Source organism: Tamandua tetradactyla, chromosome 5 (assembly GCF_023851605.1).
Source record: "Tamandua tetradactyla isolate mTamTet1 chromosome 5, mTamTet1.pri, whole genome shotgun sequence".
Classification (NCBI taxonomy): domain Eukaryota; kingdom Metazoa; phylum Chordata; class Mammalia; order Pilosa; family Myrmecophagidae; genus Tamandua; species Tamandua tetradactyla.
Window position 1 is genome coordinate 94,382,677 of NC_135331.1, and position 143,748 is coordinate 94,526,424.

General features: G+C 44.2%; 2 protein-coding genes and 2 long non-coding RNA genes across 6 annotated transcripts; 2 read left to right on the top strand and 2 right to left on the bottom strand.

Annotated features, from left to right (window-relative positions):
- Positions 1-12,998: 12,998 nt before the first annotated feature.
- CMTR1 (cap methyltransferase 1) lies at positions 12,999-81,947 on the top strand. Its single transcript, XM_077161659.1, has 24 exons — positions 12,999-13,160; positions 15,267-15,404; positions 30,596-30,747; positions 33,462-33,620; positions 36,312-36,404; positions 37,782-37,853; positions 40,261-40,355; positions 40,473-40,545; positions 47,986-48,184; positions 49,022-49,140; positions 51,168-51,264; positions 51,596-51,728; positions 52,419-52,598; positions 70,014-70,070; positions 71,407-71,464; positions 71,968-72,036; positions 73,032-73,163; positions 74,138-74,260; positions 74,830-74,921; positions 75,528-75,596; positions 77,072-77,119; positions 78,174-78,286; positions 78,893-79,001; positions 79,779-81,947. Exons 2-24 carry the CDS (start codon positions 15,272-15,274, stop codon positions 79,909-79,911), a joined length of 2,508 nt encoding a protein of 835 aa, XP_077017774.1. The 5' UTR covers positions 12,999-13,160; positions 15,267-15,271; the 3' UTR covers positions 79,912-81,947.
- CCDC167 (coiled-coil domain containing 167) lies at positions 75,540-98,194 on the bottom strand. 3 transcript variants are annotated; one of them, XM_077161668.1, is made up of 4 exons: positions 98,083-98,194; positions 84,834-84,928; positions 84,438-84,490; positions 75,540-78,938 (listed from the first exon to the last, which is right to left on the bottom strand). In XM_077161668.1, the coding sequence occupies exons 1-4, from the start codon at positions 98,122-98,124 to the stop codon at positions 78,889-78,891; spliced, it is 240 nt and encodes a 79-aa protein (XP_077017783.1). In that variant the 5' UTR covers positions 98,125-98,194; the 3' UTR covers positions 75,540-78,888. The 3 variants fall into 3 exon arrangements, with proteins under 3 accessions (XP_077017783.1, XP_077017781.1, XP_077017782.1); XM_077161666.1 differs by lacking the exon at positions 75,540-78,938 and adding an exon at positions 82,671-83,029; XM_077161667.1 differs by lacking the exon at positions 75,540-78,938 and adding an exon at positions 82,671-83,029 and having other exon boundaries at positions 84,834-84,945; positions 98,083-98,173.
- An 18-nt stretch (positions 98,195-98,212) lies between these two features.
- Positions 98,213-110,551, top strand: LOC143684585 (uncharacterized). The gene is made up of 3 exons (XR_013176084.1): positions 98,213-98,333; positions 108,405-108,450; positions 109,966-110,551. It is a non-coding gene; the product is annotated as an uncharacterized LOC143684585 (long non-coding RNA).
- A 4,043-nt stretch (positions 110,552-114,594) lies between these two features.
- On the bottom strand, positions 114,595-114,937 carry LOC143684586 (uncharacterized). The gene is made up of 2 exons (XR_013176085.1): positions 114,876-114,937; positions 114,595-114,749 (listed from the first exon to the last, which is right to left on the bottom strand). It is a non-coding gene; the product is annotated as an uncharacterized LOC143684586 (long non-coding RNA).
- Between the last annotated feature and the right edge of the window lie 28,811 nt (positions 114,938-143,748).

Consider the following 143,748-nt stretch of genomic DNA (forward strand, 5'->3'; position numbering starts at 1 on the left):
ACAGTCTATAGGGAGGCACCCAGGATGCTGCTGAGGGAGCCTCAGGCGGTACCACTTCAGGCAAGGTAAGCACAGCCGATGTTTCTGATGTGAACATTGACCCAAACTGAAGGTGGTTAGGGGATGTGCAGGTTGTCAGGACCCTGTATCCTTGTGAGTTTTACCCTGTACCCTCATGAGTATATGCCTAGCTGTGGGGCAGTCTTCTGACTTCATGGCCCTTTCTCCCATACTCTTGTCAATTCCTCACCTTACCTGGGCCTCTCCCAGGTGTGCACTGGCTCTCAAGAGCCAGTTATGGGTGTCTCTTCCCAACTTCACATACAGTGAGGTGACATAGGTAGTAAAAATCAACCTAAAAGCTTACCTTTCCAGTGTCATCCTCCAATCACTTTCATGAACCCTAAGTTTCAGGCACACTAAATTGTTCCTGAATTCTCTCATACGATACTTTTATTTCTACTCTTGGTCACCTTCTGATATATTATGGTTGTAACTTGAAATTTCCTCCGATCTTGCCAGCCTGGGGATTAAAATGGAAGCACATTAACATCAGTACCTGAATTTCACTGGAATTCCAAACTTTTACCCAACACCCTTCCAAATGTTTCTGAGAATTCCAGTAGGGTATTCCCTGTGTATTCAAATGATCACCTGGCATACAGCTCCTTTGCTTTGCTGGGTACCAGAGAGGCCCACGTTGGTTGTGGTTGATGCCAATGGGCTCCCCCATGTCCTCCTGGTACCCACTCCTCATGGTGCCAAGCAAGGTTGGCTGACGCAGAGTGAGGACACATGATTCTCTTCCCTTTATGTCACACTGTTGGTAGGATATCAAATCAGTGTTACCTGGACTCTAATGTGTTATAGAATAAAGACAAATAGGTCTTCCATCCTTTATTATAAAAAAAAAAAAAGAATCAACCTACACCGCTGAAATTGTCAAATGCTTCAAATTAGAGCTTTTTTCACCTAGATAGCTAAACATTTACCAGCACATCACTGGTACCTCCCCACTTGCTTGGTTGATTCCTAAGGCCTTCTCATTTCAAGTCTTCCCAGTCCTTGTGAGAAAGCCCCTGGTCAGGCCAAGGGTGCTATATCCTGATCCTCCGAAATTGTTCCGGATATTAGTGTCACTACAGAGGTAGAACAGCTCTTCCCACAATTCTGGCCACACTTTGGCGCTTCTGGAGTCCCCAACACTTTTAAGGTACCCATAGTATCTTAACCAGATAGCTGCTGCCCATCAGTTCCATCATCATTGGAACTCACACCTGATCCCAGCAGCCAGGGAAAAAACTATTCCTGGCTATGTAGTTGCTAAGCCTCATTCTTTAACTGCCTCATTAATTCTTTCAATAAATTCCCCTTATAATTAATGTAATCAGAATCCATTTCTGTTGCTTGCACCTGAGTCAGAAGACTGACAAAGACTGGCCAAGCCTTGCCTCAAGTTTACAAGCTAGCCTGTATCCTTCCAGAACATTTTATTTTGGCTTTAATTAGCAGCATCCAGTTCTGTTGCTTCTGCAGGTGGCAGGTGTGATGGTGAAAAGATTATGATCAAGTCTACCTTTTACTTTGTAATTTACCCAACAGAATGCTGAAATTTATCAGTTTCTTTATCAAGTACTCCTCTGTATGCTCAAAGTATTTGCCAACACTCCAGGATTCCAAAATATTTGCTTCAGAAAGTTCTTACTGGCTCATTGAAATAGTTGTTTCAATGGAGAGACCAATTCCTGAAGCTTCCTTTTCTACCATCTTTTTTTTTTCTTCTTCTTCTTCTTCTCCTTTCTTTATTTTTTTTTAACCTTGAAAGATATTGATAATTTCCTGGTTCTTTCTATACTGAGTTATTTTGGATTTTATCTTGGACATTTTAACTATTATGTTTTGTAAACTCAGAGTTTTGTTTAAACCCTGTTGAGAATGTTGACTTCTTTTTTTTTTCATATGTGAAAATAAATTTATTATTTCTAGGGTTATTCTTTATTATTGTGAAAAATAACATATATACAAAAAAAGCAATACATTTCAAAGCACATGGCAACAAGTAGTTGTAGAACAGATTTCAGAGTTTGGTGTGGGTTACAGCTCCACAATTTTAGTTTTTACTTCTAGCTGGTCAAAGAAATGGAGACTATAAGAAATAGCAATATAAGGATTCAGTAATCATACTTATTTGTTAAACCCTAAATCTTCTCTGTATAACTCCACCTTCTCCTTTGATCTTTCTCCCAATCTTTAGGGTTATTTGGGCTATGCCCATTCTAATGTTTTCAGATTGGAAGGGGCTGTCAATAATATGGGATGGAGAATGGAACTAGGTAATGTTCTGGAGAGGCTGGTTCCTCTGCATTTCAGGACTTATTTGGTCTAGAAACACATCTGGATGTTGTAGGTCTCTGAAGAATAATCATAGTGCATGGATCCTTTGTAGAATATTAGATAAATCCTTTAGGGTTGGCAGGAATGGTGTTGGTTGGGGTTTGACATAGATAGTAGTGTCCAGCTGAAGCTTGTAGAAGAGTGGCCTCCAGAGTAGCTTCTCGACTCTATTTGAACTCTCTCAGCCACTGATAACTTAATTGTTACATTTTTTCCCTCTTTTTGGTCAGGACAGATTGTTGATCCCATGGTGCCAGGGCCAAGGTCATCCCTGGGAGTCATCTCCCATGCTGCTAGAGTGATTTTCATCCCTGGATGTCATGTCCCACATAAGGGGGAGGGTAATGATTTCACTTGCAGACTTGGGCTTAGAAAGAGAGAGATCGCATCAAAGCAACAAAAGAGGTCCTTTGGAAGAAACTCTTAGGCATAACTATTGGTAGGCTAAGCTTCTCTGCTATGTCAAAAAAAAGCTTCACAAGACCAAGCCTCAAGATCAAGGGCATGACCTATTGATTTGGGAGACCCTAATGTTTGAGACAGTATCAGGGGGTTCCCTGGTGGTATAGTTTAATATTATGTATTTTTTCTTCCCATCCCCCAAGGGACTTTGACAATACTTTTTGATTATCTGTTTAACATACTCTGGGATGTATCTGGACATTACATTAAGTTGTATACCAGGCCCTCATTCCCATTCTGGGCTCCCTGTGTTTGGGTTGTTTAAATAATCTATCCAGACAGGTTGAGTTAGATTATGTGGTCCGGAAAATTTAGGTTCTGGACAAAATAAGGTTCTTTCTTATTTTGGTCTCATAGAGTAGATGAAATTCTAAAATACAAACAATGTCTTCCTTACCCCTGTATTCTTCTTTTTTCTAATTAAAAAAATTGTTTTATTGACAAATCTTCACACACATACAGTCCATACATGTGTACAGTCAGTGGCTCACAGTATCTTCACATATTGTGTATTCATCACCATGATCATCACCATGACTCCAGAAAAAGAAATAAAAAGGAGAAAGAAAAAAACCATATATCCCATACACCTTACCCCTCCCTCTCATTGACCACTGATATTTCAAGCTACCCAATTTATTTTGCCTCTTTTCCTCCTATTATTTATTATTTACCCAAGGTTTATTTACTCATCTGTCCATACCCTGGATAAAAGGAGGATCAGACAAAAGTTTTTCGCAATCACACAGTCACATTGTAAAAGTTAAATCTTTATACAATTGTCTTCAAGAATCAAGGCTACTGGGCCTCTCTCTGCAGCCAACACAACAAGCAAACTCACTGCCTGCCCGCTGTCTACCTGGGACATGACTCCCAGGGGTGTGAACCTTTCTGGCAACGTGGGACAGAAATCCTAGAATGGGCTGAGACTCAGCATCAAGGGCTTGAAAAAACCTTCTCGACCAAAAGGGGGAAGAGCAAAATGAGACAAAATAAAATGTCAATGGCTGAGAGATTCCAAACAGAGTGGAGAGGTTATCCTGGAGGTTATTCCTACGCATTAAATAGCTATCACCTTATTAGTCAAGATGTAATGGAGAGGCTGGAGGGAGCTGCCTGAAAATGTAGAGCTGTGTTCCAGTAGCCATGTTTCTTGAAGATGATTGTATAATAATATAGCTTTCACAATGTGACTTTGTGATTGTGAAAACCTTGTGTCTGATGCTCCTTTTATTTACCTTATCAACAGACAAGTAAAACATATGGAATAAAAATAAATAATAGGGGGAACAAATGTTAAAATAAACTTAGATTGAAATGCTAGTGATCGATGAAAGGAAGGGGTAAGGGGTATGGTATGTATGAATTTTTTTCTGTTGTCTTTTTGTTTCTTTTTCTGAATTGATGCAAATGTTCTAAAAAATTATCGTGATGATGAATATGCAACTATGTGATGATATTGTGAATTACTGATTATATATGTAGAACAGAATATCATATGTTAAGAATGTTTGTGTTTCTTTCTTGTCATATTTTTTAAAAAATTAAAAAATTAAAGAAAAAAAAACAACAATCAAGGCTACTGGAACACAACTCAACAGTTTCAGGTACTTTTCTGTAGCCACTCCAAAACACCATAAACTAAAAAAGGACATCTATATAATGCATAAGAATAACCTCCAGGATAACCTCTCAACTCTGAAATCTCTCAGCCATTGAAACTTTGTCTCATTTCTCTCTTCCCTTTTTTGGTTAAGAAGGCTCTCTCAATCCCATGATGCCAGGTCCCAGCTCATCCTGGAAGTTCTGTCCCATTTTATCAGGGAGATTTACACCCCTTGGAGTCATGTCCCATGTAGGACAGAGGGCAGTGAGTTCACCTGCTGAGCTGGCTCAGAGAGAGAGGACACATATGAGCAACGAAGGAGGTTCTCTGGGGGTGACTCTTAGGCATAATTATAAATAGGCTTATCTTATCTTTTTTTTTTTTTTTAACTTTTTTATTGTATGGTATAACATGTATACAAAGTAAAGAAATAAAAAAGCAATCGTTTTCAAAGCACTATTCAACAAGTAGTTACAGGACAGATCCGAGAGTTTCTCATGGGCTACCATACAATCCTCTCAGATTTTTCTCCTTCTAGCTGCTCTAGAATACAAGAAGCTAGAAGGCTTAAATATTTTTTTATCATCACAATCGGCTTTTTTCCTTCTTTTTTGTGAAAAAAATAACATAAATTTCAAAAGCACAGCACCACAATTAGTTGTAGAACATAAATTTCAAAGCACAGCGCCACAATTAGTTGTAGAACATATTTCAGAGTTTGACATGGGTTACAATTTCATAATTTTAGGTTTTTACTTCTAGCTTCTTTAGGACACTGGAAACTAAAAGAGACATCAATTTAATGATTCAGCATTCATATTCATTTGTTAAATCCTATCTTTACTGTATAACTCTACCATCACCTTTGATCTTTCCATCCCTCTCTTTAGGGGTGTCCATTCTAACTTTTCCATATTGGAATGGTCTGTCACTAATATGGGGTAGGGAGATGGAAATATCTGATGTTCTGGAGAGGCTGGGCCCTCTAGGTTTCAGGACTTATCTGGACCAGGGACACATCTGGAGGTTGTAGGTTTCTGGAAAGTTACTCTAGTGCATGGAACCCTTGTAGAATCTTATGTATTGCCTTAGGTGTTCTTTAGGATTGGCTGGAATGGTCCTGGTTGGGGGTTGGCAGGTTATGATAGGTAGTAAGGTCTAACTGAAGCTTGCGTAAGAGCAACCTCCAGAGTAGCCTCTTGACTCTATTTGAACCCTCTCTGCCACTGATACTGTATTAGTTACACTTCCTACCCCCCTTTTGGTCAGGAAGGAATTGTTGACCCCATGGATTCATCCCCGGGAGTCATGTCCCATTGCCAAGGAGACTTTCACCCCTGGATGTCATGTCCCACATAGCAGGGAAGGCAATGATTTCACTTGCAGAGTTGGATTTAGAGAGACTGAGGCCACATCTGAGCAATGACAGAGGTCCTCCAGAAGTAACTCTTAGGCATGCCTATAGGTAGTCTAGTATCAGGGGATTCCCTGATGAAAAGTTTTAATAATTCCATATTCTTTCTCCCATTCCTTAAGGGACTTTGCCAATACTTTTTGATTATCTGCTTAATATACTCTAGAATGTATCCAGGCATTACAATAATCTCTACAGGATTAAAGGACCTCTTTCTTATTCTGGGCTCCCTGTGTTTCAATTATTCAAATGAGCTATACAGATAGGTTGAGTTAGATTATTCACTACCAAAAATTTCAGTACCAGACCGAATAAATCTTTCTTCCATTGGTCTCAAAGAATATGTGTGGTTCTAAAATATAGACACTGTCTTCCTTACCCTTGTGTTCTAAATTACTTTAACTCTTAGCTTATCTTTGTAGGAATAAGTTTCATAGGGGCAACCCCCAGGATTGAGGGTGAGCCTATTGATTTGACTATCTCCACTGCTTGCGAAAGTATCAGGAATTCTCCAAATGAGGAAGTTAAATATTTCTTCCTTTCTCCCAGTTCCTCAAGGGGACTTTGCAAATACTTTTTTATTCACTGCCCAAATTACTCTGGGATATATCAGAACATCACACTAACCTGGACAAACCAACAAGATCTCATGCCCTATTCAAGATTCCATGTACTTATGGTGTTCAACTAAACTGATCATACAGTTAGGTGATATGCTACTCAAAATACAAATTTTGCACCAAATAAACACCTCTCTCTTTGGTCTCACACAGAAGTTGAAGTTTTTTGTTTGTTTGTTTGCTTTAATTTTTATTAATAAAATCAATCAACATACAACACGAACATTCTTAACATGTGAACATCCCATATATGGTGTGCAATCAGTGGCTCACAATATCATCACATAGTTGTATATTCATCACCATGATTATTTCTCAGAATATCTACATCACTCCAGAAAAAGAAATAAAAAGAAAAAAGAACCAACTCATACATACCATACTCCTTACCCCTCCCTCTCATTGACCACTAGTATTTCCCTTTACCCAATTTATTTTAATATTTGTTCCCCCTATTATTTATTTATTTTTAATCCATATTTTTTACTCATATGTCCATATTGTAGATAAAAGGAGCATCAGAACAAGGTTTTCACAATCACACAGACACTTTGCAAAAGCTGTATTATTATACAATCATCTTCAAGAAACATGGCTACTGGAACACAGCTCTGTGTTTCAGGCACTTCCCTCTAGCCTCTCTAATACACCTTAAACTAAAAAGAGGTTATCTATATAATGCATAAGAAAAACCTCCAGGATAACCTCCTGACTCTATTTGAAATCTCTCACCCACTGACTGTTTATTTTCTCTCATTTCTCTCTTCCCCCCTTTCAGTAGAAGTTGACATTTTAAAATATGGACAATATCATTCTTTACCCAGTATTCTGGTTTATGTTAGTCCTATCCAGATTAGCTTCATTCATATCTCTAGTTGAAGTCTGATCTTTTTTTCAACTTTTAAACAGTTTCTGTATGGGGGAGTGCAGACTTGGGTTTTTTTTTTCTGTATACTGTATGGTGGGGGCCACATTTCATTCATTTTCCATCCCCTTATTGCAGCACCATTTGTTGTATTTGTTTGTTTGTTTTTGGAAGTGCATGGCCTGGGAATTGAACCTGGGTCTCCTGCATGGCAAGTGAGAATTCTACCACTGAACTACCCTTGCACCCCACCCCCCTTTTTGTTTTAACAGGCATCTGACCTGTTTAGGTTCAAGGCACAAATTCCAACCCACCTTCTATGGGCTTTGATTCCAATGTCAGCATCTCTAGTGCTGTCTCATTCTGTCTGAATCTGCCGGTGATTACCGAAGGACGTGGCAATGGTATATCCCGTGGTTCAATTCTCCAAGCCTCTCTGATATACAGTTTACCGTCAGATCCACACATGCTAGAGTCTGAGTCTGAGCCCAGACATTAAGGGATTGCTTTCTTGAACTTCCTCCTCCCCCCAGTCTTCATGACTGCCTTGCTATCTAGACCAGGAGATATCAGAGGGGAAAAAATTGGGTAACTACCTACTGATTTGGTGGTTACTTGATTTCTACTTTATTTTCTCAATACTCCTTATTCCATTTGCTTTTGAAAATCTCCAGATAGCCACTCCCTGCATTCTGTTCAAGGTTTTTAATTGTATTCAGTGGGAAAAACAGGGTTGAATATGTTTTCTCCATTTTCACAGGAAATGAAACCCTCTGCTTTTTTCAATATTGAGCTTTTAATATTTTGGGATATAAATAACTTATCAGATATATATATTGTGACTATTTCCTCCCAGACTATAGCTTGCCTGTTCAATGTCTTAAGGATGTCTTTGGATGAGCAGAAATCTTTCATTTCAGTTAAGTCCATTTTATGCTTTTTTTTCTTATTTTTTGCTCTTTTTTTTTCTTATCAATCCTGTGTAAAAAAAAACAATCTTTGCCTATTATACAGCTGCAAAGATATTCTTGTTTCCTCTTATAAGCTTTATCATTTTAGCTTTGATGTTTAGGTCTATAATCCATCTCTGTTTAATTTTGCATGAAGTGTGAGATCAGAATCAAGTTTCATTTTCTCCCTCTATGTTTATCTTGTTGTCTCAGCATAAGTCATTGAATGTACTTATATATGATAAAAAAATTTTTTAATTTTAACTTGCGTATATTTAAAATACTTTTCATTGTGATAAAATATATAACATAAAATAGGCCATTTAAACCATTTTAAGGGTACAGTTCCATGACATTAATTACATTCACAAGGTTGTACAACCATCACCTCTATCTATTTCCATTTGTTATCATCCCTCCAAACAAAAACTCTGTGCCCATTAAGCAATAACTCCTCATTTCCTTGCCCCTAGCCCCTGGAAACCTCTACTCTACTTTCTGTCTAATGAACTTGCCTATTCTAGATACTTTATATAAGCAGAATCGTACAATATTTGTCCTTTGCATCTGGCTTCTTTCACTTAGCATAATGTTTTCAAGGTTCATGCAAGTTGTATTTATCAGAACTTCCTGCCTTTTTATGGCTGAATATTAAATATTATATTAATATACCACATTTTATTTATCCATTCACCTATTGATGGACACTTAGGTATTGTACATAATGCTTCTATGAACATTGGCATCCAAGTGCTGTTTGAGTCCTTGTTTTAAATTCTTCTGGGTATGTACTAGGAATGGAATTATCCAGGTCATGTGGTATTTCTTTGTTTAACTTTTTGAGGAACCACCAAACTGTTTTCCATAGTGGCTGTACCATTTTTATTTCCACCAGCAATGGATAAGGGTTCCAAATTCTCCATATCCTTGCCAACACTTGTTATTTTCTTCTGCTGCTTGCTTTTTTTTTTTTTTAATATAGCTATCCTAGTACATGTGAAGTGGTATCTCATTGCAGTTTTCATTTGCATCGCCCTGAGGAGTAATGATGCTGAGGATCTTTTTAAGTACTTATTAGTCATTTGTGTATCTCCTTTGGATAAATGCCTATTCAAGTTCTTGCCCTTTTTTAAAACTGGGTCTTCTTTTTTTAGTTGTATGACTTCTTTATATGTTATGGGTATTCAACCCTTATTGGATGTATGGTTTCCAAATATTTTCTCCCATTGAGTAGGCTGCAGAAAAGACATTTGACAACATCTGGCACCCATTTCTGATGAAAACACTCAGCAAGCTAGGAATAGAAAGGAACTTTCTCAACATGATAAAGGCCATTATGGAAGGCTTTCAGCTAATATTATAGTCAATGGTGAAATAATGAAAGCTTTCCCCTAAGATCAGGAACAAGACAAGGATGCCCACTTTCACCAATGCTATCAATATTGTACTAGAAGTTCTAGGTAGAGCAATTAGGCAAAAAAAAAGAAAAGTTATTCAAGTTGAAAGGAAGAAGTAAAACTACTTCTGTTTGCAGACAACATAATCATATATATAACGCAAAAGAATCCATAAGAAAACTATTAGAACTAATCAACACATTCAGTACAGTGGCAGAGTACAAGATCAACACAGGAAAAAAATCAATTGTATTTCTATATACTAGCAATGAACAAGCTGAAGAGGAAATTAAAATTCCATTTACAATGCCATGTAAAAGAATAAAATATCTAAGAATAAATTTTACTAAGGATTTGAAAGATTTGTACAATGAAAACTACAAAACACTGCTGGAAGAAATTAAAGAAGACCTAAATAAATGGCAAGACATTTCATGGTCATGGATTGGAAGACTTAATACTGTTAAGATGCTAATACTATGCAAAGCACCTTACAGATTCAGTGCAATCTCTTTCAAAATTCCAGCAACACTTTTTACAGAAATGGAAAAGCTGGTGTTAAAGTTCATGTGGAACTGCAATGGGCCTTAAATGGCTAAAACAACTTTGAAATAGAAGACAACGTTGAAAGTTTCATACTTCCTAATTCCAAAATGTAATACAAAGCTACAGTAATCAAAATAGTTGGGCACTGGCATAAGGATAGACAAATAGACCAATGAAACAGAATTGTTAGTCCAGAAATAGACTACACATCTATGGCCAATTGAATTTTAACAGAAATGCCAAGTATACACAATGAGAGAAAGAATAGTTCTTCAACAAATGATGCTGGGAAAACTGGATATCCACATGCAAAAGAATCAAAGTGGACTGTTACCCCACACCATATATAAATATTAACTCTAAATGGATCAACGACCTAAATAAAAGAGCTAAAACCATAAAACTCTTAGAAGACAACATAAGGACAAATCTTGATGACTTAGGATTCGACAGTGTGTTCTTAGATATAACACCAAAAGCACAAGCAACAAAAGAAACAATGGATAAATTTGTCTTCATTAAAATAAAAATTTTGTATATCAAAAGACATTGTCAAGAAAGTGATGACAACCTACAAAATGGGAGAAAATAGATGCAAATCAGAGGATTAATATCCAGACTACATAAAAACTTTTGCAATGCCAGAATAAAAAGACAAACAACCCATTTAAAGAATGGGCAAAGGACTTGAATAGACATTTTTTCCAAAGAGTATATACAAATGGCCAATAAGCCTATGAAAAATGTTCAACATCACTAGCCATTAGGAAAATATAAATCAAAGCTAAATAAGATACCAACTTTACACCCCAGGATGGATATCATTAAAACAATGGAAAATGACAAGTGTAGAAATGGATGCAGAGAAATTGGAATTCTAGTGCATGGTTGGTGAGGATGTAAAATGGTGCAGCCACCATGGAAAGCAATGTGACAGTTCCTCAAATACTTTAATATAAAATTACCGTAAGTCCCTGCGATTCTACTCCTAGATATGTATCCAGAGAAAGTGATAACAGGGTCTCAAACAGATAGTTGGACACCTATGTTCATAGCAGTATTATTCACAATAGCCAAAAGTATAAACAAACTAATTTTCCACCAAAAAATGAATGGACAAACAAAATGTGGTACATATACAAACAATGGAATATTATTAGGCCAAAAGAAGGAATGATATTCTGAGACATGCAGCAACAGGGATGAACCTTGAAAATGTTATGCTCAGTGAAATAAACAAAGACAAATATTGTAAGATGCTACTTATATGCAACATTGGGAAATAGCAAATTCACAGATGGGGAGGTGGGGGTAGGGGAATTTTGCTTGGCAGATATACAGTATTTGAAAATTAAAAAATGTTTTAAAAAGAGTGCCTGGTGAGATGGGAAGATATTTAGCTTTAGAATTACAGAGATTTGGTTTTAAATACCAGTTTGCTGCTTCCTAGTTCTGTGACCTTGGGAGCATCATTTAATTTTCATCTATCATACATTCGCAAATTCAATAAATGTCAATTGAATATTTTTACCAGCCACTGCATTAAATCTTGTGGACACTTTTTGGAACTCAACATTGTGGTATGTGCTTTGATAATGGAAGTATTACACACTTTGAGAGGATGAAGGTGGGGCTCCCCATCCAGATTTGTGGGGCCAGGAAACTAAACTGAGTTTAATTTCCTAAAGAGAAACAAAGAGATGACGAAGAATGATCCAGGAAGAGGGTATGATCGTGAGTGAAGGCCTGAAGGGCTATGATGTGTTTGAAAAAATAAGAGAAGTCCAGTATAGGGAAAACTAAGGAACAAGGCAAGAGTGCAGAAAAGCCAGGGACCAGGCTGGAGGGTCTTGCAGGGACAATTTAAGGACATTAGCTTCATCTTAAGAGAAGTGGGACCCATTTCAGGGTTTTATTCATGGTTGTTACAGGATCAGATCTAATTATTTGCAAGTATCACTTTGGTTGTGGGAAGAATGGGTCAGAAGTATCAGGACTGGAGACAGAAATGATCTGGAGATTACTGGAGAAATCCTGGTGAGAAAGGGCCAGCGTGTGGGGAGTCGCATTGGGGATGGAGAGGAATGGACAGACATTTGGGAGGTAAACTCAATGCAATGTATAATGGAGGGTCTAGGAAAAGAGGGAGAGGGAGACTCCTCAGATTCCTGGCTTGCCCAACCAGACAGACGGTGGTGTTATTCACTGGAAAAAGAGCAGTTGTATGGGAAAACATAAAATTTAAACGCGGGATTGGAGGTGACTGAGTGAGGATGTTCAGCAGACTTTTGGACACACTGGTGTAAAAATCAGAAGAGGGACTTCAGTTGGGGAGTCACCCTGTCCATACAGTAACAGATGCCAGAAGGCATTCCATCCTACCTCGCTTCCTTCGTCCAACATTTGCTAAGAATGGGAATACAACAGTGAACAAGACGCCCGGGTTTCTGCCCTCAACCAGTTTTCAGTCTACCTCTCGAATTTGTCCTTAATCTGTAAATTCTAATAATGAGATTAAGTAATATGGAGTAATTTGAGGGCAGCTGACACATATTTGTTCATCATTTCCCCAAAACTAGGAGAGAAGGCACTTTCCTAAGTTTGCTTTTGCACCCTTCGTGGTTGGCTTCTCCGCGCAGGCGCTCTGAAGAAACCGAACAATCTTTCTTGGGGCCTGGGCTAGGCGGGGCGGAGGGGGCGGGCTGCTCAGTGACGCCATCAAGTCGCGCGACCCGTAGGGCGGGACCATAGCGCGACGGCGCGGCCGAGGACCTGGGCTGGCTTATAGGGAAACGAAACAGAGAGGAGTCAGTGGCTCCGTTAGCTGCAGGGCCAGGTCCGGCGGCGGCGGCAGCCGGATCCCCTCCCCTTCTCCGCTCCCTGGCAGCTCGCCCTCTCCGCTCAGCGTGAGTGCCGACGCGCGGCCTGGGGGGAGCGAGCGGGCGGGAGCGCGGGCTCGGCATCCTCTTCTCTGGTGCAACGCCGCCTCGGCCTCCCACCCACGGTCGTGACCCTCGCTGCCTTCTCACTCTTTCATGCTCCCCTCGTTCCTTGCCGCCCGTTCCCCCAGCACCCAGGAATTGGAGCTGCCGCTGACATAAGTCTCTGTTCACACATTTACACACGCTCATGTTATCTTCAAATGAAAAGACTGGCTCAGAGAGATGAGAGCTCATCTCTTCCGTCTGTGGATGGCGGTGGCGGTACGAAACCGAGGGCCAAAGAGAGAATTCAGAAAACTGGAGAGGTGCTTTTAACACCTTTTTTGGAGAAGAAGCACGTAGAGCCAGACTCCCTGCCTTTCACTTAGAAGTTCTTTGCCAGGACACATTATTCTGGCATGTGAAGTCACTTTAGCTGGGCCCTGGCCTGGTATGTGACCATCCCCTTTCGGGCCTTAGTCTTTTCCAGTGGAAATGAGAGGGTTAGATTAGATGATTTGGAAGGTTCAAATCTAAGGTAATGTGGCTTGTGGAGGAGCATCAGTATCTCCTGGCTTTCACACAAATTTTTCTTCACCTTTGCTTTCACCCATTCCAACACAGCCCGTATTGCATTTCCTGTGCTTCCAAACTCCTCCAGAGTCGCTTACGAATCAGAGGGGTCCCTTTTTTTTTTTTTTTTTTTTTTGCCATTTAGTATTGCTGTGACAGAAGGAGGCTCTGTGATGGGCTTTCGTATAGTTCACCCCGTGGGCCTAATTTAGTATGATTTAAGAGTGTGGTTTAAAGTGAAATCTGGTTCATTCTTCTTGGACTTGACTTCTGTTTGCTTCATGTTTCCCACTTTTCTTCCTTTCTCAGAACAGCCTCTGCCTGTCCCTAGTAAGTTGACTGCCTCTTTTGGAAGGATGATACTGTGCATTGGGTTGACTGGCCCATCCTTGAATTAGAGAGAAGTGAAACTGTGATCCAGGTTTGGGGGGGGGGGGGGAGTAGTGGCACCTTTGAACTTGATTGCTCTCTTGGCTCCCTTGATTGTTGTCACAGCCAAGAGAGCAAACCCATGTTATAAGCTTGCTTTTTGTGGCCTGCACTTCCTCTTCCCTGGGGATTACATCCCACATTGTCACCTACGCTGTTTGGCCCCTGTGTTTTGAATCCTTTCTCTTTTTACTGTTAGAGCCAAGTGTTGTCTATAAATCACACTGATTTCACTATTCTCTGCTTGCTTTTTAAGTTGATCATTCCTGAGAGTTCAGGGTCACATAATCACTCCCTTCCGTTCCATTTCTTCTCATGCTTGCCTCTCTTGTACCTACCCATGGGCATAGATGATGATGACATGGTGCCTGACTGTTCCCGTTCTTCTTTTGTGTTGGTGGATTCCTGTTGTTAAAATTGTTGTGTTTTGTACCTCAATCCTATGATACGATTACCTACAGTCCCAATCACTTTTCCATTCTTTTAGTTCCTCAGTGCCAAGCCAACCACTGCTTTTACTCTTTACACTGGTTAGAAACTTTCCCAGTACTTTCACATTTTCAAACATCCTGAAGTAAACAGAAAATGAGTATTTGTGTCATATTATGTAGTCTTTTAATTGTCCTGGTAAAATAATAATGGTGATTAAATAAATCATACTGATATGGTCCCTTTACCTTAGAAGTATTGGTTGATATTTATTAGGTTTCATAATTCATTTCCAGTGTCTGTTATTGTCATGGCCAGTGTTGCATCAAAAGTGTAGAATACCAAGTACCCAAGGCCTTTTTTCCTTGTGGCTTGTGGAGTTGATCTATGACTTTTTGGTAGTGACATCAATGACCTAGGTGCCTCTGGATGTGTGAGCACCACATTTCCCAGTAAAACCAACAACTGTTATTGAAAATCAGAGCTTGGCCAGCATCCTTTGGATCTCATTTTGAGGAAGAGGTTATAAAAGTTGTGGCACTGGCAAGTGTTTGATGTTGCCAAATCCCATCCCATTGATGATTTATACTTTGGAATCCTTGCTCTGGTCCCAGTGGCTCTGTCCCAAGGACAGCTAACTCTCTGGATTTATGGTTGCAGTAACAATGAAGAGGAGAGCAGACCCAGAATGCACCGCTCCCATCAAGAAGCAGAAGAAGAGGGTTGCAGAACTTGGCCTGAATCTCAGTTCTACATCGGATGATGAACCTCCTTCCTCTCTCAACCTTATAGCAAAAGGTATGCTTGTCCGTGTGATCTAAGGCCATTGGCCATCTGGTTATTTGAAGCCCTGCTACCTGGATTGGGCAATATAAAATATACTGCCTTTTGAGAAGCCTTAAGCAAATTCTACACAGAGATGTTGGTTGTAGACTCTTACGTTTTGACATTCTCTACGAACAGTAGAGAACTTGCTTTAAATAAAAACTGAAATTTTTTTGGAAGCACCTTGGTTTTGTCCTTCAGTAGATGGTACTCTTTTGCTGTTTTAGCCTAGTTGGAAGGAGTGGCAAACATTAAGCACTCGGTGCTCTTAATAACTATTAATGATCCTAACTCTTTCACAGGGTTGGAGCTCTTTGCTGCAGCAATCTGGTCTAACTCCCCTCAGGTTTTTGCATTTTGTTTTCTCAGTTCGCACAGCATTTGCAGTTAAAACGCCCAGCCATAGAGGAGCATCCCTGTGTTTACTGTTTGCATTAAGCTCAAAGAATTTCACTGATCTGGTTGAAAGTAGTGTTTGCTTTGCCTGCTTTGGGGCGGGTGAGGGGGCAGTTATGGACATTCAGTTTCCACAATGCTTTTTGTGAGAATTTGTACAATGTCTAGGAGCGTGCCTCAAATACTGAACAATTACAAGCAACCCCATTTACATTTATCTTGACTTGCCAGCAGTCTTATTTTGGATCCTCTGTGATCACTGATAAACTGGAATGAAATCTCATAACAGATTGGTGACTGGGTGAGTCTGAAGCATCCTTTGAGGGTGGTGAAAATACAGTTAATCACAAGGGTAGGTTAATTGAAGGGCAGTTACTCATCAGCTGTTACTGAGAAGCTGATCCAGAGAGGAAAAGCTTGACAGGCAATATAGCTAATGAAGCATTTGGTGTGGCTGTGGTCCAGGCTGGATAATAGACTCTCTTATAACCCTGTGAATGGAGATATGTGTGCCTTTAAAATTGTGAGGGCGAATTCTAGGGTGGATGAGAAAGGCTATATCTAATTGGCATTCCTGTGTAGGAAAACCCAAAAATATTTGGCCCATTGGTTCTAGGGACTGTTGAGGAAGAATTTTGCTTCTTACCTCAGATTTGAGCAGCTTGGTGAAGGTAGAGAGTCTTCTTGGGTAGGGCTCTGTGATATTGGTAGAGATGGCCTACAAGGGAGAAAGGGGGGTCCCATCTTGAGGAATACATTATACTGAGATGTTGGTGGTATCTGATTCTAAGTGGATCTTGGGGGATATTTGCTCTCAAGCAACATCTCTTTAAAGTGAGTAGACAATTCCCATGTGAAGGAAGGGAAGTGTATGAGGTTAAGTATCCTTTAGGGAACTGTTCTGATTTAAATGTTAGGCTTTAAAAAATGTGACTGAGAATTGAGATGCTAACCCTGCCCCTACTTAATTTTACCAAATAGCTTTAACCTTTTCTGGGAGTAGCACCCAGTGACTCAGCCAGGATTGGCTTTTGCTGTTGTGTGCACAGAATGGAAATCCAGGGGTGGTCAGTCCTTTGATTGTATTCAGTAGAAGACCAATTGGTTCCTTTCATTTGCAGAAATCAAATCAGAAATCTGCAGGAGGCAGAGTCAAAGCCACATTGCCAGATTTCCCTGGTCAGCTTATTTTAGGAATGAATAGTTTCATACTGACATGAAAATTCTGACGACTATAGCCTGGTGTCTACATCAGCAAGACCTTTCTTTATGCCTTCCCACCCATCTCATACCTGACTTGGCGTAAACACTCAGTAAATATTTACTGAAGCAAATTGATAGAAGGCAATAGTAGTATCTTTTCTAAGAAACTTAAAATGCTTCACATCTTTCATTTTGCTTATCCTTCCTTCAGGCTACAAAAGATCATTTCATTAAGTACTTAATATTTACATCATCTGTGTTCTGTGTCTGTGCTCTGAACAGTGTGCTCTGGTAATTTGTGCTCTCTTTAGAAGCTACATATCTCCTGAGGTGTATATGTAGCTTTCCTATTCAAGTCATTATATAAAGTGGTGTGTTTCCTTGTCTTCCAACCACTTCAGCCTGGACATACTGTTCAAAATGATGATTGGAAAAAGCTCTTTAGGGAGGACCATTAGAAAAAACAAACAGTAGTTACTGTTTCTGTCTGGGACTTTGTTTTTGCTTCCTTTGCAAGAGAAATGTAATGGCTCATAAATAGATCTTAGTTTAATCAGTTTATTACATTGCCCACAAGGTAGCTGCATTTTCAGATCAAAGACTGACATCTGGCCAGTGTAATGAAGAAAAGGGATATGTGTTCCTTTGAGTATTTTAGGAGTTTGAAGGCATTGTCAAGCATAAACAAACTCTTGGAAATTTGCTGTTTATAACAACATTGTGAAGTAAGGAGAGGACAGATGAGGTCATTTTTGTTGTTTCTCACAGGAATACTGTGTTCTGCACCACTAAAATCTTTCCTTCTCTCCCTAGCCATGGATCTAGTAGGACTCCTGGCCCTGCTGCAGATAGTTGCTTTAGAAGTTGCCAGACTCCTTCACCAGCACCACAGTAAAAATACCTTTCCCTCTACCAGGTTTAATTCTTCCCTAAGTAGGCTATTTGTGCTGAAACACCATCTCTTTCCTGTCAGCCAAGATTCATGACCTTAATCAAAAACTTCCTTTATCAGTATCTGTTTAAATTGCTCTAACGAGTTGCCATTTGTCTGCCATGAAGGAGAAATTGAGTCTTTGAACAGGACTGAGTGTGCTGTACAGCAATAATTAGGCCAGATGTGATGTTTACTAAAATCCGTCATTTATTTCTTCTCTGTCTACGGGTTGCTCACCTTGGCTGTTGGTTGGAGCCACCCCTCCTTGTGCATTGTCACTATCATTTTTAATCTTGGCATGTTTGCCCTACTGCTGTATTGCTGTATGAAAAAAATTTGCTAGCAGCTGGGAAACCTCTATAAAGTGAACCTTTATTCTTTCAGATGACTTAGGAATAATGATTTCTATCAGGTAGAGAAGAAATCAAATGAAAACCCTAAATAATGTTTTGTGCTCTCTGCTAGGTTTTAGAAGGGGAGCTCCTTGGGAGGTAAATGTGAATGCCACCCAGCATTGGCAAGTTCTTAATGAAACCAATGATTTTAATAGACTTACCTTATTACTCCTGTTAATTTATATCCTCATTACAAAATTGTCTGCTCAGTGTTTGCTAAATTCTTATCAGTCGTGGAAAGCTAAATTTCCTCTTTAGTTACTGCTGTAGCCATGACAGTTGTCTCCTTTTCATTTGAAAAGAGCAGCCCCAAAGGCCAAGGGAGGTCTAAGAATGAGTAGTGTCTGTGGACATCAGGACTAATCTAGGGGACTTTGTCTTAAATCATGTCAGGCTAAGAATGGCTTCAGATACCACATGAAATAAAAGGGAGAGGTAAGACTTATCTGCTTATCCAGCATGTCTTAATCTGACATGGAAATGCCTAGTAGGGTGATGTTTTAGTTCCCATCAATCTCAGTCTCAGAACTTGGAAAGGATAGCTGTACAGTGGGTAGCATGTTGAGAAGAGAGATGGAATGGCAAGACCATTGTGCCAGGTATCAGGAACCATAGAATTTTGTATCAAAATCACCACTGATTTGCCTAGTGAGCCTCCCACCTAATTTTAGTTCTCTCCATATTTTTCCCCAAAGATCTTATGAAGACCAAAGTAAACAAAAGATCTCTCTGAGATCTGAGGATGGCAGGGAATGTGCCTCCCAGGAATGATACTCACATTGAGGGTTCTCCAGCAAACTTAACAAGCCTGACAACCCCCTAGAGCTGACACAGGGCCACTGTCTCCTTTGAGAAGGAAACCATGTTTTTCTAACCTTTTCATTGGTAGGCCCTGTAAGCTCCCGGATAGCTGTTAAAAAGGATTAACTGATTAGCAACTGGTTAGTCAGGACCTCTTCTCCCTGGGCTGCCTAAAAGGATACTTTAGGGCTGTGCTCAGAAGCTGTCCACACTCCTAATACCGCTTCCCACCATCCCAAGCAGTACAGGTGAAGACATGGAAGCAAAGCAGTTGAAGACAGTCTGTACCTTTGGAAGCATAGTTCTTTAGCATGGGCTCACTCCATTGCAGAGTTCCTCTCTTCTGCGTGGTTGAAAATAGCTGAGAGAACAGGGATAGTCTTGAGGAGAGACCCTTTTTCCCTTAGATCTGCTGTCCTCTGAAGATTTCTCTGAAAGAAACTAGACTTTTCCCAAGATTCACTAATTTTAAAAATTTCCTTATAGCAATATTTCCCCCCTAATTTTGAAATTAATATCTTATTTCCCACAAATGCAGAAAAGTACAAAGAAGAAAATAAGTGTCACTCTGTGTCTCAGTTTCCGTGATTATTCATTATTAACGTTTTGGGTGTCGTTCCTTCTGAGTGGTATTCTGTGATTCGTGCACTATGTTGGTTCATGTAAGCAAGTTGGCTCCTTATTTATTTATTTATTTTTATTTATTAATTAAAAAAATAAACAAAATAAAACAACATACATAATCAGTAATTCACAATATCATCACTTGGTTGCATATTCATCATTTCTTAGAACATTTGTATTAATTCAGAAAAAGAAATAAAAAGACAATAGAAAAAGAAATAAAACGAGCACAGGAAAGAAAAAAAAAGATTATACCTACCATACCCCTTACCCCTTGCTTTCATTGATCACTAGCAATTAAACTGAATTTATTTTAGCATTTGTTCCCCCTATTATTTATTTTTATTCCATATGTTCTACTCCTTTGTTGACAAGGTAGATAAAAGGAGCATCAAACACAAGATTTTCACAATCACACAGTCACATTGTGACAGCTGAATCATTATTCAATCATCCTTAAGAAACATGGCTACTGGAACACAGCTCTACATTTTCATGCAGTTCCCTCCAGCCTCTCCATTACATCTTGAATAACAAGATGATATCTACTTGATGCATAAGAATAACCTCGGATAACCTCTCGACTCTGTTTGGAATCTCTCAGCCATTGACACTTTGTCTCATTTTCCTCTTTCCCCTTTTGGTCGAGAAGATTTTCTCAATCCCTTGATGCTAAGTCTCAGCTCATTCTAGGGTTTTTCTCAATCCCTTGATGCTGAGTCTTCATTCATTCCAAGATCTCTGTCCCACATTGCCAGGAAGGTCCACACCCCTGGGAGTCATGTCCCACGTAGGGAGGGGTAGAGTGGTGAGACTGCTCGTTGTGTTGGCTGGAGAGAGAGGCCACATCTTGGAGCAACAAAAGAGGCTCTCTTGGGGGTGACTCTTAGGCCTGAATTTTAAGTAGACTTGACCTATCCTTTGTGGGGTTAAGTTTCATATGAACAAACCCCAAGACTGGGGGCTCTGCCTATAGCTTTGGTTGTCCAGTTGGCTCCTTATTAAGAAAATTGGACAGCTACCTTAAGGGAAAGGGCAGACTTGGTACCTCTCATACCAGGGACGGTCTCAACCAAAGTCGTCCTTGTCAACTGGTTAGGAGCCAGAATTTTGGTATTAAGTTTAGTTTAATTGTTTTTACACATGTTCACTTGCCATTTCTTTATTTTACAAAATGTTATGTCCCGTTATCTGAGATTCTAGAAAGGTTCCATGCACTATGATTACTTTCCAGAAATTACAACCTCCAGATGGGTTCCTAGGCCATGTAAATCCTGAAACCTAGAGAAGCCATCTGTGAACATCGACTAATTCCATCCCCCATCCCGTATTATCGACAGCCCCTTCCAACATGAAAAAGATAGAATGGGCATAGCCCAAATGCCCCAAAGACTGGAAGAAAGATCAAAGGAGAAGGAGGAGTTATAACAGAGAAGATAGGATTTAACAAATGAGTGCAATTGTTGAATCATTATATTGATATTTCTTTTAGTCTCCACTGTCTTGGAGCAGCTAGAAGCAAAAGACTAAAACTGTGAAATCTGTCCTACAACTAATTGTTGTGGTGTGCTTTTTTTTAAACATGGGCAGGCACTGTGGCAATCAAACCTGGGTCTCTGGCATGGCAGGCGAGAACCCGACCAGTGAGCCACTGTGACCTGCCTTGTGCTTTGAAATTTATTGCTTTATTTTATATGTTATTTTTCACAATAAAAAGAAAAGTTGTGTCCTTTAAAAAAATGGGTAATTATCAACTTTTAAGCTCTCTGAGAGTAGGATTTTTACTTTTGGATAATAATTCATTATATATAGCGTGGATATTTTATAGAACAGGCTGTAAACCATAATCTTTCAGACAATGTCAGTGTTCTAGATCCCGACATAGCCCAAGGAGGGCCTGTTCACTGTTAGGATATAGTCTATCTTCAACCTTGAACTTTTGAAGCTTGAACGTCTTCCCATTACTTGTGTGAGTGTGTTGTAAGAGGAAATATCTTAAGCAGTCCTGTACTCGGTAGGTACTTAGGAAAGAATTGTCTGACAATTCTTTAAATTCACTACACTGAACACTTTATTTAATTTCTATTAATTAGAAAGCCTCAATTCAGGTGTTGGGGATACAGAGGTGACTGTGACACACTTCCTGCCCTCTAGAGTGGCCCTGTCCAGCAGGAGTGGCATGTGATGATAACTGGCTCATGGCTATGCGGTGAGTGCTGTGCTGGTGCTGTGACTACCTGTCCTACCAGAGCACAGCAGAAGAAATAGTCAGTTAGGCCTGAGGTACTTGGGTAGGCTTCAGTCTTCTCAGGTACCTTACTGAGTGTGTTCTAGGAGGGAAATAGATGTATTGGTGCAGATAGACTTTAGAATCATGTAATTCTTAAGTTTTGGCTACCTGAGTAGTGACCACCTTAGGTGTATAAAGAATTGTTTTATTCTCCTGCCTTCTGTGCCTTTCTTCATCACCTCCCACAAGCAGCCCAGCTTTGACTCATCATTTCTTCTCAGTTACTTCCTTTCTTCCTCAAAGGCAAAATAACTGCCACATGGGTAAGTCAGGTATTTTTTTAAACATACTTATTTTTAAGTTTAATAGATAATATATTCACATGGTTCAGAAATATAAAATAAAAATAGACAACCGATATAAACTCTTGTGATATAAAAGTGTAAATCAAGCTTCATCTCTTTTACTTATTCCAGGTAAGTGCTTGGTATTCTGTTTTCATGGCCCAGTCCACACAGTTGTAGATAATCATTTTTATTGGTCTTATTTGTCTTTTTCTCCAAAGGTTTTTTGTGCAGTTGCAAGAAACAAAAATATATAACTTGTTTTCCTTGTACTTGGTTTAGCTCATATTATTCATCTTGGTGATCTATTTCAGTATTTGGAATGGAGGTTCCCAAGTTTTCTTGGTTCTTGGCACCCTTAGTGTTCATACAACTTTTTTAAACAGTGTCCCTAGGTGAAAAAATAAACCTAATAGTTTAATTTATAAAGTAATAAAGTTCAAACAATATTGATATCCTAATACTAATTGACATTTGAAAGAATAATATACATAAATTTGAAGAAAATATTTTAATTTTATTTTTTAAATAACCACAATTACTTATTAATAAGATATGTGCACCTTTTGGGCAGTATAGGACTTCTCAAACTCGAGATCAGATCAGGTACCGACTTCCTTATTTCCTGTTCTCCATTTTTCCAGATTTATATTTATACCACTTTCAATGGGAATCTGCAGAAATTGTTAACTAACAATCAAATTTTTGAGTTTATAGTCTAATTCCAGATTTGGTTGGGTTTTCCTAAGAAGTTACTAGAATAATATTATATTGGTTTGAAGTAGCTTTGAAGTTAATAGATTCACATACCTATATGAGAGAAAGAGCCATTCATGGTAAATATTCAGACTGTGGATTGTCCCACTTCTGGCTTGGGGATAGCTAGCCCACCACTTCAGGCAGGTTCGGAGCACTTTTGGAAATAAGATGGTTGACAGTGAGGTTGATGGCTTAACTTGCTCAGACTACTAGCTCCATCATGGAGCTTTTAGGTGTAGCCCCTCTACCCTCTGCCTCAGTTGGTGCTGCTGCTTTAGCTTCTTCCTTCTTCCCTAATCTTCCTCTTCCTTTTCTATTACTCTCCTCCCCTTTTCCTCCCACTTCTCTCCCTGTGAGCAAGCTTTTTTCTGGGGCTGTACTATTGAACCACCCTCTTACCTATAAATTTGAAGAACTGTGAAGACAAACGAAACTAGGAGATCAAACAATCAGAAACTGTTAGTTTGATGATGGAATTAATTGAAGATAGGACCAGGCATCCATGTTTGGATATCGAGGTTTAAATAATAAACTGCAGCAGCAGAAATAACAATCATATCTTCTGTAAATATACTTTATATTTGATAGTGTACTTTCAAATGCATTATTTCATTTAACCCTCAAACAACTGTGTGAGGTAAGTATTTCCATTCCAGTTTTATACGAAGGTAATTGATAGGAGGGGGAAGAAAACTGACATTTTTTGAGTTCCCGTTGTGTATCAGGTACCATTAAGAACTTTCAGTCACTTACCCAAGATTACATTTGCTGATAAGAAGTAGGGAATGGAGAGACTTCCGGAGAAGATGGTGGGTTAGTAAGGCGCGCGGGTCTTAGTTCCTCCTCCAGAACAACTACTAAAGAACTAGAAACAGTACAGAACAGCTCCCGGAGCCACGACAGAGACCAGACACACAGTGCACCCCATTCAGGACCGGCTGGACCGGCTAAGAGACTCCGCTGCCGTGAGGTCCCTGAGAGGCATGCGCTTCCCCGGGCCGAGGCGGCTGGCGGCCAGAGCTCCTCCCTCCCTCCTTCCCAGGCCGGCTGGGAGCTTTGGAGCGGTGGTTCCCCAAGCTGTGGCGGCCGGCGACCCTCCCCCACGCGCGGCTTCCCAGGCCGGCTGGTAGTCTTGGAACAGCGGTCCCCCAAGCCGCAGTTTCCGGCGACCGCAGCCCTTTCCACACACGCGGCTTCCCGGGCTGGCTGGGAGCATCAGAACAGTGGTCCCTCAAGCCATGGTTTCCGGCGACCGCAGCCCCTTCCACACACACGGCTTCCCGGGCCGGCTGGGAGCATCGGAACGGCGGTTCCCCAAGCCGCGGCAGCCGGCGACCGCAGCCCGTTCCACACACGCGGCTCTCCGGGCCGGCTGGGAGCATCAGAACAGCGGTTCCCCAAGCCGTGGCGGCTGGCGACCCTCCCCCACAGGCGACTTTCCGGAGGGAAAGGAAACAGTCTCCAGCAGTAGTAGAGACTGAGCCCAACCTAACACCAATAGTGGCATTAAGGAACAACTTCTGACTACTAAAAATAGGCCCTCAGCTCAGGCGAAACTGATCAAGGCGAAAGTTACCGATTGGGCTAACTGAAAAAGAGGAAAGGGGGTGAAACAGAGCCTTCTGCGGCTGTTTCTACGGAGGCTTCGTTGCCTCTGGGCTCAGCGCTGGGATTACATAGGTTACAACTGCCCCAAACGCAGAAACAGGCTGCTTTTAGGGCTCTCTACCACCTGAATCTTCCCCGCGGGAGGGGTGAAATGCAACTCAGGTGGAACCCCTCTCTCAAGGAATTCAGATCCCAGGACTTCACAATTTGAAGCCATTAAAACCAACCTACAACCTTTCCTCTGTCTCCACCACACACCAGCAGCAAGAGTCTTCCAAAGTTAAAGGAGCCACAACATCTTTTGCTGGTGGGACCCGCAGACAGACAAGCACCATGTACTGGGCAGGATAAGAAAAACAGAGCCCAGAGACTTCACAGGAAAGTCTTTCAACCTGCTGGGTCCCACACTCAGGGAAATCTGATTAAATGCCCAGACGCCAGCAAAAAATAATAAATCACACCAGGAAAATTGAAGATATGGCCCAGTCAAAGGAACAAACCAATAGTTCAAATGAGATACAGGAGCTGAGACAACTAATGCTGAATATACGAACAGAAATGGAAAACCTCTTCAAAAACCAAATCGATAAATTGAGGGAGGACATGAAGAAGGCATGGGATCAACAAAAAGAAGAAATGGAAAGTCTGAAAAAACAAATCACAGAACTTATGGGATTGAAAAACACGGTAGAAGAGATGAAAAAAACAATGGAAACCTACAATGGTAGACTTAAAGAGACAGAGGATAGAATTAGTGAACTGGAGGATAGAACATCTGAAAGCCAAAAAGAAACAGAAACTATAGGGAAAAGAATGGAAAAATTTGAGCAGGGGCTCAGGGAATTGAATGATAATATGAAGCGCACAAATATACGTGTTGTGGGTGTCCCAGAAGGAGAAGAGAAGGGAAAAGGAGGAGAAAAACTAATGGAAGAAATTATCACTGAAAATTTCCCAACTCTTATGAAAGACCTAAAATTACAGATCCAAGAAGTGCAGCGCACCCCAAAGAGAATAGACCCAAATAGGCGTTCTCCAAGACGCTTACTAGTTAGAATATCAGAGGTCAAAGAGAAAGAGAGGATCTTGAAAGCAGCAAGAGAAAAACAATGCATCACATACAAGGGAAACCCAATAAGACTATGTGTAGATTTCTCAACAGAAACCATGGAAGCTAGAAGACAGTGGGATGATATATTTAAATTACTAAAAGAGAAAAACTGCCAACCAAGACTTCTATATCCAGCAAAATTGTCCTTCAAAAATGAGGGAGAAATTAAAACATTCTCAGACAAAAAGTCACTGAGAGAATCTGTGACCAAGAGACCAGCTCTGCAAGAAATACTAAAGGGAGCACTAGAGTCAGATACGAAAAGACAGACGAGAGAGGTATGGAGAAGAGTGTAGAAAGAAGGAAAATCAGATATGATATATATAATACAAAGGCAAAATGGTAAAGTATTACCCAAACAGTAATAACACTAAATGTTAATGGACTGAATTCCCCAATCAAAAGACATAGACTGGCAGAATGGATGAAAAAACAGGATCCTTCTATATGCTGTCTACAGGAAACACATCTTAGACCCAAAGATAAACATAGGTTGAAAGTGAAAGGTTGGGAAAAGATATTTCATGCAAATAACAACCAGAAAAGAGCAGGAGTAGCTATACTAATATCCAACAAATTAGGCTTCAAATGTAAAACAGTTAAAAGAGACAAAGAAGGATACTATCTACTAATAAAAGGAACAATTGAACAAGAAGACATAACAATGATAAATATTTATGTACCGAATCAAAATGCCCCAAAATACGTGAGGAATACACTGCAATCACTGAAAAGGGAAATAGACACATCTACCATAATAGTTGGAGACTTCAGTTTGCCACTCTCATCAATGGACAGAACATCTAGACAGAGGATCAATAAAGTAACAGAGAACTTGAATAATACAATAAATGAGCTAGACTTAACAGACATTTATAGGACATTACACCCCACAACAGCAGGATACACCTTTTTCTCAAGTGCTAATGGATCATTCTCAAAGATAGACCATATGCTGGGCCACAAAGCAAGTCTCAACAAATTTAAAAAGATTGAAATCATACACAACACTTTCTCGGATCATAAAGGAATGAAGTTGGAAATCAATAATAGGCAGAGTGCCAGAGAATCCACAAATACGTGGAGGCTCAACAACACACTCTTAAACACCGAGTGGGTCAAGGAAGAAATTACAAAAGAAATCAGTAAATATCTTGAGGCGAATGAAAATGAAAACACAACATATCAAAACCTATGGGACGTAGCAAAGGCAGTGCTAAGAGGGAAATTTATTGCCCTAGATGCCTATATCAGAAAAGAAGAAAAGGCAAAAATTCAGGAATTAACTGTCCACTTGGAAGAACTGGAGAAAGAACAACAAACTGTGCCCAAAGCAAGCAAAAGGAAAGAAATAACAAAGATTAGAGCAGAAATAAATGAAATTGAAAACATGAAAACAATAGAGAAAATCAGTAAGACCAGAAGTTGGTTCTATGAGAAAATCAACAAGATTGATGGGCCCTTAGCAACATTGACAAAAAGAAGAAGACAGAGGACGCAAATAAATAAGATCAGAAATGGAAGAGGAGACATACCCACTGACCTCACAGAAATAAAGGAGGTAATAACAGGATACTATGAACAACTTTACGTTAATAAAATACAACAATTTAGATGAAATGGACGGGTTCCTGGAAAGGCATGAACAACCAACTTTGACTCGAGAAGAAATAGATGACCTCAACAAACCAATCACAAGTAAAGAAATTGAATCAGTCATTCAAAAGCTCCCCAAAAAGAAAAATCCAGGACCAGACGGCTTCACATGTGAATTCTACCAAACATTCCAGAAAGAATTAGTACCAACTCTCCTCAAACTCTTCAAAAAAATTGAAGTGGAGGGAAAGCTACCTAATTCATTCTATGAAGCCAACATCACCCTCATACCAAAACCAGGCAAAGATATTACAAAAAAAGAAAACTACAGACCAATCTCTCTAATGAATATAGATGCAAAAGTCCTCAACAAAATTCTAGCAAATCGAATCCAGCAACACATTAAAAAAATTATACATCATGACCAAGTAGGATTCATCCCAGGTATGCAAGGATGGTTCAACATAAGAAAATCAATTAATGTAATACACCATATCAACAAATCAAAGCAGAAAAATCACATGATCATCTCAGTTGATGCAGAGAAGGCATTTGACAAGATTCAACATCCTTTCCTGTTGAAAACACTTCAAAAGATAGGAATACAAGGGAACTTCCTTAAAATGGTAGAGGGAATATATGAAAACCCACAGCTAATATCATCCTCAATGGGGAAAAATTGAAAACTTTCCCCCTAAGATCAGGAACAAGACAAGGATGTCCATTATCATCACTATTATTCAAGATCGTGTTGGAGGTTCTAGCCAGAGCAATTAGACAAGAAAAAGAAATACAAGGCATCAAAATTGGAAAGGAAGAAGTAAAACTATCACTGTTTGCAGATGATATGATACTATACTTCGAAAACCCGGAAAAATCCACAACAAAACTACTAGAGCTAATAAATGAGTACAGCAAAGTAGCAGGTTACAAGATCAACCTTCAAAAATCTGTAGTGTTTCTATACACTAGCAATGAACAAGCTGAGGGGGAAATCAAGAAACGAATCCCATTTACAATTGCAACTAAAAGAATAAAGTACTTAGGAATAAATGTAACTAAAGAGACAAAAGACCTATACAAAGAAAACTACAAAAACTGTTAAATCACAGAAGACCTAAATAGATGGAAGGGCATACCGTGTTCATGGATTGGAAGACTAAATATAGTTAAGATGTCAATCCTACCTAAATTGATTTTCAGATTCAATGCAATACCAATCAAAATCCCAACAGCTTATTTTTCGGAAATAGAAAAACCAATAAGCAAATTTATCTGGAAGGGCAGGGTGCCCCGAATTGCTAAAAGTATCTTGAGGAAAAAAAACGAAGCTGGAGGTCTCAAGCTGCCGGACTTTAAGGCATATTATGAAGCCACAGTGGTCAAAACAGCATGATATTGGCATAAAGATAGATATATCGACCAATGGAATCGAATAGAGTGCTCAGATATAGACCCTCTCATCTATGGACATTTGATCTTTGATAAGGCAGTCAAGCCAACTCACCTGGGACAGAACAGTCTCTTCAATAAATGGTGCCTAGAGAACTGGATATCCATATGCAAAAGAATGAAAGAGGACCCGTATCTCACACCCTATACAAAAGTTAACTCAAAATGGATCAAAGATCTAAACATTAGGTCTAAGACCATAAAACAGTTAGAGAAAAATGTAGGGAGATATCTTTTGAAACTTACAATTGGAGGCGGTTTTATGGACCTTAAACCTAAAGCAAGAGCACTGAAGAAAGAAAGAAATAAATGGGAGCTCCTCAAAATTAAACACTTTTGTGCATCAAAGAACTTCATCAAGAAAGTAGAAAGACGCCTACACAATGGGAGACAATATTTGGAAATGACATATCAGATAAAGGTCTAGTATCCAGAATTTATAAAGAGATTGTTCAACTGAACAACAAAAAGACAGCCAACCCAATTACAAAATGGGAAAAAGACTTGAACAGACACCTATCAGAAGACGAAATACAAATGGCCAAAAGGCACATGAAGAGATGCTCAATGTCCCTGGCCATTAGAGAAATGCAAATCAAAACCACAATGAGATATCATCTCACACCCAACAAAATGGCCATTATCAACAAAACAGAAAATGACAAGTGCTGGAGAGGATGCGGTGAAAGAGGCACACTTATCCACTGTTGGTGGGAATGTCAAATGGTGCAACCACTGTGGAAGGCAGTTTGGTGGTTCCTCAAAAAGCTGAATATAGAATTGCCATATGACCCAGCAATACCATTGCTAGGTATCTACTCAAAGGACTTAAGGGCAAAGACACAAACGGACATTTGCACACCAATGTTTATAGCAGCGTTATTTACAATTGCAAAGAGATGGAAACAGCCAAAATGTCCATCAACAGACGAGTGGCTAAACAAACTGTGGTATATACATACGATGGAATATTATGCAGCTTTAAGACAGAATAAACTTATGAAGCGTGTAATAACATGGATGGACCTAGAGAACATTATGCTGAGCGAGCTAGCCAAAAACTAAAGGACAAATACTGTATGGTCCCACTGATGTGAACTGACATTAGAGAATAAACTTGGAATATGTCATTGGTAACAGAGACCATCAGGAGTTAGAAAGAGGGTAAGATAATGGGTAATTGGAGCTGAAGGGATACAGACTGCAACAGACTAGATACAAAAACTCAAAAATGGACAGCACAATACTACCTGATTGTAATATAATTATGTTAAAACACTGAATGAAGCTGCATCTGAGCTATAGTTTTTTTTGTTTGTTTGTTTTTTATATATATTTTTTGTATTCTTTATTTTTATTTTTTCTCTATATTATCATTTTATTTCTTTTTCTGTTGTCTTGCTATTTCTTTTTCTAAATCGGTGCAAATGTACTAAGAAATGATGATCATACATCTGTGTGATGATATTAAGAATTACTGATTGACTGATTGCATATGTAGAATGGAATGATTTCTAAACTTTGTGATAGTTAATTTTTTTTAATTAATAAAAAAAAAAAGAAGTAGGGAATGAATTTGACCCTGAACCATTTAATGAACTTTATATTTGTAGCACATATACAAAACACTTGTTGAATAAGTGAAACTTGGACTTTTAGAGGCTACTTTCTGCCCTAAACTCACCTGAACATTTTCCTTTTACTTTATCAGCATCTACTGCAAGCCTCAGCGAGTCTGACAGTGAGACCGAGGGGAAGCAACACGGCTCTGACTCTTTCGATGATGCATTCAAAGCAGACTCCCTCGTGGAGGGAACTTCCTCCCGCTATTCCATGTATAACAGCGTCTCCCAGAAGCTTATGGTATGTCAGTGCTTGGATTGGTTTTCTAAAGCTCCACCAGCAGAGTGAGAGATGGGAAATTGGTACTGGTATGAAAAGAAGAAAAGGGTATGAGTTTTTCCTCTGCTTTCTAGCTATTGAAATTCAATAGAGAGAATGTGGACCCTTTCTCAATAGAAATACCTTTCACATACGAATCATCTGTTGGAAACATCTGCTTCTACTAGCTTGTCCAGAGCTGGATCATCTTTTGTTCTTCTTAGTAATAAATTTTTTTATAAGCTTGTGTGAACATACTTCTCTACATATAGATGTGTGTCAGTGGATAAAGAGGCTTCATGTCATGAGGTATTGTTCTACTGAGTGATCTCAAAAGAAATGGCTAAGTCCTATTCACTCCGAAGTACCTAAAATAAATGGAAGTGCCATGCTTTTCTCTTTCCAAAAGAAAGGCCCACTTCTGTTTCTCAACTTTTATACCCCCATAGCATGTCACAGGAAGGAAGGGAAATAAGGAGACCTACTCACATACTTCATCAAACTTCAGCATTTGTGCAAAGGTTAGGGACATCCAAGTTAAACTTCCATCTAGCTTCAGGAATTTTATAGCTGGCTCCTCCATTTTCTGTTGGATTCATTTAAGAATGAAGACTGCCACTTCTGAAGTCATAGAATTCTAGTTTGGGGGCACAAGCTTTGAGATGGTAAAAGATGGGAAGGCTTGTAATTCAGTCAGTCACCCTCTTTAACCTGGGGAAAGGATTTGAGTCCACCCAATTCTTGAGTTGGTAATGCCCGTTCCAAAGGGAATACATATCTGGGAATTAGATCTTATTAGGATTGAAGTTCTTTTATCATGCAGAAGTCTTTCAGGTTTGAGATTTGGGTCTCTGATATTTGAGGCATGCAGCTGGACCCAGTAACTTAGAGTTTAATGTGAGTTTATAAACAGTTTTGTCATTTAAAAAATGTTTCTGTCCTTGGATCGTATAGTATCTTCCATATATCCGTTTTATATAATGCGAATCTTTACTTGACTAAGTGGGCTTCTGCAAGTCTTCATTGTCCTTGCCTAGTAAGGTTTTTGGCTAAGGATGAGGTAGTTGCCTCTTGAAGTGGTTCCATTTAAATTATATTCTCTTTTTATCAACTCTGCATTCTTGATCTACTTCTTACATGTTCAGATAAATTGTCTGGAAGATTAGTTGTGTAAATGTCCAGTGAGATTCATGAAGCATTCTTGATGCTTTTAATTACAGCTTTTCCTGCTTTATCCAACTTTAGTTGCCCCAAATTTTCACCTCCACAATAGACAGCCACTGTTATTCTGCCTGTAGTTATATTGCAGTTGTTTATTTATACCTCTTTTCTTCATTAGGCTAGAAGGCAAATTTTAGGCCTTACTCTTTATTTCTCACAAGTTAGGGTTTTTCACAATGTATGGCACTTGATGAGGGCTAAACAAATGTCTGTTTTTTTTTTTCCTATTCTTTTTTCTATTTTATTTTTTAAATACCAGACAACACCAAACAAACGCAGACATTCCTATGTTGATCATTCCGTTCTACATATATAATCAGTAATTCACAATATCATCACATAGTTGCATATTCATCATCATGATCATTTCTTGGAACATTTGCATCTATTCAGAAAAGGAAATAAAACGAAAACAGAAAAAAAATTTATACATACCATACCCTTTCATTGATCACTTGCATTTCAAACTAAATTTATTTTAACATTTATTCCCCCTGTTATTTATTTATTTATTTAGTGTAGTACATTTGTTATTCTTTTTTTATTTTTTATTTTTTTAAATACAAAAAAGCACCAAATAAACACAAACATTCCTATTTTGATCATTCGATTCTACATATCATGTAGAACATTTGTTCCCTCTATTATTTATTTTTATTCCATTTGTTCTACTTGTCTGTTGACAAGGGTAGATAAAAGGAGCATCAGACACAAGGTTTTCACAATCACACAGTCACATTGTGAAGCTATATCATTATACAATCATCATCAAGAAACATGGCTACTGGAACTACATTTTCAGGCAGTTCCCTCCAGCCTCTCCATTGCATCTTGGATAACAAGGTGACATCTACTCAATGCATAAGAATAATCTCCAGAATAACCTCTCGGCTCTGTTTGGAATCTCTCAACCATTGACACTTTGTCTCATTTCATTCTTCCCCCTTTTGGTCGAGAAGGTTTTCTCAATCCCTTGATACTGAGTCTCAGCTCATTCTGAGATTTCTGTCCCACGTTGCCAGGAAGGTCCACACTCCTGGGAGTCATGTCCCACGTAGACAGTGGGAGGATGATGAGTTTGTTTGTTGTGTTGGCTGGAGAGAGAGGCCACATCTGAGCAACAAAAGACGTTCTCTTGGGATTGACTCTTAGGCCTAATTTTAAGTAGGTTTGACCTATCTTTTGTGGGGTTAAGTTTCATATGAACAAACCCCAAAACTGGGGGCTCAGCCTATATCTTTGGTTGTCCACACTGCTTGTGAGAATATTGAGAATTCAGCTTGGGGAAGTTGAATTTTCCCCCGTTCTCACCAGACTTTTCAAATACTTTTTAATTCACTGTTCAAATCACTCTGGGATTTATTGAGACATCACTCTGGACAAACCAACAAAGTCTTATGTCCTGCTCAAGGTTCTGTGTACTTATGGTAAACAAATGTCTTTTGCACTGAGCTAATTACTTTTCTTTTTTTCAGGCCAAGATGGGCTTCAGGGAAGGTGAAGGATTGGGTAAATACAGCCAGGGTCGGAAGGACATTGTTGAAGCCTCTAATCAGAAAGGTCGAAGGGGCTTGGGTCTGACGCTACGGGGCTTTGACCAAGAGCTGAATGTGAACTGGCGAGATGAATCAGAGGTAACTGGTGTGGGAAGGAGACAAGAAAGCCACTTGTGTTTTTTGGCTGAATGGGTTTAATCAACAGCTTTAACAAACTAGGACTCCCTGGAGGGAGTATAGTCAGGGTGATAAGGGGTAATTGGCACTAGTTTCTTACAGGGTTGGAACTGGGAATGTCCAGAATGGAGAAGAGAAGACTAGAGGAAGATATGTTGGGGTGTGGATTTGTTTCCTCTTGTTATATAGGATCATCTAAGTCCAGTAGTAGAAGATGTGGAGGGGCAGAGTTTGTCTCCACAAATAACTTTAATAAATAGATTCAGCTGTCCACTAGTGGACTAAGATGCCTCCCGAGGTAGTGAGCTCCCTCTTTTGAAAGAATTCAAATGAACTAAATAAAGATCTGTTCTCCCATTGTGTGAGTAACTGAATTAGATGCCCAATAAGGATCTTGCACCTCCACAGGCTTATGACATCCAGGTACTATTTAAGTGTGTGGTTATGCCATGTAGCTTTTCTATTATAAGTTTAGTCTGCTTATCTATTTATTTGGGTACCAATTTGTTTTAACCATGGAGACCAAAAGAGACTTCTGTTATCCCTTTTCATTGCACAGATGATGTTGAGATTTTAATTTTATTCATTTTATTTATATATAACTTTATTCACAAAGGATTTCAAGTAGGCATAATAAAAATACCTAAAAATAATGGTGAAATACTGCCATCCTGGAGCTGAAACTAGAGAAAATAAAGCACAAATATCTAGCTTTCTACATAGTTACTATAGTTGAGCTTCAGATATGGCTCTGAATTCTGGAAATTGAGATTTTATTTATCTTCCTGATGTTCTGGTTAGGAGACAACTCCTGTGAACCTATGCATGATAAAAGTCTAATAAGCCTTCAGAGAAAGATGAGACTAGCAGACAAGACACTGCAGAGCAGGGTAAATATTCATAATTGATTGTTGGAAATATATAGTGTTCTCCATGGCCTTATTTGTGTGAAAACAAGTAAAGAATCCCAATCCTTTCAGTAGAGAGAAATTAGAACTAACTTTAACTTTGCTAAAGTTGAAATCTGAAATTTGCCCATAAAATCTATGTTTAACACAGGCTTTGCAGTGATTATATGGATACTTTTTAAAAATATGCCTATGGTTAAGCCAACTAAGATATCCATCGTTGGTGGTTCTAAGTATATTGTTTGTTTTCTTAAATAAAAAAATTAACCAAAAAAAAGTCATTTTTAATGGAGACAGGCAGTTGAAATTCCTTTTTCAAATGAGGCTGCCCTAGCTGTGATTTACCGTAACTCTACTTTTCTCTTTCAAAAGATGCCTTTTCTTTTGGTCAAGAGTTTTGTTTGTTTATCAGTTGGTAGCTCCTTCTTTAAGGCAGATGAGTCAGGGTGGCCTTAGGTGAATATCCAGTTCCTGGAGCTTCCTCAGGGAAAATGCTCAGTGGCTGTTGGAGCTCTGGGATGTCGAGTTCAGGGTGTGACCCTTCAGACAAAGTTCACCTTGCAGGTAGCTTTAATGTCTATCCTTTCATGGGGAGATTGAGTCTGTTTTTCTCTCTAAAGGTACATCCAAGGTGGATATGAGCCTCTTTTTTTCTAGAGTTTGTAATTTTATAATCATTTATGCTTCAAGATGATGGATTTGATCAGTGAGAGAAGCCATGATTTGTTGCCAGATTCACTGATGAAAGGCTTTAGTAATATTTCTTTTCAACTTTTTCTCTGTTGGTAGTGGTTGGTATGCCCTCAAGACCTTGCATTGTGATACCATTTCATGCTTTTCAGAGCATGCAGTATTACCTTTAATCACATTGCTTCAATTTGCAATGGTGGATCTCTTCTCCACACTTGTTTTGGGAGGCTGTCTGTGAAGCTGCCATGTAGGCTAGCCACCTGTTTAGGTTTTATAATCCATGTTTGTCTTAGCCCAGTGGTACTTAGCCCTGGCTGCACATTAGAATTATCTGGGGACTTTTAGAAAAGTACTTATATCCAGCTCCACCTCAACATAATCATATTTTGTAGGGGTGGGGCTGAGGTATCAGTACTTTTTTAAAAGAAATGCTGTGGATCTTGATGCACAGCTAGGTTGACAGTCATTCTTTTAGCCTGATAAGGAGAATAGTTGAAAAATTACAAGGAAGCAGCTTGCAGATATGCTAATTTCTGTTCTGTCTTGGAGTGAATGAGAGAGGAATCCTATTTACCAGTTTCTAGGTTACTTTGTGAATAGCATTTTGAAAGGCACCTGGAAGTAAGATTCATTGCCTTAGAGTCTTTCTGATACAATTGCCTCATCATAGACTTATACTATATGTGATAACTGCCTGTTTACTTCTCTGTGTCCCCACTGACCTAATTGTAAACCTCTTGAAGTCAAGGATCATGTCTTACTTACTCTATATTCTGAGTACTTAACACATAGTAAGTATTCATTAAGTAGTTTTGGAACAAATGAAAGAAAACTTGAAGGTTTGGGAAATTTCTAAGGACTCAAATCAGAATTAGAGCTGGCCTTCAAAAGTTCAACTCAGTTCTCATCTTGGACCACTGCATTCAGCCTCAGCCCTTCTCAGTCTGTCCAGCTGTCCAAATTCCTTTTGAATGTTTTGGGGAAGGACTCATGAGTGGGGCCTAGCCCTGAGAGTCTTTCTCACCTGTCTTACTTGCCTCTCTTTTGTTTGTAGCCCAGTGCCTCTGAACAGGTATCATGGTTCCCAGAATGTACCACTGAAATTCCTGACACTCAAGAAATGAGCGATTGGATGGTTGTGGGAAAGGTAGGCTTTCAGGAAAATGTACCATGAATCTTGGCACTTATCTCCTGATTTTTCTCCTCCTTGAGTCTGTTACGTATGTGTTCTCGCAGATTAAGAAAAATGTCAGTCTGAACATTCTGGCAGGAATAAGGCTGTATCTAGAGAGGGTGACTATGGGCTTTACACATATGTCCCTGGGAGATGTGGCAAACAGGTTTTTTTTTCTCCTGCTTTCTTAACTTGCAGGCAACACAAAATGCATAACTTCTCTCTTTTGGATGCTTTCGCAAGTGATTTACTGTACGCCTTTGTATATTATGGTCACCACTGGGAACTGTTCCAGATACATGAAAAGATATTATTTCTGTCCTCAGAAAGTAGTGAGGGGGTTGTTAATAGAGGGAATTTGTTTAATTTCCTTCTGTAAAATTATGAATAAAGTAGATAGTAATCAAATCAATATGGTCTAGAGAGCAGTTCTCAAAGTGTGGAGCCCCTAAGCAGCCTCAAGACCCTTTCAGGAAGTCCTCAAGGTCAAGGCTGTTTTCATAATGATACTAAAAAGTTATTTTTCTTTTTTATCCTCAGTCTCTCAAAAGTATACAATGAGATTTTCCAGAGGCTGTGATGTGTGATATCATAATCAATTGATGCAGAAGGAAATAGGAGAATGTAGCTGTCTTCTTTAAAGCCAGATGTTAGAGACTTGTAAAAATGGAAAAGTGTTATTTTCACTAATTTTTTTTTGAAAATATGGGTATTTTTATTAACAGGTTTTTTTATGTTAGCATAACATAGTGTTCTTTTAAACTGAATTAACAACTGTTTAAAAAATTTGTTTTAATTTTTAATAATAAATATCAATCCATATATAAGTTCTTCAATGATTTTTTAAGAATGTGAAACCTGAGACCACAAAGTTTGAGCACTGTTAGTTTTAGACGTGGGGGTTGGAATTGACATCCCCATGAGACCCCTTTCAGCCCTTGTTTTGTGTGATGCTACTAGGTCAGTGCCTGGTATCATTCATTCATACTTACCACGGAGTGAGAGGCTTCCCAGTTGATGTCATTTAGGGCTATCTGCATACTTCTACCTTATGCTCCAGGCAGAAGCTTGAATACCTCCTTCCTATTTGCCCTTCTAACCATCATTCCTGAGTGTTGTATCCATATGGTATATGGTCAAATCTCCCAGGGGGCTGATTCATCTCACAGCCATCTGGAATATAGTCAGAGGGATTTAGGATTTTCTTTTTCCCACCCCTCAGGGATTGATGTTCCTTAGCAGGGAGTTAAGCCCTTTCTTGCTCTACTCACTTGGAACCCTAGTTTTTCCATTCCTCCCCTCAACTGCAGTTATTCATAATGATTATTTATTGTTTTCTTCTCTTTTTAGAGAAAGATGATTATTGAAGATGAAACAGAGTTTTGTGGGGAAGAGCTGCTTCACAGTATGTTGCAGTGCAAGGTAAGGCCTTGTGGCTAGAGCCAACTTGAAAACCTTGTGCACGGGGCTTTGCTAGCCTTTTCCTGTTCTCCTTTCAAATGTGTTATGGTGAGGGCTGAAGTTCAGTTAAGATTTTTCCTGGGTCCTATTCTTAGTTAGGATATACGGCTTGGTACCACTGAACCTTTTTCCTTTTTCCAAGGTGTCCTTTTTTTCTGGCAACTATCTTGCCTTACAGTGCTGTGCTATCAATCCCTGTTGTCAGTAGCCAGTATATAATTCACTTAACCTCATTGGGTCAGGTCAGTTCAGTGTAATCCTGAGAGGGCCTAGTATAGTGAAAGGAGCACAGATTTGAAAGCATGCTTTAGCAGCAGACAGACCTGGATTCAAATCCCAGTTCAACAACTTTTTTACTAGATGACCTTAGGGCTAGTTGCTTTAGCTTCCCTTGAGTTTGAATTTTCTCATCTATACAACGGAGAAAAAAATGCCCATTTCCCAGAATTCTTGGTAAGAGTTAAATGCAATAGTCGGTGAACAGTACCTTACACACTGGGTGAATATTAGCCTCCCCTTTCCACTTTTTGGACTGATCACAGGTCAGGAAGCTCATTGTCTTGGACAGAAAGAGCACAGGAAATGGGCTGGAGTAAAAGAAGAATGTCGGTCCAGCTGCACAGAGCTTATTTTTTGACAGGCAGAGGGTTCAGTATCCTTAAAGTGACTGAATTCGGGTGAAGCAAGGTTTTCTTTTTTCACAGAGGAATGAGTGAAAGGATCCCTGCTCTGTGTCAGAGACTGTAGTATGTGCTATCAGGAAACCCTGGTCTCAATTTATTTTCCTTCTCTCTGAATTTCCCCTCTCTCTGAGATTGTGAGCCTTAATATCAGAACCCTACTTCCTTGAAAAGTTGCAACAGGATTGGAGTGGAAAAACAGATTTCCTGTGAGGATTAGCAATGTCAAGAGATAATCGTATGCATAACAACAGGTGCCAATTCTTAACAACTTACCATGCATCAGACACATGCTTACCGTTTTATTTTTAACCATTTTACAGGTGAGGCAATTGAGGGTCAGACTAATTGAGTAAAACTAACTTGTCTAGGGCCACACAGCTAGTCATTTCAGAGCTAGGACCCGACAGGAGCCCAGGACAGTGGAGTGCTGCATGTCTGGCTCCTCAGGTTCCTTAGACCCTCATCCCGAAGGGAGGGAAATTCGATTTCCCCAAGTGGAGAATTCTTGATATTCTCACAAGCAGTGGGGACAACCAAAGCAATAGACTGAGCTCCCAATCTTGGGGTTTGTTCATATGAAACTTAACCCCACAAAGGATAGGTCAAACCTACTTAAAATTAGGCCTAACAGTCACCCCCAAGAGAGCCTCTTTTGTTTCTCAGATGTGGCCTCTCTCTCTCCAGCCAACACAACAAGCAAACTCACTGCCCTCCCCCTGTCTGTGTGGAACATGACTCCCAGGGATGTGGACCTTCCTGGCAACATGGGACAGAAATCCTTGAATGAGCTTAGATTTAGCATTAAGGGATTGAGAAAACCTGGACCAAAAGGGGGAAGAGTGAAATGAAACAAAGTGTCAGTGGCTGAGAGATTCCAAACAGAGCCAAGAGGTTATCCTGGAGGTTATTCTTGCACATTAAATAGATATCACCTTGTTAGTCAAGATGTAATGGACAGGCTGGAGGGAACTGCCTGAAAATGTAGAGCTGTGTTCCAGTAGCCATGTTTCTTGAAGATGATTGTATAATGATATAGCTTTCACAGTGTGACTGTGATTGTGAAAACCTTGTGTCTGATGCTCCTTTTTTTTCTAGATTATTTTTTATTTTTATTTATCTATTTATTTATTTTAAATACAAAAAAACACCAAATAAATGCAAACATTCCTATTTTAATCATTCTGGTCTACATATATAATGAGTAATTCACAATATCATCACATAGTTGCATATTCGTCATCATGATCATTTCTTAGAACATTTGTGATGCTCCTTTTATCTGCCTTATCAACAGACAAGTAAAACATATGGAATAAAAATAAATAATGGGGGAACAAATGTTAAAATAAATTTAGTAGATTGAAATGCTAGTGATCAGTGAAAGGGAGGGGTAAGGGGTATGGTATGTATGAATTTTTTTCTCTCGTCTTTTTATTTCTTTTTCTGAATTGATGCAAATGTTCAAGAAATGATCATGATAATGAATATGCAACTATGTGTGATGATGCTGTGAATTACTGATTATATATGTAGAACAGAATGATCATGTGTTAAAAATATTTTTGTTGTTATATTTAAAAAATAATAATAATAATAAAAATTAAAGAAAAAAAAAGACCCTCATCCCATCCTCGAGGAGGGGTTGGGGTGATGCTTACCTCTGGGTTCTAATTTTCTCTGGGCAGAGTGTGTTTGATGTCCTGGATGGGGAGGAGATGCGGCGAGCTCGGACCCGGGCCAACCCCTACGAGATGATCCGAGGAGTCTTCTTCCTAAACAGGTTTTCCAGTATTTCCCTCCCCTCCTCAGACATGTATTGTTCCTCCTTTTCATTTGAGCCACAGCCTTCCTTACATCTGGTACTGAGAATTGTGCTTTCTGTCTTGTTTTGTTTCAGGGCAGCGATGAAGATGGCTAACATGGATTTTGTGTTTGATCACATGTTTACAAATCCCCGGGACTCCTATGGGGTGAGAACAAGATTCTGTTTCTGAGTTCATCATGCTAAGTGGTCTTAAGCTTCATTGGCTTAGAAGTTACCATATATTCATTGTTGGGAATATATATCAGCTCTGTGATAGACATTTATTTTGTTATAGAGATATTCTTTGTTTTGAACTCCTCCTACAGGGTCCCACTGTGCCTCCTGTGGTCTTAGGAATGCCCTGTAAGCAGTTTTCTCCAGGGCTCCAGGCCCAGAGATCCAGCCTCAACTCTGCAGATCATGTTGCTTACTCCAAGTGGAAGCAGGCAGAGCATGCAGCAGTGGAGAAGGGATATTCCTGGGCAGAATCAGCAATTCTTGTATTTCTATAGATGGAGATGGTCTTAGGGAGTGAGAAGATGAGGTCATGAATCAAAGCCTAGGTCCTCCTCCTGCATTCATTAAACATGCATTCAGCCAATCCTTTCTTTGAGTCAGACTCAGTGCCAGGCTCAGGTATATAATTTTGAATGAAATAGATGTGACCCCTGCCTCCATGGCATTTGTGTTCTGGACATTCTGGTGGACTGGAAAGCTGGTAACGGTGCAAGTATGGGATGTTTGTAAAGCCTCTCTTTGCTCTTTGGGGTTTGGAGGTATTTGCAACCAGAGATCTTTAGCCTGCCTGCCTTTTTACCATGGGTGAAGTAAGAGTATGAAAGGGTAAGTGTGAGTGTACAGTCCTAACAGTGAGCTCAGTTTCCAAAAAATTTGTGACACCATCTAATTAGGGTGCTGTTTCTGATAAGAAAGGAGACTACTCCAGGGAATGTGGTTTGAGTGTTGGACAAAATGTAGACATTTCTGGGTCCTTTCAAAGGTCTATTTAAATTCAGTATCATGCTTGAAAATCTAGGTTGTATTGTTGTTCAGTGGAGTAAAATGCCGCTTATAACCCAGGTGGCATCACTGGGTACATGCCTTCTTTGGTCCTAAGCTGCCTCATCCCTGAAATAAACCCTACGGGCCTGCCAGAGGGCCTAAGTAGAGCTAAAAAACTCTTGATCTGTTCCAGCTCTGTGATTTCAGATAGGGCCATTTTCCCTTTCTGACTCTGAACAAACTACGTGAAGGGTCATAATTACCAGGCTTTGGTTCCTTCTTATGAAGTGGTAGAGCAAAATGATTTTCTACTCTGCTGTATCTCATTTCTCTGAACACAGACCTTCCATAACGATTGTGAAAGAAAAAAGGAAATTTCATTCTAGAATTCCTTTTGGGTATCAAAGCATTTTTTTCCAGTCCTAGAAAGTTAGTTCTCTTTGACAATGAAGGGGCCAGGAGCCAGCTGTTCCCAAAGCTGTTACTGCTTCATTCATCCTCATTCCACTAGGCTCCATCATTATCCACTAGCTAAAGAAACTTATTTTCTAGTCTCTCTGATGTTTCAGCTCCCATACACCTAACTGCTTCCTCCATGCTGGCAAAACTGGCATGTAGAACCCTCCAGCATTTAGTCATTTCCCTCTCCCAAGTTTCCCTCACATTTTCTGTATGAGCATACAGCACAAAAGGGCTCTTGGAATTAGCATCTTGAGAAAATTAGGTTGATATAATGTTGATTTAATTTTCAGAGCTCCCAGTGATTTCCTTTAGACCCCTGCCTGGCAGAGGAGTTCTGTCAAGCTGGTGGGAAATCAGCATCATTTTGGGCTTTTGAATGGAAATGCCTCCAGCAGCTAGTATCTGGTTATTGTCTTTTGCTGTCACGAAAATGAAGTAGGTGCCAGGGTAGTAACCATTCAGGTCCTGGGTGGAGATGTTAGTTACATAGGAAAAGGCACTGTGTTTATAATACTTCAGGCAGCTTCTTGACCTGAATTGTTAGTGGCAATGGAGAATTGCCCTTTCTGAGATGTTTCTCTACCCTTCACTGTAAAAAGTGATTTCTCTTGAGCCTTCAGTGTTTTATTCTGTCTTTTCATCTCTGTTTTCCCCTGATGACCAAAGTGACAGGCAAGCCCAGCAGGCTTGATGTGTTTTCAGTGGCACAGAGATATAGTCTAGAGTAGTCCCCTACTGAGGGGGCATGACTGAAGGCCCGGGCACACCCCCAGGTTTGCTTTGTCTTAGTGGCTTTTGAGTCAGGCAAAGTAGAGGATAAGAGCATGAAGAACTTGAAATTTAGGGAAGTATAGAGAAGCTGAGAATGGAGAGGGAGACTCTCAGTTTTTTTTTAATCTTATTTTTTAGCCAGAACTGATTTATTCCTTTTTCCTTTGGTATTATTATTATTATTTTATAAAGCAAAGCTTTATTTTCTTACTGTTTGGAATGCTCTGTCATTATCTTTTTTTACATGGTCAGGCACCGGATATCGAACCAGGGTCTTTGGCATGGCAGGTGAGAATTCTGCCACTGAGCCACCGTTGCACTGCCCATTGCCATTTTTTTTAATGCAATTTTATTGAGATAATTCACACACCATACCAGCCGTCCAAAGTGTTCAGTCACTGTCTCACAGTTGTGTATACAACCCAATGATCAATTTTAAAACATTTTCATTACTCCAGAAAAGAAATAAAATAAAATAAAAAACCCAAATCCTCCCATGCCCCTTATTACCCCATCATTTGTTGCTGTTGATGAAAGAGTATTAAAATATTACTGTTGACTATAGTCCATAGTTTGCAATAGGTACATTTTTTCCCATATACCTACCCTTCTATTATTAACTCCTTTTAATAGTGTTGTACATTTGTTCTATTGATGAAATAACTTTCTTAGGTCTGTACAGTTAATTGTGGATGTTGTCTACCACTGTGTAATGCATTACCATGTTTTAACCTCCACCTTTCCTTCTGGTGACATACATGACCCTAAACTTCCCCTTTCCACCACATTCACACACCATTCAGCACAGTTAGTTCTTCTCACAATAATGTGCTACTGTCACCTCTGTCCATTTCCAAACATTTAAGTTCAACCTTAGGTAAACATTCTGCACTTATTAAGCAACCACTCCCCATTCTTTAGCCTCATTCTATATCCTCATAACCTTTATTTTATAGTTTATGTTTATGAGTTTACATATTATAATTAGTCCATATCAGTGAAGTCATACAATATTTGTCCTTTTGTGTCTGGCTTAATTCACTTAACATAATGTCCTCAAGGTTTATTCATGTTGTTGCAGACTTAGGACTGAATTCCTTTTTACTGCTGAATAATAATCATATGTATGTACCACATTTTATTTATCTGTTCATTTGTTGATGGGCTCTTGGGTTGTTTCAGTCTTTTGGCAATTGTGAATAATGCCACGATGAACAACAGTGTGCAAATGTCTGTTCGTGTCACTGCTTTCATATCTTCTGTGTATACCCCTAGTAGTGGAAGTGCCAGGTCATATGGCAACTCTATACTGAGCTTCCTTGAGGAACCGCCAAACCATCCTCCACAGCAGCTGGACCTTTTTACATTCCCACCAGCAGTGAATAAGTGTGTTCCAGTTTCTCTACATCCTCGCCAGCACTTGTAGTTTCCTGTTTGTTTAATAGTGGCCATTCTAGTAGGTGTGAGATGCTGTCTCATTGTAGTTTTGATTTACGTTTCCCTAGTAGCTAGTAAAGCTGAACATCTTTTCACGTGCTTTATAGCCATTTGTATTTCCTCTTTGGAAAAATGCTATTCATGTCTTTTACCCATGTTTTGATTGGGTTGTTTGTCTTTGTATTATTGAGTTGTATGATTTCTTTAAACCCTTTTCAGATATGTGGTTTCCAAATATTTTTTTCCATTGAGGCAGTTGACACAGTCCTTTGAAGCACTAAAGTATTTGATTTTAAGGAGTTCACATTTCTCTATTTTGTTCTTTTGTTGCTTGTACTTTTAGTATAAAGTCTAAGAAACTATCACTAGATCTTGGAGATGTTTCCCTACATTTTATTTTAGGAGTTTTATGGTACTGATTCTTGTATTTTGGTCTTTAATCCATTTTGAGTTAACTGTTGTATAGGATATGGGTTAGGGAGTCCTCTTTCATTCTTTTGGTTATGGATATCCAGTTCTCTCAACAACATTTATTGAAGAGACTGTTCTGGGCCCATCGAGTGGGCAGGGGAGCCTTGTGAAAAATCAGTTGACCATAGATCTTAGGATATATTTCTGAACTCTGAATTTGATTCCATTGATCACTGTGTCTGTCATTATGCCAGTACCATGCTGTTTTGGTCTTAGTAACTTTATAATATGCCGTTAAGTCAAGAAGCCTGATACCTCCCACTTCATTGTTCTTTTTCAAGATGTTTTTAGCTATTTGAGGCCCCTTACACTTCCAAATAAAGTTAACAATTAGCTTTTCCATTTCTACAAAGTCATCTTGTTGGAATTTTGATTGGGATTGCATTGAATCTGTAGATCATTTGAGTAGCATTGACATCTTAATGACAGTTAGCCTTCCAGTCCATGAACACAGAATGTCTTTCCATTTATTTATTCAGGTCTTTCTGAGGTTTTAAAATAGGTTTCTGGGGCTGCAGATAGTGGTAAAGGGAAAAAGGGGATAAGGGTATGAGAAGAAATTGTAGACAAATTGGAAGAGACAGAAAGGAAGGGGGGAAATTTGGGTTCTTCAGGCATATGGGACTGTGTTATAAACCATAATACCATGTGAAGGATTTTTGTGCTTGGGGATATTGTTGAGGTAAGAAGACATTGCCTGAAAAGTATAACAAGAGACAAAAGCTGAATGTAGATCTTTAAATTTCTGTTATATTTCAGAAGAAATTAGATAGCATTTATGAAGCTCCTGCTGAGTTTGAAATACTGCATTGGGCATTGGAAAGAAAAAAATGAAAATGGACAAGAGTTTTGACTTAAAGAAATTTTATCTAGTTGAATATAATATTTTCTTACATTTGTTTAGTACATTACAGTTTATAAAGGCCTTTGAAGTATGATACTTAATTTAATCCTTACAACAGCCTTATCCCAATTGACAATTGAGGAATAACCTCAAATTTAAATTGTGTTCTTGCCCTTGATTGCATTGCCAGTGAGTGGTACAGCTGAGAACCCCAGCTGAACTTTCTATGAAAAAACCTCTTGTCCTGGGCCTATAAAGGCCACACATTTCAAAGACACTGAAGGTCATATTTGTACCTTCTTTTTGGAGGTGAGATACTTTCTTTTTGGAGTGAGATGCTGCCATTGATTCATTACCCTCCCTTTGGACTTGCAGAAGAGAGGCTTGAGCCTGGAGCTAGGGCAGCAGCCAGTGGTGAGGAACTTGATTTTCCCTCTTTCAAGTGTGTGCGGGGCTTAGACGTGTGACCCCTGCCTCATTACCAGTGTACTGACTGGAAGGTGCTACATAATGTTCTTAGTAATGCCATTAAGTCTTTTTTTTTTTTTTATGCATAAGTGAATATAATCTAAAAGTATGAATAACTGACAGCTTAGGAACAGAGAATACTGCTGTGGAGTAGTAGGAAAGTGGTGGTGGGGTGGGGAGAACTGATCTATTCCAGCATGCCTTGGGCCCAAGGTGGGTTTGTTAGAAGATGATGTTTATTTTTACCTCAAGACACTTTCCCAGAGACATTTTCACTGTTTTCATAAAAGCTAAATAGCCATAATCAGAGGCCCCTTATTACCTAGAGAGTGACTGGATCATGAACATTAATATTTCTTTTTCTTTCTAGTAACTATTTCCCCTAAAGCTTTTGGATCTTTATTTAACAGTTACAGATCTCTGGACAAGCCCTCAGTCATGCTAGAACTGTAAAGAGGGAAGGCTGGGGTCCCTGAGCCCTTCCTGCTGTTTATCAAGGTCAAAGGTTACCATGTCTTCTGCAGTCACCCACTCCTTAAGCTCACCCTCTTTTGTCACCGGTGCAAATGGTACATTCTCTCTGCTGTGGCAGTTCGGGACAAGTAGAATTCACCATCTAGGGCCCAGGTGTGGTTCACATCATCCCCGGCATTTGTGTAAAGAGAATCGTAAACACACAGTATGAGTTCAAGCATAAATTTTACGTGAAGAGATAAAACTACTTGAGGGGCCAAAAAAGCAATCAAATAAAAATTCAAATGATTATTGTAATTTAGTCCTTCCTGGGGTAGGTGGGTAACTTACTTGCAGGTTGCCTGGAAGCTGCTGTTGTTGCAGAACAGTCACCTTTTCTCCCTGCATTGTCGTTACCCAACTGTACACTGTCCCAGGCCCCCCTGGCTAGCACAGGGGCAAAGGCAGAAGAAGGAGGGTGTTTTGTTTCCTAGCTGCTACAATAAGTACGATTCAGTGGGTTGGCTCACGATTTCTGAGGCTAAAAAGCTTGCTTCCTCCTGGGTTTGGTATCTTGGCTGGCTGGTGATCTTTGGGGTTCCTTGGCTTTCTGGTCATGTGACAATACACTGGATGATGCCTTCTCTTTTCTCCAGATTCTGTTGACTTCTGGCTGTTTCTGGTGGCTTCCTCTTCTGTGTCCAATTTCCTTTTCTTATAAGGAGTTCTGTCATATTGGATTGAGGTCTACCCTCATTCAATTTGGGAATGCCTTAAGTAATAACATCCTATTTACAAATGGATTCATACTCACAGGACCTGCAGTTGGAACCTGAACTTGCCTTTTGTAAGGGACATGAATGAATCCCCAGAAGAAAGGAATGCACAAAAGAAGGGAGACTAAATGCAGTGTGATATCTTCAGCTGGACTTTGAACTAGAGAAAGGACGTTACTGGAAAAATTAGTGAAATCCAAATAGTCAAGTGTTGAGTTAGTAGTAATATACCAGTGTTATTTCTTCGTTTTGATGAATGCATCATGGTAAAGTAAAAATGTTAACAGAATTGGAAATTGGGTGCAGGGTGTACATGAACTTTCTGTAAATCTAAAATTATTCCAAAATGAAAAGCTTTTGGGGGGGGGGATGGTGGATTAGGGAGAGCCAAGGGGGAAGGAAAGGTAGAGACTGTGGTCTGGAAGGGTAGGACCTTGTGGTCAAAAGGGGGTAATGTTGGAGCCCCCAAGGCTTTGATTGAGTGGAAAACTTGAGTCTAGAGGTCAGGCTGAATGGATTCTTATTTTAGCTCTCTTGCAGACTCCTGTGAACAAAATCAGTGTATGCTTCTCTTTCCCTGTCTGTAATGTGGTGGGGAGGGAGGAGAGAGAGAGCATCTTTTTTTTTGCCCTGGTAAGGCAAGTTACGTAGAGGAAAAGACTAAAAACGTACACTTAGCTATCCATTAAGATATTTTTATTAGGAGTCTGAGGTAGGCCTGGTGGTGAAAGACATTAGGGGTATTTTGAGGCTGGGTTGGGCTTTACAACTTCACAGGGAGATAATCACAGAGGATGCATTTCCCGAGTATTGTGGCCCTGGGGGAGCTCTACATTGTGCTTGCTGAAAGGCTTCATTCTCCTTCCTCTTCAGCACTGAGCTTTTTTTCCTCTCCTCCCCTGTCCTCCATTTGCCTTTGCAGAAGCCACTGGTGAAGGATCGGGAAGCTGAGCTTTTGTACTTTGCTGACGTCTGTGCAGGTCCAGGTGGTTTCTCAGAGTATGTGCTATGGAGGAAGAAGTGGCATGCGAAGGGCTTTGGAATGACTTTGAAGGGCCCTAACGACTTCAAGCTGGAGGACTTCTACTCAGCCTCCAGTGAGCTCTTCGAACCATACTATGGTAGGGATACTGAGGAAGGCCTCGGGGGTAGGAGGGATGGCCACTCTATGGGAACATTAAGTCTGAAGCAATTGTTATCCATGTGCCATACTTTCTTTTCTTGGTCTCTTAACCTGGGGTTCACAGTCAATGTCATGAGGCTTTTGATTCCCTCTAGACTGAGCGCTTTTAAACCTGGCCTGCAGAATACAGGTTAAACATTCCACTTGGTAAACTCTCATCAAAGCCGTATTAATTCCTCCTTTCAGGAGCACTTTTCTCTTGTGGTGACAGGAGATGATGAAACCGCTTGATCTCTGGCTGAGAACTGGCAAGGTTATTAACAAATGCAAACTCTACACCCATCTCCAGCCCTGTGTGCTGGTATGGAAGGCATTGGATAGCAAACAATTCAGCAAACAGTTCAGTTCATTTGCTCCATCTTAGTTGTTGTGATTTAGCAATAGGAAAGATCCTGTGTCCATTCTTAACAGTCTTCTTTAGGAAGAAATAAACAGGATGTATCAAAAAATTGGTATGTGTTCCTAAATGTGGTGCTTTAAATAAATGCAGCTTCAGTCCCACAGAGGAGGCTTAATTGTCTCAGTTGATGACTCTTGGCTGGCCAACTCCTTTTGGACACTGGTTTATAAGAGATGGACCCTGTTCTTCCCTCCTGGTCCATCACCACAGGCAGCCTCGTGGGATGGGCTCTGCAGTGACAAGCTCCCCAGTGGGGCTTTTATTCTAAGTTTCAAGGCCCATCTGGTACCTGTGTACACAGTCCCAGAGAGTCCCTGCTCCGACTTCTGGGAGCACAGCACAGATGAACTAACTGTGAATCTTTTATCCTATTAGGTGAGGGTGGGATTGATGGAGATGGAGATATTATGCGCCCAGAGAACATCACTGCTTTTCGGAATTTTGTTTTGGATAACACAGATCGCAAGGGTGTCCACTTTTTAATGGCTGATGGGGTAGGTGATCTTCTTTCCACAGAGTGATACTTTTGGGATGTATTATTTTAGAGGTTTGAGAGGTTTTGTTTTATTTGGTCCTTTAGCTGCCCTGAAGGTGGGTTGGTCACTGTTCAAATAGTAGGGATGCATGTTTTTATTCTTGTTATACAGATGTTTTATGATAATTTTGTAGAGGCTGTTGTGTTGTGACCACCTTTGCTTGGAGCAAGGTAGAACCTTCATGCTCATTTCTTCAAATGGCTAGCTGTGAGACATGGTATGGGGAGACATGACTAAATTGAACTAACAAAACTGAATGGGAAAAACACTTCCATTATTTGTCACCTTGGTGCTGTTGACAGCCTGCTCATTGCAGAGGCTGTCAGTGTGTGGCTACTCCTAAGCCTCTCAAATAGGCTGACAAATGACCACACAACCAAAGGCTGCAAGCAGATCAGGGGAATCAGTTCTCAGGAAGCTCTAAGTGGTTGGGCTAACTTGAACATTCAAGGAGCCTTGTTCTGTGGGCAGCTGCTTGAGTCACAGAGAGGATCCTACTGTAGCTCTTATCAGCAAAAGTTTTTGAGTGTTTTTTTTTTTAATTTTTATTAATAAAACCAAACAACATACAAACATGAACATTCTTAATGTATGAACATTCCATACATTGTGTGTAATCAGTGGCTCACAGTATCATCACATAGTTGTATATTCATCACCATGATCATTCTCAGAACATTTACATCATTCCAGAAAAAGAAATGAAAAGGAAAAACTCATACATACCATACCCCTTACCCCTCCTGAGGGACAGACAGTGTCAGTTGCTCCCAATGTCTTGTGGTTAGCATTGAGAAAAGCCTCTGGAGAGATGTTCTTTGAGTGGCCTTTCAAACAGTAGCCATGTGGAAAACTGGAGGAAGGAAGGCAGGGTGACAACACAGGATCTGAAGACTCTCTAGCTCACCAAAGCATTGTGCACAAGAGGAGAGCAACAGACAGGCTTGGGGTGTCACATCACATCTCTGTTTGATGTGAGGGAATGGCTGTTTCAGCTGAGCTGTTGTAGGGGTCTGATTGTGTTTGTGAGGCTGCCATTGCCGGGAGGCAACTTGTGTTACAAACTTATGGATCATCTCTCTGCTTAGGCAACATAGACTTGTGACCTGGGTCTTTTTTTTTTTTTTTTTTTTTTAATTACCCCTTATAAGCAAGGCATGCCTTTTGAGTAGCATCTGGAAGTCTGAAAGACCTTGCTAAATATTTTTTATTGCATCATTTAGCTATTGCCTTGATAGAGCTGATCAAAGAGACCTGGCCTGGCTGGAGCTAGCTTAACAGAGGCCAGCCTTCTTTATGTTTATATAGTAGGAATCTCTGCTCCCTGTTGGAATCTCACACAGAAGGAGGCCACTCCAGAACATCTGTGCACATTCTTTGAACAGATTCTCTGGCCAGAGAGCCTGCCTGCTGGAGGGAAGAGTGTCCATAATGTTGGGATGCCAACATGCTATTAGGAGTAAATCTTTGTCGACAGAGAGAGGTTACTGTGTCTATCAGAGTAATGTTAACTTTTCTCTGGTCACCGGACTGAGCCCTATTCAGTGGTCAGCACAGTGATTGAGTGAGCCCATGCAGAGTATCACACTCTGCTTACTCCCTGGGTCTTGTTGGTACTCACGAGGGCATTCTCTTTCTTGTGAGAGCCTGTGACTAAGCCAGCATTTTACTTCTGTTCTCCCATATTCTTCCCTTGGATTCCTGCATGATTTGGAAATTTTCTAGGCCATCTCCTTTGAAAGTCAGACTTAGTTTCATCAGAGTGCTGCACAGGAAAATGGCCCTGATCCCAGCAGTTAGACCTGGGTCCTAGTACTGTCTCCATCCATAACCAGCCATATGACCTTGCTAAATTTAAATCCTAAGCTGTTCTTTATTGGTGAGATGGTGGAGATCAAGATATCTCAATGAAGATGAGCTAGGAACATTACTTTCAGTTCTCCTCATTTCTGTTTCCCACCCCAGTCTTTGTGCTTTCGTTTCAGGGTTTCTCAGTGGAGGGGCAGAAGAACCTACAGGAGATCCTCAGCAAGCAGTTGCTGCTATGTCAGTTCCTCATGGCGCTGTCCGTTGTCCGGACAGGTGACACTTCCTCAGCTGTCTCCTTATCCCTGGACCCACTAGAGGCCCTTTTGGACAAGAGCATATACAGGGTTGGCTTGGAAATTAAAAAAAAAAAACAAAATAGTCTGTTTATATCAGGTTACGAGTAGCTAAATGAGAAATTTAGGTCAGAATGGGCTGTAGTATCCCCAAAGTCCCTCTGTCAGATTCTCCCTCTTAAATTGCCTAAGACTTTTAATGGACCCAGATTCTGGTTCCCTGATTTTGTCACATTTGCTTCCTGAGGCCCTTACCCACCTCCTGGAATAGAACCAACTGACTGCTGTTAGTGTTTTTCTGTCTGATCCAGGAGGCCACTTCATCTGTAAAACCTTTGACCTGTTCACGCCATTCAGTGTGGGACTCATCTACCTGCTGTACTGCTGCTTTGAACGAGTATGTCTCTTTAAGCCAATTACCAGCCGTCCTGCCAACTCAGAGAGGTAAGGCCTTCGTCTCTTTTAGCCAAACTAATTGGCTAAACACCAGAACAGCAAATCTTGGTCCATCTCCCTGGCATGATCTCTCAAACTACATTTAAAATCTTGAGTTTAGGACATGATTAGAACTACTGGAAGACAGGATTCTTGGATTTTGTTGGTCCCATGATAATGTCACTTCAACCTCTGCCTCCTCCCACATGTCTTATTCACCACACTTATATGGGGATTCGTGGCTTGGCCCAAGAGGGATAAGGTGACCAATGATAGGGATGTACTGTGAAGAGATTAAAAAGGCTGCCAATCATAGGCACCACTGGCATCCCAGGTGGTAGCATGGAAGGTACATATGGCATGAGAAAAGACACGGCCAGTCCAAATTTCCTGGTGACTTGTTAAATTCAAGATTTCTGGGGCCCATCCCTGGAGAGTGTGATTCTTTAGGTTTGCCAATTTAGCAGACTCCCCAGGTGATGGTGATGTAGCCAACATGGTACAGGTCAGTTGGGAAGCATTGCTCAAAGAGTAGAAATACAACCTAACATAAAAAGGAATGATTTGAGGAGAATTTTGCAGCAGTCTGTGCTGTTCTTTGCACACAAACCTAGGGCTGAACAGGCAATGACTAGGGGTAAAAGGAATGTGTTTGAAGGAAGTTCTTGCTCCATGGAGTGATGGGATATCTCTTGCTAGGTATGTGGTGTGCAAGGGCCTGAAGGTGGGCATAGACGATGTGCGGGAGTACCTCTTCTCAGTGAATATTAAACTCAACCAGCTGCGGAACACCGATTTAGACGTCAACTCTGTGGTCCCCTTGGAGGTGATTAAGGGAGACCATGAGTTTACTGATTACATGATCCGGTCCAATGAGAGGTAAGCAAACTGGGTGCTTTTTTTTTATTATTATTTTTTGCTGGTAACACTGGAGTATCAAGAAAGACAAGGCGATTAAAGACCAAATAAATGACTGGCATCCCCCATCGCCCCACATGGGCAGGCACTGGGAGTTGAAACTGGGTCACTGGCATGGCAGGCGAGAACTCTGCCACTACGCCACCATTGCCCACCCAATGACTGGCTTTTGATATCATGTTGTCAGCTTTGACAAATTGGGAACTGGGATTGGTCTGCTGGTATCAGGGCTTCCTGGTGTTTGGTTACCTTGGGGACTCTTATCCTGCTTCCATGCCCCATCTCAAGGGTGACAGGTGAGAGCCTGGCTGGCAGCATGGCCCTGTCCACAGGAGCCTGAGAGAAGGTGAAACCTGAGAGAATAGCCCCATCCTGTGTACCTGGGGACAGAAGTAACTTCCCTTTAATTGCTTCTGTTTGTAAAAGGCCATCATGGCTGTTGCCTTTTGAAGTCCTCTATCTGAAGGCTGTCTGAAGGTGGGAGATGCTGGAAAGCAAATATGTAATATATTTTGGGAGTTTTTGATGCTAAAACTTTTGCCAGTTCATGAGTTCCCCTGACAGTATCTGAATACTAGATTTTTTGGTTTTGTTTTAACCTTTAATTGTCCCTCCCTCCCTTCCTTTTGGTGGCAATAATTTAAAGTTGTGGGATAGTTGGCTCAATTGTTCTCTGAACGGGCATGGATTAGAGAAAGGTTTTTTTAAGTAGTTTGAAGGGTCGTGTGGTAGCAGTGGATCAGTTGAAAGTGTTCTTTTAGGGAGCCAAACAGGTGCTGGGAAGGCCATATTTAAAGTTCCAATTCCAAGTGTTTGAAGGTTTGGGTGACCCTGAAGAATGAAAAAGGTGAAGTCTTTATTTTCAGAGTCATCCATATTCTGCTGTTTCCTGCTCTTTCAGCATCACACAGTATTTTAACTTTCCACGGTATGCTGCTTCATGCACTCTACCCTCTTGGTAGAGATGCTGGGCATCAGGGTGGTATAATGTATAATGCTTTTGAGATTCACTCGTGTTGCATTAGTTTGTTCCTTTTTATGGCTGAGTAACATTCCATTTATGGATATACCACAATTTATTCTTCTTTCTGTTAATAGACATGTACTATTTCTTTTTGCAGCTGTTATGAATAAATCTGCCAGAAACATTCTTATATGAGGTTTTTGGTGGACAGTTATTTTCATTTCTCTTTAAAGTGTAAATGCTTGGGTCGTAGGGTAAATAGATGTGTGTTTAACTTTTTAATAAGGCCATATAGTTTTATAAAGCAGCTGTACCATTTTATACTCCCTCCAGCAAAATATGAGCGTTCTGATAGCTCTACATCCTTGCCAACATTTGGTGTCCTCAGTCTTTTCACTTTGGCCATTCTAGTGGGTGGGGTATTACCTCATTGTCATTTCATTTGCAATTCTGTGATGACTAATGATGCTGAACCTTTTTATTTGTATGCTTGTTATCTATTTGTATATCTTCTTTTATGAAGTATCTGTTCAAGCCTTTTGACTATTTTTAAAAATTAACTTGTCTTTATATTAAGTTGTAGAAATTATTTATATATTCTAGATATAAATCCCGTGTCAAATATAGATATTGTGAATATTTTTCCCTAGTCTGAGACTTGCCTGTTCATTTTCCTGATGGTATCTTTTGAAAAACTAAGGTTTTAAGATTTCTGTAGGTTTTTTGTTTTTGTTTTTATTTTTAAAAAAATTTCTTCTGTTTGTTGTTTTAAATTTTGATGACAAAGACTAATCAGTTTTTTTATTTGGTTGGTGATTTTTGTGTTCTTTGGTGATTTTTGTGTTCTTTCTAGAAAATCTTTGCCAACACCAGGCTCATGAAAATATTCCCTTATGTTTTCATCAAGAAGTTTTATAGTTTTAGTTTTTATGTTTTGGTCTGTGGTCCACCTGAAATTAATTTCTGTGTATAGTGACATAGGCTTCGAGGTTATTTTTCCACAGTTATCCAGTTGTTCCTTCACCATTCGCTGAAAAGATTTTCCTTTTCCCATTTAATTGCTTTGGCACTTTGAAAATTATTTGACTGATAAATTTGAATCTGTTCCTGGGCTCTCTTCTGTTCCATTTGTTTGTTTATCCTTTTGGTAGTACTATACTTTCTTGATTACCAGACCTTGAAAAAAGTCTTAAGGATAGGTAGTATACGTTCTCTACTTTTATTCTTTTACAGATTGTTTTGGCTAGTCTAGATTTTTTGCATTTCCATATACATTTTAGAATCAGCTTGTCTGTTTTTAGAAAAGCCTGCTGGAGTTTTGACAGGGATTACATTGAATTTATAGATCATATTGGAAAGAATGGGCATCTTAACAATATTGAATCTTCCAATGCATGAATAAGAAATATCTGTCCATTTATTTAGGTTGTCTTTAATTCTCTCAGCAATGTTTTATAGTTTTAAGTATAATGGTCTTAAACCTCTTTCGTTAACTTTGTCCCTAAGAATTTTTTTGGGTTTGGATGCTATTGAAAATGGTATTTTTTTTAACTACAGATTTTATTAAGAGAGAGTCACATACCAAATAATCCATCCATAGTATACAGTCATTGTCTCAGTATCATTACCTAGTTATGTAGTCATTATCACATTCTTAGACCATTTTCATTGCTGCAAAAAGAAAATAACAGATAGACATTAGAAAACCCAATATACCCCTTGCCCCTTATTCTCCCCTATTATAGACCCCCATTGACCCCTAGTATTGGTGTACTATACCTGTTTCTGTTGATGAAAGAATACTGAGGTATTACTGTTAACTATAGTATGTAACTTGCAGTAGGTAATTTTTCACCACATACCACCCTATTATTAACTCTTTGTAAAAACATTGTACTTTTGTACTAGTTCACAAAATAACATATATATTTGCAGCGTTAATCTGAGATACATGACTCTAAACAACCCGTTTCAACCAAATTCACTTGCAGTTCAGCTCTATTACTTAGAATTCTAATAACCTTCACCTCTATCCATTTCCAAACATTTAAGGTCAACCTTGTTAAAAATTCTGTACATATTAGGCCACCGCTCCCCATTCTCTAGCTACCAACAGTCTCTAGGTAACCTTTAGTCTGTTTTATGAGTGAGTTTACATATTCTAGGTAGTTCATATTAGTAAGATCAGACAATGTTTCTCTTTTTGTTTCTCTTTTTGTATCTGATATTTCACTCAGCATTATGTCCTCAAGATTCATCCATGTTGTCATGTGCTTCAGGACCTCATTCCTTCTGAATGATATTCCATCATATGTTTATCCCACATTTTGCTTATCTGTTGGTCAGTTAGTGGACATTTTTATTTTTTCCATCTGTTGGCAGCTTGGAATAATACCTCAGTGAATATCGGTGTACAGATGTCTGGTCGAATCCTTGCTTTCAGATCTGGGTATATACCAAATAGTGGAATTGCCGAGTCATATGGCAACTCAATATTTAGTTTTCTGAGGAACTGCCAAGCTGTTTTCCATAGCGGCTATCACATTTTACATTCCCACTAACAGTCCGTAAGTGTTCCTCTTTCTCCACATTCTCTCCAGCACTTATAGTTTCCTGGTTCAATAGTGGCCATTCTAATAGGTGTGAGATGATACTTCATTGTGGTTTTGATTTGCATTTCCCTAATAGCTAATGAAGATGAACATCTTTTCGTGTGTTTTTTTAGCCATGTAAATGGTATTTTAAAAATTTTATTTTCCAATTTATCATGGAAATACAATTGATAATTTTTGTATTGACTGTATATCTTCTGACAGTGCTAAATTTGCTTATTAGTTCTAGTAGATTTTGGTAGTTTCCTTAAGATTTTTACATTCATAATCATGTCACCTGCAAATAAAGACAGTTTTACTTTTTTTTCCCTCACTTTGTATGCCTTTTGTTTCTTTTTCTTGCCTTACTTCACTGACTAGTACCTTCAGTCCGATGTTGAAGTGAAAAGAACAGATATCTTTGCCTTATTCCTGATCTTAAGGGTAAATGTTTCACCAGTAAGTATGATGTTAGCTATAGGTTTTTGTAGTGGTCCTTTATCAGATTGGAAATTTTCCTTCTATTCTTAGTTTGCTGAGGATTTTTTCATAAATGGATACTTAGTTTTGTCGAATACTTTTTCTGTATCTGTAGAAATTATCATAACATTTTTCTTCTTTATTCTGTAAATGCAGTAGATTATATTGACTGGTTTGCAAATGATAAGCCAAACTTGCATTTAGTCAGGACACATCACTTTTTTATATTGTTGTATTTTATTTGCTAATATTTTGTTCATGAGGGATATTGGTCTTTAAATTTGTGTTTCAAAGTCCTTGTCTGATTTTAATATCAGGGTTATGCTGGTCTCACAAAATGACTTGGGAAGTGTTTCCTCTTTTTCTGTTTTCTGAAATAATTTATGTAAAATTGGTAGTTTTGTCCCCTTATTAAATAGTTGATGGAATTTACGAGTGAAGCATCCTGCAGTTTGCATTTTGGAAAGTTTTAAAATTCATTATCTTCACAGATACAGGGCTCTTCAGACTTTTTTTTCTTGTTGTGTTTTCAATGAATTTATGTTCTTTAATTAATTTGTCCATTTTATTTAAGGTGTTAAATTTATTGGCGTAAAGTTGTTCATAATATCCCCTTATTATCCTTCGATGTCTGTAGGATCTCTAATATTCCTTCTCTCATTCTTTATATTGGTTAATTTGTGTTTTCTCTCTTAAATCTTTTTTTTAATGGCCATTGGCCAGGATTCTACAATCTTTTATTAGACCTTAATTGTAAAATTTTAAAAAATTATAATAGCTTTATTGAGACGTAATTCACACGCCATAAAAATCACTCCTTTAAAGTGCACAGTTCTGTGGTTTTTAGTATATTCACAGAGTTGTGCAGTAATCATCACTACCCAATATTTTCATCACCCCCCCAAAAAAAAAACCCATGCCCAAGTAGCTAGAGGGAAATACCTAATACTGTTGAACTGTAATCCAATACCCTTGATTCTTGAAGATGATTGTATAACTATGTAGCTTTTAAGGTGTGACTGTGTGAATATGAGAACCTTGTGACTGACACTTCCTTTATCCAGTGTATGAGCAGTAAGAAAATAAAGACAAAAAATAAACAAACAGTGGGGGAGATGAGGCATATGGGATGTTTTGGGTGTTTTTTTTTACTTTTATTCTTTTTTCCTTTTTTGAGTAATGAAAATGTTCAAAAATTGATTGTGATGATAAATGCAAAGCTATATGATGATATGGCGAACCACTGATTGTACACTTTCTATGATTATATATGATATGTAGATATATATGTTAATAAAATTGTATAAAAGAAAAAACCCATGCCCATTAGCAGGCTGCCCCTGGTAAAGAAAGGGGAAAAAAAATAAAGCTAATTACAGCGCAAATACTTATTTATTTCCTTGGGGGAGAAGAGAATTCCCAGATGTTGTCAATGAAATTCCATTTTCCATCCCTCAATCAGATTTAAAATCTTAAATCTTATTAATTTTTTTAATCTTCTATAAATTTTATTAATCTTCCTAAGAACCAGCTTCTGAGCTGGTTGATTTTCTTTATTGTCTGTCTCTTTTTATGGCGTTCCACTCTTACTATTATTATTTTGTATGCTGTATGGTGGGGGGTCACATTTCATTCCTTTTACTTGTGGCTATACTGTATTGCAGCACCATTTGTTGATTTTTTTTGAAAGTGCATGGGCCAGGAATTGAACCTGGGTCTCCCACATGGCAGGCAGGAATTGTACGGCTTAACTACTCTTGCACCCACTTACTCTTATTTTTATTGTTTCCTTTACTTTACTTACTTTGGACTTAATTTGATCTTTTTCTAGCTTTGTTGATTTTAGAACTTTCTTCTTTTCTAATGGTATAGATTTCAATGCTATAAGTTCTCCTTTTTTTAATAATTAAAAAATTAACAACAAACAAAACATTAAGATATCATTACATTCTACATATACAATCAGTAATTCTTAATATCATCACATAGTTGCATATTCATCATTTCTTAGAACATTTGCATCGATTTAGAAAAAGAAATAAAGACAACAGAAAAAGAAATAAAACGATAACAGAGAAAAAAAAGATTATACATACCATACCCCTTACCCCTCGCTTTCATTTATCACTAGCATTTCAAAGTAAATTTATTTTAACATAAGTTCCCCCTGTTATTTATTTTTATTCCATATGTTCTACTCCTTTGTTGACAAGGTAGATAAAAGGAGCATCAGACATAAGGTTTTCACATTCACAGAGTCCCATTGTGAAAGCTATATCATTGTTCAATCATCATCAAGAAACATGATGGTTTCTTGATCCATACTGGATCACAGCTCTACATTTTCAGACAGTTCCCTCCAGCCTCTCCACTACATCTTGAACAACAAGGTGATATCTACTTAATTCGTAAGAATAACCTCCAGGATAACCTCTCGACTCTGTTTGGAATCTCTCAGCCATTGACAGTTTGTCTCATTTCACTCTTCCTTCTTTGGTCGAAAAGGTTCTCTCAATCCCTTGATGTTAATTCTCAGCTCCTTCTAGGGTTTTTCTCAGTCCCTTGATGCTGAGTCTCAGCTCATTCCAGGATCTCTGTCCCACGTTGCCAGGAAGGTCCACACCCCTAGGAGTCATTTCCCACACAGAGAGGGGAAGGGTGGTGAGACTGCTCGTTGTGTTGGTTGGAGAGAGAGGCCACATCTGAGCAACAAAAGAGGCTCTTTTGGGGGTGACTCTTAGGCCTAAATTTTAAGTAGACTTGACCTATCCTTTGTGGGATTAAGTTTCATATGAACAAACCCCAAGACTGGGGGCTCAGCCTATAGCTTTGGTTGTCCACACTGCTTGTGAGAATATCAAGAATTCAACTTGGGGAAGTTGAATTTCTCCCTGCTCTCACCATTCTCTGAAGGGGGCTTTGCAAATACTTTTCCACTCACTGATCAAATCACTCTGGGATTCATCGGGGCATCACTCTGAACAAACCAACAAAATCTCATGTCCTACCTGAGATTTCAAGTACTTAAGATGTTCAATCAAACTATCTACATAATATAAATTCTCCTTTAAAGTCTTAGTTGAACCTCCCTAGTTTTCAATATTATATGATACAAAATATTTTAAAATTTCTCTTTCGTTTGATTTGTTCTTTGAGTCACTGATTATTTGTATACATATGGTATTTAATGTCCAAATATTTGGGGGACTTTCAGTCTTATAATTTAATCCCATGTAGTCAGAGAACATACTCTATGATTTTGATCTTTGAAATGTATCAAGGCTTGTTTATGACCCATCGCGTGATCTATCTTGGTGAATATTCCAACTGCTTTGGGTATATAGTGTTCCATAAATATTAATTTGGTCAAGTTGGTTCATACTGTTTTACAAATGTCCTTCCTCTTACTGATATATATTTTTTTATTTTTAAAAAATATTTACTCTACAATTATTAGATTAGAATATATTTATTTTTGTAGAGTTATATTTACTTTTAAAAATATTTTTATTGAGAAATCTTCACACACATACAGTCCATACATGGAGTTCATTCAGCTTTGAATAGGGTCAGAGACACCTAGTGATAGTACAGGTTGGCTCCACCCTGGGCTGGAGAGGGGTTTGGAGAGGAGTCAACAAGGGTACCATAGCTGCCAATGTCATTTTTAAGCTGTGCTTTCTTGGTTTAGTGCTTGTGCTGCAACCCTCTGTTTTTTCTGGAGCTCTGAGGAAGATGGCTCTGCCAGTATTTTCTTTCTTTTTTTAATTTTTAAATTAAAAAAATATATATGACAACAAAGAAACAAACAATCCTAACATATAATCATTCCGTTCTACATATATAATCAGTAATTTACAATATCATCACATAGTTGCATATTCATCATCATGATCATTTCTTAGAACATTTGCATCAATTCAGAAAAAGAAATAAAATGAAAACAGAAGAAAAAAATTATACATACCATACCCCTTACCCCTCCCTCCCTTTCATTGATCACTAGCATTTCAAACTGTATTTATTTTAGCATTTGTTCCCCCTATTATTTATTTTTATTCTATATGTTCTACTCATCTGTTGACAAGGTAGATAAAAGGAGCATCAGACACAAGGTTTTCACAATCACACAGTCACACTGTGAAGCTATATCATATTATCATCATCAAGAATCATGGCTACTGGAACACAGCTCTACATTTTCAGGCAGTTCCCTCCAGCCTCTCTGTTGCATCTTGGATAACAAGGTGATATCTACTTAATGTGTAAGAATAACCTCCAGGATAACCTCTCGTCTCTGTTTGGAATCTCTCAGCCATTGACACTTTGTCTCATTTCCCTCTTCCCCCTTTTGGTCGAGGTTTTCTCAATCCCTTGATGCTGAGTCTCAGCTCATTCTAGGATTTCTGTCCCACGTTGCCAGGAAGGTCCACACCCCTGGGAGTCATGTCCCACACAGACGGGGAGGATGGTGAGTTTGCTTGTTGTATTGGCTGGAGAGAGAGGCCACATCTGAGCAACAAAAGAGGCTCTCTTGGGGGGTGACTCTTAGGCCTAATTTTAAGTAGGCTTGACCTATCCATTGTGGGATTAAATTTCATATGAACAACCCCCAAGACTGGGGGCTCAGCCTATAGCTTTGGTTGTCCACTCTGCTTGTGAGAATATCAAGAATTCTCCACTTGGGGAAATTGAAATTCCCCCCTTTCTCACCATTCCTCGAAGGGGACTTTGCAAATACTTATTTATTCACTGTTAAAATCACTCTGGGATTTATTGGGGTATCACTCTGGACAAACCCACAAAATCTTATGCCCTACTCAAGGTTCCATGTACTTATGTTGTTCAACCAAGCTATCTACATAAGTTATATTAGGAAATGCACTAGTCAAAATATAAATTTTGTACCAAATAAACATTTTTTGCTTTAGTCTCACACATAAGTTGAAATTTAAAAATATTATCATTATACACTCTAGGCATTCCTAGCTTATATCATCTCAATCTTTATCATCTGTCTTTCTTTGTGATTTCATTTATGCCCCCAGCCCTCCTCCCTCTATCATTCTCACATGCAGCTTCATTCAGTGTTCTAACATAATTGTATTACAGTTAGGTAGTACTGTGCTGTCCATTTCTGAGTTTTTATATTCAGTGCTGTTGCACAGTCTGTATCCCTTCAGCTCCAATTACCCAATCTTACCCTATTTCTATCTCCTGATGGTCTCTGTTACCAACGAAATATTCCAAGTTTATACACTAATGTCAGTTCATATCAGTGAGACCATACAGTATTTGTCCTTTTGTTTTTGGCTAATCTCACTCAACATAATGTCCTTAAGGTTCATCCAGGTTGTTGCAAGCTTCATAACTTTATTCTGTCTTAAAGCTGCATAATAGTCCATCATAGGTTTTATACCAGTTTGTTTAGCCACTCGTCTGTTGATGGACATTTTGGCTGTTTCCATCTCTTTGCAATTGCAAATAATGGTACTATAAACATTGGTGTGCAAATGTCCATCTGTGTCCTTGCCCTCATGTTCTCTGAGTAGATACCTAGCAATGGTATTGCCAGGTCATATGGCAATTCTATATTTAGCTTTTTGAGGAACCGCCAAACTGCCTTCCACAGCAGTTGTACCGTTTGGCACTGCCACCAACAATGGATCAGTGTGCCTCTTTCTCCGCATACTCTCCAGCAGTTGTCATTTTCTGTTTTGTTGATAATGGCCATTCTGTTGGGTGTGAGATGATATCTTATTGTGGTTTTGATTTGCATTTCTCTAATGGCCAGGGAAGTTGAGCATCTCTTCATGTGCCTTTTGGCCATTTGTATTTCCTCTTCTGAGAAGTGTCTGTTCAAGTCTTTTTCCCATTTTGTAATTGGATTGGCTGTCTTTTTGTTGTTGAGTTGAACTATCTCTTTATAAATTCTGGATAGTAGACCTTTATCTGATATGTCGTTTCCAAATATTGTCTCCCATTGTGTGGGCTGTCTTTTTACTTTCTTGATTAAGTTCTTTGATGCGCAAAAGTGTTTAATTTTGAGGAGTTCCCATTTATTTATTTATTTCTTCAGTGCTCTTGCTTTGGGTGTAAGGTCTATAAAACCGCCTCCAAGTGTAAGATTTATAAGATATTTCCCTATATTTTATTCTAGCAGTTTTATGGTCTTAGATCTAATGTTTAGGTGTTTGATCCATTTTGAGTTAACTTTTATATAGGGTATGAGATATGGGTCCTCTTTCATTCTTTTACATATGGATATCCAGTTCCCTAGGCCCCATTTATTGAAGAGACTGTTCTGTTCCAGGTGAGTTGGCTTGACTGCCTTATCAAAGATCAGTTGTCCATAGATGAGAGGGTCTATATCTGCACACTCTTTTCTATTCCATTGGTCAGTATATCTATCTTTATGCCAGTACCATGCTGTTTTGACCACTATAGCTTCATAATACGCCTTAAAGTCAGGTAGCATGAGACCTCCAACTTCATTTTTCTTCCTCAGGATACTTTTAACTATTTGGGGCACCCTGGCCTTCCAGATAAATTTGGTTATTGGTTTTTCTATTTCTGAAAAGTAAATTGTTGGGGTTTTAATTGGTATTGCATAGAATCTGTAAATCAATTTAGGTAGAATTGACATCTTAACTATATTTTGTCTTCCAATCCATGAACACAGTATGTCTTTCCATCTATTTAGGTCTTCTGTGATTTCTTTTAACAATTTCTTGTAGTTTTCTTTGTATAGGTCTTTTGTCTCTTTAGTTAAATTTATTCCTAAATATTTTATTCTTTTGGTTACAATTATGAATGGAATTTGTTTCTTGATTTCCCCCTCAGATTGTTCATCGCTAGTATATAGAAACACTATAGATTTTTGAGTGTTGATCTTGTAACCTGCCACTTTGCTGTACTCGTTTTTTAGTTCTTGTAGTTTTGCTGTGGATTTTTCGGGGTTTTCAACATATAGAACCATATCATCTGCAAACAGTGATAGTTTTACTTCTTCCTTTCCAGTTTTGATGCCTTGTATTTTTTTTCTTGTCTAATTGCTCTGGCTAGAACTTCCAACACAATGTTGAATAAAAGTGGTGATACTGGACATCCTTGTCTTGCTCCTGATCTTAGGGGGAAAGTTTTCAGCTTTTACCCGTTGAGGACGATATTAGCTGTGGGTTTTTCATATATTCCCTTTATCATTTTAAGGAAATTCCCTTGTATTCCTATCCTTTGAAGTGTTTTCAACAGGAAAGGATGTTGAATTTTGTCAAATGCCTTTTCTGCATCAATTGAGACAATCGTGGTTTTTCTGCTTTGATTTGTTGATATGGTGTATTACTTTAATTGATTTTATGTTGAACCATCCTTGCATGCCTGGGATAACTACTACTTGGTCATGATGTATAATTTTTTTAATGTGTTGCTGGATTTGATTTGCTAGAATTTTGTTGAGGATTTTTGCATCTATATTCATTAGAGAGATTGGTCTGTTGTTTTTTTGTAATCTTTGTCTGGCTTTGGTATGAGGGTGATGTTGGCTTCGTAGAATGAGTTAGGTAGCCTTCCCTCCTATTTAATTTTTTTGAAGAGTTTGAGCAGGATTGGTACTAATTTTTTCTTGACTGCTTGGTAGAATTCACATGTGAAGCCATCTGATCCTGGACTTCTCTTTTTGGGGAGCTTTTTAATGACTGATTCATTTCTTTACTTGTGATTGGTTTGTTGAGGTTGTCTATTTCTTCTCGAGTCAGAGTTGGTTGTTCATGCCTTTCTAGGAATTTGTCTATTTCATCTACATTGTTATATTTATTAGCATAAAGTTGTTCATAGTGTCCCGTCATTACTTCCTTTATTTCTGTGGGGTCAGTGGTTATGTCTCCTCTTCCAGTTCTGATCTTATTTATTTGCATCCTCTCTCTTCTTCTTTTTGTCAATCTTGCTAAGGGTCCATCCATCTTAATTGATTTTCTCATAAAACCAGCTTCTGATTTTATTGATTTTCTCAATTGTTTTCATGTTCTCAATTTCATTTATTTCTGCTCTAATCTTCATTATTTCTTTCCTTTTGCTTGCCTGTCTTAGTAAAGGTAAGAACAGTTAGTTTGCTGTTCTTTCTCTACTTCTTCCAAGTGGACAATTAATTCCTTGATTTTTGCCCTTTCTTCTTTTTTGATATAGGCATTTATGGCAATACATTTCCCTCTTAGCACTGCCTTTGTTGCGTCCCATAAGTTTTGATATGTTGTGTTTTTCATTTTCATTTGCCTTGAGATATTTACTGATTTCTCTTGTAATTTCTTTCTTGACCCACTGATTGTTTAAGAGTGTGTTGTTGAGCCTCCACATATTTGTGAATTTTCTGGCACTCTGCCTATTATTGATTTCCAGGCTCATTCCTTTGTGATCTGAGAAAGTGTTTAGTGTGATTTCAGTCTTTTTAAATTTATTGAGACTTGCTCTGTGACCCAGCATATGGACTATCTTTGAGAATGATCCATGAGCATTTGAGAAAAAGGTGTATCCTGCTGTTGTAGGGTGTAATGTCCTATAAATGTCTGTTAAGTCTAGCTCATTTATTGTATTATTCAAATTCTGTTTCTTTATTGATCCTTTGTCTAGATGTTCTGTCTATTGATAAAAGTTGGGAATTGAAGTCTCCAACTATTATGGTAGATGTGTCTGTTTCTCTTTTCAGTGTTTTCAGTGTTTGCTGCATGTATTTTGGAGCATTCTGGTTCGGTGCATAAATATTTGTGATTGTTATGTCTTCATACTGAATTGTTCCTTTTATTAATACCTAGTGTCCTTCTTTGTCTCTTTTAACTGTTTTACATTTGAAGTCTACTTTGTTGGATATTAGTATAGATACTCCTGCTCTTTTCTGATTGTTATGTGCATGAAATAGCTTTTCCAACCGTTCACTTTCAACCTATGTTTATCCTTGGGTCTAAGATGTGTTTCCTGTAGACAGCATGTAGATGGGTCATGTTTTTTAATCCATTCTGCCAGTCTGTGTCTTTTGATTGGGGAGTTTAATCCATTAACCTTTAGTGTTATTACTGTATGGGTAGTGCTTTCTTCTACCATTTTGCCTTTTGGATTTTATATGTCATGTCTAATTTTCCTTCCTTTTACCTTTACTCATAGTCTTCCTTTCTACACTCTTCTCCATACCTCTCTGTTTTGTCTTTTCATATCTGTCTCTAGTGCTCCCTTTAGTATTTCTTGCAGAGCTGGTCTCTTGGTCACAAATTCTCTCAGTGACTTTTTGTCTGAAAATGTTTTAATTTCTCCCTCATTTTTCAAGGACAGTTTTGCTGGATATAGAATTCTTTGTTGGCAGTTTTTCTCTTTTAGTAATTTAAATATATTATCCCACTGTGGTTTCGCCTCCATGGTTTCTGCTGAGACATGTACGCAAAGTCTTATTGGGCTTCCCTTGTAGGTGATGGATTGCTTTTCTCTTGCTGCTTTCAAGATTCTCTCTTTCTCTTTGACCTCTGACATTCTGATTAGTAAGTGTCTTGGAGCATGTCTATTTGGATCTATTCTCTTTGGAGTATGCTGCACTTCTTGGATCTGTAATTTTAAATCTTTCATAAGGGTTGGGAAATTTTCAGTGATAATTTCCTCCCTCTAGTTTTTCTCCTCCTTTTCCCTTCTCTTCTTCTTCTGGGACACCCACAACATGTATATTCGTGCGCTTCATGTTATCATTCAATTCCCTGAGTCCCTGCTCATATTTTTCCATTTTTTTCCCTATAGTTTCTTTTTCTTGTCGGATTTCAGATGTTCCGTCCTCCAGTTCACTGATCCTATCTTTTGTGTCTCGAAATCTACCATTGTAGTTTTCTGTTGTTTTTTTCGTCTCTTCTACTGTGCCTTTCATTCTCATAAGTTCTGTGATTTTTTTCAGACTTTCGATTTCTTCTTTTTGTTCATTCCTTGCCTTCTTTATATCCTCCCTCAATTCATTGATTTGGTTTTGATGAGGTTTTCCATGTCTGTTCGTATATTCTGAATTAATTGTTTCAGCTCCTATATCTCATTTGAATTGTTGGTTTATTCTTTTGACTGGGCCATATCTTCAGTTTTTCTAGTGTGATTTGTTATTTTTTGCTGGTGTCTAGGCATTTACTTACCTTAATTCATTTATTCTGGAGATTGCTTTCACTTCTTTTACCTAGGGTTTTCTTGCTGGATGAATTTGTTGTCTATCTGTTCTTTGACATTCAGTTCAGCTTTTTCTGGACCTTTAGCTTAGGTTTTGTTTAACAGAGGAGACTTTTTCAGTTCTTGTTTTCTTGTTTCTTGCCCTGCTTGTATGGTGCCTTTTCCCCCCTACCCTTAGGAAGGTCTACTTAGGTATTATAGACCCCAGCCTGATTTTCCCAGAACAAACTGGCCTCCTGTCAGGAGGAAAGAGTCACCTGTGTCAGTTTTCCCTGAGGGTGAGACCCAGCAGGTTGAAAGACTTTCCTGTGAAGTCTCTGGACTCTGTTTTTCTTATCCTGCCCAGTATGTGGCACTTGTCTGCCTGCAGGTCCCACCAGCATAAGATGATGTGGCACCTTTAACTTTGGCAGACTCTCCCTGCTGGGTGTGTGGTGGAGACAGAGGAGAGATTGTTGGCTGGTTTTAATGGCTTCAAATTACCAAGCCCTGGTGTCTTGAGTTCCTTAAGGCAGGGATTCCACCTGATTTGGGCTTCACCCCTCCCCTGGGGAAGGCACAGGCTCCAGAGAAGCCCTCAAATCAGCTCGTTACTGCCTATGCCTGGGGCAGGTGCAGCTGAGAAGTCCTGCTGCTGTATCCAAAGGCAGTCAAGCCTTTGTAGAAACACAGCTGCAAAAACCTCTGTTTCTTTTTTTTTATCTTTTTCCATCTGCTCTGCCCCCTTGGTGCCGGGGCAAAAATGAGCAACCTCTGCTTTGAGCAGGTTCGCCTGAGCTGGGGACCTATTTTTAGTAGAATTTGTGAATTAATTCCACAATTGGCGTTTGATTGGGCTCAGCCCCTGCTGCTGGTGAAGTCCCTTTCCTTTCCCCTCTGGGAAGCAGCCTGTCGGGGAGGGGCACTGGCTTCCATGGCTTGGGGAACTTACCATTCTGGGGGGGCTCGCAGCTGATCCAGCTTGTCCAGACTGGGGTATGCTGTGTGTCCGGTCACTGACATGGCTCCAGGAGCTGTTCTGTTCTGTTTCTGGTTATTTAGTAGCTCCTCTGGAGGACGAACTAAATCGTGCACATTGCTAAGCCACCATCTTGGCCCGGACCAACTCTTAACTGATATTTTTACTATTTATTTTTTCAATTGCTAAGAGAAGGGTGTTAAAGTCTTCAGCTATTATTGGTGATTTGTTTATTTCACCCTTTAGTTTTGTCAATTTTTACTTCTTATATCTGGGATCTTTGTTTTTAGCACATGCACATTTAAGACTGTTTTGTCTTCTTGATAAGTTGTTTTCTGCCTCTTGTTCTCATGAGAAGGCAACCATTATTCTTATTATTATTTCCTGGTATGTCCTGTATCTTTTTTCCTGTGTCTGCTTTCAAGGTTTTCTCGGTATTTTTTGTTTTCAGTAGGTTGATTATGATATAGTTTTCTATATCATAGATGTAGTTTTCTTTGTATTTATTCTACTGGGGTTCATTGAGCTTCTAGAATCTGTGGATTGGTTTCACTCATCAGTTTGGGAAAATTTTTGGCCATTGTCTTGTCAGTATTTTTTGTCCTAGTCTTTCTTCTGCTTCTGGAACTCCAATTATACTTACACTAAGCCATCTGATATTGTCCTACAAACCTCAGGTACTCTAATATGTTGCAGGTTTTTTTGTTTGTTTGTTTTTCACTTTTTTCCCTTGTTCTAATTAGTTAATTGCTGGAATGCAATGTACCAGAAACAGAATGGCTTTTAATAAGGGGAATATAATAAGTTGCTAGTTTACAGTTCTAAGGCCAAGAAAATGTCCCAATTAAAGCAAGTTTATAGAAATGTCCAAAGGTATCCAGGGAAAAAGATACCTTGGTTCAAGAAGGTCGATGAAGTTCAGGGTTTCTCTTTTAAGTGAGGAAGTGCATGGTGAGCACAGGGTTTCTCTCTCAACTGGAAGGGTACATGGCAAACACGGCGTCATCTGCTACTTTTTCTCCTGGCCTCCTGTTTCATGAAGCTCCAGGGGAGGCATTTTCCTTCTTCATCTCCAAAGATCTGGCTGGTGACTCTCTGCTTCTTGTAGCTATGTAATTTTTCTCTGCTCTCTCTGAATCTCTCTCATTCTCCAAAATGTTTCCTCTTTTCTAGGATTCCAGCAAACTAATCAAAACCCACCCAAATGGGTGGAGGCACATCTGCACCTAATCCAGTTTAGCAACCACTCTTGATTCAGTCACATCTCCAGGGAAATGATCTATTACAGTTTCAAACATACAGTTCTGAATAGGGATTAGAAGAAATGGCTGCCTTTACAAAATGGGATTAGGATTAAAACATAGCTTTTCCAGGGTAAATACATCTTTTCAAACCAGCCCATCCTTCTTTATGTTTCAGTTCAGATTTCTATAGCCCTCTCTTCATGTTCAGTGATGTTTGCTTCTACTGCATTCAGTCCAATGATAAGCCTATAAAAATAATTCATCTCTAATAATACTTTTCATGTTTAGCATTTTCATTTACCTTTTTAAAAGACTTCTATAGCTCTGTTGAAATTTTTCATTTTTTTTACGTGTGTGGACCACCTTTTCCACTAGATCCTTGAACATTTTTATCATCACAGATATTTTGAAGGCCCTGTCTGATAATTCCAACATTTGGTCCATCTGAGTCTTTTTCTATTGAACTATTTCCTTTCTTATCAATGGTTCACATTTCCTTGCTTCATCACATGTCTCTTAATTTTTTATTAAATGCCAGACATATATAAAAGAACAGTAGAGACTGTTGTGGGTTATACTTATGACCAGAGAAGGGTAATTATTAGTGTAGATGGGTCGAGTCAGTTAGTTTGTAGTTGAACTGGGTCTGAGCTTTGTTGTTGCTTTATTTAGAATCAGTTCAACACTATTTTCAGATTATTTAAGGGTAGAATCAAAACCTTCCTTTTAGCAGGACTTGGGATTTGAGTGCCTGAAGGTTTTGACTGAGTTCTTCCACCCAGCGCTCAGCCTTCAGCAGGCCTGTGTGTCTGCACCTCAGGGTGTGCTGGAGGGGGGGGATTCTCTGTCACCTCTCTACACCCTACCCACACCCCCAAATACAGATAGCCACTGCCTTGCTGTCTTTTGGATGTCTTTTTGGTAATCCTTCTGAGAGCAGATAATTTTTTTTTTATTTTCTAGCCACTGCAGCCTGCAGATCAAAGCTCTGGCCAAAATTCGTGCCTTTGTTCAAGATACGTGAGTGTTGCCCACTTTTCAGAATTCACCCATGTTTTAGTTTGCTAAAGCTGCCAGAATGCAATGTACCAAAAATGGGTTGGCTTTTGTAAAAAATGGGATTTATTAAGTTACAAGTTTACAGTTCTAAGCCATAAAAATATCCAAACTAAGGCATCCAGATAAAGATACCTTGACTCAAGAAAGGCCAATGTCTGTCACATGGCACATGGCCGGAGTCTGCATCCTTTCCTTACTTCTGGTTTCAAGTGACTATCTCAGCCCCTGTGGATCCTTCTGGCTTCTGACTTGTTTAGCATCTCATGGGAAGGCACATGGCAACGTCTTTTGGGCCCTGCATATCCAAAAGTCTGTGTCCAGGTGTCTACTCTCTATATTCTGCCCTCTAAGCATCTCCAAATGTCTGAAGCAACTCCAAGATGTTTCCCCTTTTAAAGGACTCCAGTAAACTAAGGAAGACCCCCCTTAATGGGTGGAGGCACATCTCCATCTAATTAAAAAGTGTTAACCACAATTGGGCATCTCCATGGAAGTAATCTAATCAAAAAACACAGGCACATTCTCCATGGTAACAATCTTATCAAAAATTTCTACCCTAAACAATAGGTTTGCCCCACAAGATTGGATTAGGAAAAGAACATGGCTCCTCTGAGGTACAAAACAGTTTCAAACTAGCACAACCTATTTCAAGCAAAGATCTTGCTTCACAATTCCCCTTAAGTTCTTGTTTATTCCATTTAAACATTTAAATACTACCCTTTTATCTCATACTCAGCTGTGGTCTGTGAAGGAAGCCATGAACTTTGTCCTCTAAGAGTTTACATTGTATTTGGGCAGATTAGAGTAACCCTGGAAAAGGATACAGGAAAAGTTATTAACAGTGCATCATAGGGTGTAGAGTAGCATCACACAAGTAATACATAAGGTTCGGGGGCCCAGACTGAGAGTTGAGAGTGAGATTAAGCTAATTCAACTTTGAGGAGCCTGGTGACATCTGCCAGGATGGGCTTAATGTAGCCTTTGTCAGCAGACGGTGCTGATCAGTTACTGGGGGAAAGGTATGGGAGACCTTGCATCCATAATAGTCAAGAAGGCAGCTTCCTCTCTCCCCATTGTAGAGGGAATGGGATTAGACTCTGTGTCTGAGCTCCTGTCTTGCAAGAGGCTTAGCCATATAAGTGTTGTAAGCACCCTGGGCTAATGGCAGTTATGGCCTGTCTTTGTGCACTGACATGTTTGATTATGCAGGTTTCCCCTCTGGGGTTCTGAGAGGTGCACAGGCTGGGGTTCTTGTGCCTCTTGGAAGTTTTACTTACTTGCTGCTTTGTTTTTCCAGGACCCTGAGTGAGCCTCGGCAGGCAGAAATCCGGAAAGAGTGCCTCCAGCTCTGGGGGGTGAGCATCTCACCCAGTCCATTGTTGCCCTAGGGCAAGAAAAGCTGTATAGAAGAATGAGAGAGACTCCCAACTCTGTTTCCTTAGGGGTTCCCTACACCTGAAAATGTTTGCCAACCCTCACAGAATTCCAGGGCTAGACGACTCAGCATTATTGGCAGTTACTTGCTTGATCCTTTTCCTGCCAGTTTGGGCCAGAAAATAACAAGGAGTGTGGGTGGACAGGCCTCATTTTGCTACTGGTGGCCTCTGTTTACCAACACTGACACACATTGCCCTGAAGGAGGCAGGTATGGAGGTGGCCTTTGGGATATGCTGTCACAGGGTCTGAAAGGGAGTGGTAACTAGATTATCCACCTCCATACCTGCCTTCTGCCCTCCTTTTTTTTATGTTCCACCTTCTCTTCCCCAGTTAGAATCTGTTCCCTCACCTTTATATACTCACACATCTTAGTCAAAAGGGCATTTGAAAATCAAAGCTCTTTGTTGTTTTTTTTTTTCAGATCCCAGACCAAGCTCGAGTTGCTCCTTCTTCTTCAGACCCGAAATCTAAGTTTTTTGAGCTAATCCAGGTAAGTTTGGTATTTGTGGTGGAAATAAAAAGTTAGAGGCCTAACTATAGATGTTGAAAGAATCATTGAAATTCCCAGATACTTGGTCTCCAGAGGGCTTGCTCAGGCACCGCTGCTGGGCTACTGGGGCTGGGCTGATGCTGGTGCAGTTGGGAAGCTTTGATAGGATTCCAGAGTTCCCCAAGAACTCATCTGATTGTCTTGCGATTCCCTTTTTGAGATATGCTTATGCTTGAAGTTCTTGCTTCTGAAAGGGTACTGCTGGCCATCACACCCTGGCAAGTTCAGGGTCCAGTGGGATTTGCCTGTAGGGGAGACAGAGTATGAGATAGTCTCAGGCAGGGGAACAGGGCAGATGGCCAAGAAGGGGATGTCAGGGCAGTTCTGCAGTGGGGTGTGGCCTAATCACAGGTTCCCCATCCTCTTTCTGGTGAGCTGGTCCTCGGAGTTCTTTTGTCTCCTGTCTTTTCTACTCTCTGGCCTCCAGCTTTTTCCTAGACTTTGTGTAAACCTGGCCCCAAGCTTGGGCCAGTGTGTTGATTTGTGGGAGTCAGGGACTGGAGAATGAGATTCAAGATGGCCTCAAGATAATAGCATGTACACAGTTTTCTGAGTTGGGTGGAGAGATCACTTAACTGCTCTCTGACCAATTGCTGGAAAAGCCTTGCCTTCAGTTTTAGTGAAGGGGCAGCTTTTATATTCTGGTGACATTTCCTTATAGCTCTGGTAAATCGATCTGTACTTGGGGACTCTGTGTTCTTTCCTTTCCCAGCTTCTCCTAATAGGTCCTAAAGGAACACTCTAAACCGATGGAAATACATCCCGTTTAGTGCATGGTTTAGATAGAAAAGGGGGCTCAAGGGAGCATGACCTAGAGAGCGAGTGTTTCCTGTCCCTTGGCCATCCCAGCCTCCCCGCCAAGCTACATTCAGGCTGCCATGCAGAGTGCCTGATCCTTCCCCAACAGTACTTTTTCCTGTGACCTGGGGCTACAGGGCACTGAGATTGACATATTTAGCTACAAGCCCACGCTGCTCACCTCCGAAACGCTATTGAAGATCCGTCCGGTGTTCGACTACCGCTGCATGGTGTCTGGCAGTCAGCAGAAGTTCCTTATCGGCCTAGGGGTGAGTCTACAGCTTGCTTCTTACCTGGCTTGGGATGGCTGAACCCCCTCTGTCTGTGGGGATCTGGGTAGCCACCTGGCACACAGGGTGCATGTGCTCTTGGGCACACTCTTCTCACCCAGGGACTGAGGCTTGTCCTGACTTGGATAGTCTTTGACCCCAGTGAAGGTATTTCTTGTGACTTCATTTCCTTTCTTCCTGAGTTACCCATGTGTCATTCATCCTTTCATTTACTCATGTATTTGTTTATTCACCTCTGTGCAAGGCATTAGTCTTGCCCCCTCTCTCGCATTGCTGAAGGGAACATTGCCTCTTTTCTTGAGAGATGGAGCTTTCCAGCTAGCAAGATCATCAACAGGCTAACTTGTTGACCATGCTCAGTACCATGGGCATGTGCAGCTGTTTCTTCCTACAGCCACCACCACCCTCTGCCATCCTCCAGCTTACAAAGACACTTCTTCCCCTTAATCTGGGTCCCTTGGAGTCTAACACGAAGTGAATGAAAGCCTTGGCAGTTCTATATCTTACTGAATTGGGTGAAGACCTTCCCTTTTCTTAACTCTGACATCTTTCTACATAATTTGATCTTTTCCTCTCATACTTTTCCTTTTAACTTTTTCTCCAAACCCTCTGTGCTCTTTGGACCCTTCACCAAATTCCACCCCAAACATACACACAAGTTGGATGTTTCTTGAGGGCCACTAATCATGGACTTTTGAGTGAACGGTGAATCATGTTGAACTGCCACTGTTCCCTACCAAAAGAATTGAGCCAGAATCTCTACTCTTCTGCTGATGCAGTGACAGATGACACTGCCATTATCATGGAAGTATAACTTAACCTTTCCCAGACATATTTTTCTGACATTTCCCAACCCCATGTTACAGCCTCCTATTAAGAGTTATTTTCAGTGGTGAGCCTCTCACCCCTCAGTCTCCATGCTGTCTGACTTGTCCTTTTTTCTTTGCCTGTAGAAGTCCCAGATCTACACATGGGATGGCCGCCAGTCAGACCGCTGGGTCAAGCTGGACCTGAAGACAGAGCTACCCCGGGACACTCTGCTGTCTGTGGAGATTGTCCATGAACTGAAAGGGGAGGTCAGAGGTGGTTCTACTCATGCATTCTCGCCATGCCAGCTGGGTGACTGGGAAACTGCTGAGCCCCAGTGTAACTTGGTTACATTGTCTGTGCTGTTTCCCAGGACCCAGGGCTGGGGAAAGTCCTTGAGTTATTCCCTCTCTCTCCTAGAGCAATTGCTCTAAGTCACGGTCTGTTCAGTAAGAAGGACCATGGTCTCCATATGTGTAGGAGGGGCCCTTGATTACCTCTGTTCCTGGAGGGCCCTGTTGGGCCTGCTTTGTATTTTTTAGCAGCTGATTAGTTTTTACCAACAGATCCCTTGGGAAAGAAGCAGTTTGATTTTTTTTCCCCAGGAGCCCTGGCTATTACAACCGTATGGTTGTCATTCAGAGCATTTAGTGGGAGCAGTTGGCAGAGGGTTAGGAGACCAGGCCCTGGGTAGGAGCACAGTGGTGGCAGCCTCACTGGATTGAATTTCAAAGGGACTCATCATCCAAAGTTTTGGATCTCCCACTGGCCAGCTGTAGGTGGAATGGAGGCCAAACTGCCATGGTGGGCAGAGTGGGCAAAGTCCTTGTCTTTCTAGGGGAAGGCCCAGCGGAAGATCAGTGCGATCCATATCCTCGATGTCCTTGTGTTGAATGGCAGCGACGTGCGGGAGCACCACTTTAACCAGCGGTCTGACCTGGGGCCAGGGGGAGGACGGGTAGAGGTGGGCTAGGGGAGCTATAAGGGCAGCAGCCTCCTGAGGCCTGGCTCACACCAGGCCTTCCCACTTGAGGGCATCCTTAGGGTTTCCCTCTCCCACCCACTGGCTGGCTCCAGGGCAGGGTGAGAAATTACTCTTGGCACTTCAGAGTTTGCTAGGGCTTGGGTCTTATTTGTCATAGATACCAGCTCACTCCATTTTGCCACAGCTGCTCAGATGTTTGTATTAAGGTTAAGCAAGAGGGTGTCCTTGTACAAAGAGAGAAGGTCTTCTCTGATGGACATGTCCTGTGATTAGGTGGTCCCATTTAAGTCAGTTCATCTGAGGGGATGTTCTCTGGTATCCCTGGTTTGGGATGACAGGGCAAACTGATATGGTAAAGATGACAGTGAAATTAGATATCAGAAGGAAGGGAAGGGCATGACTAAAGATGCCAGTGAAGAAGGGTAGGGTGGGCTTCCCGGAGGACACGAGTGCTGCCTCTCCTGCCTCTTGGAGTGATTTTGCTGCAGATTTGGGAGTGTTCTCCCACTGGTGCCTTTGCTTGTTTCTGATTCATTCTGTTTGGGTTGCAGAATTCAGCTTGCTGAGAAATTTGTGAAAGCAGTTTCCAAGCCCAGTCGGCCTGACATGAATCCCATCAGGTATGTCATCGCCTGTCCCAAATCACCCTTCCTGATGCTTCTTTCTGGCTAATGCCTGGTTCTCTCTTCAGTGGGAGAATGGTTTTGGGCTTGGTGGTGGGGATACCACTTTCTCTGATGGATTAGATGAGGTTGACCTCAAAGCTGACTACCCTTGAGGAGGAATTTGTTTGGGTTGCTACGTAGGCAGCTCCTTTGCCCCAGAGCTCTAACCAACCTGCTTGTCACTGTGGGGGAACGCCATAGATAGTGACATTCCTAGGGTTAAGGCAGTGTCTAAGCACCCTCATTTTAGATGCACATGCTCAGAGAGTGCTCACACACCTCATGAGTCACCTTTTCACACTTTATCATCATTAGCATATCACCTGGCCTTTTCTTTTCAGGTAAGAAAAAGGTGTTGAGGAATGGGAGTTTTGAACATGAAAAAGAGGATGGTATGGGAGTGGAACCTTCAGGGTTTGGGGAGAAGACCAGGCTTTATTGCCATTTTAGGGACATGAAAGTTCAAGGCCCCTGAGTGAGAGAAGGAGGAAGGGAACAGACAGATGGAGAACAAACCTTTGGAGAACAGGCTGAGTTCTGAGGTCCTTACCAAAGGGGCACTTACCTAAGGTGTTCCCCTTTGGTCAGTTACCTTTGAGGTTGTTACCAAAGGAGCTTAGCTCTGCTCCATGGCACTTCATTTGCCTGGAGATATAGGTATCTGTTTACACTTATCAAAATCACTTTTATTGTTCTTTTTAACATCAAGCTGCTTAATTTATATGTATTATTAATATATATTAGACAGTATTGAGAATCCAGTTTTTTTAATGTCATCTAGTAATCTGAAAGCAATTTCTGTCTGTACTTTAACATGTCCTGTCTGCCAAGCCCCAAAAGGCAGCTTTCAGGGACCCTGGCTCTATCATTGATGGTCTGGTTGCTGGGTCTCTCCTGTGTTTCCCAGTAGCAATTCCAAAATCATGTTCATGGGCCACTTAGAGGCAGAGAACTGGCGTCAAATAGGAGCCCAGTATCTTCATTTAGGGTTCCCCTGTCCCGTGAGTAGTAGGACTGTTTGGACTATTAAGAAGTAACTCGGCCAAAGGGAGGCCTAAAAATCCATGTAGACAGACCTGGGTGAAAGCCTGGCCCTTGGTTTTCTGACCTCTGGTGACAATGAAGAGGTCCTGAGGGTAGGAATGCTGGTGAGAGACATCTTTCATTGCCAGATTTTTCTTCCTCGTTGGTCCCATCTTCCAGAGACCATAGTGCACTACCCCAGTTGCCCTGGGAAGTGTTTGGCCACCTCTAAAACTAAGGCTTGTCTGTGTAGGACAGCCATGCCCCAGGCTGGACTTCTCCATTCTTAGTGGGCTGGGTGGTTGTAGGGAAGGGCCTGAGGCAAAGGGCAAGGGCAGGCACAACCTCTTGCCTACCTTCTGCTGCCACACAAGTCTTTGTCCTTTCTCCATTCCTCTACCCCATAGGGTGAAGGAGGTTTACCGGCTGGAGGAGATGGAGAAAATTTTTGTCAGGTGAGTGACTCACCCAGTGTGGCTCAGGATATGCGAGGAGTGGGGTGTGTGGCAGTGTCCAGGATTCATTCCCCAATATTTTGAAGAATTAGGTTGGTGGTAGGGCAGTGAGTTGGCCCTGGTGGGCTGCCTTTACCCCCACTACACTTGCTCTGCTGCAGCCAAGAGCCCTCCGGCTAAGAACTGATTCAGCACCCTGTCAGGAGGGGAGCGGGATGGGTGTGTGTCAGGCAGAAATACGGGCTCATTGATGCTGTAATAGTTACGATTGTCCCTGTGAGGGGTAGAGCAGCCAGCTGCTGGAAACAACATAAATCTCAGCTCCTGGTGTTGACAGAGATTGAGCCTGAAGGGGCAGAGGGGGCATAAATGTTCCCTCTGTTCTTCGCAGTGTGCCTGGGATTATCCTGTGTGATCTGTGGGCCTCATCCTGTGTGTGTGTGTGAGCTGTGGCCACAGGGAGCTGGGCCAGTGTGGTGTGCTTATGGCAGTCACTGTTAACTGTTTAGTGACCATGCCAGTGCTGAGGACTGTGGACTGAAGGCTCATTGGGATGTATAGTCTCTGATCTCATCCTCAGTAGTGTCACCTTGACAAACCCTCCAAACAGCAGTGCCAGAGTAGGGTCGTATGTCATGCACCTGCCATGTGTGACATGGCTTGGTTAGGAGTTGAGAGCTTGGTTCTTTTTTTTTTCTCTCAAAGTCCTTTAATATTCACTTAAATAGTTGAGGCACAAGCAATAATAAAAACTGCATTTTTTATGTTACAAGGAAAATAATTTTGTATGATAGCTACATGATATGCCAGTTTTCTCAAAATCTCTTTGTGATAACATCTCATTAATAAGAGATTGCATTCTTAACCTTTCGCTGACACTAACTCACTCTGTGGCCGGGAGCAATTAACTTACTTAAGTCTCTGTACCTCAGTTTCTTCTTGTCAAACCAGGATAAAATATTATGGTTGGTGTGATTTTGATGTTAGTTGGACTAATGTGAGTGCTTTCTCTCACAAATACACTTGAACTTCCTGTCTGCTTGGGGGACATCAGGCTAGAAATGAAGATCATCAAAGGTTCCGGCGGCACTCCAAAGCTCAGCTACACGGGGCGGGACGACCGGCACTTTGTGCCCACTGGCCTCTACATCGTCAGGACAGTGAATGGTGGGTGAGAAGGGAGTGCCTTTCCCTAACCCCCTCTCTCTGTGCTCTACCTCCCCAGCCAGGGCTATTGGCCTGACCCTGCCTAGGCCAGAGCTAATGGTTCCCCCCTAGGTAGGGAGCAGCTAGGCTGTTGTTTCTCTGAAGTGTCTATTCAAGGACTGTGTTCTCTAAGCCTCTTCACTTTGGTAGGTCCTGGAGGGGGTGGGTTCAGATGCTTGGGGGTAAAGGGAGCCCAGTTTGTATATATGCTTTGGGAGAGGAAATGGGCCTCCTCTCTGGACAGTGGCATATCCAGGCTTGGGCTCTTTTGACTTGTGTTCCCTACAGAGTCCCTTCAGTGCCTTCTGGCTAGCAGAGTTCCTCTCCCTCTGCTAGTGTCCTAGGGTTGTTGCCTCATGAACAGGATGGCAGGACTGGGTGTGTTGAGAAGTAATCATCTAGTAATCCTTTGGAACCCCTTTGGGCTGGTGATGAAGGTAGCATCCTCACAGGCTGTTTTCTGCCTGCATTTGGAAGAATGGAGTGGGAGAAGGGAAATCCCTTACTGACGGACCTATCCCTTTGGGTCCTTTCTTGGCTTCTTTTCCTTCCTCTTCCTCCTGTCAGAGCCGTGGACTATGGGATTCAGTAAACGCTTCAAGAAGAAGTTCTTCTACAACAAGAAAACCAAGAAATCTACCTTTAACCTCCCTGCAGATTCCATTGCCCCATTTCAGTGAGTAGACTTCCTCCAGGCCTGCCCCTCAGCAGCCCTAGGAACCACTACCAGGATGCCAGCCAGACCCCCCACCACCACCCAGAGTACACCCTGTATCCTGAGACTGATTGCTGCCCGCACTGGGGCCCCCTGGGATTACCTGGGTGATGAGCTTGGTAAAAGGTGATGTGACTCCAGGACCTGGGTGATGGTTGGGAATCCTAGGTGTGAAGGGCCCCACTCAGGTAGGGCATCTCGCCCTGGGAGTAGCCAATGCTTGGGTGATGTCACTGGCCCCATGGTGGGAAATACTGAGGGCCCACAGCTTTGCTCCTTGGGACCCAGGGTCCAAGCCAACGTTCATCAAGACCCAGTGTCCATTTGCCAGATTGTTGGTCATAGGTTTTGACGGCAGCCAGCAGCCCTAATGAGCCTATAATTAGCCATTGACTTGTTTCTGTAACCACACTGATCCTGTTTTATTAGAGCAACACAGTTAATCTAGGAATATCAGTAATTGTAAGAATCCGGTTGGATACCGTTAGCAGCAGCAGCTGTTTGTTGGGAAAAATTGGCTCTGGAAGGTAGGGAATAGGAGCTGGGGCCTACTAGATAACTTTTGGCTGGCAGAGAGAAGACCCTAGACTGGAGTCATTGGCAGACTATATCCTCTGCCTCTCCAGCCTCTAAAAACACTCCTCTCCTAAGTTAATGTTGCTAGGGCAGGCATGGATTTCTCTTGGTCCTGCTTCATTTGGGGGCAGCCCTCAGACTTCTTTTTCCTGTCCTACCCAGCATCTGCTACTATGGCCGGCTCTTCTGGGAGTGGGGAGATGGCATCCGTGTGCACGACGCTCAGAAGTCCCAAGACCCAGACAAGTTGTCCAAGGAGGATGTCCTCTCCTTCATCCAGACACACAGCGCCTGAGGGCCTTGGGACGCCCACCCTGTTGCCCCTAAGGCTAGATGCTCTGTACCAGGGGCCTGCAGCACTGGCTTTCTTCCTCCATTGGACTAGGACTGCAGCCTGGCCGTGAGGGGTGGGTGCCTCCTCTTTATCTCCCCTGAAGAGCTTAGCCAGGGGCCTTCAGAGGACATTTAACATGTTCCTTCTGGGACACCTTCTGGAATCCTCCCTGGAGACCAGCTTGGCAAGGTTTCCCTGCCAGGATTTGGCCTGAAGGAAGCTGCTCCTGCAGCAGGTTTGAGGTCAGTGCCCTGGGCACATGGGGCTGGTGGAGGACATAGAGGCAGAAGATAGCAGGGCCTTGGGTCTGCATTCTCTCCTGTATCCTGTAGACTCATTTTTCTCAGTTCCATGTACTTCCCTGAGGGTGGCCATGCCCTTGCTTTGCCCAACTTTTTATTGGGCCAACCCTGAATAGGTGGAGGCCCACTGTCATGAGCTGGCCAGGAGCACCTGCTGTGTAAATCAAGGTTTTGTTTGTTTGAATCTGCCCTGCTTTGATGCCAAGTTGGAGGAGATTTGCTTTGCTCCTCTCCCTGTCTTAGCCTTCCCTGGAGTTCTTCCTAGCTTGGTCCTCTGACAGTCCCGGCAGGCCGGGAAGGGAGGAATGTGGGCCCACGTCCCTCACAACTGGATCCAGGTAGGGCTCTCTTTGGTTCTAGATGTGATTGCCTCCTGGGGTTGTGGAGTCTTCCTGGGTCCCATCCCCTTTTGATCCAACCTTCGGCAGCTCTAGAAGGGGAGGAAGCAGACCTGAAGATCTGCCTTTTTCTCTGCCCCAATAGTAGTACAGGGTACCTCTGGGGATTTAGACCATACCCAGCCATCTGCCAACCATGGCACCGTCATTTGCCATAGCCATCCTAGGGTGGTGGGCCTTGGCATATTCTGAGCTGGAAGCAGCCACTACTTCCCCTTCTAGTTTTTCTTCCTCCGTGGGAGGTACAGTCTGCTATTGTTTGTCCTTTTGTGGTTACTCCATTTCCTCTATCTTTAATGGAGGGAGAGAGGGACTAGGGGCATGTGGGACAACAGCTTTGAGTGGGGGAGGGCACCTGTGGTTGTCTTTATTAGGAAATACCTCTTAGAGATGTTCCTACAGCCTCCCTAGGGCCAGTCCCTTTGCAACGCTGGTTTCCATGGAGATAGGGCAGTGAGTCTCCCTGTGAGGTTGGAACTGACTCCACTGTGGGGGTCCTCCAGCCAGCATCTAGCCTCCTTCCCCCGAAGCTGGCAACAGCACTGCTGAGATGCTATATTTCCACCCTGTTCTGGGTATATCAGTGTGTCTTGCAGAATCTTGGATCATTAAAGATAAACATTTTTAATGCTTGTGTGACTCTGTGCTAGAGCTCCTGCTGTTTGCCCTCGGTGCTTTGTGGTCTGGGACTGACTTGGGTAAAACAACTTGGATTGGGATGAAGGGGAGGATACTCCACTCAAAAGGGAGAGAAGAGGGCTTGGGACCCAGCAGGACTCCCAGACTTGCTTTTTTACCAGAGAGAGAGCCCAAGGAAGAGCTGGGAAATTTTGCAGCTCCTGTCAGAAACGGATGGGAGAATGAATGAACCTACAGCCCCAGCATGGTAGGAAGGCACCTTTCCCCCTTATTTAAATCACAGCTCACTCTGTGGTAGCACTGTGACAATCCAGCTTCAGCCTATGTGACTAAAATAATAGGCGTCAGACCAATTAATGTCAGCTAGACTGGGGGAAGAGAGGGAGGGAAAGATTGTTTGGCTAACCCCCGCCAGCCTCCCCTCTGAGGAGGCCAGGGCCGGAACTGCTGTCTGTATTGGGCTACAGTGGGATGAGCAGGCTGCCAGCGCTAGCTACTCCGCAGGTTCCTCACGCTGGTACAGTTTTCCCTCTCAGGGCCTGCGTGAGCCTTGTGTGGCTCCTCTTTGGCCTCAAGGGTCCCTGTTGCATAAGCCCTTAGAGCTGAGTGATTCCTCTCCTCCGTGCTTTACTATTATTTATATTTACTATTATTTACGGTTTAACCTCAGCTACCCAAGTTCTTCATCATTTTGGTTGCTTCTCTCTGCTCTGCCTTGTTCCAGCCTCCTGCACCCTCACCTTCCTGGCCTGGAGTACGAGTTGGGGATATTCAGGGGCAATGGGTAATATCTGTGTTCACTCTTTCTGCCTCTCCACTGTCTTACCCCTACCACTTCTCCCTCCACACCATCCTGATTTACTGGCCACTGTCACCCTAAGTCTCTGGTCATTACAGTGGCTTCTGCTGCCCACTCACTCCATGAGGCTGCACCAGCCCTGCCTACCTCCTGAAGATGGATCAACTCCACGCTCCCCTGGGGACCTCCTCATGACCACTTCGGGTCCCCAAGTTGTTCACTGCATAGGCTGCATTTTTTTTCTGCCATAATTACAGGCCATGGCACTGACTGGAGGTCAACACTGCAAGTGTGTGGGGGACGGGTGGCAGGGGACACCTCTGCCTTTCAGCCCCAGTAATAGCTGAGCCCTGGAGATGGTGGCACCCAGTATAGTTTTGGCCTGGAAGGTGCTTTCCTCCATCTTACTTGATGATTAACCTGGGGGCTCACCTTCACAGCTCTGCCTTCTCCTTTTCTTCCAAGTTCTAAGCCAAGAGCTTTGTCTTACATACCTCTTCTTGATTCCTGAGTGCCATCCCTACCCCCACCCCCGCCACCACCCCCAGCTGCAGTCAGACCATGACATTTACTCAGCAGACAGAACAGCCCAGACATTCTTTATTGCCTCTCTCTTGGGCCCAGGGAAGAACCAGCACAATGTCCTAATGGAGACCTGGGCCCCATGGCAGGCCAGGAAGGCAGAGAGGGCCTGGGCAGACAGGACACTATGCTTGAGTGCCCAGGTGGGGAAGAAGTGCCTCCAACACCATATTCTCTTCTGGGTTAAAGCACCTGCTTGGTCCTGATCAAGGAGCTGAGGGGAAGGTCTGCACTGGCTGTGGGGAGGTCCCAGGCTCACATGGTCCAGTAAACATAGATGAGGGTCAGAAGGGTAAAGATGGCCACTGAGAGCATCATGTTCTTCTGGTTCTCTTGCCGAAGCAACTTAAGCTCCTTCTCTGGGGAAGAGAAAAAGGTGGTGGGGCTGTGAGAGGTAGTTTGGCCCTACCTGCCGCTGTTGCCCTCCTCTGCTTCTCCAACTGCAGTAAAGGGAGAACACACACTACTGAGGACACCTGTGTCTGCTCCCAGCCACTTCCTTCCTTAGCCTTAAATATGACCCTGTGCTCCCTGATCTTCCAGATCTTAAACCTTTCTGGCTATAGATCCTGCCTGGTTAATAAAGCCCTGACACCCAATGCTGCTTGATCATTTCTCTTCAAATGCAGTTTACCTTGAGGATAGGGTATGTGAGGGCTCACCAAAATAGGTCACACCTAAAAGCCAAGCTAGGCAGTGGAGTTGGGGGCACAGGTGAGTCCTCTTGCCTTATCTTGGTGTGTCTCTGCGGTGCTTATCCTCCCATAGGTGCCTCATTTGGCCAACTAGGAGCTCCGAGGACAGGCCCAGGACTTCCTCGGCCTGGCAATGGAGTAGGTGAGGATGGGACTACACCATAGGCATTTCTGTGCTATAGCGTTTCCTAAGCCCAACCTCTGTCCAGTGAAGCCAGTAACTAGGGATGCTAAGAGGAGGAAGTTTGTGCCTACAAAGTATTCAATCTCATTACTCTACAGCCACAGTTGTATCTAATCGTCCCCTACACGTGACAGGCAGGCAGTTGGTACCCTGCAAAAGCTAAATTGAGTTGTGATGCTATGATTTTGTGTGAAAATTGCTAAGCTGGAGAGGGAACTGATGTCCCAGCCCTACATGTAAAAAGGAGGAAAAGACATCTGCAAACCAGTTCTGGTCCCTCTGGGAGGTTCCCTGCCATCTGCCTGGGCTGAGACTGATTCTGGCCAGGCCTGGTCCCCTGGCCCAGGGGGAGAATAGAACTGATAAATCTGAAGAGCCTCCTGCAGAGCGTTTTTTTTCCTTGCTAGCAGGTCAGAATCAGGGGCTCCTGGGCAGCCTCCCCTTTCACTTCATGCCCCCAGTGCCCAGAAGGTGGCAGCATTGCTCCACCCACAGAAGCTCTTCCTAGGCCCAAGTTGGGAGTCCATCCTCCCACCCTGGCCCCTCACTCCCTCTGTGGGTTTTCCTGGGAGGGAGAAGAGGGTGGGAGGAGCAGGGGGATGGATCAGTTCCAGTCTGGGAGGATTTGAGTCTCTTCTGGACCAGGCTACAGCCATGCTTTAGCCTAAAGGGAGAATAAAGCCCCATCTCCCTTGAAACAAAGGAACAAACATGCTCTCCTCCCAGGCTAAGGGGCCCTAAAGTTGATTCCTGCAGCCTCCCAGGGGCTTGCTCCCTCCAGAAGAAGTCCCTTGTCCTTCCAACCTCATCAGGCTCCCTGGGCCCTTTGACTCCTGCTGACTCTGGGAACTGGAGGTTAGGGCTGGCAATTGAAGGGAACTTCCTTACCATAGTTAGAGGCTTTGTTCATCAGGCTGCTTTTCTCTTTCTCCAGAGACCTCCTGTGAGGGGGGAAGGAATTTTATGGCTCAAACCCCTCTTCTTCTACCCATCTGTGGGGCAGCCAGTATACCAGGGAGACAATAGAGCAAACCGTGTGTGGGACTCAGAGCCCAAGCCAGTGAGTGGCCCAAAGGTTCTAGTAAGAAAAGGTGTGGGGAACATTTTGTAAGAAGCAGAGTATCTGGAGCAGGTGGATGAGGGGTGCTGGAGGTATCTTCTTGGGATGGAAGCTCAAGAGGCCAAGGCCCCAGACCCCCTGCCTCAGGTCTAGCCCATTCTGTGGCCCCAGAATAAAGAGGATGGAAGTGGGAGCAGGGTAGGGTGGCTAAGCAGCAGCATTACCTGGTCTCTGGGCTCAGCTCCACCCGGTCAAGCCTGGAGTTCACAGCCTCCAGGTCTTTCCGACACTGGGACAGCTTCTCCTCCAGCCCATCGATCTGAAACATATGGCATACTAGCAGATAGAGAAGGATGACATGCCATTTAGCTTTTAAAAAATTGAGATGGGGAGGCACAAGCCTCTAGGAATCTTCTTGGAAAGGTTCTCTTTTCCCCAGAACCACATTTTTGCTGGGCAGGGAGGGCCCAGGTATCCCTTCCCTGCAGCATCTTAGTTTTGCTGTCATTTGCCAGCACATGGCTCAGCTGAGCGGAAGTCCAGCAGCCTGAGCCCCTCCTGGAAATACGACTAAGTACCTTGGTCAGCTCTGCCCCTAGCGCAACATGCCCATTTGGGCCCACAATAGGAGCAACCAGAGCTCTGAGCACAGCCTGCTTCTACCCCACAGGTGCATCAGAGTGAAATGATGGTGTGAGAAGTTTCTGTAGCTTCCAAAGCACTCCATGTGTGAGGGGTGGATGATTCAGGATCTAAGGATTAAAAGCATAGGTACTTTTTCTTATTGACACACTTTATCTTGATAAAGTAGACTAAGCTGTAAGAGGATACATTTTCCCATGAGAAATAAAAATTTCTGAATGGAAAGAAAATACAGCTCATAAACACTTCTATTTCTTTGTGATTTCTTATGTAGAAACCTAGTCCATCATGGGGGCGGAAGTAACTTGTGTGGCAAAACAGCTAAGCCACCAACACAGCCCGGCACTACTTGCTGTTTCCATTCCCTGCTGCAGAAACAGCAATCAGGATGCCAAATTCCACTCTGGGTCCCAAACAAAGCTTAATTCTTGAAAATACTATCTCCTCCATGAAGCCTTCTCTGCTGCCCTTGGCTGGAGGGGTAAGTCCTTCCTTCCCTTGGCAGATCAATTAGTCCTCCCACAAGACAGCGCATACTCTAAGCTGCCTGGCTTATGTGTGTCCAACCCTTGTCTTCCCCAAACCAGGGGGCAGATCATGCTAACTCTAGCCCACATACTGGCCCATTCCACCTACATAAGTATCTGTACAGCTCTGAGGTTACCTAAGTGTGTAGAATCCATCCTAGAGGGTAAGGTGCAGTCTGTCTCCTCTTTGTGCCCACCACAGGACCAGGCCCACAGCAGTCCTTGTATTTGTAGCTGTGGAGGTTTGATGGATGGGCTGTGAGGGGGCAGCAGGGGTGAGGGATGGGGGGTGGAAGGGTCCTGGGGACAGATGGTTTAGGCTTCATAGTAAAACTGGAACCTGAAATAAATCCTACCCTTATGGCCACAGAAGCCAGAAGAAACTAGAAGCAACTATACATGCATATGTATTAAGTACTCTGCAGATTACCCAATGCAAGTCGTAGTCCTAGGTTAGATTTCGCCCTACCACGCTTGGGTCAGCCCCTGCTTTCTCTGGGGAGAGAGCAGGTTGGGGATTTCCATCCCTAAATCCCTCTGGAAGGCTACCAGTTTCCCAAACAAGTGGTAATTAGCCTACAGAACAAGGCCAGGAACTCATGCTAAACAAAATCTTAAAATTGAGGTTGGCAAACCACAAGTGGCCCAGCCAGTCTGCCATCTTGCTCTAGGCAGGGCCTGCAGAGCTGGCAGTCAGAGGCTTTTATCTGAACAAGCCCAATTTATCTGCAGTTTCACTGAATATTGCCACTTTCATTTACCACTTTTTAATGAGGCTTAAATGGGTGAACACAAATCAAGGTTTTAGGGACTCAAGTTCTAACCTCCCTCTATGAATATTTATGTCCTGCTGACAGTACTCTCTGATTCCCTTCTAAATAGCAAGTTCCCATTCTTTATAATACAGCTGTTTGAAGTGGACTAAGTGAGGGGAGGCTGAGGCTGTCAGAAGGTTCTTCAGTAACCTACAAACCCATCCTCCAGCTCTGGACCTGATTCAGGAAGCTGGCAATCTCACACCCTGCAGCATTTGCCAAAGCAGAAGCCAGCTCTTGCACAGCTGTAATAATGGGGCAAAGAATCCAGGTGCCTGGCTGCAAGGAAGAGAGAGAGGGAGGGACGGAGGGTCAGGATGGCTGCATCTTCTAGTTTATGCACAGATCGGATGTGGCAGTTCCAGTGCAGAGCTGGCCCAGCAAGGTGGGAGAGAGCCCAGAAAGTGGATCTTAAAGGAAGTCCCTGGTTGGGTTTTCAGTCAGCTCTCAACTCCATGCACATGGATTCTACACTTTGCAGATGCAAATCTGTAGTTCTTAGATTTCTGTCTGTCAGCAGACTGAAAGCAAAAAGACTGTAGTAGAGACAAAACAGAGCCAGCACCAGGAGGGAAGATGCAGGGACTAGGTTTAGAATAAGGAGACATATGTCTAGAAGATCGTAGTGGGGTGAGAGCTGGGTAGGCAGTTGGGAGCCAGAGCGCTGGAAGCCTGAACTGTAGTTCCAGGTTGAGTGTACCGGTTGAGTGTGGGCTCTAATCAGGTGCCTCAGCTCTGCCCCTTGCTGTATGACTGGGTGAGTTACTTAATTCTGTGCCTCAGTTTTTTCCCGTGTAAAACAAAGATGATAATATTTTATTGTGAGGATAATATGAAGCAATACATGAATGGTGCTCAGAACAATGTCCAATTGAGTAAGAGCTCAGGAAGTATCTGTTTATGGTCATTACCATAAGAGAATGGATTTCCCTAGGTCTCTGGAGGAAGAAAAAGAACCGTGTGTTAATTTGTGGCAAGTGTGAGAAATGCTGGGGTATAAGGTAGAGAGGACTCTCCATGGGTTGCTGGCTAGCAGCAGTGGGACAGGGAGTCCCTCTGGCTGGGATTCGAGCCTTTGCTCCAAGTCTCTGGAGGAGTTCAGCAGAGGGGCCTAAAGGGTGAACCATCAGAACAGCAATGCCTCCAAGCACCAGCTTTTTCAGCTAATTCAAAACATAGTGGGCTTAAAACCTTATGCATGCTGGGGTGGAAGATGGGGTAGGCTCCGGAGCCAGGGCCAAGTTGTAGAGGCAGGCCTGCTGGCAACCTGAGGATGAACAGTCTATTGCAATGGCCAAAGAACAGGCTCAGGTGTGGTCAGGCATCGGGGGATATCTGGGGAGATGGCTCTGAGGCAGGGATGGTCTTCCAGCACTCCACACAGGGCTGAAGACTTGGCTGGTGTTGTGTAAAAATACCTGTACTGCAGGGGGTCTGGCATCAAGCTAAGCTGGAGCTGGAATGCAGAACCCAGAACCGAGGTAGGGAGAGGCCCTATCACAGGGAGAGGACCAACTCTAGTGTGAAGGGAAAATTAGGAGGTTCCCAGACTCCTGCTTAGTGTGGAAGCTGGGCAGTAGATCTGTAGGCAGAGAAAGCCATGGCAGCCCATGATGGATCAGGTGTTAGGACTTTCCTGGGGCTGTTCAGGGCAGCACTGCTGACTGTGGCTGACATGGGGAACAGGGAGGTGGCCAAGGTGGGGAATGAGATAGGGCACTCATTCAGGCAGTGTGGGGGTAAGGAGAGGGGCGCCCCAATGTATTATAACACTGAAGAGTGTCCATGGATCACATCCACACAGAAAACCAAATGTCAGTTTTTACACAGGGTCAAAAAGCACCATGTCTAGTCTCTGAGATAACTGCCAACAGGTGAAGCAGGGCTACAGCTTGGAGCAGGGTACAAAGGGGACTCCAAGGAAAAAAGAAAGGCTGGTAGTGTGAATTCCCTACAAGTTAATAAGTTCCTGTGGGTGAGGGACAGTCTTCTAGAACATCGCATGAAGCAAAAGACTTTGCTGGTGTTGTGTAAAAATACCTGTGCAAGCAGTCCTGGAGACCAAAAAGTAGGGGGATGAATGTGCAGGATGTCCTGGTGGGAAAGCTGTTCTTGGCCCAGAGACCAGCTGCTGGGCCAAAACCGGCTTGTGAGGACAGGTGGGGAGTCTAGGCAGAGGAGAAGCAAAACATTAGGAAGGAAAGAAGAAGGAAAAGTGAAGAGGAAAAAGAGGAATAGAAGGTAGCAAGTGGTGGAAAGAGCTACCCTCAAGTTCCTGAAGTGGAAGGGAGTTAAAGGTCCAGAGGGGGAGGTCCTAGAGACAGGGATCCAGTATGTTTGTCTCTAACAAGAAAAGCCCCATAAGCAATTGTAATGCAGTCAGAATGAGAAGCACTGCCTTTCACTACCTGAGTGCAGACTGGTGGGTAGCCTCTGAGTAGAGGGTAGAGGAGCAGGCAATGGGGTGGCTCCCCATTTCCCCTCTACTGAGCCACTGTCTAGGGCCCGATCTCCTTCTGGAAAACGTCAGAAAGGCCTCCAAGACTTTGCTCTAGACCACGCAGGCCACTCTGCTTTCTGGCTTAGGAAACCCTTCCCCACAGAAGTGGGGACATTTCCTATATAAAAGATTCGAAGACCTGAAGTCAGCTTTGCAGTCAAGGTTGGCAGAAGACATGTCACAAATTCCAAAGGTGGCAGGGACAAAGTCCCAGCCCCAGCCAAGTGATGCCATTGCTCCTAATGACGGGTGCCAAGGGAAGAAAGTTTTCTTCATTTCTAGTCCTCAGGGACAGGGACTTTCCCTGCAGCCCCCTTGAGGGCTCCATTCCATACAAGTGCAGTCCTAAGTTGGATATGCTCCATGAGGCTGGGGGAAGGGGGCTCGCAATTCAGCAGCCCCAAGCCAGAGAAGCAAAATCCTCCTACCCAACTTGGGATATAGCACCTTATTCTCAGAGCTTTAGGGAAGTCTCCCTGGAGTCCTATATGTCATAAAACTGTGTGTTAAAAGAAACTGTAAAATTCATCAGAAATCCCTGTGAGACATCTTTTCAGGATGTGTGTAGTCTCCCAGAATCAAAGCCCTTTGATTCAGGAGGCTTCTTTGGGGGCAGGGAACCTATCTGCCAGTCCTGCACTGATAACTGCCTGTCCTGCAGGACAGGGTCTACAGAGGGTGTCAGCTCTAGAGCCTGGCTGCTGCTGGGGCCCACATGTAGCTTTTATTCAGCTAACAAGTACTAGCCACTCCTTCTCCCATTGAAGGTGACTGAATGGCACTCTTCCAGAGCCTCTGAGGTGGCTCCCCATTTCCCCTCTACTGAGCCACTGTCTAGGGCCCGATCTCCTTCTGGGAAAGGTCAGAAAGGCCTCCAAGACTTGGCTCTAGACAACGCAGGCCACTCTGCTTTCTGGCTTAGGAAACCCTTCCCCACAGAAGTGGGGACATTTCCTATATAGCCAGATCCTTGCAGGGCACTGAGACCTCCTAATGAAGAGCACACTGTCAAGGTACTTGCGCCAAGCTCAGTCACAGAGTCTTACGTATCAATTGGGATCACACAGAACAAGTCAAATTAACCTCTGAAAGCCAAAATTCCATGCAAAACTAAACAACAGTACTGGTGACGGAAACTTCTGTAGCATGTACTATGTAATGTTCTAAGCACTACACATTAACTCACAACTTGCTTATGATAACCTGCTGAGGTGGGCAGTATTTTAAGTATCCGCATTTTACAGGTGACAAAGCATGGGCCCATGGAGATGAAGTGACTTGGCCAGTAGGCAGGGAGCTGGGCCATCTGGGTCTGTGCTCTTACTACCATTCCACACTGAAAACACAAAAACACACCAGTTCTGAGCCATTTCTAGCTCCTGGGTGCAACCTAGGCAGTATGAGGGTGGTTTTATGTGGGCCATCCGGTATTTACATCAAACTTGCCAGGTCCCTGTTTTACAGAGGAGCAAACTCAAGGCATGGGGGATTTTAAGCAACTTGCCCAACGTTATGTACCTGGGAGGTGGCAGAACTGGAGTCTGAATTTGGGTTTGTCTGCCTCAAAGCAAGCTTAAGCACTTTCTACAATTTCAGGCTCTTTCTCCAGAGTCCCTCATAAAAACATTCATGACAAAGGAAGGTTCTGTGGAACACAGTCATTTCTACATCCTAGTCAAAGCCCATCTAAGCTTGCTGAGCTGGTTTCAGGAGATTTTCTCCTTTGAATAATCTTGTACAAGGGCTTTGCGTGGTCTCTGTCCACATAATAGACACTCTTTGAAAGAAGACTGCTTTGAGACAGAGAAAATGGAAGCTGAGTGTCTGCTGCAACATTGAGCGGCGATATCCCCCAACTTTCCTCCTTAAAAGCTTCCCAGGGGCACTCTCCTAAATCACCCAAACTATCAAGTCACCTTCCAAAAGTCACACAAAAAAGGACCAGTTTGGAGAAGAAAAATGGTGGGCTAGCTGAGCATGAAAACCATTCTTTCCCCAATAGGGATCAAAGCCTTCTCTTTCATTTGCTAATTCACAACCAGTAGAGTGGGTGTCAGCTGTTTCATCTCCAGCCTCAGCAGCCTGGGAACTAGATTTCTGGAAATGCGCTCATTTTCAAATGTGGGGAGGCCCCAGGACATTTATGATAATGAGTAAAGAACTCAGAGCACCTGCCCAAATAGTCTCCGGCAAACAGCACTGGGGCTTTCCATCTGGGACCTCCAGGCCACAAAGCTGGTGATGGGAGAGTCATAGGCCTCAATCTTCTAGGTGACCAGTCTCAAATCCCAAAAGGCCCATTACCCTGACACCCTTAAAGCTTGTTTTTCTGTGGAGGAGGCTCCTAGGGAACTATGGGGGCAAAAAACAAAACTCTACCAGTGGATCTCCAATCATTAAGGCCCAGGTTGAGCAGATGAAGACAGTAAACATTCCCAGTTTTTAACCAATGAGCAATTTTCAGGAAAATCAGAGTCGAGGGTCCTGTCATTTCTATCATGACCCCCTCTGCAGCACCTGGGTCAGGAATATGAGGGGCCCTGCCAAAGTCCACGCAAGCTCTGAGACCCTCTGATGAGCTGAGGAGGCTGATGGGCCTTGAAAATAGATATGCAATCAGTCCTTGCCTGAAGCCTCCAGCTGTTCCTGGGCCAGCAGGTTGTTTGGGGTTTGTTTTCTCTTCTTTCCCCCAATATATATTTTTTGATAAATTAGCAAAAGCTTCTTCATCACTGAAAGGCTCAAAGCACTTTTCAAGAACTGACATCTACTCCATGCCTTATGAATTCATTAATTAGGATGCTGGCAAACAGCCACTCCACACATGCTGACATCCAGCCGCGTTAGGTAATGAGGTTTTAGTCTCCTGACCCCCATCAAATGGAGCCGAGCCAGACGCAGGCTGCCGAGAAATCACCTGCCCAATGGCGACCTATGGCTTGCGCCTGGCAGCAGGTGAGGCTCATTTAATGTTCAGCAGCCCCTAAATAGCCTGCATGCTGGGAGCCTTTCTCCCAGCCGCTGGCCAGGGGACTCCACTGGATACAGACTCCTGACCTCCACTGCAGCCTCTTGACTTCTGACTAGGCCCAGATGTCAGGGGCAAGGGTGCAACTGCCTCCCTCCTGCCACTCAACCCAATTCAGCAAATATTTATTGATAGTCCACTCAGTTGCTTCTATCCTTTGTCTTCGAAAACTGGTAGCTTCCCTCAGCCTTGTGCACAGCCTGTTCCAGAATGGTGACCTGTCTTCATCCATACTTAGTGAATGCTTCTGCCCCTCCCTACTCTCATGGAAATTAGAGTCTAGTAGCTGACATTACAAAATATTTACAGGTGTGAAGTCCCCTTTTCTCCTGGTGCTCAAACTGGCCTAGTCATTTTCTTTCCACACCTTAATCATCTCTGATCCTGGCGTCTTTTTCTGTTAAGTATTCCAGTGAATTTTTTTTCTTATAGTAGATACTGTTTGTTAGTTGGCCAATCCAACATTGATTCCCCCAACATTAATTCCCAACCCCTTCTCCTTTGCTTGTCTCCACTATAGAGGTTGGAAAAGCTCAACTGATGTTTTCCCAGCCTCACTGAAGCTAGTGGTGGTCATGACCCAGTTCTGGCCAATAAGATGTTCTAGAATTCAGCTGAGAGACTACTTAGAGAGCTTCAGCTTTTCTCATGAAAGGGAGAGTCTGCCATTCCTTTCTCTTTCCTGCTTTAAAGTTGGCTAGGATGACTGGAGCTGTGGCAGCCATCTTGTGACTATAAGGGAATAGCTAAGAGAATGCATAAATATCTGCCCTGACTTTGTGGAGCTACTGAACCAATGCCAACAGTCAGCTACCTCAAAATTTCTTTTTATGGGAAAAAATATATACCCTTATTTGTTTAAGTCACTGTAGTTAACTTTTAGTCAAAAGCTTTCCAAACCCACAGGGTTTTCTACTAAGGACCAGATCCAATCAAGCTTTTTCCTTCAAAAAGTCAGCTAAGATGCTGCATATCTGTTAACTTTAGACCAACCTGCTGTTGAAATATCTAAAGACAACAGGTTGAATGGTCTGTTTATGGAAAAAAAAAAGTGCAATGACAAAGTAACAGCTCATTACTATCAGAGCTTAAAAGACATTATCAGGTTTTACCTCTGCCAGAATCCTCCTAACTACCAGTTTAGACTGAAATGCAACCTTTTCCTCAGTCAGAATCCTACTAACTAACTGTTTAGACTGAAATACCTTTCTCTACTCCCACACAATGTTAAAATCAGTACCAGGGCTGGTAATTTCTCATCTGAACTATAATTCTTGTTATTCAGAATAAACTCTCGGAAGCTAAAAATCACGGCCATTTTTCCCCAACTCTGAAATATCAAGAAGGTGACAAATAAGTCAGATAGAAGACCCAATTCAGCAAATTGGGGAGCACAAGTGGGGAGGCTAGAAGGTGCCTCAGTTGGCCTGGGAGATGATCACCAGCCCACAGAGTGCATGCTGCCTGCTCAGTAATTGCTTCATTACAACAAGTGGAGACTGTATGCAGATGCTGAGATCACTCACTTGTGGGTTTTTATTGCACTCGTCAGATTAACAAACATTTTTTATTAAATCACCACTTCATTGGCTCTGAGCACATGACTTTTAATAAGAGGACAGTATCTACTGCTACTGAGAATCAGTGCACATTCAGTACTCAGATCCACTGGGGGCAGTGGAGGAGCAAGGTGGGAAGAAGCCAGATGCCAGGCTTTTCCTAGGGCATACAACTACAAATCTCAAAACTTAGACTCTCCAAGCCAAAAATAACATCAGAGACCAAGATGGCAAATAGCTATACAGGTATCCACAGAGGAGAAAACCAAGTGATCTGACCCAGCACTAGGGAGAGTCCATGCGTCTCCAAATTCAAAAAAATCTGTGTCACAAAACTAAAGACCTCTGTGGTCTGTACCTGGACCTTAGTCAGTGAGTTTGTAATTCCTGAGTTTAAGCCCTTCGTGTTGCAGATGAGGAAACTAAAGCCCAAACAAGCGGGTGCCATAGCCATAGCAAAAAATGCAAAAGAATTACACAAGCTCTGTGTAATTACTCTATGGATACCTGTATTACACAGGCTACTAACAAGAAAGATACTGTTTATTTATCAACCACTCTGTACTAGGCACATGCTAGGCACTTTATACACACTGGTTCATTTAGTCCTGACAACCACACTGGGAGAGAGATTGAATCTGCAGTGGAGACTGCTGGCTGGCTGCTAAAATGCGCTAGTCCTTTCTTCCATAGTAATAAAGCTGCAGTTGGGTATGTGGCTTCCTAACTGATGAAAGTATTTTTCAGTCCCTGTGCAGTTAAATGAAGCCCATGCAAAGAGCACACTTCCAACCTAGGGTCCCTAAGAAAGTAGGGGTGCTTCCTCCACTTTCTTTCCCTACCAGTGAACACATCAATGGGGTACCACCTGGTTTCAGTCATGCAGTCCTCAGGGATAGCAGATCAACGAGATGGAAGAATCTGGCAGAGTCGAGACCTTCCCAGTTCTACCTGTGAGCTGTTAGGCCTGAAGAACAGGACCTCTTCCCCCCATGAAGTGACCTGGCAAATATTTCAAACAGCTCTCCCACCCTAGCCTGCAACTTTTCACCCTCTAGCAACTATTCTTTTTTTTTCACTTTTTTTATTGTATAGTATAACATATATACAAAGCAAAGAAATAAAAAAGCAATAGTTTTCAAAGGACTCTTCAAAAAGTGGTTACAGCACTTGTTGAAGAGTGCTTTGAAAAGATCGCTTTTTATTTCTTTGCTTTGTATATATGGTATACTATGCAATAAAAAAGTTAAAAAAATAAATACATTTTTTAAAAAAAGGGGGTTCAGGGTAGATCCCAGAGGGCTATCATATGATCCTCTCATATTGTTCCTTCCAGCTGCTCCAGAATATAGGAGGCTAGAGACCTTTAATATTTTTTATCATCACAATCGACTTTTTTTCCTTCTTTTTTTGTGAACAATAACATACATACAAAAAAGCTATAAATTTCAAAGCACAGCACCACAATTAGTTGTAGAACATATTTAGAACATATTTGACATGGGTTACAATTCCACAATTTTAGGTTTTTACTTCTAGCTGCTCTAAAATACTGGAGACTCAAAGAGATATCAATTTAACAATTCAGCATTCATAGTCATTTGTTAAATCCTATCTTCTATGTATAATTCCACCATCACCTTTGCTCTTTCCATACCTCTCTTTGGGGTTGTCTGGGCTATGGCAATTCTAAATTTTTGATATCGGAAGGGTCTGTCACTTATACGGGGTAGGGCGATGAAAGTAGCTGATGTTCTGGAGAGGCTGGGCTAGGTTTCAGGACTTATCTGGATCAGGGACCCATCTGGAGGTTGTAGGTTTCTGGAAAGTTACTCCAGTGCATGGAACCCTTATGAAAATGCCCTAGGTGTTCTTCAGGATTGGCTGGAATGGTGCTGGTTGGGGGTGGGCAGGTTATGATAGGTAGCAAGGTCTAACTGAAGCTTGCTTGAGAGCAACCTCCGGAGTAGCCTCTTGACTCTATTTGAACTCTCTCTACCACTGATACTTTATTAGTTACACTTCTTTTCCCCCTTTTCGTCAGGATGGAATTGTTGATCCCATGGTGCCAGTTCTGGATTCATCCCTGGGAGTCATTTCCCATGTCGCCAGGGAGACTTTCACCCCCGGATGTCATGTCCCATGTAGGGGAGGGCAATGATTTCTCTTACAGAGCTGGGCTTAGAGAGACTGAGGCCACATCTGAGCAATGACAGAGGTCCTCCAGAAGTAACTCTTAGGCATGCCTACAGGTAGTCTAAGCTTCTCTGCTACCTACATAAGCTTCACAAGAGTAAGCCTCATGATCGAGGGCATGGCCTATTGATTTGGGTGTCCCTAAAGTTTGAAAGATTATCAGGGGATTCCCTGATGGAAAGGTTTAATAGTTCCGTATTTTTCTCCCCTCCCTCAGGGCACTTTGCCAATATTTTTTGATTATCTGCTTAATATACTCTAGGATGTATCCAGGCATCATAATAATCTACACAGGATTAAAGGACTTCTTTCTTATTCTGTACTTCCTGTGTTTCATTTGCTCAAATGAGCTATACAGATAGGCTGAATTAGACTATGCACTACAGAAAATTTCAGTTCCAGATCAAATAAACATTTCTTCCATTGGTCTCAAAGAATATGTGTGGTTCTAAAATATAGACACTGTCTGCCTTACCTCTATGTTCTGAATTACTTCAACTCCAACCTCTTTGGCTTCATTCTTATATCTAAATATCAGGTTATATCTATGCCCCCAACCCCCAGCCTTAAATCATAAAAACCCTAACCCCTGCTGCCTCAGGGCAGCTCTGTTTCTTCCTGAAATAAAGCCTTTGCCTGAGCTCCTTGTTCCATCTCATTCCTGGTGAGTTTGCCTTTCATGAGCCAAATACCACTACCTGTTTTTATAAATAAAGTTTTATTAGAACACAGTTACACCCATTTGTTTATTATCCATGGCTGCTTTGGTGTTAGAACAGACCAAGTCATTGCCACAGAGAGTATATGGTTCACAATGCCCAAAATATTTACAATCTGGCCCTTTACAGACAAAATTTGCTAAACCATGTTCTAAACTATTATGTTAGGAAAAAATAAATTTTCTTGTTCTTGAAATCAGTGAAGTTTGGTTTCTGTATGTTGCAGCAGCTTATACTACCCTAATAAAGGCTATGAAGTCTATGGCCTTCCCACAACACAGCACCACCTCATCTTACCTTCCATAAACTATTCTCTTTTAGAAGGAGATGCACATTTTCATCAACCTTTTCTTCCACCAAGTAGGCCATTATTTCTCAAGAGGTAGTAGTAAAACCACCTGTATCAACATCAGGGTGTGTGGCTTGTTAGAAAGGCAGGTTCCCGTTAAAAACACACACCCACATCTGAATTACTGAGGTGAGGGTGTGGGGCTGGGAGGAGTTCAACTCTCCATTTTTAACAAGCTCTACAAATCACTCTTATGCATTCTTAAGCTTAAGAACCAGTGAACTTGGAATTAAGCCTGGAGAAGACAGTAGCATGCCTTTCATTACCCTGTATTTTTCTTGTCACCCTTTGAAGGGTGCCCTAAGGAAAGTGTAACAGAGGGGAAACAAAATGGACTGCCAAATCAGAATGCCTGTGCTGCTGTCTCAACTCCATGAGCTCCACCACTCCACTCTGGGTTCTCTTGGGGACCTCAGTTCCCTCACCTGCGCATATGGGAATTTTATCTGTCTCACAAACTTGCAGTGAGAATGATAACTGAGAAATTCAAGCGAAAGAAGCATTTGGTAGTGCTCAATGTGCATCAGTTTTCTTTTCTTTCTGTACACATTAAATTACTTTTAAGCCCTTTGGCTTAAAATTTCCAAAATTCTTTTTATAAATTCCCAAAGTTTCCCAAAGTAATTTTCAAGCAACAAGTTTCAGTCCTCCTAGAGGAAAAATTTCCCATCTCAGCCGATATTTAAGCCACTAGCAACATACTAAAGAGCACAGCCTCCCTCACTTTTGGGGTTCCCTTCACCTCGCAGCCCCCGCCCCTCTGGCTAAGAGGTCCTCCTTATTTCCGTGTTCCCTCCTTGGAGTCTCCCTCACCTCTGTGTCCTTTCTTCTTTGGGGCTCGCACTCACCTCCAGTCTCTGCCCCTCTGGAAGGCCGTTTTCTTTCTGGGGGTCTCTCCACCTCCGGTCCCCTCACCCACCCACAGATCCCCCTCAGCCCTGGATCCTGCCGTCGTACCACCCTCATCTCTGGGTACCCCTTTGGGCCCTCTGGCACTCATGTCCATCTCCCAACTGCGCGTCGCCCTCACTTCCTCCCCTTCGCCCCCCTCCAAACTGCGGCCGGGCCGACTTACTACTGCGCAGCTGGGAGGAGAAGACAACTAATGATATGGGCCGAGCCCCACGTCCCCCCTCACCTCTAGAGCGACGCCCAGATTCTCCCGCTTCTTTTTAGGCATGATACTAGCCGGGATGTCCTAGTCATCGCTGAGTGAGCCCCCCCCCCAAAGTGCACTGCGAATGCGCAGACCTCGTGCTCTTCCTTCATTGGCCGCTGGGACTACAAGAGGTGGGCCTACTGGCGGCCGCCATCTTGCTGATGGGCGCGCCCGGCTGGGCGCGACCATGTTTGTGAGGGGCACTCTCAGTTTGGGACCTTACCCTAGGGGTAAGTAGGTTGGCCTGGTGAGGAAAAATGGTCCGCACCTTTCCTTTCCATTTCAGAGCCACTATACAGGACTGAGGGTCTTTCCTACACCCCATCTTCTGTGCCTTTCATCCTTTCAGAGACCAGTCGGCCCAGTTTAAGGCCAGCCCCCCACCCCCACCCCCTCATTCAAAGTCTAAGCATCTTTCAAGATCTGTTCAGACACCCCACCTGGAACAACTCGGCCCAGGGGATCTGAAAACGGTCCCTTTTTTTTGTTATTCCCCCCCCCCCCCCCGCCTTTTTGTCTTGCGTTCTTGCTCATTTTTTCTTGTTTTATGTAAAAACAGCCTACAAGCATCACATAAAACTTGTAAATGAATACAGCATCCTTTATCCTACCACTCTTAATGCACTTCCTTTCTTGGTTCCTGTTTTCTCCTTCCAGGTTTGGCCTCACACATAGTATTTTACACCCTTGTTCTATTGTTCAGTACACTACAGACTTGTGACCTGTGGAATGTTTTGATTGTGATCCAGCAATACAAAGTATATTTTACATCATGGTACAGTTGAAAATATTACCAAATACCTGTGCAGCACGTGGATGTTGTCTATTCTCGTTTTGTCATTAAAAACAAACAAACATGGCCATTAGAGAAATGCAAATCAAAACCACAATGAGATATCATCTCACACCCACCAGAATGGCCATTATCAACAAAACAGAAAGTGACAAGTGCTGGAGAGGATGCGGAGAAAGAGGCACACTTATCCACTGTTGGTGGGAATGTCAAATGGTGCAACCACTGTGGAAAGCAGTTTGGCGGTTCCTCAAAAAGCTGAATATAGAATTGCCATACGATCCAGCAATACCATTGCTGGGAATCTACTCAAAGGAATTAAGGGCAAAAACTCAAACAGACATTTGCACACCAATGTTTATAGCAGCGTTATTTACAATTGCAAAGAGATGGAAACAGCCGAAATCTCCATCAACAGAAGAGTGGCTAAACAAACTGTGGTATATACATACGATGGAATACTATGCAGCTTTAAGACAGGATAAACTTATGAAGCATGTAATAACATGGATGGACCTAGAGAATATTATGCTGAGTGAGTCCAGCCAAAAACTAAAGGACAAATACTGTATGGTCCCACTGATGTGAACCGACATTCGAGAATAAACTTGAAATATGTCATTGGTAACAGAGTCCAGCAGGAGTTAGAAACAGGATAAGATAATGGGTAATTGGAGCTGAAGGGATACAGACTGTGCAACAGGACTAGATACAAAAACTCAAAAATGGACAGCACAATAATACCTAATTGTAAAGTAATCATGTTAAAACACTGAATGAAGCTGCATCTGAGCTATAGGGTTTTTTTGTTGTTGTTTTTTACTATTATTACTACTTTTATTTCTTTTCTCTATATTAACATTTTATATCTTTTTCTGTTGTGTTGCTAGTCTAAACCGATGCAAATGTACTAAGAAACGATGATCATGCATCTATGTGATGATGTTAAGAATTACTGGGTGCATATGTAGAACGGTATGATTTCTAAATGTTGTGTTAATTTCTTTTTTTTTTCTTTTTTTCTTTCTTTCCGTTAATAAAAAATAAAAAAATAAAAACAAACAAACAACAACAACAAAAACCTGATGGCAGAAGATCTATTAATAATGGGTAGTTAACTGCAATTTGAAAAATACTGTGGTGGACATTTTCCCATGTCTTTGAAATCATATATGATGGCTTCCTATACCACCAAGTTGAATATATTCCATTTTTGTACCAGACATTGCCTCCAACTAGTGCTAAAGCAAGCATCTCTGTGCACATTGCTCTGTCCTTCTGAATTCTCTCTTAAGATAAATTCACAGAAGTGGAATTGCTGGGCCCCAGAATATGAGACCAGAATCGAAGCTCCTTATTTCCTGACCAGTTATCTCTCCACTGAAGCCTGTGTTTCTGTGTGTGAATAATAACCCCAACTCAGTGTGTGGGGAAAAAAAATTGTTTTCCAACCTGTGTTCTCTTCTTGATAGAGTCATTGAATGATGGAGCTGGAGGGGCTCTGAGATACCATCTGGCCCAGCCGCCTGCCTGAGGCCCACAGAAGGAAAGTGTAGTAAATTCTGACTGAACAGGAAGCAGGCTGTTGAGCAGTTGTGGGGCACAGACTTCAGCTCAACACCCAGCCCAGAAAAAACTAACTCAAGAACACTGTCCATCACCCATCAATCAACAGTGTTTATTGTCAGACCACTCTTCACAGCATTGGTTCCAATCCCAGAAAAACCAGACTCTGCATCCCAATTATCACAGGCGCCGGCCCAGGGGAGGTGCGAAGAGAAGGAAAAACACTGTGTTCTTTTAGAAGTGGCTCCTTCTGTGATTTTTTGGCTCCAAAAAAAAGCCACGTGTGTGCCTCATGTTGGTCCCTCATCTCATTTCCTCATTCCCCCACATCCCAGTGGGTGAGCTCTCTCCTCTGAAGACTCTTCGAAACCAAGCCTTGTCACACTCGTCTGGTAATGAGACAAAATGCTTGAAATGGGACCAGAATGAGGGCCTATGTGGGGTGTCATGAAAGTGGGGGCATTTAGAGTGAGACAGAGCTGCATTCCAATCCCATCTCTGCCCCTTGGCAGCAATGGGATTTGGGGCAAGATACTTTCATTGAGCCTCAGTCTCCAAGTCTGCAAAATGAACTCCTGTGTCAGTTTTGTAAGGCCACAGTGAGAATGAATAAGTGTCTGGTGCTATGGCTAGGAGAGACTGAACAGAACTGATGTCTCCTGCTGCCAGCTTTTCATTATGGGGTTTGGCTTAGCAACTGTTGCCATTCCTATTTTTTATTATTGTTTTGACTTTGATTTCCATCAGTTTTGGCACTTTTGTAATGGTATCTGTTGTTATGGTTTGGGGGCAAATATTTGGATTGTTTCCTGCTTTTTAGGGTGCATAGTTCACTGTGAAAGGCAGCGCACAACATGCTCAGGCACCCCTCCTCAGAGAAGAGACATCTTCTCCACCTCTCTACTTGTCCTTCCTGCTAAGACCATGGATCACAGTTTCAGTTTCATGTGCCCAGATATTGCAAGGAAGCTGGGGAGGCTGAAAGTGCCCCATGCAAGCTGCAGAGGTTCTTTTGTGTTGCTGGTACATATAAATGTCTGGCTTTGATTTCCCACGGGTCTGTTTGCTGAGCCTAATGAATCTTGGCCTGGCTTCATGCAGGGAATTCTGTCCATGAGCAGATGGATTCCTGTGGGCCAGCTGTCTGTCTGTCACTGTGTTGTCCAGTGAGCTGTGGTTCTGAGCCACCTATCTGGGAGTTTTAGAGCTAAGTGTCTGAGGGAAATAGAGGACAGCATTGGCAGCCAGGAGAATGAGCTAGACCAGGTTCTCACTGCATGACCTTGAGCAGTTCAAGTCTCATCTTTGACTCTCAATGTCCTCATCTACAAAATGGGCACAATATGTGGGGCAAACTAGAGAATCCTTGGGATTTCTTCAGTTTAGATGCCCTAGAATTCTGTTTAATTGAACTTGTTCTCTGTAAGGAGCCCAGATATAAGGCACCCTGGTAGACTGTTAGGTAGACATATAAAATAAGAGCTAATCATTACCTTCAAGATATCTTCAATCTAGTTAGAAAGACAGACTGACAACATGAAATAGTGAATGCCAGTCATCATATAATAAAATGCCAGCCGTCTGGTACTTACTGTTGATGCATTAGAAGCTCAGAATTAAGAGAGGCTGGCGGAGAATGCTGTGAGTAGAATATTTAGGGTTGGCTTTGTGGAGGCTGGGGATGCTGGAGGATAGATGAGATGGGGTTAGGTGAGAGCACATCCCAGGCAAGATGATAGAAAGGCAGGGTCCAAATCCAGCCAGCACCCCCTTGGCCAAACCTTGCATCCAAAAGGCTGCCGGTGCCTACAAGGGCAACCCTTCAACTTTGCATAAAAGCAGTACATAAGTTAGCCACAGTTCTGGCTTATTTGTCCTGGAGACCCTCAGGTCATTTCTTCTATTCCTTGCTTCATCCAGGCCCTGCTTGATCTGTGGGGCCTCTCCCCAGACCTGGAACCCCACTAAGGCTCATTTCAAAGCAGAAGTGGGGAGAGTAGAATCATTCACTGTCAGAAGCATTTCAGGCAGGAAATGAAGAATTTCGGAGGTGGTTAAAAATACAGTGGAAGCTGATTTATGTTTGAATTTTGTTCCAGGACAGCAGATTATAGCCCAAGTTCTGAGGCAGAGGCAGTGGGGTCTTTATGACCTGCTAGGATCAGTTTTATGTTTTAGTGATTTTTATGTTTCAGCTAAGCCAAGATGCTCCAACTTTTTTCTCCCTTACTTCATTGGGAGAAAACACAAGTATCACTCCTTGCACCCAGCTTCATTTTCCAATACAAAGAAAAGAAAGCAAAATGGATGGAAAGAATGCTCTTGCTTGCTATTTGGTTGGTATCCAGTTGAAGTATGAAATCATGAATAGACAATGAATCCATGTGAGACCCTGAAGTAGATGTCAGATGGCATCATGTAAACAGAAGGACAGGGCTCTAAATATTGTTGAATATGCTGATCACTGTATCACACAGTAACCTTTTGATGAGAAGACATATCTACCAGACATTGGTGCCAAGATCAGCTAGCTCTGTGACCTCCTTTGGCATGGCTGATATGTTTTCATCTTTGACTACTTACGTCTTTTGTAATGATCATGCTTTCCATTTTCCTTTGTTCATGAGGAAACTCAAATCTGAACTTGTTCAGGGATTTTGAGCATACATTTCCATGCACTAGCTTTTTCTCCTACCTTTATTTTATTTTTCTACCCTCGTTTTCCCTTTGCTCTATCATTTTATCTATTTTTATCCCTCTGTATTATGTGCATTTTAGTAAGCTACCTCATATCCTTTTTTTGGAACACAAAGGAACATAGCTAAATCAATAAATACATCCTGTGTTTGTAAATATAGCACTTTGTTCTTTCTAAAGCAAATTTCACATTCGTTAGCTCTGTGGGCCCTTGCAGAACCCTGAAGAAAGTAGGACAAGCTCAGTCACTCCCATTTGGCAGACAAAGAAGTTGAGGTGTGCCTATGAATGAAGTGGCTTGCAGAAGAGAACAGACCCACCCTTCCATCTACATGGAAGCCCACCTGAATCCCTCTGAAGAGGAGAAGACCTATTAGGTGACTTCTTATTAGTAGCTGTAGATGTAAGAAGTAGGAAACCAAAGTTGGGCTCACCAGTAGGAGAGGACACAATTGGGGTGACTGCTGGCTTCACTGATTCCCCCAGTGTCCACCTCTTTGTTGCCTTTACCCTACCCCTCCTTTCCTGGTAACAGACCAGCTCCAGTTGGTCACACTGGTGGCATATGATACAACCTGGGCAGCCAATTATGGAACCTCATGCTCCTTGGCATACTGATTGGTCCAAAGTGATGGACACATGACCTGAGCTGGGCCAATTAGAGTCCTTCCCGAGGATTTTTCCATCTGTATGTAGCTGGGTAAAGCAATCTCATTTCTGCTCTGGTTGCAGAGCTGTTGGGATGTGATCCTGGAACTGAGGGAAACTGTGTTCCTTCGCATAAGAAGAAACTTGTGTGGAATGTGAGAGAAGGCAGGCAGTATATGTAGGGCAGCAGCTATGAGAGACAGTTAGAAAGGGTAGCCTGGTGATGTTTGAAGCTCCTGTTCCAGGTGCTAGGACCTCACTCCCGCCCTTCCCAGGATAGAGGATTTGAGTAAACATGCTTGACCTGGGTACCTTTCACTCACAGCCCAGAGATTTCTTGACTCTTGTAGTGTTTAGACTGATTTTTTTCTCCCAGAGGGAATAAACCCTTCAGTTCTGTTTCTCTAGAGTCCAAAATTGGATCTTCCAGCCCCAAGTGTCTGGAATCTCAATGTTTAGCTTATTCAAGGGGCCTCAGGTCCTGGGAAGGAATAGTAACAATTATCATCACATTGTTATGCATCTGTTTAGAGCTGGACAATAAACAAAGGCAGTAGTTAAGTGGTTTGGAGTGAGGCTTCTGGTTCTGTTGCTTACCAGCTGAATGACTTTGGGCAAGTTACTTAACCTTTTTGGGCCTCGGTTTCCCCATCTGTAAAATGGGGATGATAATAGTAATTAACTCACCAGCTTTTTGTGAAGATTATACAAAATAATTCATTTCAGTACATGGTGTGCCTGGCACCTAGTTAGCACACCACAAATGTAGTTAAATTATTTTGGACACTCTTACATGCAATTTCCCTCAAACTCTCCTATGGATGAAGCAGAAAAATATTCTCGTATTTCTTTGGTCAGTGATGGTTAAAAGGGTTAAGTGGCCCACCCAAGTCATATAATAAATGGAAAAGTTTAAATTCTAGATTTTGGAATCAGATCCAGTGTCCTCTCTTTTGGACCATGATTTCCAAATGGCACAGTAGTGGCTGCTGTCAAGAAGCCAATTTAAGAGTTCCGAAAGGGCACTATCCCCTACAGGGACAGAATCCATTAGAAAAACCAAATTCTGGTCAGGAGGCTGCTTTGCAGGGACAACAGACTGATGCTGGAAAGATGCCCAGAGTAAAGACTGCTTAAACTCATTTCCCTGGACTAGCCAGTGTCTATCCACCTGGCAACACAGCCTCTCTCCCTCTTTTTCCTCACTGCCCACACATCTCATATATACAGATTCTGGGAGACAGACTGTCAGAACCAGAAGGAAATACACAGATCATCCCACTCTATGCACTTATTCAACAAACATCTACTGAACATCTACTACAAGGGGTAGATGTAATAATAAGCCAGACACAGATCAAATCTCTCATTTTAGAGATGAGAAAACTGAGTCTCAGGGAGGAAAATGGCTTCCCTAATGTCTACAGTGGGTCAGTGACTTTCTAGAGATATCTGCCCAGCTTACAATGACCCCCTTTCCCTGAAGTTTACGAAACATCCCCAACCCCCTACTTCCTGGTCACAGCTGATTGGATGAGAGGAACATACCTGACTGACTGGGCCAATCAGATTTCTTCTCCCAGGAATTTGGCCCTGGGAAGATATGCTGGTCTTCGCCCTGCAAAGAAGGGAGAAATTATGACAGCATGGTTTTGTCAACAGTCAGGTTCTTCGTTCCAGCCCTCAGATGTCCCACCAACCCACCTGTTCTGAATCCTATGTGGGACATTGGGTTCTTATATTACATCCCTCCTCTTCATTTTTCTTTTGGCGGTGGCGGGGGGGGGGGGGGGGGGGTGACACTTATGTTTGAGGTTATTAATGTTTGTTTGTTTGTTTTTATTGCTTGCGACAAAAAATCATCTTAACTAAGACCATGGCCGAGCTTAAGTTAAAATTCAAGTCTCCTCACTACCAGACCCATGTTTTTTCCATCATATTCACTAGCAGAAAAGAACCCTCCCCACGGTGCTCTCAGAACTCTTACCTTTCAGGGAGATGCCAAATTGGTGCCATCCAAAGAGATTCTCAGCACTTCAGGCAAGGGGTCTCTGGGAGGTCCCAAGTTCCTTGGTCCTCTAAGCAATTGCCTCAAGCCTGTCTGATGACTTGCAGAACAACAGCCAAGAGTGGTAGTTGGAAGTGCAGGCTCTGTGAACTCACTATCCTCCCCACTATGTGGGACGTGACTCCCAGGGGTGTAAACCTTCCTGGCAGCATGGGACAGAACTCCCGGGATGATCTGGGACCCAGCATCAAGGGATTGAGAAAGCCTGCTTGACCAAAAGAGGGAAAATAAATGAAACAAAATAAAGTCTCAGTGGCTGAGAGATTTCAAACAGAGTGGAGAGGTTACACCAGAGGTTATTCTTATCCATTATATAGATATCCGTTTTTAGTTTATGGTGTGGTGGAGAGGCTGGAGGGAAGTACCTGAAACTGTAGAGCTGTGTTCCAGTAGCTTGTTTCTTGAAGATGATTGTATAAGGATATAACATTTACAATGTGACTGTGTGATTGTGAAAACCTTGTGTCTGATGCTCCTTTTATCCAGGGTATGGACGGATGAGTAAAAAAATATGGATAAAAAAGAAATAAATTGGGTAGATGGAAATACTAGTTGTCAATGAGAGGGAGGGGCAAGGGGTATGGGATGTATCAGTTTTTTTCTTTTTTCTATTTATTTCTTTTTCTGGAGTGATGTAAATGTTCAAACAATGATTATGATTATCAATACACAACTATGTGACGATATCATGAGCCCTTGATTATATACCCTGTATGGACTGTATGTGTGAAAATATGTCAAGAAAAATATTTAAAAATATATAAGAATTTAAAAAAAATAATAAGAGCAGGCCCTGGAGCCAGCCTGCCTGAGTTCAGATCAATCCAGGTCCTCCATGCACCAGATGTATACCTTGACAAGTTATTTTCCTCAGTTTCCTCCTTTGATAGTTACCTCATAGTTCTTGTAACTCTTCATATATGTATAGAGGACTTAGAACAGTGAGCAACAGATGCTGGCTATTTATTACGTGAATAACCTGCTGTTTTAAAGATTCCTTTTGTCCGGAAACCTTCCAAGACCCTTGGGGCTCAGCTGTCTTTCACATCTCTCTCCTACTGCAGGACTGATCACGCTGTTAGCATAGAAACAAGTAATGTTCAGAGCCCAAGTCTGATAAACACATGAAAGCAATTAGTCTCTGAGCTTGTACACACCTTGATGTGTGTATTGTACCCGTGATGGGTGAGGTTGTCTCAGCTTTACACTCCGCTAGGACAAGAGACAACCGGCCTGATTACTGTTTCTCATCAAACCTTCATTCAGTAATTATTTACTAAGTGCCTACTGTGTGCTGAGCTCTAAGGCAGGACCTGGAGGCAGACTAATACATAAATACAAGGCCAGGTTACCAGCACAGTGGAAGTGGTGAGTATGAGAACACATTGCGTATACAGGCCTAGCCCAGACTGGGGATTAGGAAAGGAGGTGCAAAGGAGGGGAACAGAGAGGAAAAGTTAAGCAGGCAATGCCATTTCACACCCATCGGCTCAGCAGACATCTGACAAAACAAGTACTGACAAGGATGTGGAGCCAGGAAAACTGATGTACTGCTGGTGGAGTGTAAATTGGTGCAACCCTTTGGAAAACAAATCAGCATCAAATAGTGAAGTTGAAGATGCACTTCTGCACCAGTTGATATATGCAAGAAAGTACTTTGTTGCAAAAGCAAAGAATTGGAAACAACCTAAATATCCATTGTATTAGTTGGCTGCAGCTTCAATAATGCTATATATCAACCTATGAAAAATCTCAGTGATTTACAGCAAACATTTATTTCTTGCTCACAGGATTGCAGGTTAACTAGGGGTGATTCTGCTTCAGACTCACAGCTGCTCTATGTATCTCTTACTCTGGGACTTAGGCTGAAGGGACAACAGTTCACTGGGGACTCATTCTTCTCATGGCAAAGGGCAGGACTACAAAAGGCTGCACTAAACCACGCAAGTGCATTTAAAACCTCTGCTTGCCCCCCCCCCCCCCAAAAACGGGCGGGCAACAGTGGCTCAGTGGCAGAGTTCTCACCTGCCATGCCAGAGACCCGGCCGGGTTCAATTCCCGGAGCCTGCCCCTGCCAAAAAAACACTCTCCTTGCACCATGTTCTATATTCCATTGGCTGAAATAAGTTAGATGGCAAATTAAAGGAGCAGAATTGTACTCTCCACCTACTCTGTGGCAAAGGGTGTGAATGTATAATACTATTGAAGCAAAGATCTGGGAACAATAATCCAATCAGCCACATCCACCAGTTTGTTAAATGGATTCATATATTGTGGTATAGGCATACAATGAAATATTACACAGCAAGGAAAACAAATGACAGAGAGCAGGGGTCAGCAAACTATGGCCAGTGGGTTAAATCCAGTTCATTGACTGTTTTTGTAAATAGTTTCATTGAATGCAGCCATGCCAATTCCTTTACATATTGTCTGTGGCTGCTCTCATGCTAGGATGGCAGAGTTGAGCAGTTGAAACAGAGACCGTTTGGCCTTCAAAGCCTGAAATATTTACTATCTGTCCCTTTGCAGAAAAAGTTTGCCAACTCCTGGTTTGGAGCTACATATATCAACCTGGGTAAGTCCCTCAAAATAGTATTTTATGAAAAAACAAGTTGCTGAGGAATGCATACCGTATAATAGAATTTACTTAAAGTTTAAAAACATTTAAAACAATACTGTCTATTGCTTAACTCTTCAAACATATGATCTAGCAATGTAAATAATGCCTGGGAGGTATAAACATCAAATGCAAGAGTGTGATTACCCTGGTAACTGGGGAGAGGGGTGCAACTGGGGACAGGTGCCCAGGGGGCTTCTACGATGTTGATAATATTTTATTTCTTAAGATGGGTGATGGAGGTAGTACATGGGTATTGATTTCATTGTTATTTATACCTTTTGTGTAGATCCTAACTATTTTATAATAGGAAAGAGAAACGAGTTAGAGGGCACAGATGGTTGGTGAAAGGTGTTCTGTACCCAAGCCCCAGGATGCAGGGACAGGGGCATAAGAAAGACGAAGCCTTTGTTGACGAAAGTGGCTGAAGCATGAAATGCATCAGGAGCAGGGGTCTGACTTCATACCCAGGCAGAGCGGAGCCCCTGGAAAGTTCTGCGCTTCGACAGTATCATGACCAGACTGATGTTTTAGAAGGGTCAGCTGGGACACAGAGTGGAGGATGGTGGGGAGCAGGGCTGCAGCAGGACCCCGAGAGTAAGCATCTTCTGAAACTTTGCCGCCTGGGTGCCCTACTCACCTCCACCTCCCACCTGGCCCTGGTTGGGAGGGTGTGAGGCTAAAGGCAGGACCAGGTCCAGGGCTGTGGCAGAGGCCCAGAGCCTGACCCTCAGCTGCAGCAGTGGGAATGGAAAGGATGCAACAGAATGAAGAAATACTAAGGAGATGTAAACAGTACGTGAGGGGAGTCTAGAAAGCCCCCCAATTCCTGTCTTGGGTGAGTGAGATGGTGATCGCTGGGACAGGAAAACCAGGCAGAGCAGCTGGTTTAGGAAGAAAGATGATGAGCTTGGCTTCCATCATGTTGAATTTGAGATTGCCAATGGTCCTCTGGGTATAGATGTCCAAGGCTCAGGGGAGGGAATTAGAGGTCGAGAAGCCAGAAGCATACAAGGGCTGGAACGGATGAGATTGCCTGGGCAGTGAAGAGTGAAGAGAGCTTAGAGCTGAGGATGGAATCCTGGGGCATTTCCACATTTAGGTGAATTCTGGAGGGAGGAGGAGCCTACAAAAAAGACTTGGAAGGAGATGCCAGAGAGGTGGGAGGACAGCTAGAAGCTAGTGGCACCTCAGAAACCAGGAGAGCCAGGTTTCACGAGGAAGGGAGTGGTCATCAGGGACAAATGCTGCAGCAACATCCAAGATCAGGATTTCAACACCCCCATGGGTTCTGACCACGAGGAAAAGGACACTGGTGGCCAGGACAAGAGTGGCCACAGTTGGAAGGTGGGGAGGGAGTTAAAGGGCAGCGGACTGAGAAAGAAAAGCTGCTTGCAAGGATAGACCATTTTTTGCTGGAGGTGCACATAGAATTCAGGAGGATTCTTTTATTTTTTTTATGTGTTTTGACAGAAAATAATTTCTTTATATGCTGAGGAGAAAAAAGGTGATAAAGGGAGAGATTGAAGATCTGGTTTTGGGACATGTGGCAGATGACACTTTCCAAAGATGGCTGTAGTGGGATCTTCCATCCCCCTGCTCTTGGCCATGTGATCTTGCCCCTAATTAGAATTAGGAAGCGCCTAATTCCCCTCCCTGGAACGTGGGCTGGCCTTGTGACTCCCTGGAACTGACAGGATGCAGGGGAAGTGACTTCTGCAGTCAGGTCAGCTTTTACCCAGCTCTCTAGGAATGCCTGCTCTCCGGATGTTGGCTGTCATGCTGCTTGCTCTTGGAACCCAAATGGCATGTTGTGAGAAGGCCTTGCCAGTGGAGAAGCCACAAGGAGGAACAGCAGTTAATAGTCCCAACCAGCGCAGCCTCCCACCTGTCCCAGCTCATCATGAGACGCATGCACAAAGAAGCCTCCAGTGGATTCTAGCCTTTCGAGTCACCGCCAGATGTTTGATTCCTTTAGGCTGAGGACCTATCCTGGCATAGTGACAGGTCATCCTTGCTGAACCCTACAGGAATTCCTGTGAGCAAAATAAAATCGTTGTTGTCCTATAACACTCAGTTTGGTTTTATGCAGCAATAGATAACCTGACAGGAAGAGACAGAGCTGGAGCAATGCTCCGGAGGGGCGGGCTCTAGGGTGCAGCTACAGGGATCAGAGGTGGAGTGGGAGGGCAGGCAGTTGGTTGAAGGAGCTCTAGACTGAAGGTCTTTGTTTTCTTTATGCTCCAGAAGGGGAAGACACCATCCCACAGCAGGAGCCCCGATTGTCTTCAGGAGTCAGTATGCCCAGTCTCGGGATAAACCATCACCGGTATAAGTCAATTATGACCATCTTTACCCTGTGTCAGTGATTGGCCCAGGAGTAGGCATATGTCCCCATTTTGGCCACTGAGACATAAGGATAGTCTGTTGGGACTTCTGGGAAGATGTTACCACTAGGATAAGAAAAGGTGGGAAGAGAAAGTCTTCCTGTTTTCTCATTCCCACACACATATTTTTCTCTGCCTGCCCTTTCATTTCTGCTTGGGAAGCTGTTAGACAGAAGCCATAGGGCTTGGAGCTGCAGCAGCCATCTTGTGGCCGTGATTAGAGACATTGAGGATGGCAGAATGGAAAGACAAGAAAAGCTTCAGTCTTTTACGTCATCAAGTTACTATTAAGCTAACCCTGGGACCCACTACTTTCAGACTTTTATCCAGTGCATAATATATGTCCTTATGGCTTGAGCTGCTGCTAGTTGGTTATTTGTTTGTTTTTTCGTTACTTGTAGCCACAGGCATCCTACAGGGGATTTGAAATTTTGAGATAATTAAAGACTGGCTTGAAAGAGGGAAACTAACAAGTGGTGTTGAGGGTCCAATTTGAGGATGAGGATCTTACAATTCTCCATAAAGCCTTCCACAAACTGATACCTCCACTACCTCTCTCATGACATCTCCTATTACTCCCCCTTGCTCACTTTACTCCAACGACAGTAGCCTTTAGCTGTTGCTCAAACATGCCAGGTACACTTCTGCCCCAGGGTCCTTGCGCCTGCTGTTCCCTCTGCCTGGAATGCTCTCCCTCTAGATATCCACAAGTCTCTCTCTCTCATTTCCTTCAGGTCTTTTCTCAAAAGTCATGTTTTCCATGAGGTCCTCTCTGGCCACTCTTTTCTTTTCTTTTGGTGGTGGGGATGCATGGCCAGGGAATCAAATCTGGGACTCCCATATGGCAGGCGAGCATTCCACCGCTGAACCACCCATGCACCCTCTGGCCACTCCTTAGAGCTGAACTCCCTCTCAGCAACCCTATCCCCTTTCCTTTTCCTCCATAGCATTTACTATACATTTTGCTTATTTATTAAGTTTATTGTCTCCCTGCACTAGAATGTGGCTCCATTTTATTCACTGGTATATCCCCCAGGACCTAGAATGACAGATGATAAATAGTAGGTATTCAATAAATATTTGTTGAATGAATGAGTGACTGAATGCATTAATTTGTGGGGACTCCAGGATTTATAGAAACATATCATTTTCTCCTGCTGATCTCAGCAGCCTGGAGAGGGAAAGTAGATGGCTGCTCTGATATAAGGGTGGAGCTTTGCTTGGAGAGAGTAGCAAAATGACAGCCAGAGAGACAAGGGCTTTGAGGGGCTCCTCTAGGGTAAGAGCTCAACCCCTGTGGCCTTAAAGTCTTGAAGAATATGGACCCCAGAACCAGATAGATTGTGTAACTCTGGGTGAGTTTAGGAAACTCTCAGTGCCTCAGTTTCCCCATCTGAAAAAGGGGAGTAGTAATAGTATCTGTCTCATAAGGTCCTTAGGAGAAGTAAATGAGTTAATATTTGTAAAGCATCTGAAACAGTACCTAGCACAGTGGTTAAAAAGCAAAAACACAGTCACAGGTCCGAGGCTCCACAATAAGCCCTTACAAGACTTAGGGGGGCGAAGGGGCCCAGGAGTCACAGCAGCCTGGTAAAATTTGAGCTTTTCCGCCCAGCACCCATGGGGCTGTGGTCCCCCAAAGGCTCACCGCAGCCCTGTCTCCCTCTTGGGTGATGTCCCTGCTCCAGGCTGCTGCTTGTGCTCCGGTAACTCCTCTTACCTGGAATTCTGACCTCTGCAGCCCTGTTTAGCCCCCATCCCTGCCTCTTTCGGTGTGATTTCCCCTTTCCTGAAACTCCCGATGCATCGTACTGTGCCCCTTAGCCTCGAAGGATGCGCACGGCCTCTCTGCCACCTATAGAGTTCTCAAGTTGTTTCATGTCTATGGTTTTTGTTTGTTTGTTTTCGTTTTGTCTTCAATTTGACAGCCGGGCTTCCATCTCCTCAGGGCTCCGGAGTAGCCTCAGGGCAGAGGGTCCCTGAAGCCACTCGACCAACCCTCAGGGAGCGAGGTAAAGAGCCTGTCATTTCAACAAGACACATTTAGAGAGAAGTGTTCCTTTTGGGTTCCATCAAATGGCACTTGCCTACCATCCTCCGCCTCTGCTGGTGAGGAACATATGCTTTCACACGTGTTGTGGCATCAACTCCTCCAAGAACCCCGGGATGTAAGTGTTATTATTGCTGCTTTCCAAATGAGAGCTCCGTGGCCCAGAGACACGCGGGGACCTGCTTGGACCCCCAAAGTAAGACCAGAGCCAGGTCTGAGGCAGCTCCGAGTTTTCCCAGTGGCGAGGGAGAGGGGCCTCCATCCCCCTTCTCTGCCAGCCCTCCTCTTACTCTCTGGCTTCCCAGCCATAAACCACAACTCCCTGCTCTGGAAGGGGGAGGAAGCAAATCTGCTCCCTGTATTCTGCAGTGAACAAAGGCTCCAGGAGCTCATTCTAAACGTTTTGCTGGAGGCACCAGCATTTTTATCTATAGCCACCCATCTCCTGAGTCCCCTGCCTTTGAGTTGGAAGGAATCACAGGGAGAGCCTCTCCTCCCACCTCCTGCCTGGCATCTCCTCCCGGCTCCAGCTCAGGCCTGGCGTGAGTCAGATCGCTGCTTAGCTGCCTTTCCCAGTGGCGGAGTCTCCGCCACCGGGAAAAGTCCAAACTTCTTGGAAGCGCCCTGTGCCCAGGCTCCAGCTCCCGGCCGGGTATCTGACCACTGCCCCTGTCCTGAGGGTTCCTCCAGCTGCCAAGCATGCGGGAGGGTTGTGTGGAGGTGGACAGTGGGACCAGACCAGGAGCGGGCCCTGGAGGTAGGGATCAAGGCCTCTCCAGAGCAGAGGTCATTTGCAGAGGTTTGCAGGAAACCTTCCCTTTGCCCCCACACAGCTGTACCCCACCCTTTGAGCCCTGGAAAGCTGACATCTCTGGACAGGATCCAAGTGCTCCCTGGCCTCCGGCTTCCAGTGGGTTTGGAGGAAGGGAGGAGAGTGTGGACAGAGCATTTATCTCCCACCTCCCCCGTCGCAAGGTCACCAAGGGCAGCAGTGCCCTTTACCCAAGGTTACAGCTCTAGCCAGGCCGCCTGCTCCATCTGGAGACTGCTCCCTCCTCTTCCCCCTTCAGGTCCAGGGGGGATAATGGCTCCCCCTACTTTTGCTAGCCCTGGGGTACTGCAGTGCCCTTGCTTGGTTTCTCTAATCCCTGTCCACACCGTTGTAAACAAGCCCTTTATTAAACTCTCCTCAAATGATCCAGCGTGAAGCTCCCATCCCGTTGCTACCCAGAACCTGACCCAATCAGGTGCCAGCCACTTGAGAAAGGGCTGAAGGCCCCAGACAGGAGAGAGGCTGAGACGGCAGCCCCCACCCGGAAGCAACGCCGCGCGCTGCCCTCCCGGGCCATCCGTCTCTTGGACGAGCTGAGTAAATTCCATCTCGTAAATCAGAGTTGCCGCTTCCAAGCAAGGAGGGGAGAGCAAAGGCTGAAAACTGCTCTTTTTCACCCCGCCCTCTGAGCTCCTTCCCCAGAAAGAGGAAGCCCACCCTGATGGGTCAAGATTCCCAGCCCCGCCCCGAGGAACCACAAACAGGCACCATACTGTGCATTAAAGCGGGGATCTCCAAATATTTTGATCACACACTTCTGTGAGTGAACATTTTTGAGGATGTGCCACGCGTCAGGGCCACAGCAGGAAACAGATGCCACATTTAAATCAGGGTAATTCTAGAAGGTTTATTTACAAAGGACTCTTTGTAAGGTGTGGGTGTAGGGAGATGGCACCGAGACAGTGAGGGAAGCTGGGGAGGCAGCCGCAGAGCTGGTTTCTGGCCTAAGTACAAAGGGGCCGGAAGGGGAGGGAGTGGCTGTGAAAATCTGAAAGGAGAGAGAACCCACCTAGGAGGGGCGCCCCAGTAAAAGGACACAGAATAAATTCCCTGAGTGCACTTTCCACCTGCCCTCTCTTCTCCCAGCGCCGCCCACCCGTTGGTCTAATCTTACCTGAAGCCAGAAGGAAGAAGCCTGGGTGATGTCGTCTGCATAGGTGAGCCTCGGGGCAGGCTAGAGAAAGGTAGGGGAGTTCAGGAGATAGCACATAGCCTCGGTAAATGCAGATTGTGTTATGAATAAATTATAAGCATGTAAAAACCACACTAATATCTTATGTGCATTACAACATCTACCCAAAAAGGGAAATTTAATAGGATGATGTAAAACAGATGGAAGCTGAAGTTCTATTGGTTTCTTCTGGCACCCCAGTGAATTATTCCATGCCGCCTGGGGGGGTGTGCTCCCCACTTTGATGATCTCGATGTTGAAACATCAGTGTTCCTGAAGGAACATTCTGGGTGATGGAAACTGACCTGAGTGGGGGTGATTATGTGAATGTTCACATGTAAGATGGATCACGCTGTCCGTTTAAAATTAGTGCATTTTCTTGTTTGTAAATCTCCAGGGAGGGAGAGGAGGGAGCCAGCCTGCTGGGGAGTGCATTAACTCTGCTCTAAGCATTTATATGCATTAACTCATTTAATCCCCACAACAATGACCACAGGGTACTATTTCTACATCGCTTTTACAAATGAGGAGCTGGGGCACAGAGAGGGGCAGTGACTGGCCCAGGGTCCCACAGCTCCTAAGGGGAGAGCTGAGCACGGGCCCTGAGCCTGCGCTCCTACTCACACCTAACCAGGCAGCTTCACTCGGCTTGTCTGCCACTAACCAAGAAGGAAACCACGCTTGGGACCTGCTCTCTGGGAGCCGATCTCTCTTTTCTCTTATTTTCTGTGAACCGCCCCCCCACACACACACACTGCTTCTGGAACCGTGCTTGGGGTAGAAGCCGAGTCAAGGCCTGGGCTATCTTAGCAGTGGTCCTGGCGATGAATTAGCATCCCTCTGAGGGAAAGGGGGAGGGATGGCAGAGGCAGAGCCTCAGGTTTGGCCTTCTCTTTGCTCAGACAAACCGCAGCAGTCTGGCTTCCTCCTCTCCCTCCCTGGCGCCACTGACTATTCCCCGCCTCTGCCCTCTGCCATCCCCTCTCCCCGCCCTTCTGCAACACCCTCCTGCCCCTGGCCCATCCTGGTTCCCTGACCTCGTGTGCCAGTTAAAATCCCACCCTCTGCTCAGAAAGAGCCATGCCCACCCCAGCCCACAGTGACTGCTCCCTCAGAACCTGAGCCAGGCGCCCCTGCTCGGCTCACGACCATCTGGGGGTAAGGGCAGGGGTGATAGGAGACCTATCTGTCTTGCCCATGTCACCACCTGCGCACCTTCCCCAGAGACCACCCAATGACCATTCAGTTCTGGGGATGAGCGGGGAGTGCCCACAGTCTGACATTGTTCCGAGGGCCACAGAGGTTGGCCAAGGTTTTCCAATAGGTGTGTTTCCTGATCAGAATTCCCCAAGTGTCCCGGGGTGTTTGGGGCTGGCATCTTCCCTCCTTTGTGAAAAGCTCCCACTGGCGGCTGCAGAAGGGGGTGGCCCTGGCTCCTTAGTGGCACGAGCTGCGGGCGCCCCACAGGGCAGCACCGTCCACTCCGCGGGGGGTGGGGTGGGGCGGCAGGGGCGCCTCGTGTCGGGCGGCCCCGGGCTGAGCAGCCTCTGTCATCTCACAAGGCGGGTCGCTCTCCTCCCGGCCTCCATGCGGTTGCCAGAACTGTTTCCCTTTCCCTCACCTCCGCTGGTATTGAAGTCTGGGCGGCTGACAGGCTTGCAGGCAGGCCAGAGGCCAGCGCCCCGGGCAGCCACTCTCTCCGCCTTATCATTCAGCTGCAAACCAGGCCTGGCGAGCGATCCGGTGGCATTTGCAAGCACAAAAGCGAAGTCGCAGGCATTCACAGGGCCTTTCAGTAAAAGGACGCCACAGGGCTCCCGGCTCCAGAGTCTCCTGAGCTCAGGTGGAGTCTATTTTGCGCCTTCCAGGCATTTCTGTTTGCCTCCTGACCCTGGCCTCCTGGGCACTCTCTGGGGAGGGGGGCGGGGGGGGGGGGAGGAGGTGGCAAGTGGTCACAGGGATTTCAGCCCGGGCCTTCCCCAGGCACCCACTGCCTCTCAAATAGGGTGGGGGTGGGGGCGGCGGCATCCACAGTGCCTGCCCCTGTCACAGGCACCTGCACCCACCCGCCCCCCTCTGCCTGCCAGGCCCGCCTCTCCCCTTTACAGAAGCAGAAGCAGTCTCACTGACACCTGTAGCTGAGGGTCCGCATCAGAGGGCCAGCTCCCGTGACCGAGGCCCTGTATGGCTCGGGACTCCTCTGTCACCCACATGCTCATGCCATGTCAAAGCCCCTGCCTGCTGCACACCGAGCCTTCCTCTCGGCAGGTAGCCGTGCACGGGAGCAAGCGAGGGTGCAACACCAGGCGCTTCCTCAGGCCACAGCATGTACCCATGCCGCTCCCTGCTCCCTGCTGGCCCCACTTCCAGACCCCACCAGCCACCATAGACCTAGTTTCGAGTCCAGGAAGCAATGAGAGCTCTGCAAATTCCACCTAGAAGTGATGCTGGGCCTCCCAGCTTGCCCTGTGGCCGTCTGTTGTTGATTTTAAATCTGTTCACCCAGGAGTCCCAGCTGGGCTGGGCACACAGCAGTATTTGCTTATTAATTTGTTTATTGATTTACTGGGCTGTGCTTGAGGCTTCTCCTGGGAAGGACTCCAGCCATGTGAGCCGCCCGGCGTCAGTCAGACGCAAGATGCCACACGGCTGGCTTCAGCCCCCGAAGGACCGGCTGGCTGAGTGCTGGAGCGTGGCAGGGCGGAGGCCACTTGGGGAGCAAGCAGGCGGACGGCAGCAGCTCCAGAGCACAGACGGGCTGCACTCTGTGGGAACAGCGCCCCCTGGAGTTGTGCCACATGGCAGGCCCAATCTGCCCCTCTCCCCCTGGAGCGGTTACTACAGACCCGTGGCCAGACCAGCCTAGCCTGTGTTTACCAGGCGCCTTCCCAGGGGCAGGGGAGGGAGGAGAAAACTGGCCCAAGCTTTTGGGTACCTGAAGGCGATGAATCTAATGTCTGAGAACACATTCTCCAAACACGCCAGGACTGCGTAAGGCAAAGAGTGTTTCTAGCAATGATTTTCTCAGCTCTTGCATAATAATACTACATTTTAAAAAACCTCTGAGGACGTTTTTGTCGCTTTTTCGAGGCATATGTTGACTACAGATTGTGGCAGCAGGGGGAGAGGGGGAGGGGGAGGGGAGAGGAGGGGGGAGGAAGCAACATCTGAACCGAATTCTGTTGTGAATGTAGAAAGATCCCTGCCAGAAAACCTTGCAAGAGTGGGTCAGGCACCAGAGAGGGTGAGAGTGTGGGCCTGGGGGCCCACAGACCTGGGGGTGGTTCCCAACTCCATCACGGTCAACTTTCAGCGAGTCGCTGGCCATCTCTCTGCCTCATCTCATCTGCAAAGTGAGGACGAGAGGTCAGCCTCACAGGGTGATGTGACGGTTATAAGAAAGATAACAAATGCACTAACAAATAGATGCCATTACCCCCCTACCGTATACCTGAGATAAGAAATTAGGTATTTCCTGATGGAACTTTCCCCCTGAAATGTAAGGAGGACCTGTCTGAGTAAAGCCAGGGGCTCCCTTTCTCTTGGCTGGTCCAGACTTCCCGGGTCTCCCTGGAGCCCCTGACCCTCGCTTTCCCTTCAGGACCAAGAGAAAACCTCCCTGCATTGCTGAAAGCCAGGCGGCACCAATATATGCCCCCAGAAAGGCCGGTGCTACGCTGTGTTCCCAGGTTTGTTTTATGCACACGGGGCATTCAGAGGGGGTAGAGGAGGAGACCGAGGGCTCCCTCCCATGAAGTCCCCAGCTCTGGTAGAGGCAGCAGAGGGAGACAGGGGAACACACAGGCTGAGGAGTCCCACTAGGCTGCCCAAGCTCCAACTCTAGCCCGGCCCCTCTCTGTCTGGGCAGCCTTTTACCTTGGTTTCTGCATCCACGAAAGGAGATTATAGTTGTCCCTGTCGTGTAGGGTTGAGCAAGTTAGCACATGTAACACAGTTAAAACACCTAGCAGCTGGCACACAGATTCCAAGTCTTATTCCACCCAGGGTATAAAACCCTTGGGACACCTCTTCCATTGTTCCCACCCCTGGGCACATCCTGCTCAAGCCACGTCAGACTCTCCCTGCCATGCGGGTATTGCCTCTGTGCTTTTGCACTTAACTTGCGGTTCCTCAGTCAGGAATGCCCTTCCTCTCATCATTAGCCTGTCAAAGTCCTTGTCATTCAGACCTTGTCTCTGGCCCCTCTGGGATATATATTTGGGCCCTCAGGACGGAATTTATCTCTTTCTCTCTGGAGTTTCCCAAGCTCTCAACTTGTGTCTCAGTTATAGAACATTTCCCCCTTTGCTCCCCACCTCCTGCCATCTTAAACACTCCTCCCATTCATTGAGAGTGGATGGAGGTGTCCCTTCCTCCAGGAAGCTTTCCTCCCTTGCTTGCATCCCATCCCCCCTCTCCTTTCCCCTCTCAGTGGGTTGTGGTCCCTTCCCTGTGATTCCTCCCACAGTACAGTGAGCATATCCATTAACTCACCAGGCTGGGTCGGCCTGTCTCGTTGGGTGCATCTCCCAGCTGACTGTCAGTGCCAGTGGGGACTGGAACAAGCTGCAGGTAGTAGTAAAACTCCACATATAGAAGTTTTATTTCTTTCTCTGTCTTTAAAACCTGGAGTCCAGAGCCGATATATGGTGAATCCACTCCACATGGTCCTCTGGGACCTAAGCTCCTACTATCTTGTGGCTTTGTCAAGGCTGGCCTCCATTCCCAGGTCCCCTCACAGTCCATCATGGCTGCTCCAGTTCCAGCCATTACATCCACTTTCCAGTCAGCTGGAGGAAGAGTGAGTGCCACGTATCTCTTAGCTGCCAGCTAATGCCAGCTATTTCTTAAGAGAGCTTCGAAAGTAATCACTTGACACTTCCTTTTATGCCTTATGGGTGAGAATTTAGTCACATGACCATGTCTAACTGTATAGGAGGCTGGGAAATGTAGTCTTCATTCTGTTTGGCCATGTGCCCAGCTAAATTTTCCTGACTATGGAAGAAGGGGCGCATGGAAACGAGGATGACTGACAGTCTCTGCCACAGTGCCCTTGTCTCATTCATTTTTGTGTTGTGCCCCTTGGGCCACTCCCAGCCTCCCAAGCACATGGCCTGGCACACAGCAAGTGCTCAACATTTGAGAATAGGAAGACTTGTATGAAGGGTACAGCATGTGTTTTGCTTCCCCCACTAGAGTGTCTGATTGATCTGCGGGATCCCTACTCCCAAGTTCACTCATCCAACAAGTTTTTGGATGCTGCTTTGTGCTGGGTGTGGTCCTGGGTACCATGAGTAAAATGAACGGGTGTCTGCATCCTCCTGGAGCTACACCCCAGCGGCTCCTCCAGTGAAGGAAGCACCATTCCAAGTGCTTGCTGGAGATATGCTCATTCAAAGTAGAGGACTAGCAGTCCTCTCCATCTTATAGATGGGGAAACTGAGTCATAGAAAGGATAAAGGACCTGCCGGGGTCACACAGCTTCTGAGAGACAGAGCTGGGTTTTAAACACAGGTATTCTGGTTGGAGAGTCTTTCCTCTGAGCATCCACTTGACATCCACCCTTACTGGGTTTTGGGATGCTCTCCCTGCACATACTGTCCCCTGCCCTGCTCTCTTCACTTCAGTGTCCCACCCATAGTCTCTTGTAATTTTTGTAATCATCATTTGTGGTGGCTACATGGGGGAGGACAGGGCAGAGCAGCTGTAGTCTACTGTGTATGAGGGAAAGTAGGGTGTGTCCTGTGTGTGTGTGTGTGTGTGTGTGTCAAAAAGTGTTTGCATGCATTTGACTGGGAGGGTCCTGTGGCTAATGGGACAAGGGTCCCACAGGCCTGGGTCACATTTGTTCTCTGCTAACTTTTTGATTTTCCAACTAAAATTCTGTCTTCTCAGCCCTTCTCACTTGACCCCAGCTCCAGAGGGAGGCTGCTGGGCCTTTGAGCCCCCACCCCTTACCCCATCCTGGCATATCTTGTGACTGATTCCAGACCCCCACCCACCTTTGGGTTCAGTAGAGCATATCTGGTCCTTCCAAATCCTCTCCTAGCCCAGGGAAAGGGAAGAGAAAGCAACAGCACTCTGGAAGCCAATGGAGCTTCACATCTGTGCCCACATCCCTACTTCCTCACCTCTTCCCCATCTGCCCTCTGCTATGCTTCAGGGAAGTAGGACCAAAGAGAGCCCTTCCTGAATATATACTCCCTACAGAGGATTTTGCATTTTACAGGTGAGGACACTGGGGCACAAGAAGGGTTGCCTGCTAGCCAGTGGCAGGGTGGATACTGACACTCTGCTTCCTGAGTCATGGGCAGGGAAGAGGAGGCAGAAAAGGGTGTACCCATTTTGCAGATGAACTCATTAAGGCCTAAAAATTTAAAACGATTCCACTCCAAGGTCACAGGTCACACGATGAGGAAGGGATGGGACTTGGGTCTTGAGTTCTCCCTGTCCAAGGTGGGCTCTTAGCTGACTCCTTCTTGGGCCCCACAGGTTCGGTGTCTTAAAGCACCTGGCTAGACCAGTGGATGGCTTCACGGTCAGCAAGTGCTTGTGAACAGGCTGATTCCCGGCAGGCACTGGGTAAAGTGCTGTGGGAGATAGAAAAGAAATTAAGATGTGATTCTTGTTTAGAGGTGGTGGGAGTGGAAGTGGTTTATAGTCAGGTTGGGGGCATGGGCACTTGGAAATAGGAAACACTTCTAACTCTCAACTATTTCTATTGCTCAAAGGTGATGCCTTTGAATGCCATGAGAGTTGGTCCAATTGGAGCAGTTAAAGCTTCATGGAAGAAGACGATTTGAGCTGGGCCTTAAGAAGTAGTTGGAATTAAATCCATATGCTAAGGAGTTAAGATGACAGGAGGGTAGGGGTACAGCTTAAGTAAAGGCACAGAGGTTGCACTGAAGATAGCATGTGTTGGGTACAATGTGCAGCCTGATGTGACTGGGGAGACCTTATTAGAAAAGAGTAAGTGATGCTGGTGAGGGAACAAGGTGTTCGACCGTGGAGGCACGTGAAAGCCCAACAGAGGTGTTTGGACTTAACTCTGCAATCCAGAAAAACAGATACTCAGCATGGGTGCCTCCAGTCCCCCCTCTCATCCATGGCAGATGACACTCATCGATCAGTGCACTCCCCCTGCTGAGGCCCCGTGGGGCCTCAGAGCCCTTCTCAGCGCAGCTCCAGGCTGCCCCTGCTTGTGGTTTGTCATTAGCGTACGAGGGGAAACTTCTTGGCTTTGGGTCATTGGGAGCCATTGTAGGATCTTGAGTAGAAGAATGAGTGTGAGAACTGGTTTGGTATTCCTGGAACCTGGGTGAACCATTTGCCAAGATCCCAGTCAGTCTTCCATCACAATTGTGGGAGCAGGGCCCCCCAAGAAACTCAGGCCAGTGGGGCCTCTGCCTTTGCCCCTAAAAACCCACCTAGGCCAGGCCCTCTCCCCTGATGAGAGATCCCTGCTTTTCTCATCACAGAAACGGAGCAGAGAAAGCGAGAGAACCTGTCACACCACTCATCTGAGAATCAACTCTGGAAAAAGCACCTGTCTGGCTGCCCCATGCCTCCCTCCCCAGCAAGGGAAGGGGGAGCCCAGGGCTGAGGGATGCTGCCGGATTCTAATTTAGTGAGCTTAAATGCACCTTTAAAATGCATAGAGGTCTGAACAAAACTCATCTGTCATGGTTTTCTGTGTGAGGGATTCATCCATCTACCAAAAGATATATATGTGTGTGCATGTATATATATATACATTTTCTTTCCCCAAAGTAAGTATTGATTCTCAGTGACTGTAAACAGACCATAAGAATGCTCTCAAGCATTCCACCCTCTTGATTCCAGCTACGCAGATATGAATGAGATGACATTCCTTCTTGGGTTCTGGTTTGTCATCGCCGGCGTGTGTACGTGTGGAGGGGGGCACAGGAGCCGGCAAGGTGGGACTAAAAAGGAGTCATTCCCCCCTGGCAAGCTGTGGACACCCTGTGGAGGTGTCTGTCGGTTGTGGGTGCGGGGAGCTGGGTGGGGGGAGATGCTCCAGGCGCCTGCAGTGGAGAGCTGGGGGGCCCTGGCTTTGAAGGCCCCTGGCCCCCGGCCCCACCTCCCGGCTACAGCTTTATCTCCTGCGAGGGAGACTTGTTGATAACTCTACTCCCTGGTGAGCGCTGGGTCGTGAGCGACTGAGAGATACGTTTATTTCCTTTTAATATTGTTCAGGGTTCAATTTACCCAGTGGCACGCTAGTAAATAAATAAGAAAACCAAACCTTTGACAGGGGAAAATATGGAGTTTTCCTCCTATATTCCTGAGTAATATCTCAAAACTTTTGTGACTCACGAGGGCCAGCAGTGTTTGGCTAGAAAAAAAAGGAAAAGAAAACCACCTCATTTCATATATATTTGTCAACAGCTTTACAGCAAGTGGAGAATATTCCAAGAAACGTGGCCCCATGTGCCATCCCTGCCGATGCCGGCTTCCCCGAGGTCTGTGGCTATGTCTGAACCCAGGCAAGTGTAACGTGGATAATTGTATCTTTGCAAAGGGGGCTGTTTTCTACTGCCCAGAACCCATTACCCACCAAATCTCCTGACACTAATCTCCCAGGTCTCCAAGATCTAGGCATAGGGGTGAGGAGTTATTGCACAAAAATCGTTCAAATGCTCCGGCTTGAAACACAGCAGCAGTTAAGGGGAGAAAAAAAAAAGGCAAATGAGAGCAAAGCTGTTACAGGCGAATGAGGCAGTAGGAGGCGAGGCCAGTGAGGTGAGAATGACAACTATGGATTCTGTTATTTGTTTACCTGGAAGACTTTGCTAAAATCCCTCCGTGTGCCAGACAGGCATTTGGCTAGGTCCGAGGGGAGGGGGTGACAATAATAACAACACAATAATCATCATGATCATATTTAAGTGGCTGCTTACTGAGCACTTACTACATGTTAGGCGTTGGGCTAAGCAGATTCTCTGAGTTGAGTAAAGCTGCTGGTTGCCCTTGAGAAATTTGCAATCAGGATCAGTTGCCTTCTGAAAAACCAAGCAGAGTTTCTGGTCTTGAAGGACAGGAGGGAACCCCGAATCGGGGAGTTCTTATAGGTTTTGCAATTCAGGTTCTGACTGATGTTGGAAACCTCAGCCCTGTCTCTTTGAGGGGCTCAGGGTCAAGATTACCAGAACCCTGGCAATTAAGGATCTCATGGGAAGACCGGTCAAATTTAGCACAGATGTGGTGGGCAGAGGGATGAAGAGGGGAAAGGGCTAGGGGAATGTGGCAGAGAAGGAGACATGTGGGGCTCAGAGGGAGGTAGGGGACAGGAAGAGAAGATTCCAATGTGTCAGGAATGAAGTTCGTGACATGCAGATGACAGCCAGGGGATTTCGGTCCCCCAGCCCAGGCATGGGGCTCGTGATGCTGAGAAGTAAGGAAGGGGTGATGAGTGCTGTCGGCCTGAGCTGGTGCAGTGGTAACTGAAGTCTTCTGCATCATGAAAGGAATCAATGAAAGCAACAAGAGTGAAATTGCTCTTCCGGATGCAGGATGAGTCTGAAGATGTGCCTCCCAGGGAGGGGGAGGGAGAGGCACTAGTTGGTATCCACAACCCTTGCAGGGGGCTGATATTGGAAGAGGATGGAGGGAACGGCTGTCCCCTCACAAGCTCCTCTGTTTTAGGTCTGGGGTAGGGGAGGGAGGAAATCAAGGTTGATGGGAGGTGCCAGGAGCTATCCAGGCTCCAGGTGCTGAAGTGGATTCCAGGAAATGGTCTTTTCTGGTCCACAGCAGCTGAGATCCTCCTACCCAGTAGTTCTCCAAGTGTGGGGTCCGGACCAGCAGCATCAGTTTGTTAGAAATGCAAATTCTCGGGTTCCACCTCAGACCTACTGAATCAGAAACTCTGAGGGGAGTGACAGGCACAGGAGCAATCTGAAGAAAAGCCCTCCACTCAATTTAGAGAATGACAGCTCTAAACAGTAGCTTTTCCAGTCCCCCAACCCCAGGCTCCCATTCCATCCCTCCACAGTACACACCTTGACCACACCTCTATCCTAGCACTTACCGCCCTGTGTCTCAAAGCACCTGTGTGTGAGTTTTCTTCCTAAATGTCACTTAGCTCTGAGCTGCGGGTGCTTGGTACAGACTCTGGAACATAGTAGGTGCACAGCAAAGCTTGTTAGTGGACGGATGAGTGCTAGGGAAGCAGCTAAATGACCTTTTAAAAACATAAGAGAATCCAGTCATTTCTCTGCTCCCATCACGTTTAGAATGAAGCACGGCTCCTTGCCGTGGTCCATGAGGCCCTTAGGTTTGGGCCCCATAGCCTCGTCACTCCATGTATCCTGCTGTCCCCCTCACCCACCGTCTTCCAAACATGCCAAGCTCATTCCCAACTCAAAGCCTTTGCATGGGCTATGCTTTCTACCTGGAGAGCTCCTTGCCCAAATCATCACAAGATGGGCTTCTCATTTCTCGGAGCTTGGTTCAAGAGATGCTTTCTGAGGGGAAGCCTTCCCTCATGACCCATCTAAAGCATTGCCTCCCTGGCCAGTCACTCTCCATTCTGTTACCTTGTTTGTTTGCTTGCTTTCCTCTTCATGCCACTGGACATATTCCAAGGGTGTTATGGAAGGGATCTGAGATACCCTCCCCCACCCCCGCCAAAAAAAATTTCCATATGCCCATCCCAATGAAACATAACTCTTCATATAGACAATCGAAATGGTCTCAATTTTTAAAACCTTGCTTACATTTACATTTTAAATAAAATCATCATGCATCCTTAGCAAACCGGCTTTAAGATGCGTTTCCTTCTATCCAACTGGTGGCCCCCAAGTCCCTGTGGATGGGATTCTGGAATGGTGTTGGCCCTTCTAATCCTACTGTGGTGGTCAAGTTTGCTCTCCTAGTGGGAGATATAGACTGGGGCAGGATTGACCCTATCATCAAAGAGCAAAAAGAAAAACAGTCCATCCCTGGGAGGAAACAGATTATGGACCAAGACTCAATACATTCAGAAAAACGAGGGAAGTTGGGTGCTTTAAGCCTGGGGTGCAGGTGCATTGTGGTTAATCAGAGGCTTCCTGTGTAACCAGCCATTTGTGTTGTATTTTAAAGGGAAAAAGGAGACTATAATAATCACAATAGTAAGCATTGTGTATAGCGCTTGACTTCATGCCAGGCACTGTTACAAAAGCTTTGCACATTTTCATTTAATCCTTGCAAAAACCGTTTGAGGTGCATACAGTTATTCAATTTTGCAGATGAGAAACAGGCACAGAAAAGCAAAGTAACCTTCCCAAGTTTCCAAGCTAGTTAGAGATTGACACAGAATTCAAACCCTGGAAATGTGTGTGTGTGTGTGTGTGTGTGTGTGTGTGTGTGTGTGTGTTTTAATGAGATATAATTCACAGGCCATAATATTGATCCTCAGAGGTTTTTAGCATATTTACAAACCACTCTAATTCCAAAATCACCACTGTGTAATTCCAGAATATTTTCATCACCCCTAAAGGAAACCCTGTACCCACTGCAGCCATTCCCCCCTCTCTTCTTCTCCCAGCTCCTGGAAACCAGAATCTACTTTATGTTTCCATGGATTTGTATAATCTGGATACTTCATGTAAATGGAATCATACAATATGTGGCCTTTCATGTCTGGCTTCTTTTGCTCAGCAAAATGTTTTCAGGGTTTATCCCTATTGTAACACATATCACTACTCCGTTCCTTCTCGTGGCTTAATAATATCCCATTCAAGGATATGCCGCATTTTAATCTATTCGTCATTGATGGACATGTGGGTTGTGTCCACTTTTTGGCTATTACAGATAACACTGCTATAAGTATTCCTATATAAAGTTTTTTAATTAGAGAAGTTGTAGGTTTACAGAAAAATCATGCATAAAATAGAGTGCAATACACCGCTCCATGTATAAGTTTTTGTGTGGACATACGTTTTCAGTTCTCTTGGGTACTGGGAGTGGAATGGCTAGGTTATATGGCAACTCTTCTTCCTCTCCAATGTGACATCAGCAGTACCCAAGTTTCCATAGGTCTTTATGGTTATCCGAGGCAGTCTCCATACTCGGATCTGTTTTAAGTGCCTGTGAAGTGGCCAGGGCAGCCCTTTTATTTCCATTTCCTACATGAGACTGCTGAAGTTGGTGAGATTAAGCAAACCACCCACCCAAGGCTCCTAAAAAAAGGAAGCGGCAGAATGGGATTCACATGCCTTCTAGAGAGCATTTAGGGTTCCTGTCCTCTAACCACAGTCACCAAGCCCCAAGCCCTGACAAGCAGAGGACATTCAGGGAAATGACATTGGAAAGTCAGCAGGCAGGCGGCGTGCCTGCTCCTTTCCCCCAGCCCACTCTCTCCTGGCCGTAAGATATATATAGCACCAATGGAGAAATGAATCGCATGTTTGTCTGCAGCCCCTTCTGCAGATCCATCACAGAGCAGTGCTCAGTGCAGATTTTGCAAACAGCTTGAAATTACTGAATTAATTAGAATAAAATTAATCAAAACACCCACCACAAAGGAACCTGAGTGTGGAGTGTACTCGGGTGAGGGAGAGGACGCAGCAGAGAAACAGCTCAGCCGCTGTACTGGCTTTCTGCCCAGATCCCACTGGGGCAGGCCAAGGGGCGGTGGGGGGCGGCTCTGCCTGTGCTCCCACTTCTGCAACCTGGGCCTCGCCCAGGAGAGGACCCTGCCATGCCCTTCCAGGCTGTACATTTTGTGGGGGCTGAGGTTTGTGTGCGGGCCGGAGAGTTGGACTGAACCTTCAAGGAGGTGCTGATGGGAGGGAGGGGAAACATGGGTGTGGGGAAAGGGAGTCCTTGAAAGGTGGTGGAGGGTGGGTAGGGGTGAGGTAACAGACTAGAGGTCAGAAGACCTGTGGCCTCTGAGCAACATAATTCCAGTGTTCCAAGATGGATGGTTTTGACTTTATTCACCTGTTTCGGTCTTTGTACGTTTTATAAAATAGACTAGTGGTTAAGAGCAGGGAGAGACCCTGAGCTAGATGGCCTGGGTTCAAAGATTGGCTCCACCCCTTTTTAGCTGTGTGACCTTCAGCACTGACTAGCTGTGTAAACTCTCTGAGCCTTCATTTCCTCATCTGTGAAATGGGAATAAGGAAAGTACCTCTCTTATGGGGTTTTGGTAAAGATGAAATGAGCTAATAATAGAACATGCTTCAAACAGCACCTGGTATACAGTAAGTACTATATAAATGCAAGCTATCATTATTATATCTAACCAGAGACAAAACCCCACCCATCTTCCTTCAGTTTAGCGTCACATTTCCTTTTTCTTCCTGCTGCCACTATTTCCATCAGGCCTTCATTGCCTCATTCTTTCCTTCCTTCCTTCCTACCTTCATTCATTCCACAGCCTTTGTTGAGTGCCCACTGTGTGCCTGGCACTGGACCAGGTCCTGAGGATGCAAAGATAAGACCAGACCCCTCCCTGGCAGGAGACTGACATATATGCAGAGAGGTGTAGGCGTGCCTTGGTCAGGGAGGGCTTCACAGAGGAGGAGACATTTGAGTTGCGATTCTTGGGGTACACCTGTCTAAGAAAGGCATTGCAGGCAGGGAAACAGCATGTGCAAACCATTGCCACCCCCAGAGAAAAAACACGAATTTGATCAAGTCAGGTTCTGGTTCAAGAACATGTAATTAGCCCCACTAACCCACCAGAGTCAATGTTGTCATCCATGTAAAACCCACTGCTTGGGTTTACGGCTTTTCCCACAGTCTGTACCCACCTACCTACCTCCCAACTCTCCAACTCCCAGCACCTCTCCAGCTGTCTTCTCTGCTGTAGAACAGTAGGGTTATTATAAAATTTAAACAATCATGTGCATGCAGGAGGTGCTTAATAAGTGAGCACCACACCCACTCACACTCACACATACACACACACACACACTCTCACACACACACACAGATGCTTGGTCTGGTTCACTTTGTTTCAAGTGTGTGCAGGAGGCAGCACAAAGCCCCAAGCAATGGCCCAGGAGCCATTAGGCTGATTTCTGTTCCCTGGCTTTGCCTCCAACCAGCCTCCCCAAGCTCATTCTCCTTTTATTTCCTTATTTACAAAATGAAACAGTTCCAGCACTTCTCAGTGGGGGTGCTATGGCATTTAAACAATTTTTTGTTGTGCACGGCTTCCCATGTAGCAACCAAACTCCCCCTCATATTTCCAACCCTTCCCTCCCTGCCCTGGGGCTTAGAGTCCCTTTTGAGAAGCATGTCTATGGTCCTTCCCAGCTCTGACCTGCTACTAATCTCTGACTCCTCAGTTATATGTCTAATGCCTCAAGGGTGGGGACTCTGCACCCTCCACAGTGCTTAAAGGATTTGGGGGCATATGGTAAGACAGTAAACCAGGACCCAGCGATAGATTCCTGGGAGCAGGTATAGCCAGGGTCTGGAAGGACAAGGAGAGGTTTCAAATCCAGCTCTGCTACTTACCAGTTGTGTGATGCCTGGAAAGCTACTTAGTCTCTCCAAGCTGCGCACATCTGTAAACCGAGCTACGGTCATAAGAGTAGTGCCCCTTAGGGTTATTGTAAGGGTTAAATAAGATAGTAAATGCAGAGCACTTAGCACAGAGTCAAAGGTTTTTGGGGTCATCTTGGGCAAAACTGAATCTCTCAATTTTCTCATCAAATGATGATAATAATGTCACCCTCTTAGGGCTGATGTGAGGCCAAAGTCAGCGAGACACAAATGCCTGGCATAGAGTTGGTCATCAGCACGGTGCGTGATTGGTGGGAGTGCAAATGGGTCACCATGTTTGGAGGTCAAATTGACAATATGTTTCAAAATTACAAATACACATGTATATGTGCCAGCAATTCTGTCTTTAGACATTCTTCCAAATGGTAAAAATGACATATGTGCTAGGTTTGTATTAGCAAAAGATTCAAAATAATTCAAAATGTCCATATGTGGAGGAATGGTTAGAGCAATTATGGAGCATGACTGGAATACTATGCAGCTGTTAAAAGGATGGAGGAAGTTCTTTCTCTCCAAGACATGTTTGGGGGGGAGAAAAAAGAACAGTGTGTCCGGAATGCCTACATTTGTGTGGCTGTCTACACAGAGAATATCTCTGGAAGGCTACACAGTAAATCAGCAGCAGCAACTGTTGTTTCCAGGACAGGAAACTGGAGAGTGAGGAAGGGAGAGAGGATTTTGTGAATTTGGAAACATATGTACATAAAAGCTACTGGTAAGTATAAAACCTGACGTAAAACGTCAGGAACCATAATCAGCCCAAGTCTGAAGTGAGGTTCTGTGCTGGTGGGTGACCGGGAGACGTGGCTTCCCGAATCTTGTGCATATGGCCCATTGCCTTCTCATCAGCCCGTGCTTCCAGAGGCTGAAAGGGGGCCCAACTGGAGGCTGGGAGGCGCTGAGCCCCCTCGGGGCACGCAGCGTCTCAGTCCATCCTGGCACCTCGGGAAGCCACTTTCTCCCAAGGATCCCCACATGTTTGCACTTAAACTGGGGACTGTGATGCCAAGAGTCTGATTGCTCTGCTCAGGCTCCGAACACCTAGGGGCTCTGTGGGCGTCCGTCTGATTGCAAAAGGAGTCCCTGGGCAGCATTTCAGCAACTGCCAGGGGGGAAATTTCCCAGATGGCCCTAGCCCTGCACCCCTTCTCCCTGTCTGGGGCAAAGGAGCTGCTGCTCTCGCTCTGAAGAGGTGAGATGTTCAGGACTCAGCCTCAGAGGGAGCGGGATGGCGACAGAGAGCCTCTGGGGTCACGCACATCTAGGCTCAAATCCAGCTGGGCCACTTACCTGCTCTGTGACCTCGGGCAAGGCCCTTAACCTCAGTGGGCCTCAGTTTCTACATCTGTAACACGGGGACAATCACAGCCCCTTCATGGAGTTGCTGTGATAAGTGAAGGCAGCGTTTGTAAAGAGCATGAGGCAAGGATTAGAGAGCAAGTAGTGTATTTGGAGGGCAATCTTGGGCAACACTGGGCATGAGTGAAAGCCAGTAGTGGGTGTGTTCGTGGCTGGTTACACACAGGGGTCCTGGGCTCAATCCTGCAGGGCGTGCAGAATTTGCCTCCGAGTTATCTCAGCAGAGGGAAGGTTGCTGGGGTATTTGTACACAGACTTCCTAAGTCACCAGTTAAGGGTTATTCCGGGGCACTTAAACTCTCTGACCAGAACTCAGGCCAAACAGGCTGGAGGTTGGGGTGGGGGGTGGGGGCCAGGGATCAAAGGAAGTCAGACAGACAACCATAGGTGCTCGGGGCCAGAGAAGGTCCAAGAGTCACACCGGGGACTAGTGAGTGCCAAGAGCACTGCAAGTGCTTGGCACTGTTTTAAGCACTTTGCAAACTTAACTCAATCCTTACTGTCATTCAGTGAGACAGATGAAGACACTGAGGCACAGAAAGGTCAAGTAACTTACCCAAGTTCAACCAGCTAAAAAGTGCAAGAGCCGAGATTTCAATCCAGGAAATCAGGTTGCTTAGGTCAAGCAGGCCTTAGAGACCTGCTAGCTCAACTCCTTTGTTTTATGGATGAGAAAACTGAAGACCGGAAGGGGAAGCAATTTGCTCAAAGTTACACAGCCAGCTAGTGACAGAACCAGAACTCGACCTCTGATCTCCTGTTCCATCTCTGACGCCCCCCCCCCCCAGTCTTCTCTCCCTGTGGGGTGCCAGTCCAGGTGGGGGCAGATGGAGGTGGCAGGGGGGTGCTGGGAGGAGGTGGCATGCTGCAGAGGGCTGGGTGCTGCAGTGCGGAAGCCAGGGGCCTATTAATCGGGCCAGGAAGGCGGGCACAATCAGATTATGATCTTTAAGATGCATGCTGCGAATTTCAAAATCAGCAAAGGAATCAGGACCCAGAGGAGGCGTGTGTCGCCTGTCCCTGCTTTTTAACCCCGGGCTGGCATCAAAGAGGAAAAAATGAGCTGAGCTCACTAGGGTGTGAAATTTCCTTTTTGTCTCCTGGGGTGGGGAGGGAGTGATGAGAAATTGCGATGCACCCCGGGTGTAATTAAAGGCTCTAGAATTTCTTGAGGCTTTTGTTGCTCAAAGAGACAAGGGGCTCTGGGTGCTATAGCTGGCCTCCAGCTGATGTGCCTCTCCAAAGACTGAGGGAGGAAAGAGGTATGAGCTTGTTTGGGGGGGCTTGGACTGAGAAGAAAACAGGACTGACAAGATGTAAATTAACTCTTGCAGCTTCCTACTTCTCAGAAAAGCCAGAGAGGGGGTCTGGTTGTCTTCACTGGGGAACAACCTCCTGGAATCTTCACACTTGGGTTGCCTGGAGGTGTCTTTGTCAAAGTCCCAGAGGACTGCTGCAAAGCTGTCTGGCACTACCAGGGTGACCAACTTGCCCCAGTTTGCCTGGGACTGCTCCAGCTTTAGCACTAAAGTCTTATGTCCTGGGAACTGTCTTTTGTACTGGGCAAATCGAGATGGTTGGTCACCCTAGGTATAAGGCTTGAGCCCCCACCCTCACCATGCCTGGATCCAGAGTAGCCAGCTGTATCAGAAGACTGGGCTGGGTCATGGAAGGGAGCTGGACCAGGGCAGGGCTGTGGGAAGTTCAGGCCCCCTGCTGTGTTTCCAAATCTGTCTCCATGTCCGATCCTTGTTTTCGGTTCTTCCTGCCTTTATCTGAATGTGCCCTCAAATCAGGCCACACCTCTCTCAGGGGCCCTCTCTGGTCCATGAGTCCGTCTGTGTCCTGGCCGGCTGGAGCCTGCGGTGGGCAGCGCGCAGGGCAGAAGCTGGGGCCAGCCTATGAGTGCTGTGCAACCTGCAAAAGTCCCTGTCCCCCCCTTGGATTGCAGTTTCAAATGAAAGGGTTGGACTGGACAAGTTCCCTTTTTTTTTGGAAAGATTTATGTTTAAATTATGAAAGTAATATAATTGTTGAAAAAAAACAGTGCAGGAAGGAAGTGAGAGTTTAAAGTTCCTTTCTCCTCCTCACTCAATGGGACAACCACTGTTGAGTCTCTTTTTTTCTTTTTCTAGACAGTTTCTATGCATATGCAAGCATGTGAGTATATATAGCCTTTATTTAAAATGTAAACAGATGAGACAGCACTCTGCATGCTATACTGCAAGTTGCTTTTCCTATTTAACAATATATCTTGGACAGTCTTCCATGTCCACACACGCATATACCTCCCTCGTTCTTGTCAGCTGCAGATGCACCGTTGCTAATTTACCCAGAACAAAGGGTCTAAGAACCCTTGTCGTTCCCAAGTCACGGCCCAGGCAAAAGAGAAACAACAAAGGGAATGGCACGCGGCTGGGGACTATCAGCAGCCTGTCGTGTCAGTCCAGGAAAGCTCGGTGTCTGTCGCTTCTCTTCGCTGGAAGATGTAAAATGACTTGGAGCCGAATGAGGAGGAACTGGGTCCTCCTGGGTCCAGGGAACTAGGTAACAGGGGAGACACACAAACAGCCCCTCCGGCACTGAGAAGGGGCCACCGAAACGCATTAGCTCTCCCCTAATGCAATGTGAAGGGGCTGCAGCGCCCGATAAGTTTTTCCATTTCTTTGTCCTTCCTGAGAGAAGCCAATCATTATCACCTCTTGGGTCACCAGGAGCGGAGCGCAGCTCCAGCTGGCTCCCATCAAGAAGTTAGAAGGGAGCCTGCAAATACATTTCCTGCTATCATCTCTCCATCCCAGAATGGCTCTCCCTGACGGGGCTTGCGGGAAGGAGGCGGGCAGCAAGCCCCGCAGGAGGAGCAGCGCAGGCATATTAATGCCCGGACCTCCCAGCGCAGGGGGCGGGGAGAGGCCGCGGCCCGGTCCGAAGCTAACAGACACAGGAAGATGGTTGCGGAGCCGCGGGTAGGAGAGACGGGTCCGCCGGGCCGGGCCAGGGGCCGCCCAAGTCCTGATGAAAACATCTCCTGGCTCCTAGTAGGAGCGCCTAGGCCTCCTGGGAGAGGATGGGCGCAGAGCCGGACGCCCAACGTGCCTGGCTGTGCGCGCAGGGTGACAGCGCTTTTCTCCCGGCGGGTGCATCGTCTCGCTGGGGCTACATGGAGATAATACAATCTCTCTGCCCACACCCCATTTGCTGGGAGACAGGCTGGGCTTCTGAATTTTTTATGGCCTCAGCTTGGAGGAAATCCAGAGGTCATAGCCGGCGCAGACGCTCCAGTCACCTTGCCCTTCCCCGCGCGCAGCCTTTCCGAAACGGGTTTACCCACGGGGCCCTAAATTACGGAGATTACACTGCAATTCGCGGCGCGATATTACTTTGATACACTACCTGCTACAGCCCGGCCCGGGAGGCGTGCATTATTTACCAGGGAGTCTGCCTGAGCTGCGTACCAGAGCCGCCGAGCTCTCCGCGGGGTCCCTCCTGTCCCTGCAGCCCCGCCCCATCCCGCGGGGTGCGGAGTTTTGCCGGCCCGGGGGTGGGGGTGGGGAGCGCGAGCCGCTGGAGCAGATTCTCCCTTTTCTGACCTCAATATAATAAGCCCAGGGAGCGTAGTGGCCAGAAGTGGCAGCTGGGGTGGGGAGTGGGGGAGAAGTGCTGAGCCCGCGGTTCCTCCAGGCTCTCGAGGACACCCCGATCACCCTTGGCCGGCCTCTAGGGGCCCTTGTCCAGAGCACCCCTGGAACCACTCCAAGGCGAGTGCAGGGTGCTGGGCTGCCTCCGCCACCCTGGTGGTCTGCTGGCAGCCCCTTGACATCGCAGCCAGGCTCCGCGATGTGGCCTGTTCTTGTCCCGGGCAGAAATGCAGAAATCAGACCACCCCTCTGCCCCTGGCCTCTGGAAGCTGAGTTTGCTGCAGCTGCAGCTGCTCTCGCTGGGAACCTGGGGTCGGAGGTGGGCATTCGGCCCCTCTCCGGCTCCCCCATTATGGCTTGGCATCAGCATCTAGATTGCAGGTTACTACTTCTGCTTTTATCCAAAGCAGTCCTTAAGGGAGATGGATTTCTGATTGAAATCCAGTCAATTGGAGCTGAGGCTCGCAGGGCACAGCGTGAGCACACTTCTGGGGAAATTGCCCTGGGCCTGGGAGGAGGGGAAGCCAGAGAAGGGGAGGAGGAGTCGCCAGCCCTGCTCACCGCCCTGCTCTCCAGCGGGTGAACCAGTCTCCTGCTCCCTCACCTGGTGCAAAGGGGTCTCCAAATGGGAACCCGCTCTGCCCCTCCATTCCACAGGTTGGATGGAGAGACTCTCCTCCCCTGGAGGCATCTGGTCTCTGGTCTCTAGACAGTGTGTGGGTAGAAGCCCTGAAGGCGCCGTTAGGTGTGTTTCTTTCTCTGGAAGAAGGAGGGTGGTCTGCAGTGGGTCCCCGGGGCTGGTCTGCCCAGGTGTGGTTATGCCGACCGCCCTAGTTCCTGTTCTGCAGCATAAACCAACAAACAGGGAGGAGTGTCAGCCCCTGCAGGACTCGCCCGGCTGCCGTTTCGCCTGGTGTCCTGCACTTGGGGGCAGGCTGCGGCTCACTCCTCCCCAGTGTGCACAGGGGTTTGGCCTCCAGGTTCCTCATTACCTGCCTCCCCTCCTGACTGTTGTCCCCCACCTTCCTTTCCCATCAGGGGTTGTTGGAGAAGCCTCGGGAAGGCATCTTTAACCTTCCCTGCCTCTTCCTATCAGGCCTGAAAGTCCTCATTATAGAAGTTCTAGACTCTAGATTGAGCCTTATGCGCTAGTATTAAATTTACATTTAAGATGTGAATTCATCTGGGAGGGGCAACATTTTGAATCCCCCAATATCTTCAAGTAGAGGAGTTTATCAGCCCACCAGGGGAAGCTTGGAGGAACTAGGTACCGGGTTTGACAGTACAGAGGGGCCCTGGAAAGAAGCAAACGGTGAGAAAGAAGGTGAATGAAGACAAATGCACCAAGCTTCCTAGTTGTTTGGTAGAGAATGCGGCAGTGGGGAGGGAATACAGAGGCAAGTGTAAAAATTCCCTGGTAGCCCAGAAATGTTAGAAGCTCATTCTGCCTACTCTTCCTGGGTTAGCAAAGAGCATGCATTTATATATACAATGTCATCTCTCCTTCCACATTGTCTGAAATGAACATATTTTTAAAAAGGAATCCCAGTCGCTGTGGGAACAGATGGTGGGAGAAAGAGCACCGGCTTGCACGTTAGGAGACCTGGCCCTTTGCCCTGCCCCTGACGAGTTGTGAGCCCCTGGGCAAGTCACACCCCCGCCCTGTCCCAGTTTCCCTCCTGAAGAATGAGTGGGTGCCCTCCAGGGCACAGAGCTTGCCAAGGCCTCCCTCCCCTGCAGGCAGGAAGACAGAGCCCTAGCCTGGTCAGCAGGGAAGATTTATTTTCTTTATTTGTCCGTTCAGCTGGCAGACAGTGGGGCCTGTCTTGTAGGAGGCTCAGGGGTGGGGTGGGGTGGGGGTGGGGGGAGCAGAGCCCCTCCCCAGCTACTGCCCGCTCATCCTTCTCTGCCTGTAGCTGTTTGCCTGATTAGTTTATTTCGCGCCCTCCCTGGCCCTGGGTCCCGCTGCACATTTGCCTCTGGCCTCTCCCTGTGGCCATAAGGAAGGGCAGCCCTAGGCGTGGAGGTGGATGAGGCTGGAACACCCATCCATCACTGACCATCTGTGGGGCCTAGAAATGATCTTAAAGGACGTCTGGTGCAGCTGCCCCCTCCCGCTTCAGGCTCTGCCTCTCAGGGCGGGAGGCTCACGGCCTCTCACTAACTCACTGCCTTGGAAAGTTCCTCCTTTTCTGGATCCGAAGTCTAGTCCCTGGATCATTTCCCTTTAATTCTCGCCTTTCCTGGGAGCAGCACACGGAACACGATGAATCCCAAACGCACAGGGCAGCGCTCTTGGATATTTCAGGCCTGCGTCTTGTCCGCGCCACACCCTGGCTCCTCAGGGCCAGTTGTGCCCCGTGTCCCCACACCGCTGCTGCCCAGTCCCCTCACGGTCTCAGTCCTGACTGGGGGTGATGGAGCCTCCAGCCTGATGGCAGAGCCCCCAGTCTACGGGGAGCTCCCAGTCTGGGACTTGGTTTTCTTGGAACCAAAAAAAGAGAGAATAATGCAAAATTATACAGGCATTTGGAGCTGTTGGAACTTCCAGCGCGTGCAGCTGCTGGACTGGAAAGACTCTCCGGAGTGACTGTGTTTAGTTTAGCCGTCCAGGGAGGGAGACGCTTTTCCAACTTCTGCCCTTTCTCAGGATGTGCGTGTCTGGTGGGGGGGGGCGGGGGGGGGCAACACCAGGGTGCTCCAAGGAGGCTGGGGAGGGAACTGGGGCCTGCTCTTCAACCCGCCCACCCCAACACCTGGCCACCCTGAGTTGTGGGGACCCGCAGAGTTTAGTACCACAGAGATCCGGGCTCTGGTGGGCATGTGCCCTTGGGGAGACCACCTCAGCGCCTTCAGTCTCGAGGGTCCCATTATTTTCTCCTGACTCCTGGAAAACACGCCTGTCTCACCGGCCCCTCACATCCATTCCTCCTCCACCCCACTCCCGCCTCTTTATTTGTTAATATTATTATTATTTTATTATTTTTTGCATGGACAGGTACCAGGAAACGAACCTCGGTCTCCGGCATGGCAGGCGAGAACTCTGCCTGCTGAGCCACAGTGGCCCACCCTCAATTTATTATTAACTCTGGATCTGACTTTGAAAAATTATGGAAAGCCCCTGTTGTTTCTTTCCTCAGGCGTCTCTTACTGTCCCCAAGGGGGAGCGAGATGAGAGCGCCAGACACACAAAACCCGCTCTGAAAACCCTGGGGATTTGTGGTTCTAGCAAGGTTGGGGGGGAGTGAGCTGCGATAAGCCCCACCTGAAAGGCTCCATCCACTGCCCTCCACCCCCCCCCCCCCCCCCCGGGGGCTCCCACCCCGCTCCTGGCCACGTGGTTAGAGACCTTTATCTTTGTGTCCCCGTCAAGGCAGAGACCTCACCCCTGCCCCAGCCCGTGCTGTGGCCTCACCCCTGCGGGTGCCTGGGGAGGAGGAGGGGACCCCCCCCTTTCCCTGGATAATCAGCTTGAATGGGGGAAGGAGAGGCAGCGGGAGTCGTTTTTCATTCTCTCAGAATTATTGGGAGGGCGAGAATTATTTCTAAGTTTCTGAGGTGAAGGGGATTCATTGCCCCCCAAAATAAAAGGCTCCATGGGCATCTGGACTTTCGCTTTTCATCTCCTGGGGAGAACCAAGGGTGAAAACCTTTAGGCGACTTCTCCACCGCTGCAGTGGCGCTTAGGCAGCGACTGGCGCTGGGCTGGGAGGGGCTGCGGGGGGTGGGCTGCCTCCAGCCCTCGGCTGGTCCACCGGCCCTTTGACCCCAGCCTTCCTCTCTGGCCTCCAATGCCAAAATCTTAACCAAACCGTCTGGCCGATGTTATATAAAATGTTCATTGAATCGTTGAATCTGGTAGATCAGAGTCTCCCTCCAACTTGCTGTGTGACCTCTGACAAGTCATCCAGCCATTCAGGGATCAGGTTTCTTTTGTGCAGAAGGACAGAGGAGTGAAGAGTGCGCCATCTTAGCGACGCGGGAATCCACACAGCAGGACACGGGGTTTTACACCCGTGGCCCCAAAGCAGTTTCCCACAGGCCCACCAAACAAAGTGACACCCCGTCTTCCACCAGCCTCACTGATAATGCTATTAAAAGGAAGGGTTTACACCCAATGGTAGAATCATGATTTTTCACTACTAATAATTATTATTTTTGTGATAATAACTTAATATCTTGGCAATGAAAGGGATTCCTGACGATATTGCTTTCTTTCTTCTTCTTCTTCTTCTTTTTAATATCGCTATCATTTTACTTCTTTAAAAGTTACTAAGCTTTTTCCTTGGACAGATGGCAGGATATAATGGTGAAGGGTCTGAGCTCGGGGTTTGAATCCCAGCTCTGCCACTTACTAGCTGTGTGACCTTGGGCATGTTTCTTAACCTCTCTGTGCCCCAGATTCCTATTTATAAAGTGGGAATAATAATAGTACACCATAAGGTTGTTGCAAAGTGTTTCACACATAGTGGGTACACGGTAAGTGTTACATGTTAACTACTGTAAAAAAATGTTAACACTTTTTAGGAAAAGTAGACTCCTTGTTTTTATCACGATGGCTCCTGGATCTTTGCTGAGTGATTGATTAGAGACATAGAAGATCTGACATCCCAAGGAATGCCCGACAGGGTGATGATCTTTAAGGGGTCCGTCTCTCTGAAGTGCTGGGTGCGAGGGGTGTGTGTGGAGGTCTGGGTAATAGAATCTTCTGGATAGTGGAGGTCAGCCCAACCCTTTTAGTTTCATTCCACTCGTAGTTGAACATTTCTTTAAAATGCGCAAATCTTCCTTGCTTTATTTAGCAGTTGTTGATGTTCCTTTCAGGCGAGGCAGCGAGGAATTACTGGAAAGAGCCCTGGGCATGGTTTTGGCACCCAGACCTGACTCCACTCTCACCCCACCACCCCAGGCCTCCTCATCTATAAACGGAGCTAATAATGCTTAGGAGGAGCAGGGGCTTTCCCTGCCCACCAGAAGCTAGCATGTGGGATGTTGGCTACTAGAGGATACCCAGGAGGGCACACGTGAATTCCCTGCTCCCAGCGATTCCATTTCCAGAACAGAAAGTCCCCTCATTTCAGGCCCAGGTGCCCAGAGGGCAGGGCAGGAGATTGGCTAAGGGGGCTGAGTCTGGGACTTCACCCCAAGGATCAGGAAGTTATTTTGTTCTTTTTGGGGTCTTTTTGTGATTTTGCTTTATCCTAAAAGGTAAAACAAAATCCAGTTAATAGTCCCGTGAATGGAGACTGCAGAGGCTGGATGTGTGTGACAGAACAGGCTGCCTGTGCCCGTGGGTCCACATAGGCCCTGACCTTGACTGACACTGTCACAGCGACCTTGGCAGTTTCCAGGGCTCGGCCTCTCGTCCGGTCCGGCCGTCACCCGTGCTTGGCGGGTGTAGACAGTCTTTTCGTTTGACAAGTATTTACTGAGAACCGGCCAGATGCTTGTCTAGGCATGTAAGAGAGCTGTGAATAAGACGGGTAAGGTCCTGCCCTCACAGAGCCCACGTTGGGCTGTAGAGAGACTGACAACGAGCGGAAAGAGAAATAAAAAAGCGATTTGAGATCGCAATGAGTGCTGGGAAGAAAATAAGCAGGGGCTGGGACAGGGAGTGCCTTGAGATTTGGCACATTTCCTTGGGGTTGGCACAGGACAGTTTCTGCTGAACGTGCACCTTTATGTAACAGTGATTGCCATAAGCCCTTTCTCTTTCGTGGAAACATAGCTACTACCACATATCATAATAATGCCAATAATCGACAGTTACTCAGAGCTTGCTGGGCGCCACATCCTGTTCTGAATAGTTTATAAGAAGTGACTTAACAACCTCCCAGGGAGGGTATCATTATTATCTCCATTCTACAGAGGAAGAGACTGAGGCACAGAGAGGTTAAGTAACTTTTCTGACATTGCACAGTGTAATAAGAAGTGAACATGGGATTTGAGGGTTCTGGAGGATTTATGAAAAGTGATGCTTTGGGGGGCTGTGGTATAAGTATTTGAGCTGTCACTTGAATAGTTAAGCTCTACTAATTTTTTTTTAGGGGGGCGGGGGTCGGTGCACAGTCCGGGAAACAAACCTGGGTCTCTCACATTGCAGGTGAGAATTCTACCACTGAACTACCCCTGCACCACCCTCTATTAAATATTTTTCCTTCAATTTGATCCATTTTCAAAATCTGTTTGGTAATTTGTAGGTTTTATTTCATTTTAGTGAAGAGGGCTTCCTTTGGGAATTGGGAAACTGGTGGTCCGGGGACTTTTGTAGTTTCCGAGGTGGTAACGGTAGAGGAATCAGAACCTCATGTAATAAGAGCTGTGGAGGCCTGGCCCATCTGGCACATGCGCGCACATGTACACACACACGCGCACGGGCACACACACACACACACACACATGCTGTGATTCTCCTCCCTCCAGCCTCCCGTGCACTTTGAAGAGTGTGTCAGATTCTATTAAGAGTCAATGTTCAAATAGGGTTTGGGCCCCTGTGTCCAGGGACACCACAGCTCTAGAGGCAGCAAACACGCCCATTTGTCACTATTTGCAAAGATGGTGTACACCGAACAAGGGCTTTCTGTAAATAAATGAAAAAGCAATAAGGTGGCCCCATCTGTACACTAGAGCAACGAGTTTCCGTTTTTAATTTTTATTACAATCGTTTAAACATTTTATTGACTTTGGGGCCAAACAAGGCAGCATTTGGTCAGTTAAAAAGGCACAGTGCCACTGCGTGAGCTCAGTCACAGAATGTGAGGATGGAAAGGACAAGCTTTGGATACTACTTAGGACACTTGCTTATTTATTTAAAATGGTCCTTTCACACACCGTGGATGAAAGAAGACAAAGGCTTAGGATAATGGTGAGTACTGGGTGACTGCTCAAAGTTTACCTGCGAGAGCAGATCTGCTGTAAACCAGTGGCAAAAAAGTGAGACCAGCCTGCCCTCCCCTCCCCATGCCTCCTGCAAACTTGATTTGCTGAGTCACCCTCCCTGAGAACCTGCCCCATAAGTCTCTCAAAAGTGGAGGTGAGTTTTTGATCTCATGGTATGGGGATTCTGGGTCAGTTGTGAAACTCTCCCTGTGCCAAGCTAGAGGACAGACAGGACAACGGCTCAATCTCCTGCCTTCTTGGGCAGGCAACCCATGAGGCTCTGAGAAGAAAGCTGAGATGTTGGGAACATTGGCTTTCTTTTGGGGGGGGGGGTGCATGGTCCAGGAATCGAACCCGGGTCTCCCACATAGAAGGCGAGCATTCTACCACTGAACTACCCCGCTGTACCCTTGAACCGCCTGTGCACCCCGACATTGACTTTTAAAAATGTCCCCAGTCCCGAGTATAAGAGAACCAGATTCCTTAGAAATAATACTGAATCTTCCTATTTCTACCCACACCTTCCAATCCCAGTTTATTTCAAAAATTAATTTCTCCTTTACTCTTTCTATTTAAAACTCCCTCCTATGTGAAAAAGACTACACTACCACACTGCTACTCTTCCAAATACTCCTCTTGAGCCCCTCGACATCCTCCTTCTGCATCCTTAGCCCTGACCACCCCTCCCTCCCTCCTGTGCTGGGGTGCAGCCTCGCCTGCTACTGGGGTGCGCTGCTAGGACGCTGGCAGACACAAGTCAGGGGTCTGCGCTGCCCCGATGGCGGGGCGGGTCCCGTTCGCGTAGCCCTCCACGGGTGGGGTGGTCTGAGGGTGGTCCCCATCCGGGGGGATTTTCAAGGCCCCCTCCTTATCACCTGATCAGCAGACCCAAGGTTCCCTGGGAATGTCATCTCTCACGGGCTCCTGCAGCGTGTGGGTGAATCGGCCTTTCCGTGACCCTCCAGATACGCAGAGTCTGGGATGCTGAAATCAATCACAGAATCAAGCTTCTCTTTCCACTTCTCCACGAGGTCATTGAGCATCTCTGCCTGCCTCACAGTCCGAGGGAAACTGTCTAGGAGAAAAGCCCCAGGGCACGGAGGGTCTCCTGATCCTTCTGGAAGAGTTCCCCCACCATCTCATCGCCCACCTGCTTCGCGGCACCCATTTTTCCCAGCTCAGCCACAAACCACCGTGGCCCTCCGCATGTCCCTGGGAGCCAAACGGCAGTCACAGAAGTTTTCAGCCAATTCGGGTACCTGGGCACCCCTGCCGGCCCCAGGTGGCCCCAGCAGCACAGCCCGGAAGCCTGTAGGGCACTCTTGGGTCGGTTGGGCCACTGGCCTGTTGGGAGCCACATCTGCCCGTGCCTCGGGCCGGTGCACCCGTGTTCTTCCATTTTAACAAAGCTTGCTCCAGCAAAGCCGTCTGCAATGGCTTGTCGCACGTGCTGAGGCCCGTGGCTGAATATGGAAATCTGCCTTCCTTCTCTGGTGTGTCCTGGGCAACCGCATGGGTGGGCGGGGCTGCAGCACCTGGTCCCCGTGTCCCCATCCTCCCATGCAAGGGACGCCCCTGTGCACAGTGGATACAGTTAAATATCAAGGTCAGATGCCACGAGATGGTCCGCATGAGCCAAATGAACATTATTAATAGAAATCCTATTTAATCAGTGTTTACCATATGTCAGGGTGCCAGATAGCTTCTGCTTGCCCCTTCAAATCTACTCTCCACTCGCCCCCAGCCATGTGCTGCTTCCTCATTGCTCAGGGCTCCTGTCGCGGCCCCTCCCGGGTCCATAGTGGCTCCCCCCCTTGCCCCTTTAGGCCTGGCGGTAGGAACAGCTCCCCAGTACTGCTCCATCCCTTATTTTCCTTCAACCCGCCCACACCTCCACAGACATCTCTTTTGGTAAACGCTCCTCTATGGTTTACATGAACCATCTGTCTCCTGTTAGGCCCCTGATTAACACGAGCAGCTAAGCAGCTAAGCCTTGGCAGGCATGATCTCCAGCCTCACAACCGGAACGGCTGTTATTAGCCCCTTTTGCAGAAGAGGAAAATGAGGTTCAAGGTGCCCGAGGCAGAGGAAGTGGCAGAATTTGAGCCTAGCCAGTCAGTCAGCAGAGAAAAGTTCTTAATCGCTGCCTCATCTGCCAGAGAGGAGAGAGGGCTCCAGCGCTGTTGACCTTCAGGGCCCCCAGGAAGGTCACACAACCATTTATTAGTAAGCGGTTCCTGAGCGCTGACTGTGAACTGGGCATGGCGCTAGGTGCTCGGGCTTAGTGGTCAACTAATAGCCCTTCCTTCCTCTGGCAGCCACAGCCTTGTCCATGGTTCGCAAACCTGGCTGTGTGATTGAGTCATCTGCAATTAAAAAAAAAAAGATCATTCTCCCCCAAGCCCCCATTAAAACGG

Bases quoted from the DNA above. Each gene is read 5' to 3' on its own strand.
- CMTR1 (XM_077161659.1), top strand. From the start codon at position 15,272: ATGAAGAGGAGAGCAGACCCAGAATGCACCGCTCCCATCAAGAAGCAG. The intron at 51,265-51,595 runs GTGACACTTCCT...TGTCTGATCCAG, and splicing joins GCTGTCCGTTGTCCGGACAG to GAGGCCACTTCATCTGTAAA. The intron at 71,465-71,967 runs GTGAGCATCTCA...TTTTTTTTTCAG, and splicing joins AGTGCCTCCAGCTCTGGGGG to ATCCCAGACCAAGCTCGAGT.
- CCDC167 (XM_077161666.1), bottom strand. From the start codon at position 98,124: ATGCCTAAAAAGAAGCGGGAGAATCTGGGCGTCGCTCTAGAG. The intron at 84,929-98,082 runs GTGAGGGGGGAC...CATATGTTTCAG, and splicing joins ATCTGGGCGTCGCTCTAGAG to ATCGATGGGCTGGAGGAGAA. The intron at 83,030-84,437 runs GTAAGGAAGTTC...TCTCTTCCCCAG, and splicing joins GAACAAAGCCTCTAACTATG to AGAAGGAGCTTAAGTTGCTT.